Source organism: Rana temporaria, chromosome 3, assembly GCF_905171775.1.
Source record: "Rana temporaria chromosome 3, aRanTem1.1, whole genome shotgun sequence".
Lineage (NCBI taxonomy): Eukaryota > Metazoa > Chordata > Amphibia > Anura > Ranidae > Rana > Rana temporaria.
Genome location: NC_053491.1, coordinates 113,418,520 through 113,562,698, shown reverse-complemented (window position 1 = coordinate 113,562,698; position 144,179 = coordinate 113,418,520). Strand labels below are relative to the sequence as shown.

At 43.3% G+C, this 144,179-nt stretch overlaps 2 protein-coding genes across 4 annotated transcripts in view; one reads left to right on the top strand and one right to left on the bottom strand.

Annotated features, from left to right (window-relative positions):
- The window catches only part of FBH1 (F-box DNA helicase 1), a 72,500-nt gene extending 61,141 nt beyond the window's left edge, over positions 1-11,359 (top strand). For both annotated transcript variants that reach the window (XM_040343280.1, XM_040343278.1), the window contains 3 exons: positions 540-646; positions 2,458-2,589; positions 10,884-11,359. In XM_040343280.1, coding sequence (XP_040199214.1) covers positions 540-646; positions 2,458-2,589; positions 10,884-11,054 — 410 coding nt within the window. In that variant the 3' untranslated portion in view covers positions 11,055-11,359. The remainder of the gene's footprint in view (positions 1-539; positions 647-2,457; positions 2,590-10,883) is intronic.
- Positions 11,360-27,793: 16,434 nt separating this feature from the next.
- IL15RA (interleukin 15 receptor subunit alpha) lies at positions 27,794-137,294 on the bottom strand. 2 transcript variants are annotated; one of them, XM_040343276.1, is made up of 9 exons: positions 136,990-137,294; positions 73,739-73,924; positions 70,391-70,447; positions 62,831-62,911; positions 44,509-44,694; positions 38,039-38,245; positions 31,921-31,953; positions 31,764-31,836; positions 27,794-28,073 (listed from the first exon to the last, which is right to left on the bottom strand). In XM_040343276.1, exons 1-9 carry the CDS (start codon positions 137,201-137,203, stop codon positions 27,977-27,979), a joined length of 1,134 nt encoding a protein of 377 aa, XP_040199210.1. In that variant the 5' UTR covers positions 137,204-137,294; the 3' UTR covers positions 27,794-27,976. The 2 variants fall into 2 exon arrangements, with proteins under 2 accessions (XP_040199210.1, XP_040199211.1); XM_040343277.1 differs by lacking the exon at positions 136,990-137,294 and adding an exon at positions 94,103-94,881.
- Between the last annotated feature and the right edge of the window lie 6,885 nt (positions 137,295-144,179).

Sequence of the window (144,179 nt, the reverse complement as noted above, 5' to 3'; positions counted from 1 at the left end):
GGGCTAAAACAACGTTTTAAGCCCGCGCATGCCCAGAAGCGAGTTATGAGACGGGAGCGCTCGTTCTGGTAAAACTACCATTCATAATGGAGTAAGCACATTCATCACACTGTAACAGACAAAAAAGCGCAAATCGTCTTTTACTAACAAGGAATTGGCTAAAAGCAGGCCAAAGGCGAATAGAACTTCCCCTTTAGAGTGCCGCCGTACGTGTTGTACGTCACCGCGCTTTGTTCATCATTTTTCAAAAACGATGGTGTGTGGGCAACATCGTTTTTAATGATGAAGTTGGAAAAACTTCGTTTTTTGGACATGCTGAAAAACAATCGCGTGTACGCGCCATAAGAAATAGGGAAGGTGGGAAATTTTCAAAAATTATCCATCTCATCCAAAATATTCTAAAAGTTCTGCAAGTAAAATGTCACCACCGTCCTGCGATATGCAACTCATGTGTGTGACCATCACAGGGCACTCGGTGACTGTGACTATTCATAAATCTGTATCTCCTACAACATCAAAGTGTACTTTTTTTGTTTCAGATTGGTCTGTAGGAGATGAATGGAATTTGCTGTATGTGGCTGCAACTCGAGCAAAGAAACATCTCGTCATAACTAAATCAATAGAAAATATTTTAACTTTGGCTGGGGTAGGTGTTACCATTTTTCTTTAAGTATAGGAAGCAGCAGTGTGCATGCTTATACTTTCCTCTTCTTTGGTCACATTATAATGTAGCTTGTGTCTATTTTGTGAGATCACTCTCCTATCTTTTTTTACTCATTACAATGTATTAAAATTTCAACAAAGAGTAGGGTACAGAAAGGAAAAAGTTGGGGATAAGAGGGTATGACGACTACACTAATTGGTTTGCACATTGAGAGTCAAATGTTGTTTTCTCCACATAACCCAAGAAAACTACAATGATATCAATTGTGCAAAAAGCTCCTGAATCCTAACTTATCACCAGCAAGTAGAGATTTTAACAAAATTCAGGCGACTTCCGTTTTGTAGAAAACAATGGTGGCAGCCTTATGTAATGCATACAGTAGAGATCCAAGATCTTGATTCAGAATTTGAAGACCCCAAATACTCCAGTGGGACAAATGTAACTGTGTAGCCAGGTAGGTAAAAGAAACTAAGTGCAGTTCCCTATCTTAATATGTTTGGAGTTTTTGTTAAATCAAGTTGTGATTTTTAATTAGGGATTTTAAAGGGAATCCGCCTGGAGAGACACCATACTTTTAAGCTTAAATGGGTGCATGTCGACCAATTCCTGATAAACTGGGCAAAAATTCACTTAGTGGGTGACTCTGTCAGCATACTCCCAGATGGCATTCTTTAGTGAAGATATATCAGGGGAGTGGAAATTTTAGTCAATTGCATCCAATCAGATGTAGCTGCTTTTTGGGTATTCTGACAGCCGCCAGCACTGGCTGTCAGAATACAATAGCTGGCTGCAGTACAAGATTCGTCTATTGGTGCTGTACACACTCAAAAAACAAATCGGTGCATATGGCAAGTTGTAGTATTTTGCTTTGTTGCAGCTATTCATACTACACAATATGTTACAATTTAGATTCTTTGCAACGTCCACAACCTTAAAGCGGTCCTCCACCCTAAAGTGGAGTCCCGCTGATCGGAACCCTCCCCCCCTCCGGTGTCACATTTGACACCTTTCAGGGGGGAGGGGGGTGCAGACACCTGTCTAAAGACAGGTATTTGCACCCACTTCCGGCCACACGATACGGGCGAAAGACGGGCATTCCGTCACATCCCGTCTGTCGCCCGTTGTGTGCTGGGAACACTGGGCTCCCAGCACACAGCGTGTGAGCCAATCGGCGGGCGCAGCGCGACTCGCGCATGCGCCGTAGGGAACCGGGCAGTGAAGCCGCAGCGCTTCACTTCCTGGTTCCCTCAGCGTGGATGGCGGGGGGAGCAGCAGAGTGACGAGCGATCGCTCGTGCTCTGCTGCGATCGGCGCTGGACTCCAGGACAGGTAAGTGTCCTAATATTAAAAGTCAGCAGCTGCAGTATTTGTAGCTGCTGACTTTTAATATTTTGTTCCCATGGCACATCCGCTTTAACTGTTCCAGGATATGTAACTTTTGATAATATAAAGAATATGTAAAAAAAAAAAGAGAAGCATGATAGTTTTTGCTAGAAAATTATATATAAATGTAGGCATTGTACTCTTGTGAGATACTGTGTGTGTGTGTGTGTGTGTGTGTATATGTGTGTATATGTGTATGTATGTATATGTGTGTATGTATGTATATGTGTGTGTGTGTGTGTGTATGTGTATATATATATATATATATATATATATGTGTGTATATATACATATACACATACATACATACATACATACACACACACACACACACACACACACACACACACACACACACACACACACACACACACACCTTCCCTAGTAATTTACTGTCTATCTATTTCTAGGAGTACTCGTTAAAAGCAGAGTTGACCAGTGAGGTGCTGAAGGACGGCCCTGTATTGTGTGCTCTAGGGCACTGCAGAAATCCCATCCCTGAAAACTCAGTGCTGACCATGAGAAGATTGCCAACCACCTATGTAAGAATTCTTTACACCACTTGAGCCATTATTAAATAATTCCTTTTATACTGGAAAGATAAAATCAATTTAGTTGCATTTAACACTTACCGTATATACTCGAGTATAAGCCAAGTTTTTCAGCACATTTTTTTTTTGTGCTGAAAATGCCCCCCTCGGCTTATACTCGAGTCACCTTTTTGCGCCTGATCTCGTGGACTTTGGGGACCTGTTGCTGGCCGTAGGTCCCCTGGACCCCAAACTTGGCACACATGTAACCCAATTTTTCTTCTACAAGTGTGCAAAGTTTGTTGTCTGGGGGACCTACGGCTGAGGAGCACCGATTTTTTTTTTTTTTTTTTTTTTTTTTTCAAAGCCAGGCACCCCTTCCATAGACTCCCATGTTAAGCGTCGGTCTAGGCATGGGCACAGTGAGGCATGCACATGGACAAAGTGAGGCATGCAGATGGACACCCTAGGCTTATACTCGAGTCACTAGGTTTTCCCATTTTTTTGTGGTAAAATGAGGTGCCTCGGCTTATACTCGAGTATATACGGTAAATTCAAGCTGGTATGACATTCTGCTTCATTTTCTTTCTTTATCCACAGCGCACCCTACAATGTGGGGCGTCAGCTACCATTGACAGACGTTAGAAAAAGAACTGTCTTTTAGGTCTGCCCATTGCCATTATGAGTGATTTGAATTCTGCCTGCGTGGAGTTGTGATGCAGCTGTACTCTGTGGATTTCATATAAATGCCTTTGCGTGATTGAGCGAATGCAGGCTGCAGGGAATTGTAATCACAGTAGTGTAATTGTAATCCCACATACAGTCTGACTCTGGCCTGTGGAGTACTTTCAGCCCCAAATCCAATCGTTTTCAAAAGCTTGTAGACTTTACTTCCGTAACCTCTCTAAACCCCCCCCCCCCCCCTCCCTTTTTAACTAAGGAAACCACCAAGCTCCTCATTCACTCCCTCATTGTCTTGCACCTTAACTATTACAACTCCCTTCTCATAGGCTTAGCTCTCCATAGGCTATCCCCTCTTCAGTCTATCATGAATGCTGCTGTCAGACTCCTCTACCTTACCAACCACTCAGTGTCTGCCACCCCTCTCTGCCAATCCCTACACTGTCTTTTGATTGTCCAGTGAAATAAATTCAAAATACTAACAACATCATACACAGCCATTCATAACTCTGCCCTGAGCTACTTCACCAATCCTGTCTCCAAATATCATTCAAACCGTCCTCTCTGTTCCTCTCAAGACCTCCTGCTCTCACGCTCCCTTGTCTCCTCCTCCCATGCTCATCTCCAGGACTTCTCCAGAGCTCCTCCCATCCTCTCCTACTTTTGGCTGCCTTTAGGCAATCTCTAAAAACTCATCTCTTTAGGGAAGCCTATCGCGCCCCCAACAAATCTTTTATTGCGTCCTTCAGCTCACCCCGCAGTTTTTTAATCTTTTGTACCACTTGCCCACCTTCTAAGGCCCCGTACACACGACCGAACATGTCCGCTGAAACTGGTCCGCAGACCAGTTTCAGCGGACATGTTCGGTCGTCTGTACGTCCGACCGGACAATTTTCCGGCGGATCGGACAGGTTTCCAGCGGACAAATGTTTCTTAGCATGCTAAGAAACATGTCTGCTGGAAGCCTGTCCGTCGGACATGTTCGGTCGTCTTTACAGACTCGCCATACATGTCCGCTCGGCCGAAAGCCCTCGCATTAGTCGAAGTGATTTAACGCATGCGTGGAAGCATTGACCTTCCAGGGCCGCGCACATCGCGGCGACGGCGCGGCCACGTCACCGCATATCGTGTCCGCGCGGATTTCTGTCTCATGGTGTGTACAACCATCAGACAGAAATCTCCGAGCGGACATGTCCGCTGAAAACGGTCCGGCGGACAGTCCGTCCGTGTGTACGAGGCCTTAGATTGTAAGCTCCTTATGAGCAGGGCTCGATTGTATTGTAACTGTGCTGTCTCCCTTTTATATTGTAAAGTGCTGCGTAAACTGTTGGCGCTATATAAATCCTGTATAATAATAGTAACTTGGATCTTAAAGCAGAATTTTACCCCACCCAAAAAATGAAATGTAATAGATTGAAGCTTGCCATTTATTAGATATGATGGCTACATTTGTTTTTCATTTTTAATCTCCTTTTTATTTTTTACCTGATAATCCAGCCAGTAAGTCTGTTATTTTTAAATTTCCTTGAATTGACCAAGCTATCCAGCAAAATGGGCATTTACCACTGATGGCGGTACTTACAATAGTCCACTGTTGGTAATTTAGGTAAAAAACGTAATCCCAAAAGAGAAAAAAACTCTCACTATAAATGTTTAAAAAGTTTTAGCCGGAGTTCGGCGTTAGTTTTTTAGTCAACTACAGCTTAATCTGCTAGTGCATCCAGCACTGCCCTCTCCTCATATTGACAATGCCTTTGTCCAAAGGTGTCACGGTTTCTCTTCTAATGGTATGGGGACACCCTAACACAGGAAGTGTCTTTCTGGCAAGATCATCAGTGAAAACAAATTCATTCATTCATTTGAACCCAGTCCTAACATGCAGCCTTGAGTTCCACTTTAATAGCCAATTAACAATATGTATTGCATTATTGTGCCCTGCATTAAGGAAGCTTGTTTATTTTAAAAGGTCTGTCAGCATACATCAATGCATGAGAAAAAATACACAGTTTTTCCCTGGACGTCTTTTAGGACAGCACCTGAGAGAGTGGCTCCTCCCACTTGCAAACAGGAAACGCCACTTCCACTGAACTTTAAAAGGAGGCTTCTCCCCACAGCTTGTCAGTTTTTGTGTTTCCTCTGGCAGGGAACAGCTAGTGGGAGGTCAGGAGCTTTTAGGTGCTGTCCTGAGAGAGTCCACCATTTCCTTTTTTACACAGAGAGACCATTCCTCCCATAGCACATCCGAGGTGGCTAATGGTTGGGCTTCTGCTCCCTTTTCGGTGCTCGGGGAGAGCCCTTTACTGCTTCAGGGAATGCCACTCCTAGGCAGCGGTGAGACTGGCAGGGTATTGTTTTTTCTGGGACCCGCCCGTCTGTATACGCACGTGCTGCCCCATCTTTTGGGTGGCAGTGGAGACTCGCCTGGCCGGAAGTGAGGTATCCAGCAAGGGGTGGCGCTCATGGAGCAGTCGCATGGAATCACTTCTGCTGGTAGGAGGCAGGAGTGGGGCTGGTGCCTATATCCAGTTCCGGTCCGGCACATTGGCGCTATTGGAGTCTGGAACCAGCGTTTCCAGCCACATATGGACGCTGCAGAACTGTTATGGAGAACAGTCACGTCAGCAAATGGAACAGGCACCAGCAAAGCCCAGGTAAGGGGTTGATGTGTGAACTTGCCCTGATCACTGTGGGGTCTCTCTGTCACCCTTGTGGCTGGGGCCTGTCTGGGGTCATGGAGTCTGTTCATACTTCCTGTGCACCTGTGGTGAGCCTGCTGAGAAGTTAGGTTGACTCACTGGGATGGTTTGTTTTCTGTTTTTTTTTCTCGTTATGGCAGGCTAAGAGCTCTGACCTGGTGGTTAAAAATAAATGTCCTTCATGCAAAGCAAAGGTACCTGAGGGTTGGAAGAAAACTCTGGCAAACATTCATTGACTCAGTGGTTAAAGAGGAAGCTACTTCTACATGCAGCGATTTAATCGCATGAGTTAAAGAGCTGGATGCTACCATTCAGTCTTTTCGCTTTTCACTAACAAACCCATCTTTGAGTCGGCCATCTATGTCAGAATCCTCTCAGGGCTCACAGTTAATCCCAGTGAAGGGGGCTGAAGTGGGACCTCTTTCCCAAGAGGGATGTTCCCGATCTCATTCCAAAGAAAATGGACGAGGAGGAGGAAGGCGTAGAAGATGCGCCCTCTAAATATAAGTTGTCTTTAAAGCAAGTAGATGGTCTGTTCAAGGCAAGTTATGCTACATTGGGCTTAGTAGAAGAGAAATTTTTATTTATCTCTGCCTGATCGGATGAATGCGGGCCTTAGTGAGCCTAAAGGTCACAACTTTCCAGCACATTCGTTAATCTCTGCGTCCATTAAAAAGGATTGTTCAGAACCAGAGAGCCTTTCTTCCCAAAGGCCCATAAAAGGCGTTTCTTTTTTGAAGAAGACCCAGCGGCACTTTGGAATAAAGTTCCTAAACCTCTGGATCAACTGACCTGGCTTTTGAGGACATGGGTATCCTGAAGGACCCCATGGACAAAAGGATGGATCAACCACTTTAAAGGGCTTGGAAATCTATCATTGGCAATCTCAAACCAGCTATGGCAACCACTTGCGTGTCTAAAAATCTGGAATACTGGATAAACCAATTTACAGCCCTTATCACAGCAGATTCCCCCAAACAAGAGATCAATGATTTTTTTTTCTCTATCCTATCAATGGCTGTGGCTTACATTGCAGATGTGTCAGCGGAATGACAGCAAGATCTGCAGCTCTAGCTAACTCGGCCAGATGAGCTCTGTGGTTGACCTGGCGGTGGTATGCAGCATCTAAAAGTAAACTTTCCGTTCATGGGGGATCTATTATTCGGTCCTGATTTTAGATTCTGTTCTAGATAGGACAGCTGACAAGAGATCATTTCCTGTTAAGAAGAAAAATAAGCCTGCTAAATGTCCTTTTCAACCTCAAATTGCCTAGGAACAAGACCACAAGTCCCAGGGAAAAAGTAGTAATTGGTCGGCGCAGAAGGCTAAAAGCCGAAGGGGGTGTCCTTTTTTCCATCCTTCTCCTTTGCGTCAACCAACAAGACACAATGACTCTTTGTTGCTCCCCCACTGGGCAAGCGTGACAGAAAATCTATATATTCTAGTTCCTGAGGTTAGCTGTGAATATGGGGAATATGCTGTGAATATGGGGAAGGAAGTTCTGCATTTCCAATTCAAATCCCTCACTTTCAGGGTTTCATCTGCCCCACAGATTTTCACAAAAGTAATAGCAGAAGCTCTCACCCCTCTTTGTCTTCAGGGAGATACAGTAATCCTGTATCTGGACGATTTCCTCTTCTTTGCTCCACCCAGGGAAAAATTACAAGACCTGGGCATGGCCCGCAGTCATTTGGAAACCTTGGGTTGGATTGTGAACCTACAGAAATCAAACTTCAGTCCAGCTCAGCTGGTACAGTTTCTAGGTTACCAGATAAGTTCAGTAGAACAAAGAATCTTCCTTCCAGAAGAGAAGAAAAACAAAGTCCAGAATGAAGTAAGTATGCTACAGGCAAATCAGGAGATATTGGTCAGATAGGATATGTCACCTTGGGGACCTTAACTTCAACCATGCCAGCTATTCAATGGGCAAGGCTCCACTTCAGGCCACTCCAGAGTGTCCTCCTAAAGGCATTGGACCACAGTCCAAAAACCCTGGAGACAAGGGTAAAGATTCCCGCCAGGGTCAAGAGGACCCTTTGGTGGTAGAGGAATCGGTCAATCTTGTCAAAAAGCTTACTATGGTCCTTTGCAGTCGAAAGAAGAGTGATGCCAGATGCCTGCGTTTGGTCCCAAACAGAGGCAGTAAAATCCTCAAATTGGAGGGAATTAAAAGCAGTCACCTTAGCGTTGGCTGCTTTCTCTCCAAATCTCCATGTGCCGATTTTTTTTTTTTAAGACAACGCCACTACGGTGGCCTACTTGAACAAGCAGGGGGGCATGAGAAGCAAGGCCCTTCAATTGCTGACAACAAAAACCTGGAGTGGTTGGAAAATCATTTACTTTCCTTGTCAGCGGTCCATCTCAAAGGCACGTTAAACGATGTGGCAGACTTTTTGAGCAGATGGCAAATTTAGGAAAGCAAAGTGGAGCTTGAATCTAGAAATGTTTGCGTTGATCGCCAGGACTTTGAGGCATCCTCAGGTGGACTTGTTTGCATTCAGGGAACGCACAGCTCCCTCAATTATTTTCTGTTCACCAAGACGACGACTGTTCTCTGGAGATAGTTGCCTTAGCGCATCCTTAGAACTTTAACCTGGGTTACGCCCCCCCCCCCCCTTTTCAGCTAATCCAGTTGGTATTGAGGAAGATACAAAAAGAGTTTTGGTAATTCTGATTTACTCCACTCTAGCCAAAGAGAGCCTGGTTCTCCACCATTCTGCAAATGGCAATCAAACCATTCTGGCAGCTTTGTCTCATACAGGCTTTACTGCTTCAAAGCCCAGTGAGTTACCCGGATGTAGCCAGGCTAAGCATCACCACCTGGTATCTGAGGAGCAGCTATTAAGGAGTAAGGGGTTTTCAGAACTTCTTTGCTTTCTGATGGGAAGAAAGTAACCAGCTATTTACACTAAGATTTGAAAGGTCTACAATGCCTGTGTGTGACAAATCGAACCTTGGAAGATATTGCATCAGTGTTAGAATTCTTGCAGAATGGTGCAGATAATAAGGTCATGCAGTTAGTACTCTTAAGGTGCAAGTGGAAGTGTTCCAGGAGAGACCGATTTTCTTTGGAATCTTTGGTCGCAAGATTTCTAAGGGCACTTACTTGATCCAGACCAGCCCCTGCTAAACAGGTGGGTTCTGTGGGATCTCTCAGTTGTTCTGCAAGCCTTCACAAAGGGGCCTTTTAAACCATTAGGCCTCGTACACACGACCGAGTTTCTCTGCAAAAACCAGCAAGAAACCGGTCGTGTGTACATTTTTCGACGAGGAAACTGTCGAGGATCCCGTCGAGCCAAAAAGAGAGCATGTCTTCTTTTCCCTCGACGGCAATGGAGAAACTTGCCTTGTCGAGTTCCTCGTCAGCCTAACAGGGAACTCGACGAGGAAAACGATGTGTTTCGCCCGTCGAGTTCCTCAGTCGTGTGTACGAGGCTTAAGAATCAATTTCTTTGAGAAATCTTATCTTCAAGACTATATTTTTAGTTACGATTACATCTGCAAGAAGAATCCTTGAACTGCACGCCCTATCGGTTAAGTAGCCTTTCCTGTCCATATACCCAGATAGGATTATACTGTACTAAGAATGGATCCAAGGTTTTTGCCAAAAGTAGCATCAGTTCAAAACCGTTCTCAGGATATTATCCTGCAAACTTTTTTGTTCTAACCCTTTAGGGTATAAGGAAAGACTGTTTCACAATTTAGATGCGAGAAGAATTATATTGCGTTACCTGGAGGATAACAAGGGACTTTAGGTCTTCACACTCATTTGTTCTTTTTTCTGACAACAAAAAGGGCCACCAGGCATATAAGGGGTCAATTTCTAGATGGCTTAAATCGGCTATTTTGGAGGCTTACTCCCAGATGGAATTGTCTCCCCCACTGGGAATCCTAGAGCTCTTGCCACTACATGGGCAGAAAAAGCTGGTGCCACCCAAGATCAAATTTGTAAAGCTGCTACGTGGTCAAGCTATTTAACGTTTGTTCGTCTTTATAGACGGGACCTTCTGTCATCAGGTGATCAGGCATATGGCATAAAGGTCCTTCAGGCTGTTGTCCCTACCTAGTTGGCAAGTCTCGTTTATCCTTTCAGGTGCTGTCCTAAAAGACATTTATGGAAAATTCAAGTTGGACTTGTCTGTAATTTGTTTTCCAGAAGTCTTTCAGAACAGCAAGGACTCACCTTTTTGCTGTTATTAACCATATTATGCTTATGTGTTTCAGCCTGGGCTGGAGGAACTGCACTTCAACTGACAAGCCGTGAGGAGAATTCCTCTTTTTAAATCTTGATGGAAGTGATGTTTCCCCTTGGCAAGTGGGAGGAGCCACCTGGTGCTTTCCTGAAAGACTTCTGGAAAACAAGTTACCGGAAAGTCTAGCTTGAAATTTTTCCATGCATATATGGATCACATACAATGTGCTAAAATGCACTTGTGTGTGGGTTATGTGGCAACACACTGCACTTAGCTGCATACAGTATCATGCTTTGCAGGAACATGTTTACAATGCATTACTGCTACACATCAGTGCAAATCGGCCCTTAGAAGGCTTTGCAAAGTCTGTTGACAGTTGGATCAATTTGCTGAAAGTGCAGCTATATGTTAGAATATGTACTTGCTATACCAACATTATCTTGAATGATGCTATCATTTAAAAGCTTTTTACGTTTTGCTTTGCTAAAGCTCTTTTCATATAAATGTATACTTGCGTGTCCATTTTAAAGCGGAACTAAACGTATTAAACTGCGAGTAGGCAGATCTTTACTATACAAGAGACATGCAATGTCTCTTGTGTTTTATTGTATTTACCTAAAATAATAACATTTTTGCTTGCTTTAGAGATTTTAATTGTGCGCTTATTTATTTCATGTTAGATTGAAATAATAGAAGTGTATTCACACTTTAAACCTTTACTTTTTTCTTTTCGCAGAGTGACAAAAGTGAAGATAAAGGGGGCTTTTTCTGCCATGCGTGTGTGCAACAGCGAGTTGGAAATATGACACAGCTAATGCTATCGCCAGATATTTTGGAAACCATAGAGAGCAAATTAGAAAACGTAGTTATGTCCAGACGTCTTGAATTTCTGTTGCAAGTTATTTAGCAGTAAATATGTTTTAGTTATTTCCTGTTGGGCGCCCCCAACAGTGTGAGGTTTTGTATGTCCTAGGATATCACAGTATGGTGCGTGTAATTTATTTTTAATTAAACCTGTCAAATATCTGGTGTTCCCAAACTGATCTTATGATCATGAATTACACTTAAAACGTTTTTTTGTTTTGGATAGTTATACTTTAACTTTAGGGTGTACAGGGATTAGAACACCTATCAGTTTTTTTTTGCTGTCTCTGTCCCCATTAGGGAGATTTACCCTCTCTATTTGCCCTGTTTACCATTCTCATTGAACTAGAAAGTAAAATAAAATCCCACATTTTGGCTTGTTCCCAAAAAAGTAATGGAGGGGAAATCTTCCAATGGGTACACTCGTTCTGGTGACCTGGGGGTCCCCTAGGATATCCCTTAATTTGTGGGGATTTCCTCACTTCCTGTTTGTCTATGGGACAGGAAGTGAAGGAAAATCTCAGCATTGGGACACAGAGAAAAAAAAAACAGACAGGGGTTATAACCCTCCGTTACTCTATCCAAAGTGGGAAAAAAAAGTTTTGCCTATAGTTCTACTTTATCTCCTAAATGAAAAATGCACGTCAAAGCAATCGGCATATTCAGAGGTATCGGTGGTTTGAAGTTTCATTCAAATCTGCTTTTTATTTATGTAAGACATGAGCTTGATACCACCCACCCACCTTTTACCTCCTTCTTATAGGTCCATTAATGTGCATTTGCATATATGATGTACTTAGATCTGCTTATCATTTTGACATGTGATTTTTACTTTTACCCACAAGTTTAGCATGGGTATATTTTTATGGTACTGTTCATGTTCTATTTCACCGTTTATGTGCTGATTGCACTGTCTGAAAAAAATCATGTACCATCTAAATCACAGGCTGTCAAGTTTGCAATCAGATGAAAATATTATATTTAAGTATATATTTTTATATTATGGGAACTAAAACATTAAATACAATTTTACAAAGTCTTTAAATTGTAAAATTACATAATTGGTCTAAGAGCCGGTTCACACTGGGGTGGCACGACTTTGAGGGCGACTCAGCAAGGCGCCCTGAACACGACTTCAGAGGCGACTTGCAAAATGACTTCTGTATAGAAGTCAATGCAAGTGGCCCCCAAAGTCGTACAAGAACCTTTTTCTAAGTCGGAGCGACTTGCGTCGCTCCTATTAGAACGGTTCTATTGAATAGAATGGGACGCGACTTGTCAGGCGGCTGAGTCGCCTGACGAGTCGCCCCAGTGTGAACCGGCTCTTAAGCGTGCGTGTGTGTGGTGTTTTTTTATTTTTTTGTTTTTTTTCTTTTTTTTTAAGGAAAATAGATTGTCTGCCTGTTTTTTTTTTTTTTTTTTTGCATACATGATTTCAATATTGTATTACATTTTGGACAACATCAAATATTAATATTCAGTATTGTTGACCAAATAAATTAATATTTGTTCAAAATCACTATATACTGTATTACTTTTAAAATGCCCATGAAGCCTGACAAAAATTGTCAAAGATCCAAGAGTATAAATGATATAATCCTCTACACTGTACATTCCTTCTTCAACAGATGTGTAGTGATATTCAACAGAAGTAAACCTGTGATGTGATGAATATGGGGATTGCCAGTGCCCATACGCTGATCAAAGTTTATCTGGTTTAGCAAGGACTGGCTGAAATTTTATAAGTGTGTGGCCTTCCCTGCCACTGTCTATGGCCAGCTTAGGGAAAGTCAAAGACAAGCCAAAAGGTTTCCTCTAGTATATTTGACACCAGACTTATGAACACTTTTTGTTTAGTAAGATATGATACCTGCTAATCAGTCGGCTTCTAAAAGTTCTAAGGCAGACCATAGATTGTGAGATTTTCTTCCACCCATGGTGGAAGGAAAGAAAATCACCTGATTCCCCTATCAACACAGTTATTGTTGATGGCAGAATCCCTTACACAGCGCTTTTGTATTCTGTCGGCAGGTAGCACGGGGAGCCTTCCCTGCAGGCAGACCATAATGATTAGAGTTTACAGCTATAGTCGGTAGTACTAATCATTCAGTGAAAACCTGACAGGCTGGTTGTACACCAGTTGATAAATCGACTTATGTACAACCAGGGTACCAATGCATGGATCAAAATGTTTCCAGTTCCTGCTAAACTGGCTGAGTATCGATCCATGTATGGGCAGCTTAATGCTCTGGCAAATATATATTGAGTAAAGCAGAGCAATTTTAGAGGAACCAGGCAGAAAATTGTTGCATCCAGTTAGATGCAGGTGCTGTTTTGTTTTTTGTTTTTTTGACAGCTAGTGGGACCGGCTGCCAAAATACAATGGCCACAGCGGGGAATTACTCCATGCTCGCTAATTGGCATGGATAGGGTAATCTGTAGTTTTTCCCATTCAGCCACATAGTTCAAGAGGAATTATTAACAAAGCACAGATTTAGAGGTGAGGGCACATCTGGTGGAGGAAGCAGGGGAATCCCAGTAGAGGCACGGAGGTGGATGTTTGTGAAGAGATCAATCAAATCATTATTATTAATTATTATTATTATAAGTGTAGCTATTCATTGTTCATGAATGGCAAATCATGCAAGACTAATCACTATTCATGCTTACCACATGCTTGTTGTATAGCTGTAAAAAGAAGCCATTTGTTTGGTGATCAGTTGCTACTCCTAGTGGTTTTAGCATTATGGCTGAGTACGTCAAAATCTCCTGTGAAGCTCTAGCCTAATATAATTGGGTAGATAAGCACAGAGACCCAGTAATGAGGTAAGCAGTGAAAGTGTTTTGTTTCAAAATATCATTAGCATGTTGATAGTGGGAAGAATAAACCAGGGAAGGTAATATATAAGCAGATTAAGGCTTTATGCAAATCAAGGAGAATTGGGTCAGACTAGTGGCAGAAACACCCATAAAGATTAGCACCTTGTCCCATAAGTTTAGTATACAAGGTATATCAGACAAAAATTCGGGCTGAAATCGGACCTGAATGAAAACGCACAGGACCCCTGCTGCAAGCCGCTCCTTGCTCTAGGGTGAAAACAGCCTAAAACTATTGTGAGAAGGCGGTGGGGCTGTGCCTTTCTGGCACTTACTTCCAAAATCACAATAGAACAAGCCACTGGCAGGACCATGGCATACTCTGAAAACTGAAACACCGGTTTTCTTTTTAGTGAATACAGCCTTAAAAAAAATACATCACATATTCCAAGCATTTGAATATCTGGCAAGCCTCTCCTCACAATGTTGTCGCCACAAGTAGTATTAGATTGACGCAGCAAATTTAATGTGTGGGTGTTAAGATATGTGCCAGGGAAATGTGTAACTTTTAATTATCACTTGACAGTAAACGCTGCAATTGTTCCAGCAGTTGAAGAGGAATGCCACAATACCAAGTCTTGACTACTTTCCTAGATGCACATAGAATAGAATATTTGCAAAGGGATCAAAGGCACAGACTTGTGATACTGGTTGACAGCATGTAAAGCAGGCATACCTGTGCTTCCCCGTGATGGGAAAACACAGTCGGGCACGGATATAATTACCCCATATGACTGAGGCCTAAGAAATGGGTACACCCTTGAGTTTTATTTAAAAGAAGGTTCAGCAAACACACAGTAGTTTCCCTCCCAGGGGTATTCAGCATTTCTTGTGTCAACATAAACGACATTCAGCCCTTCTGGCTTGTAAACGTAGCATTCCTGCTCTGGCCTGTCTCTTTAGGCCTTAGTCTGTCTTCCACAGACTGGATGCTCACCAACTCGGTGCATACGGTAATGCATGCCATCATAGTCTAGGTGGCTGGAGTGGAATTTGGCATGGTCCATAGTGGGCGCAGGAGTGCTGCCCCCTCTCTCCTGCACCCATCAATTAACAATACATAGATTCATGCATTGCATGAATCTAGGTATTGTCGCCGCTACCACCCACTATTCAGGTGTCCAGCCCCCTGTTGACTGCCGACCATCTGAATAACAGCGATGGGTGTGTTTTGGAAGTGCCTGATTTAAAGCGAGATGCTCTAATAGGCTTCCCGATTAGAGCCTGTTGGCTCTAATCGGCTTCCAAATGGTTAACCAGAGGGCGCACAGGCTGTGCGTTCCCTGGTTAAACAGTGCTGTGTTAGGGAATCGCTTCCCTATCACTGACCCGCCTCTCAGTCAATTGGGTGCACCGGGTCTGGTTACCGGTCACCTGATTGGCTAAAGTGACATCGAGGGCGGGAGAAGACATCGAGGGAGCGTGGAGAGGACGGCGCTGACCCGAGGAAGGTAAGTGCCGGGCTGGGGGAAAACTGGCGGCAATTGAGGGCACAAACTGGCGGCAATTGAGGGCACAAACTGGCAGCAATTGAGGGCACAAACTGGTGGCAATTGAGGGCACAAACTGCCGACAGTTGGGGACACAAACTGGCGGCAATTAGGGGGGAAAAAAATGGTGGCATTTGGGGGCGCAAACTGGCTGCAAATTGGGGGGACAAACTGGCTGAATTTGAGGGGACAAACTGGCTGCATTTGAGGGGGGCAAACTGGCGATGTTTGGACACATGGCACTTTGGCTGCGTTTAATGGGCACAGTGGCAGCAATTGAGATAGATATATATATATATATATATATATATCTATCTATCTATCTTTTTTTTTTTTCCGTTTTTGCACCCCCCAAAAAATTTTGAGCACCAGCTGCCACTGGTCCACAGACCAATAAAGCTGTATCCTGCCATTTCAAAGCAGCTGAAGTGTATTCTGGCATTGGTCTTCTAGAACTGTATTCTGCCCTTTTTTTTTTTTTTCTCAATAATTTTTTATTAGTATTTCAGTTTTCATACATAAGCAAGTTTTTTTTTTTTTTTATTTTTTTTTTATTCTGCCCTTTTTAATGTGACTGCAATGCAATCTGGAATTGTCTTCTATAGCTACAGTGCCTTGCGAAAGTATTCGGCCCCCTTGAACTTTGCGACCTTTTGCCACATTTCAGGCTTCAAACATAAAGATATAAAACTGTAATTTTTTTTTGAAGAATCAACAACAAGTGGGACACAATCATGAAGTGGAACGAAATTTATTGGATATTTCAAACTTTTTTAACAAATAAAAAACTGAAAAATTGGGCGTGCAAAATTATTCAGCCCCTTTACTTTCAGTGCAGCAAACTCTCTCCAGAAGTTCAGTGAGGATCTCTGAATGATCCAATGTTGACCTAAATGACTAATGATGATAAATAGAATCCACCTGTGTGTAATCAAGTCACCGTATAAATGCACCTGCACTGTGATAGTCTCAGAGGTCTGTTTAAAGCGGAGAGAGCATCATGAAGAACAAGGAACACACCAGGTAGGTCCGAGATACTGTTGTGGAGAAGTTTAAAGCCGGATTTGGATACAAAAAGATTTCACAAGCTTTAAGCATCCCAAGGAGCACTGTGCAAGCGATAATATTGAAATGGAAAGAGTAGCAGACCACTGCAAATCTACTAAGATCTGGCCGTCCCTCTAAACTTTCAGCTCATACAAGGAGAAGACTGATCAGAGATGCAGCCAAGAGGCCCATGATCACTCTGGATGAACTGCAGAGATCTACAGCTGAGGTGGGAGACTCTGTCCATAGGACAACAATCAGTCGTATACTGCACAAATCTGGCCTTTATGGAAGAGTGGCAAGAAGAAAGCCATTTCTTAAAGATATCCATAAAAAGTGTCGTTTTTAGTTTGCCACAAGCCACCTGGGAGACACACCAAACATGTGGAAGAAGGTGCTCTGGTCAGATGAAACCAAAATCGAACTTTTTGGCAACAAGGCAAAATGTTATGTTTGGCGTAAAAGCAACACCGCTCATCACCCTGAACACACCATCCCCACTGTCAAACATGGTGGTGGCAGCATCCTGGTTTGGGCCTGCTTTTCCTCAGCAGGGACAGGGAAGATGGTTAAAATTGATGGGAAGATGGATGGAGCCAAATACAGGACCATTCTGGAAGAAAACCTGATGGAGCCTGCAAAAGACCTGAGACTGGGACAGAGATTTGTCTTCCAACAAGACAATGATCCAAAACATAAAGCAAAATCTACAATGGAATGGTTCACAAATAAACATATTCAGGTGTTAGAATGGCCAAGTCAAAGCCCAGACCTGAATCCAATTGAGAATCTGTGGAAAGAACTGAAAACTGCTGTTCACAAACGCTCTCCATCCAACCTCACTGAGCTTGAGCTGTTTTGCAAGGAGGAATGGGCAAAAATTTCAGTCTTTCGATGTGCAAAACTGATAGAGACATACTCCAAGCGACTTACAGCTGTAATCGCAGCAAAAGGTGGTGCTACAAAGTATTAACTTAAGGGGGCTGAATAATTTTGCACGCCCAATTTTTCAGTTTTTTATTTGTTAAAAAAGTTTGAAATATCCAATAAATTTCGTTCCACTTCATGATTGTGTTGATTTTTCAGTTTTTATGAAGTTGTGTGCGTCTTGCAAGATGGTGGCATCCAATTAATTCACTATATGGCTTAACACTATAATAAAGATCAATTTGTGCCTAGAGGCTTTTCATTGTACATTTAATAAAAATACTTCATAAATTGTACTATTGTATATGCTTAGAATGGAAAAATTAACATTTACAACTTTTTTTGTGTAACATACCTACATGTATGTATGATGCGTTTGTAAAACGTGTGACTAATTTCACTCTTCCTTCTCACTTAGAATGGAAGGTTAAAAACCATGGGCCAGATTCAGGTAGAATCACGGTGGCGTAACGTATCACCACCGCAATTTTTCATCGCAAGTGCCTGATTCACCAAGCACTTGCGTGAAAAATTACGCCGGCGGCCTCCGGCGTAAGCCCGCGTAATTTAAATGGGCGTGTGCCATTTAAATTAGGCGCGCTCCCGCGCCGGACCTACTGCGCATGCTCCGTTTCGAAATTCCCGCCATGCTTTGCGCGCAGTGACGTCATTTTTTCGAACGGCGACGCGCGTAGCATACTTTTGTATTCCCGGACGTCTTACGCAAAAACGACGTTGATTTTTAAATTTCGACGCGGGAACGACGGCCATACTTTATACAGCAATACGTTTGCTGTGTAAAGTTAAGGCACCAAAAACGACGACTAACTTTGCGACGGGAAACTAGACTAGCGGCGACGTAGCGAACGCAAAAATCCGTAACTCCTAATTTGCAATCCCCGACGCTGGTTTACGACGCAAACTCCCCCCAGCGGCGGCCGCGGTACTGCATCCTAAGATCCGGCAGTGTAAAACAATTACACCTGTCGGATCCTAGAGATATCTATGCGTAACTGATTCTATGAATCAGTCGCATAGATACTCTGAGAGATACGACGGAGTATCTGAGATACTCCGACGTATCTCCTTTGTGAATCTGGCCCCATGTGCTCTCTGTGGAAACTTGACCAATTTAACGGTGATCCACCATAAGCTGGTTTGGGGGATCATATATTTTGCAAAAAGGCTAAAAACTTTGAGACACAGTTCTGCGTAAGTGAAGAAATGTCATTGGCACACAAAGGATGCCTCAAGAGTCCAAAGCTTTATTATAGTGGTCACATTGTACACAAAAGGCAATGTTTCAGAGTCACGCAGGGCCCCTTCGTTGGGCCAATTATGTTACTTGTCATCACTTACCTGACAAAGGGGACAGGTGTGGCATCCGAAATGTTGCCTTTTGTGTACCATGTGACCATGGTAATGAAGATTTGTATCCTTGTTGAGCAATCCTTGGTGTGCTAATGATATTTCTTCACTTGGATTGTCTATGGTTCCCAGCCTGATGTAATTGTAGCACCCATTATTAACGAATAGTCATCTTCAGGAATGTAAGCGTTGGGAATATTGCGTTTGCTTGGGTATCTTCAAAACATCCTGCACTGCAGGTATGTTGAGAGTACATCACGATCATATTTAGAAGCAGGGAGATGAGCTCCAATTTTAAGGTGCTACTATTCTAAGCTGCTTTGTTGGGGTACTTATTATGCCAAAGGTACTTAGAATGCCTATTTAGGCAATCTCCAATAAGTTGTTTTTACTAGTATAGCTAATATAGATGAAATTGCAACCTCATGTCTATATATACAATATATTTCTTTATCATACACCACAGAACACAGAGAGTTAAATCATTACATAATGGGTTTTATGGTCACCAGAGGTGATTGGACACTGGCACAACCATTTAAAGACAGTTCCCCTCCATATAACCCCTCTAAGTTGATGGATGCGAGAAAAATGTGCTGAAGAAAGCTCTGCCTAAGAAGCCCTATGAGGGTAGAGAGCTACACTGTGGGTCCATCCAAGATGCTTAATTATATTATGCCAAAACTGGATGGTATCCGGACCTCATGGATGAGGTTTCGCCTGTAATGTCTCTCTCCGGAGGACTGGGCTCTGGGGTCCAGCACTTTCGCTCTATACGCTAAAAGTCCTGGTAAGAGTCTTTTACAAGGCCCAGGGAAGAGGTCTCCTTTAAGTAGGAACCCATACCCCTGAAGGTTGGCACGCAGACCCCGCTGAGATGGGGGAAGATTGATATCTGCCTGGCAGAGAACCTGCGGCGGGGACAAGGCGAGTTAGGAAAAAGTCCAAGGTTTTAAACTTTTCCTATTTTAGTGTGAGTGTAATTTTTTTTTAGGCCGCCACTGATCCTTTCTCCCAATCACCTTGAAGGTGGTGTCTACAGATGCCAGCCTAAAGGGCTGGGGAGCGGTGTTAGAAAAGGCTTCAGCCCAGGGAACCTGGGCCAAGACCGAAAGGAACCTGCCCATCAACATACTGGGGTTGCGGGCAGTATACTTAGCCCTCAGAACCTGGACACACAGGTTACAGGGCCACCCGGTGCGGATTCAACCCAACAATGCTACTGTAGTAGCTAACATCAATCACCAGGGAGGCACCCGCAGTCAGGGCGCCCAGAAAGAGAAGAATCGGATTTTGGCATGGGCAGAAGAACATATTACTTGTCTCTCTGCAATCTTCATTCCAGGAGTAGAAAACTGGCAAGCGGACTATCTGAGTCACCAGCAACTATTACCAGGAGAGTGATCTTCACCCCCCGATATGCCAGAGATGGGGGACCCCGGATGTAGACCTGCTAGCTTCCAGGTTCAACAAGAAGTTGGACAAATTTGTGTTCAGGATGAGAGATACTCTGGCCTACGGATCGGATACTCTAATAATTCAGTGGAATCAGTTTTCACTGATCTATGCGTTTCCGCCGATCGCTCTCTTACAAAGGTTAATTTGCAGGATCAAGAAGGAAAGAATTCCTGTAATCTTAGTGGCCCCAAATTGGCCCAGAAGATCCTGGTATGTCGAAATCATAAAGATGGCGGTAGGAAAACATTGGAAGCTTCCGCTTAGTCACGACCGGCTGTTGCAAGGTCCAGTGTTCCACCCTTCCTTACAAGAGCTAAATTTGACGGCTTGGCTGCTGAGATCCACATTCTGAAGAAATGAAGGATCTCCGGTCCAGTGCTTTCTTCACTTTTTAATGCCTGAAAGCCAGCTTCCAGGCTTATTTACTATAGAGTCTGGAAAGCATATGTTTCATGGTGTGAATCTTAACAAATGGAATCCTCAAAGATATGACATAAGTAGGATTCTCGCTTTTTGCCAGATAGAAGTGGATATGAAATTAGCCCTTAGAGACGATATTTGACCCTTAATGGTACTATCAGTCTTTTTTCAAAGACCACTGGCATCTCATTCCCTAGTTCAGGCTTTCATTCAGGGGGTACTGCAGATCAATCTGCTAGTCAAATCTCCCTTTGGCCATGGAATCTGAATTTAGTATTGTCAGTGTTGCAGAAACAACCTTTTGAACCTATTTACCATGTTCCGCTGATTCTTTTTGAGCAGGAAATTTGCCTTTTCGATTGCTATCTCTTCGGCTAGAAGAGTATCTAAATTACCAACGCTTTCTTGTAAAAAACCTTATTTAATTTGTCACAAGGACAAGATTATTCTACGACCCCATCCAACCTTTTTACCTAAGGTGGTGTCTTCCTTTTTTCCGGATACGCAGACAGCGGTGGAAAAGTTATTGCACTCCCTAGATGTAGTGAGAAAAGTAAAGGCGTATCTGCAGACAACCGCTACGTAAAGGCATATTTAATATTTTAGCACTTTACAGGCTACATTAAAATTATTTTATGTTTGTTTTCAGAATTAAAACTCCAGGTCCATGGCTACTAACTATGTGAATAACCATTTATGATATTTATAAATTTTACGTTAATTTGGGGAGTTTGCACCAGCCTACAAAAATGTAAAAAAATATTGGTAAACTGTACAGATGTAAAGTGCTTAAATGTAAATCTGTGACGTTTTAAGTTGATATCTTTCATAGGTTTACAGTTAAAACCTAACTCCAGACCATAGGTGTGCGCAGCCTATGGCATTAGGGTGTGCACACCAAAGCTCAAACACACATGCGTGTGTAATATACCATATATGGCAGTGGGCAAGTCAGTAGGGCAGAGATTGGTGTCAGTAGTTTATCTTTATTTGTATTATTATTCTTTTTTACAATTTTATTTTTATTTTATTTTTTTAAATATTATTTTTTTTATTTTTTTTAGGAGCCCTGTTTGGGGGCTTTGGTGAAATATCAGTGGTCTAAACAGACCCCTGATGTCTAACTTTTGAGACAGAGAAAGGCACTGAGGACAGAAATTCCCCAGTCCCTTTCTCTGCAGCCAGGCAGCAGCGGGAATCTGCACAGTACAGGGTGATTAGGGTGTGCCCAGGCACACCTTACACCCTATGTGCGCACGCCTATGCTCCAGACAAAATAATTTTTCTAATTTTTGATTGAACAAATAACAGTAACAATTTCTGGTAGGTTTCTATTTATTTATGACGCCATTGGTAAGATATTCTTTCACTTCCTGTGTGACCTGCACAAGAAATTTGGGAATTACCAGACCAGAAAAGGAAGTCACAAACAGCAATCTAACTTCATGCCTTAAGCCCCATACACACTACCAGTTTTCCTGCAGGTTTTTCTCTTCAGGTTTACCAAAACCATGTAGTACAAGGGTCTGCCTGATTGCAAACAGTTTTAAACTCTAAGGCCGCGTACACACGGTCGGACAAAACCGATGAGAATGGACCGAGGTTCAGTTTCATCGGTCCAAACCGACCGTGTGTATAGCCCATCGGTCTGTTGTCCTTCGGTCCAAAATTTTAAAACATGCTTTAAAATCGAACCGATGGCCCGCTGCCCGATCGGTCCAAACCGATGGTTAGTACAGAAAGCATTGGTTCAAACCCGCACATGCTCAGAATCAAGTCGACGCATGCTTGGAAGCATTGAACTTTGTTTTATTCAGCACGTCGTGTGTTTGACGCCACCGCGTTCTGACCCGATCGGTTTTTGGAACGATGGTGTGTATGCACATCAGACCATCAGACCACTTCAGCGGTGAACCGATGGAAATGGCCCGTCGGACCATTCTCATTGGTTTGGAACGACCGTGTGTACGCGGCCTAAGGCTCCATTCACACTAATGCTTTTTTTGGTGCATTTTGCAGAAATGCAAGGAAATTTTTTAACATGGTTTCCTATGGAACATGTTCACATCAATGCTTTTTTGTGCCTCTGCGTTTTTGGAAAAGGTCAGGGACTTTTTTTCCAGCAAAAAGCAGCGTTTTGCATGCAATAGAATTCAATGGACCTGCATCCAAAACTCATTTTGCTGCGATTTGCATTTTGCGGTTTTTTTTCAACCTGTTCATAGCTGGTTGTTAAAGGAAATGTAAAAAAAATAAAAATAATAATTACTGGCTAAAAAAAAAAAAAAAACGCAAATCGCGGTAAAAACGCACATCAAAAAACGCAGCAAGCACCACAAAAAGCATTGCAAAAACGCTCAAAAGCAACATGCATAGGTGTGAATCGAGCCTTAAGGTTTGACCTCATATTAGATGGTTTTGGTAAACCTGCAGGAAAACCGATTGTGTGTATGGGGCTTAGGTCTACTTAATAGGTTTTAGGAAATCTCTCCAACAGGGAGAGAGTCAATCACTTTGTCTCCCAAAAAGAAGAAAGGGGAAATCACTCTAGTAGAGACACAGGGGTTGATTTACTAAAGGCAAATAGACCGTGCACCCTGCAAGTGCAGTTGCTCCATAGCTTAAAGTGATACTAAAGTCAAATTTTTGTTTCGTTAAAAATAACCAACCTGTTATATTTGCCTGCCCTGTGCAGTGGTTTTGCATACAGTAGAGCAGCCCAGACCCTCCTCTTCTTGGGTCCCTCTTTGGTCTCTCCTGTTGAGTGCCCCCACAGCCCCTGCTGTGCCCCTCTAGAAAGCTGCTTGCAAGAGGGGCACCTGAGCTGAGCTGCAGCATTCTGTGTCCATTCAGACACAGAGTCGCTGCCCAGCCCCACCATTGGCTGACTGACTTTGACAGCAGCGGGAGCCAATGACGCTGTGCTGCTGTCTCTGCCAATGAGGAGGGGAGTCCCAGACAGCCGAGCAACTGCTGTAGCATTGCTGGATCTAGATGGGGCTCAGGTAAGTATTTGGGGGGCTGCTGCACACAGAAGGCTTTTTATCTTAATGCATAGAATGCATTAAGATTAAAAACCTTCTACCTTTACAGTCATTTTAATGAACGGGATGAACTTTTTTTTTTTTGCAAAGAATACACAATCGCAATGAAAAAAAAACCACAGAATTTTGCTTGCACATGATTGAATGATGGAATTCAGAAGAGCTTCTCCTCAACTACTACACTCTGGAGCAACTAGGCTTGCAAAGTGCACAGTCTATCTGCCTTTAGTAAATCCACCCCAAGGTCAGCAATTAAAGAGTGATAGAAGATCTGATCCTCTATAGTTCTTTCCAAAACATAATATCTTTTGGCTGAACTTGGTCTTTAACATCACAATTTAAACAGAAATGTAAAAAAGTCTTTATCATTATTATGACACTTTTTATTCAGTGAAAGATTTTATAAAAAACAAACATAAAAAAGGTATATCTGGATTTTCTGAGCATCATGTACACATCATATACACAACATTTTTTATTGGGAGGGGAGATATATATTTTACTACACAGTATTGATTAAGACGAATCCCACTTATTTATTTTGTATTTTTTGGATACATTAGGGAAGAGTTAGAATGTTGTCAGCTCACAATACATGTTACAGTCTTTGTAAAATCTCCTTTTAAATTTACCAAATAATATGAGGACATCAATTATCCAGTCAGTTTGTATTTAACCAGCGAGGCTCTTTCACCACATAGTTGTTGATTGCGCTGAAGGAGATGCTACAGAAAAATTCTTAACATGAGCTTTACAGAGGATCTAAACCTTCTCCAATGTTATAGAAACTGTTTTGGCTCGGAATTCATTTTAAAGTGGCATTCCAGACAAAAGTATTTTATAGTTTTGGAAGGAGTAATGAAGGGGTAGAAACTCAGGGCCAGATTCAGGTACATTTACGGCCGCGTTACGTATCGCATTTACGTTACGCCGCCGCAAGTTTTACGGGCAAGTGCTTGATTTACAAAGCACTTGCCTGTAAAGTTGCGGCGGCGTAGCGTAAATCCCTCCGGCGCAAGCCCGCCTAATTCAAATGATCAGGGTAGGGGGCGTGGATCATTTAAATTAGGCGCGTTCCCGCGCAGAACGTACTGCGCATGCTCCGTTTTGAAATTTCCTGCCGTGCTTTGCGCAAAATGACGTCGCACTGACGTCATTTTTTGAACTTCGACGTGAGTTACGTCCTTTCCTATTCACGGACGACTTGCGCAATTTTTTTTTTAAAATTCGACGCGGGAATGACGGCCATACTTTAACATGGCAAGTCCAAATCTAGGCCACAAAATAGCAGCTCTAACTATACGCCGGGAAAAGCCGACTAGCGACGACCTAAGAGAATGCGACGGCCGCGCGTAACTTCGTGGATCGATGGAAAATGCTAATTAGCATACCCGACGCGGAAAACGACGTGAACTCCACCCAGCGGGCGCCGAAGTATTGCACCTACGACCTGAAGGCGTACGAAGCCGTACGCCTGTCGGATCGAAGCCAGAAGCCGTCGTATCTTGGTTTGAGGATTCAAACTAAAGATACGACGCGGCAAATTTGAAAGTACGCCGGTGTATCAGTAGATACACCGGCGTACTTCTTCTGTGAATCTGGCTCTCAGTTTGCATCTTACTGCTGTCTGAATTCTTTGGGGTTAATTTGCCCTCACTATTTGTACTGATGACCATTGTCAATGGAATCTAAAACTTTACAGTGGTCACCAGAACAGGAATAGAGGGGGCGCCTTCCAACAATGAGATTTCCTCATATTTTAAGAGGAAGAGATAAACTTACTTCCTGTTGTGTCTCTCATGACAGGACATATGGGTTGAGCTTACTGATGGGGTCAGCAATAAAACCACGACAGAGATCTTACCCCTTCTAATACTATAACAAAAAAGGTTTTGGCTGGACACAAACCTTAGTAAGAAAAATAAGCATATTAACCAATCTATCAAAACATGCATAAAGAGGACTGTTAAAGTGCATACTTAGGCATATAAAACGTGCATAACTTCATAGTTTTTTTTTTTCTTAATAAATAATACAAAAATATAAAACCATATGCTTGGCAGTCAAACAATGGATCGGATTGACACATTTTGAAATGTGCTGGATTAAAAAACTCTGGACAGATTTAAATCAACTGGTGATTACCAAAGAGCCTCCATCTTTAATACCTGGTTCCATTCTAATGAAAGTCTGCTCTCCAACCCTAAAACTTTTTGATAAAGATGGCGCTTTTGGGTGAAAAGCAGATATCAACAGAACAGTGGTCCAAAGTTCTTTGAAGGATTCAGAATCACCAGCCAGTTAGGCACAAATGAGTGGAAATCTAACACCACTGCAGACTTTAGTTTTTTTACCCGTACAAAATCATAGGCCCCATTTAGATCTCGCGTAGTGGGAAAAAGCGCTCCTGCTCGCAATTTTTTACAGCGGGATTAATACGCATTTCCACCTGTCACGCATAGGGAAGCCCAACCACTCTAATAGGCTGCCCTATTTGTGTTTTGTCCCCCAAAAGAAGCCCTTCTGTTTTTTCGACAATCGCAGCAAAAATGCACCACGTTTGGAGTATCATTAAGAGTGAAGGCAACCAAACGTGCGTTACTCATTTTGCTGCGACTGCTGCATGAGTTGGAATTGCGGGCAGAATCATGACGATTTTGCCTGCGATTCCAAATCGAAATGTGAATGAGGCCAAAGACCACCGTACTTTTTATAATAAAAAGCTGCAGTGTCTATAGCTTATGCCCCATTGTAAATTATATGCAATATATACAGGGAGAGATGATGTTCACATGTCCCTGAGAATTAGAGACAGATTTAAAGCGGAGTTCCAGTCCCCTGTGGAAAAAATAAACATCAGCAGTTACAAAAACTGTAGCTGCTGACTCTTAAAAAAACAGCCACTTACCTGTCCCACGATCCAGCGGTGTGCTTACCCCAGTCGGTCTCACTCGCTGTCTTTGGTCCCCAGCGCCAGCATCTTCACTATGGGCACCCGGCTGTGACATCTTGCGGATTCACAGCCGCTTACCCACTGTGCATGCGCATCGTGAATGGTGGATGCAGTCTTCTGGGACCTGTCCGTGACCCTGAAGACTACAGGGGGATGGAGGGAGGAGAACTTCCCTTTCTGACCGCTACGGTCGCCGGAACAGAAGTGGGTACCTGTCAAAATTAGGTACCCCCCCCCCAACACCGCTCTTCAAAAGTGGCAGTTGTTCAAGAGGAGCGGCGAGTCCTTAAAGTGGAACTTCCCCTACTGGGTGGAGCTCTGCTTTAATTTTCTAACAATATATAAAAAATCCATCTTGGCCACACTACATATTACACTCCAGCAGGCACCTTTTTTAAATTGACCCTGTCATGAGAGAAGTATGGAGGCTGCCATTGCAGTCTCCTTGAAAAAAAATGCTTGTTGCCTGTCTGGCATCAAAACATATAAGACCTGGAGCAAGCATGCTCTAAATTAATGTGAGAATGTATTATCCGTATGATCCATACTGAAGGCAAATCATAAGCTTGACAGCTCAGGCAATTAGCATTTTCAGGAAGAGGGCTCAACTGCAGCCTCCATGATTCTCTCATGATAGTCTTCCTTTAGGTGTAACCACCATAGTTTTGAAGTAGTGAAACCCTAATTACACATAATGTTTGCCATCTATTAGACACTGCAGGTGCAGTGGTGGCCATTCAGATACCAAACATTTAGAAACTCTTGCTTTATAAGCGTTCATGCACCTGCAGTGCCTACAGGACAATTCTGTTCCTAAGAGAACCACCCATTCCAGTATCAATTCACAAAGCCTATATGATATTTCACATTATTTTGTCTAACACTCAAAATGACATTAATATATTTGTCTTGGATCATGGTTCTGTATGAAAGGAACATTTTTTAAAGCCTTCATTTCTCATAAATCGGAGCAGTTCTTTTATCACCAACAACTTATTTTCCTGCTCTCCTCGGTAGACACCTCAAAGAGACTCGTTGTTGTACTGTGTTAGGCTCTTGTGAATTGATGCTTTCATAGAACTGTGTTTCCCAACTCCAGTCCTCAAGGCACACCAACAGGTCATGTTTTCAGACTTTCCATTATTTTGCACAGGTGATTTGATCAGTTTCACTGCCTTAGTAATTACCACAGCCGTTTCATCTGAGGGAAATCCTGAAAACATGACCTGTTGGTGTGCCCCGAGGACTGGAGTTGAAAAACACTGTCATAGAATCTAGAAAATAATGTCCTTTGTGTATTATTGCTGTCCATTAGTCTAAGGACTATATTAGAAAACATAAAGAAGACAACGCTGCGTGCTACATTTGGGTAATTTGTGCATTAAAGATTTGTAGATTCTTCCGCCAGTTCTTCCTGGTCATTAGAATAGTCGTGTTCTTGATTGAGCTCTTCCTGAGGTACTGGGGAATGTTGGTTTCTATAGATGGAAGGAAACGAAGCACAGAAGGATTAATTATCAACATTTTACTATATGCTCCAATAACAGAATGTGTATAAAAAATAAAAGTATCTGTATTACAAAATGGGATATATTTTCTTCCAGTCTAGAATGGAAGAGTATATTTGGTATAGCTCCTAACAGCCAACCCACAGGCTGCAAAAAAAGTAGGTTTTATTTGTTTGCATGTAAAAAAAAAAGAAGATATATGTTTATGAGGTCAGGCATTGGTGTTGGACAAGAAGGCCTGGCTGACCAATCATAGCGATCACATGATAACATGTAAGCAAAACTATCATGAATGGCTTTCATTCATGATAGCTTGTTTACTATTGTGATGCTGTGATTGGTCCACAGCTATCACATGGTACCTGAGCCATTCACAGCACCCTGTACCATGTGATTAGCTGTGGCCATTACAACCATCACAATAGTGAACAATGAGTCATGAATGAAAGCCATTCATGACGGTTTAAACGTTTGGAGTTACAGTAATCGTTCCTGTAAAGAAAAAAAAATTATATTTTATTTTAATATTTTTAGCGCTGTACCGCCTGAAAAACTCCTCAGTGTGAAAGTGGTCTTAGAGTGTATCTGTGGTCAATATGTAAAATCATATATTCATTCAATTTCAATTAGTTATTTATTTTTTTCACAATCAAAGGTTTTATTGAGAATTACCGTATTTATCGGAGTATATCGCGCACTTTTTTCCCCTTAAAATATAGGGGAAATCGTGGGTGCGCGATATACGCCGATAGCCGCTTCCCGCGCTCAGTTTGAAATCCTGCGCCGACATATACCGAGTGCAGTACACTCGGGTACATTCGGCCAGGCTCGGCTTCGCTCGTGCTCACGCATAAACGTCACAGAGCGTGAGCGACGCCGAGCCTTGCCGAATGTACCCAAGTGTACTGCACTCGGTATATGTCGGCAGAGGCGTTCGAACTGAGCGCTGGAAGCGGAGACTCGACGTGAGGCGCGCGCTGGAGAAGCCGGGAGGACACCATCGAGGCCGCAGACGGACGCCGGACCGGACGATGGACGCTGGGAAGACACCAAAACTGTAAGTAATGCAATCATATAACATTTTTTTTTTACAGAAATTTCGGGGGTACTTTAGGGGGAGCGCGTTATACCGCGATAAATACGGTAGTTAATACATACATTTGACAATGTTGCATAGAATGACAAGAAACATAAACTGATAAACAATAATACACATGCATATTCGTAAGAACAATTGTATTAATTACATTTTTTTTTTTTTTACTTATTGAAATATAAAGATGAGAATAGAAATAGAGATCGAGAAAAGGACTGGGGGAATGGGAGAGGGAAGGGACAAGAGGTGGGTAGGAATTGGAGAGGGGAATAGTTGTAGGGAATTCTGTACCAAAACCTTTATTTGCTTATATGTATACATAAATCCTGTATGTGAACACATTGGAAAGAACATCTCAGTGACATAGTTAAGGGATACCTCGGAATTATTCACCATGAAATGAGTTACATAGCTGTTTAATTGTAAAGCAAACAATATTCACTTGAATGTATGAATAGTGCCCAGGGTTGCCACATCGAATTGAAGTTATCACTATGTTCTTTTTTCATTGCCACAATCTCTTCCATCTTATATAAGTATTGTACCCTGTCTAGCCAATCCTTGACCCACGGGACTTTGGTGATTTTCCAATGCAATGGGATAAGAGTTTTTGCCGCTGTTAGGAGGTGTCTGGTTAATGATTTCTTATATTTACTAAGCGATAAGTGGTTAATATGTAACTGACATGCATCAGCGCTCAAATTTATTTTCCATTTTGTAATCTGTTCCCAGTAGTCAAGGATTGGCGGACAGCCCCACCATATGTGTAAGAAAGATCCTGTCTCCTTGTTGCACCGCCAGCAGGTTTCCGACGATGTGTGTGGCCATTTTTTGGTTTTCTGCGGGGTGATGTACCACTGTGTTAAGATTTTATAGGAGATTTCCTGGTATTTTGTGCCAAGTGAGCATTTGTGTGCAAATATACATGCTTTTTCCCATTTGGGCGTTGCTAAATCTGTGTCCCAGAGCTGTTTCCCAGCTTTCTTTGTGTTTACTGCAAGCATCAGATTGCGACTGATTCAACCAAGTATAAGCTAAAGAGGTCGTCTTCAAGATCTGAGTTCTGTTAAAACAGACGTGTTCCAGTGGAGTCAGTCTACTGCAATATGCGCTTTTATGTTTACTATTTAGTAAAAAATCTTTCAGCTGCATGTGGAACCAAATACCTGGGAATGTTTCTCCGTATTCTGTTTTGAAAGCTTCTAGTGTTTTGACTATTTCCGGTAAAACAGTGAGTGACAAGGAATTTGGTGGTAGTGTCAGGAGATGGGAGGATTGGTTGGTTGGTTCGTACCTGGCAGAAAATCTGGATTGTTGGCAATCGGGGTTAACAAACCTGGCATTGTGGCTAACTTATACGGTTCGGCTATCTTATGCCAAATATAAGTGGTGACAACCAAGGGGTGATTTATGTGTTTGGTGGATTTTGAATGAGTGGACCAAGGGTAATCAATTATTTCTATCCCACTACTATTAATATAAATAATCGTGAAGTTTGAAAACATTATTTTTTAAGATTTCTATATATTTACTTGAATATATGCTTAAAGCGGAGTTCCACCCACTTTTTAAACTAGATCCTAAAGGAATACCTACCCCTCCACCACTAGTTTTTGGCTATTGTTTTTTTTATTGTTTTTTATTGCTCCTTCCTACCTTTATTGAAGTACCTTGTGTACTTTCACCCCAGCATCACCGTGGCCTAGGGCGTCATTTCCTGCTGCTCGCCTGCTGCCCTCTGGGACCTGTGTGTCCCCCAGACGATGACAGGGCCATACAGGAAGTGCCGCGTGACTTGCGCATGCGCAGTAGGAAACCGGCGGTGAAGCCTGAAGGCTCCACTGCCAGTTTCCCTTAGTTAAAATGGCAGCAGCTGCACCCGATCTGATGGACGCATCGGCCTTGGGGGGGGCGACATCGCAGGCTCCCTGGACAGGTAAGTGTACTTATTAAAAGTCCGCAGCTATAGTGTTTGTAGCTGCTGACCTTTAAAACATTTTTTCTTTCTGGGTGAAACACTGCTTTAAATATATGCTTACCTTGAAATGAACATATATTCGCTATACTTTGTGAGTAGGCACTGCTGTGTCACAGAATTCACAGAGCCTGCCTTCTGAATTAGCACTATAGGGGCACTAAGAGGAGTTTATGAAGGCGGAAACAGTATAGGAATCACTGTTGCAGACAGTAAGGTACCATTGGAAATGTAGTCCTTACCATGGGATATGCAGTCTTTCTACAAAGTTCTGGAGATGGCCGGCAGACAGGCAGCACTCCCAACATGAAAGCAGAGTTTTCAAGTAAGCTTATACTGGCTACTTAAAAATAACTATTGTTCGCATTGCTATTACAGTGCTGTTGTAAAATTAAAGTGTATGCTGTGACCATAGAACTCCTTTAGTAGTGGCAATTTCATACAGGAAAATGGAAAAACATATTTCTGTTGAGTTCCCAATTTTTTTTCCGCCTGAACCCTAGTCTATAAAGTTTCAATATTATAGGGGAATGATATAATATAAGAGAATGTAGCCATAGCAAGATTATCAATATAAGGAAGAACATACCTGCGCTTCATCCAAATAACGATCCAGATAACTAGTAGAGTAAGGAATAATAATAATACTCCAGCAATGCTACCTGTTAAGAGAAAATGAATTACACACATGATGATGCAACATATCCTGAGGTAATCATTTCAAAGGTTGGATATCTTATTCTTACCAATTGTTTTCTCCTGTTGCCACAAACTTGGATCTGTTCATATAAAACAAGACAGCACATGAATATATGTGAAATATTACATACTGTGCAGAAGATTATGCAATTGTTCCAGCTATACAATCATTTCCAACTCCCAAACAATTTTTTATTTATTTTTTGATGGAGAGTAATGCCCTGTACACACGATCGGAATTTCTGATGGAAAAAGTCAGACGGACTGTTTCCATCGGAAATTCCGAACGTGTGTATGCCCCATCTGACTTTTTTCAGATAGAGAACATGTTCTCTTTTACTCCGATGGAATTCTGTCGGATTTCCGATGTGATTTTGGCCGGTCAAAAGTCTGACCGTGTGTACAGGGCATAACAGGTTTAAGGACTTGTAGACAAAAAGAGGGAGAAATCTCCACAGCTGGGAAACAGCAATGAAAAGTTGACAAACAGGAACAGGGGTGTCCCCCAACAAAGATATGTTGAGGGACACTCCTCCTCAACTTCCTGTCCAGGTGGTATGTGTCAGAAATAGGAAGGCAAGAAAAATCTCTTCTATGTGGACACAGACAGCAATTATATTCTGATTTTCTAGGCTGAGTGCCTGAAAAGTCTCCGTTCTGCAGCAAAAAACACAATAGAGGCATCTAGTATAAATTTAGTTAACTCGGTTATGGTGGATAATGAATTTTAAACACTGTATATATGTAGTGATCAACTAAGTGCCTACGTTTACTATTTTTAAGTCTCCATTCTGTGTCCCTATCTTTGTACACCTATTAGTTTATGCATTTTTGGATTAAACTCACACAAACTAGTTGTACTGTGTTGCATCAACCCAAAAGTGTATTTATAAAACATTTCCTGGTACATTCACCATGTACTCTTTTCTGCCGCATTCAGAGTGAAAAAGATTCAGAAAACGTTATAAAAGTAGAACTATAGGCAAAACTTTTTTTGCCGTTTTTGGATAGATTAAGGGAGGATTACAACTCTTATATTTTTATTCGATTATTTAAAATTTTTTGGCATCTGTGTCCCATTTAAGAGATTTTCCTTCACTTCCTATCCCATAGCCAAACATGAAGTGAGAGGAAATCCCTGCAAAGTAAAGGAATTCCTTGGGGACCCCCAGGTCACCAGAACTATCCCCATTTGAAGATTTTCCCCCTTTACTTTTCCGGGTGCACTCCAAAATGTAGGCATTTCTTTTACTTTCAATGATAATGGTAAACAGGGCAAATAGAGATGGTGAATCTCCTTAACGGGTGTTTATTTGTTCGCAAATTAACCAAACATATGGGCCATTTGCGGCAAATTCAAGCGCCGCGGAGAGCCCCATAATACACAGGGAGATCGCACCTGACCTGCATGCTTTGGCCAATCACAGCGAGATCTGCTGTGAGAGCCATGATTGGCCAAAGGCAGTCTTTGGCCAAGGCAGTCCTTGGCCAATCATGGCTCAGGGGGCCAAGTCCACACCACACACTATATAAGGCTGCTTACACGGCGGCCGCATGTAGTGTGATAATGTGGAGGAGACAGAGAACTTGAGCTTGATTAGGCAGGTTAAATAGTGGCGTGCAGGCAGTTTAGTGTATATGTGTGTATGTGTGTGTGTATGTATGTGTATATATATATATATATATATAGTTATACACACATACAGTGTAGAATATATATATATATACAGTGCAGGCAATGTAATAATATATACAGTAAAGTGTGTGTGTGTGTGTGTGCCCCCCCTCCTGAACCGTACCAGGCCGCTTGCCCTCAAAATGGGGAAGGGTGCTTTTGGGGTCCACCCAAAGCACCTTGTCCCCATGTTGATGGGGACAAGGACCTCTTCCCGACAACCCTGGCCGTTGGTTATCAGGGTGGGGGGGCTTATCAGAATCTGGAAGATCCCGCCCCCCCCATTTGGATGGGTATCGGGTACATTGTACCTCTACCCATTCACCAAATTGGTGTCAAAAAGTAAAAAAACACAATAGACAGTTTTTGACAATTCCTTTTTTTTTTTTTAAATAAATAAAAAGTGTCCTGCGATGTCCATCCATCGTCAATCACGCCGCCCGACGGACCCTGAAAAAAAAGCTCTGTCTCGATGGGAGACGTTATATAAGTACAGGTTGTGCCATCATGCTGACATCATGTGACGTCACTTCATTGTTAAAAAGGGCTTCCAGATTCTGATAAGCCCCCCGCCTGCAGACCCCAACAACCAATGGCCAGGTTTAAGGGCATGTGGCCTGATATGGTTCAGCTCACTCGCCCCACCATCCTGTCCTCCAGGCTGCATGCTCAGATAAGGGTCTGGTATGATTTTTTTTTTTTTAAATATTGCCATGGTGTTTCCCTTAAAATTCATACCAGACCCGAAGGGCCTGGTATGGACTGGGAGGGGGTGAACCCACGCTGATTTTTCTATTTTGCCGAAAGCTGGCAATACATTACACCCACGAGCAAGTTTAAATAAATTATTTTCCTTTAGAAATGTCATTTTGCGGCAGCACTGTTCTACACATCACACAGATGCACCACTTTACAGGCAGACTAAGGGGACCCCCCAGGCACAATATTTAAAGGAATCTTTCATTTTTATTGTTTCACTTTAAGCATTATTAAAATCACTGCTCCTGAAAAAACAATAATTTTAAAAACTTTTTTTTTTGCATTGATACATATCCCTAGGGGAGTACCCGGGTCCACATACACTTTTTATGGCAATAACTTCCATATAAGCTTTTAAAATTAGCACTTTTCATGTTCATGTCCCTTAGACTTTAAAGCGGAGGTTCACCCTAAAAACATGTATATACCATTATATTCAGCATACTTCTGACATGTACAGTATGTTTGTTTTTTTTTTTTTGCTGTACATACCGTATTATTGTTCTTTTCCACCCAGCTTCCGGTTGCTCACTCCCGCGGGAGTAGGCGTTCCTATGCAGCGGCGCAATGTCATCTGGGACTTAGCCCACATGATTGACGTGCTTGATAAAAACTTCCCCCCGACGGATAAGGCGCGTCACGAGTTCCGAAAATAGCCGAACTGGGAGTCAGCTCTATACGGCGCCTGCGCAGTCAGCTCTACACGGCTCCTAGTCTGTGCGCAGGCGCCGTATAGAGCTGACTCCCAGTTCGGCTATTTTCAGAAACTCGTGACGAGCATTACCTGCCACGTCAATCATGTGGGCTAAGTCCCAGGTGACATTGCACCGCTGTATAGGAACTCCTACTCCCGCGGGAGTGAGAACCCGGAAGCCGGGTGGAAAAGAACAATAATACGGTATGTACAGCGGAAAAAATAAAACAAACAGCATACTGTACATGTCGGAAGTATGCTGAATGTAATGGTATATACATGTTTTTAGGGTGAACATCCGCTTTCATAGGGTTGCATGTTCGCTCAAACTTTTTGCCTGTTTGCATGTTCTGGTGCAAACCAAACCGAGGGGGGTGTTCGGCTCATCCCTAGTGGGCAAGAGGTGTGGAGTGGCAGGAACTGTGGCTGCATGTCTTCCTGCACATATGTGGTGTAGGGTGGTGGGAGACTTGCGGGCAGGGCCGGATTCTAGACAAGGCCAACAAGGCCAGGCCTCGGGGCGGCAGTGGGTGCAGGGGCGGCACTGCGGCTGAGAGGAGAGGACACTTTTACTTTCATATCGGGAGTTCCCCCGTGTCATGCGGATGGTGAGAGGAGAAAAAACAGAGGGAAGAGGAGGTGAGATAGTTATTGGCAGCAGCAACCCCCCTCCCGGTTCTCATTGTCATTTTCGGCAGCAGCACCCCCCCAATGCTCAATGTCATTTTTGGCAGCAACAACCCCCCCGCTTCTCAGTGTCCTGCCGAAAAAGTCCCCCGGCGGATAATGTCCTCCCTGTACTGCGCAGGCGGGGGCGGCATTGAAGGACCTGGCCTTGGGGCGGCAAAGGCAGTAAATCCGGGCCTGCTTGCGGGGGGGGCAGAGGGGGAAGCCAGGGTCAATTAAATATATACATTTCTAATAAATTAAATGCAGCTAATATATCAAGTATTTTGAACTGTCATTATATTATCTATAAAACGATCTCTGATAATTACAGCTAGGAGAGGAAGTACCAGAGGTAGTTTGAGCCAATAAGGATCATAACACTGGCAGGCAGCTATTTTTCTGGAGTTCGGTATTGGAAGGAAGCCTCTGGCTGCTATTCACTGCACATAAACTTTCATTTCATTATCAGTAATTATTCAAGGCTTGTTGTTGGAGTTTATAGGTCTTCATGAGATAGTTGGTAAAGGTTGTATAAAGACAACAGTCCATCCAGTTTAACCTGTGTAGGTGTGTGTGTAGAATTTTTTTTCCCCATATCCCGTACATTTGATCAAACAGGCAAAGATTGTTACACAATTTACTGGAAACACTGCACGGAATCAATCCACCTTGGATGCTCTAAAACTACAGATCAGTGGGGTGTATACAAACTGCAGTTGTGTTCCATCTCCTGATATTGTATTCCGTATGATACAGTACAACATACTGTGTAGAATAAAAAAACTGTAGAAAGGTTTAAAACGGAACTTCACTCTCTCAATCAACACTGACTAGTTTTAATGTTGCTAGCATTAGCAAATGGGAAAGTACATCATATTTACTAATTTTTTACTTTTTTTTACATTTCTTTAGTTACTTCCTGGTTTCTTGCCTAGGCAAATGATGTCATACATCCCAGGAGGGGAGGAGGAGTTTTCTCAGCTAAGCGTACCCTCCTGGCTGCATGCTTATGATAAGGGCAGATGGATTCCAGGAAGTAAATGCTACATAAATCATCTGCCCTTACTCAAGATGGCTACAGCCAGAAACACTAGGAGGCATGGAGACATGGAGGGATTGATGAGTTTGTTTTGCATTTTAAAAATTAATTTAATAGCTTTTTTGGCTTGTGGTGCTCAGATGCAGTGAATTTCCACTTTAAAGGGGTTGTAAAGACAAAAATATTTTCCTCTTAAATTAAAGTCTGACAGTAGCTGATAAAGTAAAAAGTAATGTTTTGCATTATAACTAGTTTGATACCTGTTGAAATCAAGCTGCTTTATTCACCTCCATCACTCCTGAATCATTATTCTCACTGACTTCCTGGTTTGCGGTGCGCATTCATTCTTGCTACATCACGGCCTAATGGGAACTACAGTTCCCATTAGGCTTAGCCTCCATGCCTGTGAGGGATAAGAGAGCATCTTCACGCAGGGCTGTAGTCATAGGGAGGGGGTGAGCACATTCTGCTTTCCACCATGCAAAACGGCTCAGATGCTGGTGGAAAGCAAGAAGAGGAGTGACAGGAAATGGCATTTTCAAACCGGGATTACTGTATTTTGGAGGTCAAAAGGAAAAACGAGGTAAGTGATATTTAAATGCTCTAGCTTACAGCAATCAATTGATCTAATAAAAAACGAACCTTTAGTGTTCCTTTAATTAATGAAGACAATTGGGGCTGACAGCGCTCAGAAGCTGAACTGGAAGTAATGAATGGTGGCTGCAATAAACCACTTATGCTCTCAAATGAGCTGCTAGGTCACGGCAAAGGGACGTTTGCGTTCCATGCTGGCCATGGCTGATTCCTTCTTGGACACCTCAGTTCCGTCCTGGACTTCCTCCTTGCTGCTCACCACAGCGCTTTCCCCCTGGGCATAGTCAGCTATGTGGTTCTACCATCATTGCCAGTGACAGTGACACCATCCTCCTCATGCCGGCGGGCCCGACACACAATAGACTGCAGTTGGCATTCCATCGCAGCAGCCATGTTTGGAATTTTCCGATCTGACACAGTGATCCATCAGTGCCCAAGCCAGCCTCATAGCCAGCGTGGTAATGTTGCTATCCAACCTTTCATACTTTGTACTGTTTTAATAAATTTTTTCAATAAATTGCCAGCAGCTCAATTGAGAGCATATGTGGTTTATTGCAGCCACCATTCATTACTTCCAGTTCAGCTTCTAAGTGCTGTCAGCCCCAATTGTCTTCAGCATTTCAGCATCTGATCCCATGCCATCAGACAGCAGCACGGTTCAGCTGAGCTTATATCATACCACTGGGTGGATTTCTTGTGATTGGCGCCTCAATCTCTATTGCCATGTTTACAGACCTGGAATGCTTGAATCGTGTCCAGTCATTGTATAATAACCGATCGTAGATAATTTAGTTTCATCAGTGGAAATGTATGTGGATTCTGGAACAGATTGTGTTGTTTCCCTTGAAGTTACTGCATGTTCAGAAGATTTGGGTTGCTGTGTCGTCGTTTTCACTGTCGCTTTTCCAACGGAAGTTGCTAATATTGTTGTAGATTGTGACCCTGGTAAAAATGAACACACATTTTGTTTTTTCTTGCTGTGTCATATTATGGAATTTCAGAACAGTAAACAAAAAGAAATTTTTTCCTAAGATATGTATGGGAGTTGCCATTGCTGACATATTCTCTGTGTATCACCTAGGGCAGTTGCTACACTCAGGAAATGTAATGGTTTACAACCACTTTAATAACACATAGAACTAAATGAATACTGTACTGTAATCAATCATGCTGTCCTAATAAGCTACTACATAGAATAAATAACACCAATTAAAAAAAACAACAGAAAATACAAACATGCAAACTACACCACTTTCTCTAACATCACCCAAAAATCATTAACCATAGTTAACCTAATACAGTAATAACTCTGATTGCGATAACGCGCTTTACAAGCTATTATTTTTTGTCTCGCAAGATTCAAGACTCTGGGGTGTGCAGTACCGCATTTGGCCAGAAGTGAAAGGGCACTCAAAGCCAATCGGAGAAACTGAAAAAGATGGTTTCAGAATCTGAAAAGGTTATTAAAGCTATTTAAATGTAAAAAAAATTGAAAGACCAAAATAATGGTTACCAAAGAACTGAACCCAATGCTGATGGATTGATTGATTTTGGGTATTACAGAAGGGTGACTTCTACCAGCCTCACCATGGGGGACAATTGGTTGATACCCCTACAAAAATAATTGATTTTAGGGGCCATTTGAAACCATTGAAACAGGGGGATGAGTTACTGCTCTGGTTTATTCAAGTGTGTAAATATCAGATTGAGATATTGAGCTTCGTAAACAATTTTAAAATGTATTTTGTAGTTCTGATCATAGTAAATAAAAAAAAATATACAAGACCAGTTTCCAAAAAGTTGGAAATTTACATGAAAACAGAATGCAATGATTTGCGAATCTCAAAACCTGTACAGTAAAGCCCTGTACACACGATCAGTCCATCCGATGAAAACGGTCTGATGGACCGTTTTCATCGGTTAACCGATGAAGTTGACTGATGGGCAGTTGTGCCTACACACGGTGACGTAAAACACAACGGCGTGCTGAAAAAAAATAAGTTCAATGCTTCCAAGCAATATTACTTCAGGGAGAACACTACTGATATGATTGGAAGCACGCATCTTTCAATAAGTTTTGAGGACTATTCATGAGATTTCTTTCTTTTTTACAATTTTGATTTTTTGCATGCATTGGACTTGGTCCTATCTATTTACGTCAGACACTACGGTTTGCACAGTAATATTGGATAATCATCAGCAGTAAGCACTACTGCATTCAAGGAAATTTTTACTAGATCTTCTAGTATCTCTAGGTGTTTTTGTACTATATAATTTGGCACTTGTTATATTTATATACTACTATTCTGCTAGCGCACCCACCCCCCATATGTTTCACTGTTATAATCATCTAATTATTTTGGGTAGCAGCTTGAGCACATTTCTAGTTAATTTTAGTTTAATTTTTTTGGTGCGAGATACCACACACACATCCGGGGTAAAGCTGTCCACATAGACCATCCTCCTGACCGCCATCGACGTTGTCCCTTCTGTGCTCCACGAGCGCTTCAATCGCTCTACTGCACGGTAGTCTTCCCAGGCACGATTGAAGACTGACGGTACGGAGGGTGGTCTATGTGGACAGCTTAACCCCGGATGTCTGCATACTTAGATGTGCCTCTTGTAATCGTCAACCATGTTAGTTGATAAATGTTGTCCCTTCATTAAATGTAACCATATTGCTACACTTAGAGGCGCCTCTCTTCTTTTTTATACTCTGTACCTCCCGCTGGATTTTTGCCTCTAAACCCCTTGTGGAGGCTTCCATTTGTGGATGGACATTTTATGGTTACACAACCTATCACATTGCTATAATCTTTTTATATGGACTATAAACTGAAGGACTTATGAATAAATGGTTGTGGATGGGGAAATTTGCTTTGATATAAGAGTGCTTTGGATTCTAAGCCTTCTGGAACAAATTATGCTCACAATACAAGGTTTTACTGTATTGTATTTACAAAAAAAAAAACATATCAAATGTTATATGTAGCATTTTAAGAAAAAAAGGATCGTTTTGAAATTGATGACAGCAACATGTCTCAAAAAAGTTGGGACAGGGCTATGTTTACTATGGTGTACCATCCCCTCTTCTTTTAACAATACTGTAAATGTCTGGGAACTGAGGAGACCATTTGCTTGAGTTTTGGGAGAGGAATGTTTCACACTTTGCCCAACAATTCTGGGTGTAGAGGAGGGGTGGCAATGGGACACAGCCCAGAGAAATAGTCCACAGGACAGCAATATATCACTGCACAAATAGATATTACACAGAATAGCAGTATGACACAGCCCAGATAAACAGTCCATGCAGTAGCTATATGGCACTGCAAGGGGAGATGATCTTCAGGGCAGTGCTATGGCACAGCAAGGGGGGATGATCCTCAGGGCACAAGTATGGCACAGCAAGGGCTAATGCCGCATACACACGATCGGAAATTCCGACAAGAAAACCGTAATGGAACTTTGGTTCAAAATTGAGTTGCAAACACACACGGTCACACAAAATTCTAACCGTCAAGAACGCAGTGACGTACAACACTACGACAAGCCGAGAAAAAAAAAGTTCAATGCTTCCGAGAATGCGTCGACTTGATTCCGAGCATGCATATTTTTTTGTGTGTCGGAATTGCATACAGACAATTGTCGGAAAATTTGAGAACCAGCTCTCAAATTTGTGCGGTCGGAAATTCAGACAGAAAAAGTCTGATGGGGGCCTACACATGATCGGCATTAGGCCTCGTACACACGATAGGATAGCCAGAGGACACCGGTCTGAAGGACTGTTGTCCTAGGTTAACCGATGAAGCTGACTGATGGTCCGTCACGCCTACACACCATAGGTTAAATAACCGATTGTGTCAGAACGCGGTAAAATAAAACACAACGACGTGCTGAAAAAACGAAGTGGATTTTTAACCGATGGTCGTTCGTACTAACGATCGGTTTTGACCTATCGGTTAGGCGTCCATTGATTAAATTTTAAAGCAAGTTCCTATTTTTTTAACCGAAGGTTAAATAACCTATGGGGCCCACACACGATCGGTTTTGACCGATGAAAACGGTCCTTCAGACCGTTGTCCTCTGGCTATCCTATCGTGTGTACGAGGCCTTAGAGTTTGTGGAGAAGAAATATGTCCGAGTAAGGTGTTTGACATTCCATGGAATGGCAATAGGACACAGCAAAGGGAGATAGTCCACAGGGCAGCAAAGAGACAGAGCAAAGGGGGGATAATCTTCAGGGTGATCATCAGGGCAGTAATATGGCACAGCAAGCTGAGACAATTCTCAGGGCAGCAATAAGGAACAGCAAGGGGAAATGATCGTCAGGATAATATGGCACAACAAGGCGAGAAAAGCCTCAGAGTGGCAATAAGGCACAGCACGGGGAAATGATCCTCAGGATAATGTGGCCCAGTAAGCAGGGAAGATCCTCGGGGGAGAAATATGGCACAGCAAAGGGGAGATACAGGAGGGTTCCACAACATATCCTGAAGGTACCTGGCAGCCCCAGGCCTCTGATGAAGACATGTGTGCCCTATTTCCCCCAGCCCAGGTAGTTTTACTTGAGCCGGGGTGCAATCCAACAGCCCAGAAAATCTGATGCTTAGCATAGTCCCCTTCATGCACAGCTAGGAGCAATCTCTTTGTTTCCAGTGGGGCAAGAAGAGTGTGCTGTGCCCGCTAGACCCTAGTGCCCGAGGGGAGAACATCTGCAGCCGGCATGAAGAGATCCATCTCCAGCCACAGCATGGGATCTGATAGTGTACAGGAGGTGTGGAGTGGTGGGAACTGTGTGCAAAGGGGCCGGGTGTTTGCAGCATGTCTCCCTGTACATATGTGGTGTGGGGTGGTGGGAGACTTGCAGGGGGGCAGAGGGGGAAGCTGGGGTCATTTGTTATACATTCCTAATAAAATAAATGCAGCTAATAATTCAAGTATTTTGAGCTGTCAGTTATTCAAGGCTTGTTGTTGCAGTTTCTAGGTCTACATGAGATAGTTGGTAAGGTTGTATAAAGACAACAGTCCATCCAGTTTAACCTGTGTAGGTGTGTGTGTAGAAAATAATTTCCCATATCCCGTACATTTGATCAAACAGGCAAAGATTGTTACACAATTTACTGGAAACACTGCACGGAATCAATCCACCTTGGAGTTGCTCTACAACTACAGATCAGTGGATTGCATACAAACTGCAGTTGTGTTTCATCTCCTGATATTGTATTCCGTATGATACAGTACAACATACTGTGTAGAATAAAAAAACTGTAGAAAAGTTTAAAACCTCAACTTCACTCTCTCAATCAACTCTGACTAGTTTTAATCCTTATGCTGCTAGCATTAGTAAATAGATAGGAAAGTATAGCATATTTACAAATTTTAAACTTTTTTAACCAGTTACTTCCTGATTTCTTGACTAGGCAAATGATGTAATACATCCCAGGAGGGGAGGAGGGGTTTTCTCGGCTAAGCACACCCTCCTGTCTGCATGTTTATGATAAGGGCAGATGGATTCCAGGAAGTAAATGCTTCATGAATCATTTGCCCTTACTCAAGATGTCCACAGCCAGAAATGCTAGGGGGTGTTTTTCAAAGTGATTTCTCAGAAAAATATAGCATGGAGACATGGAGGGATTGAGGAGTTTGCTTTGAATATTAAAGTAATTGAATAGCATTTTTGGCCTGTGGTGCTCAAATGCAGTGAAGTTCCACTTTAGTTAAAGCGGGGGTTCTCCCTAAAACATTTTTTTTTTCTAGCATTTGATTTAGCATAGTAGCGTGAGCTACAGTATGCCTTTATAATTTTTTTTAGCACCATACTCACTCTGTAATCGAGTAGTAAAGTTTCCGGGGAATGGGCGTTCCTGTTCAGAGGGCTCGTGATTGACGGCCGGCTATGGCTTGTCACGCTTCACGGAAATAGCCGAAATAGGTGTTTGCTCTTCACGGCGCCTGCGCAGTCAGCTCCGATGTCTGTGCGCAGGCGCCGTTTAGCGCCGGGAAGAGCTGAGATCTACTCCGGCTATCTTCGGGGAGCGTGACGTGCCATAGCCGGCCGTCAATCATCTTCCCTCTGGATAGGAACGCCCATTCCCCGCGGGGAGTCGGAATCTTCTCTATAGGATTACACAGTGAGTACGGGGCAAAAAAAAAAAAAAAAGGCATACTGTAGCTCGCGCTACTATGCTTAATTTAATCCTACAATGTTGTTACTGAGGGTGAACCACCGCTTTAATGAAGACAATTGGGGCTAACAGCGCTCAGAAGCTGAACTGGAAGTAATGAATGGTGGCTGCCATAAACCACGTATACTCTCAAATGAGCGGCTAGGTCACGGCAACAGGGACGTTTGCGTTCCATGCTGGCCACGGCTGGTTCCTTCTTGGACACCTCAGTTCAGACTTTGCGACGCCTTCCTCCTTGCCGCTCACCATTGCGCTTGCCCGCTGGACATAGTCAGCTATGTCAGCTACCATCATTGCCAGTGACAGTGACACCATCTTCTCATGCCGGCGGGCACGGCACACAATACACTGCAGTTGGCATTGCATGGTAGCATCCATGGCCAGGGGCGCCGCCATGTTTGGAATTTCCCGATCTGACAAAGTGATCCATCAGTGCCCGAGCCAGCCTCACAGCTAGTGTGGTAACGTTGCTATCCAACCATTCATACTTTGTACTGTTTAATAAAGAATTTTTCAATAAGTTACCAGCAACTCAATTGAGAGCATATGTGGGTTATTGGAGCCACTGCCCGAGAGCCTCATGCCACTAGGGTTGCCAGCCTCAGTAAAACCAGGGACAGTATGTAAAAATCTGTTTTTTTTAATCCCAAGATTATAGCTGCCCCGCCTCTCCAGTACCTTTTCAGTGTGTGTGTATGTGTATATTGTGTGTCTGTGTGTGTATAACTGTGTATGTATATTGTATGTGTGTGTATACTGTGTGGCCCCATAATCTATTGCCTGGGGGCCCCATAATCTCCTATTGCCTGGGGGCCCCATAATCTCCTATTGCCCGGGGGCCCCATAATCTCCCATGATGCCCGGGGGCTCCATGAGTTGTCAGTCCGCCCCTGCATCTGATCCCATGCCATCAGACAGCAGCACGGTTCAGCTGTGCTTATATCATACCACTGGGTGGATTTCTTATCATTAGCACCTGGAACTCAATCTCTATTGCCACTTTAATTAATGTTAACAGACCTGGAATGCTTGAATCGTGTCCAGTCGTTGTATAATAACTGATAGTAGATAATTCAGGAGTTTCTGGAACAGATTGTGTTGTTTCCCTTGAAGTTGCTGCATGTTCAGAAGATCTGGGTTGCTGTGTCGTTGTTTTCACTGTCGCTTTTCCTACAGTAGTTGGTAAAATTGTTGTAGATTGTGACCCTGGTAAAAATGAACACATATTTGTTTTTTCCTGCTGTGTCAGATTATGGAAATCCAGAACAGTAAACAAAAAGTAAATCTTTCCTAAGATATATATGGGAGTTGCCATTGCTGACATCTTTCTGGAAATGCTATTTGCTTGGCTTTTATGCTAACACCATGGCTTCAGTACTTTCTGAATCATGGGCTGGGAACGAGAAGGCAAATGAGTAAATAGTAGTCAATTCATCCTCAGCGTTCTTGGCAGGAGCTTTAATCAAGTTCTTATATCTCAGCAGCTCAGCTCACCCTCCTTCTCTATCCCACAGCAACTACTATGTGTTTACAATAGAGCAGCTTTCCCCAATCTTTTTACCCTAAAGGAAAATAATGTTCAGGTCTTGGGGAACCCTTTTAAAACGAATTCATGGGGGAGGGTCAATGGTAAAAACGCCCCTTACATTGGTAGTTAGTGGGAAGAACAGAACCCCTATAGCGGTGGTCAGAATGTCACCCCTACAGACAGGTAAAAGGATAATTGGTGTCATTCATGCTGCTGGCATTACCAAGCTCTGTTAAATTGTGCAGGTACCTTTTTAAATTTGAGGTCAGTCAACCACAGCTCAAGGACACCCTAGCGACATCTTAAGGAACCCTACAGTTTAATGGAACCCTGATAGATATTAGGAGGCTGGTATGTCACTTCTGGGAGAGGGGAGAGCAGGGTAAGCTGAGCTGCTGAGATAACAATTAAAACGGCTTCTGTGTTTCTGCTGTGCAATTTGAGGGTTAATTGTTTCACGGTGCTTGCAGCTATAAAGGTCTGTGAGGGCTTGCTCATTAAGGCCCCATTCACACCTCAGCATTTTGTAGCTTGAAGCTCGAAGCTCCAAAATGCTGGAGGAGAAACAAAATCTATTATTCTCTATGGAGATGGTTCACATCTCCACTCCAAGTCGCCTGATGCCAAACGCCTGAAGCTCAAAAAAGTTTTGGAACTTTTTTGGTAGCTTGAATCAGGCAGATGTGAGCATTTTTGGAGTGTTTTTATTTCCATAGAAATTAATGGAAACGTGCCATTTGTGATTTTTTTTTTTTAGCTTTTCTGCTTAAATGAATTTTTTTTAAATGTGAACAGTAATAATATGTAAAATAAATACACAAATAACTAAATATCATCATAAATAAAAACAAATTATAATATGCAAGAATACATAAATAATTATTAACCCCTAACATTTAAAACATATACAATTATTATTATTATTAATAATAATAATAATAATATTATAGTAATACATGAACACCCAAACCTGAACAAAAAAAATAGTAATAATAATATTTGTATTTATTTATTTTGTGTTAGGGTGTTTAGTTTTTTTTTTTTTTTTTTTTTTTTTAAGGGTTAGGTGGTAAGGTTAGGGGTTATTTTTTTATTTATTATTACTCAGTATTAATTTTTGAATTTATTTATGATTATTTTAATTTATTTGTATATTTTTTTATATTTATTTATTTAATTATTATTATTATTATTATTATTATTATTATTAGTAGTAGTAGTAGTAGTAGTAGTAGTAGTAATAACACCCAAACCCCAACTGAAAAATAAAAATAAATAAATAACCCTATCCCCAACTCCTAACCCTAACCTTAACTCTAAGGCCCTGTACACACGATCGGTTTGTCTGATGAAAACAGACCAATGGACTGTTTCCATCGGACAAACCGATCGTGTGTGGGCCCCATCGGTTTGTTTTCCATCTGTGAAAAAAAAATAGAACATGTTTTAAAATTTTCCTATGGATAAAAAACCGATAGAAAGAAACGATCGTCTGTGTGGAAGTCCATCGGTCAAAAATCCATGCATGCTCAGAATCAAGTCGACGCATGCTCGGAAGCATTGAACTTCATTTTTTTAGCACATCGTAGTGTTTTACGTCACCGCGTTTTGGCATGGTTGGATTTTTGTAAGTGGAGTTGATCCGCGCTATCCCAAAGAAAGTGTGCTACCAGGTGCAAAGAATCTATCACACAAAACCTCACGTATGACTTGATCAAAGGCAAGGGTTAAAATGAATAAATGGAAGGTGCTGCAATTAAATAATTTAGTTGGAATAGTAAACTAATAAAGAATGTGAAAAGGAATATATATTAATGCGCAACCTGAAAGTCGCATATCACAGTGACTAATGTGACACACAAAATTGAATTAGATTGGTGTGATGTATGAAGGAATAAATATATAAATTAATTCCAAGAAATTGGGTGAAGGTGATTGGAAGGAACAAACAGCAATGTTATTGCAATAAACCTTCAACACTAGTGATAAAAAATCATATAAAGTCCATAAAAAACACCAAATGGTCTCATAAAGACCTCAAGAGTCTATATAGATGAAAATATGCATGTAAAAATAAAACCAAAAATAAAATAAAAATAAATAAACACAAAAATAAAAAATAAATAAAAAATAAAATAAAAAATAAAACCAAAGATATTTTTGTTTTTATTTTTTGAAGGTTTATTGCAATAACATTGATGTTTGTTCCTTCCAATCACCTTCACCAAATTTCTTGGAATTAATTTTATATTCCAAGAATTCCAAGGAATTATATATTCCTTTTCACGGTCAGATTTTTGATTTATGGTGTGTAGGCAAGACTGATGAAAGTCGGCTTCCTCAAATATCCGACGAAAAAATCCATCGGATTCGATTCCATCAGATATCCGATCGTGTGTACAGGGCTTTACCCCTTACCCTAACTGAAAAAATTATAATAATAGAATATTAATAGTAATAAAAAAATAAAAGCAAATGGAAAAGCAAAAAAAGCTGAAATACCTAGCAACAAATGCTGTAACAGAGGATAGTGTTCTCTATTGTCTCAAAAACACGGTATAAAAACATGTACGTTTTTATACCGTGCGTCTTTGTGCGTTTTCTGGTGTTTTTTTTTCGTGTTTTTATGTGCGATGTTGGCACAGTTTTATGTTATGCCGCGTACAGACGGTCGTTTTTTGTGATGGAAAAAACCGACGTTTTAAATCATGAAATAAAACGACGTTTTTGAAACTTCATTTTCAAAAACGACGGAGCATACACACCATCGTTTTTTCCAAAAGCTCTAGCAAAGCGCGGTTACGTTCAGCACGTACGACGGCACTCTGTTCCATTCAAACTCGCGTCCTAACTTGCTTCTGAGCATGCGCGGGTTTAAAAACGTCGTTTTAAACATTGTTTTGCCCACACACGGTCATTTTTTATGACATAAAAAACGACGTTTTGAAAAACGACATAAAAAATTCAAGTATGTTCGAATTTTTTTTTTGTCGTTTTTTTGAAGACATAAAACGACGTTTTGCCCACACACTATCATTTTAAATGACGTTTTTTAAAACGTCGTTTTTTTTTCATCACAAAAAACGACCGTCTGTACGCGGCATAACATAAAACTGTGCCAACATCGCACATAAAAACACGGAAAAAAACACCAGAAAACGCACAGAGATGCTGCGCTCAGGTGTGAATGTTCTAAAGCTCATTATTAAATATTAGTTAAAAAAACAAATATGACAGCGTAAACTTAAAAACTATTCTTTATTGACTAACCATCAAAGTGTATTGTCTACCCCTGTGTTATATGATGGTAACCCGTAGTACTTTTTGTCGTGGAAAAATATCCAGGAACTTGCATTGTTTGAGTTAATTTTGTCTTTGATGTTTGACGTATCTGATGAATTTTCACTGTAGCTGTTGACAGTAATGTTGAAAACCTTTCAAGTTCTGTGTACGTGAAATCACGGCTTGAACTTGACTCTAGAGACAGTGGGCCATATTCTCAAAGAATTTACGCCGGCGTATCAGCAGATACGCCGACGTAAGTCAGATTCTAAGGCCGTCCTATGTTTAAGTGTATTCTCAAACTGAGATACACTTAAACATGCCTAAGATACGACGGCCTGCGCCGTTGTATCTTAGGCTGCAATATCTACGCTGACCGCTAGGTGGCGTTTCCTTTGCGGTCAGCGTAGAATATGCAAATGACTAGTCACGCCGATTCTCTAACATACGCTTGCCCGTCGTAGTGATTTTTCCGTAAGCGATACGCGGCGTACTCAATGTTAAGTATGGCCGTCGTTCCCACGTCGAAATTTGAAAATTTAACGTCGTTTGCGTAAGTCATCCGTGAATGGCGATGGACGCCATTTACGTTACCGTCAAAACAAATGACGTCCGTGAGACGTCATTTAGCGCAATGCACGTTGGGTAATTTAACCGACGGAGCATGCGCATTACGATCGGCGCAGGAGCGCGCCTAATTTAAATGATCCACGCCCCCTACCAGGATCATTTGAATTAGGAGTGCTTGCGCGGGTGGACTTTACGCTACGCCGCCGCAAGTTTACAGGTAAGTGGTTTGGGAAACAGGCACTTGCCAGTTAAAGTTGCGGCGGAGTAACGTAAAGGACATACGTTACGCCGCCAGAGATCTATAAGAATATGGCCCAGTATTTCATTGTTTAGGTAGATGTAATCATGTACATACAAAAAAGTATGATAGCTGCCCTGTGCAAAAATAAGGATTTATGATCCATGGAAATCTGGCTACTTCAATCAAGAATTACGTACTGTATGTATTTTCAATCCCTACACTTCCAACCCCAGATGTGTCTTGTTTACAATTTTATTTTATTGTTTTATAATCATCTTACATGGGATTCCCTATATACAACAGGTAAACGTAAATAATGACCATTACCAATCTGAATACATTATAAATTATTTCGGATCTACCGTGCCTATCATCTTCATAGGAAAGAAAAAGAATACAAGAAAGAAAAAAAAAAACAGAGGGAGGAACAAAATAATAATAAAAAAAAAAAAAGAATATATAATAATTTCATAACAAACAAGAAAAAAACCCTAATAACTATAATCCCTCCACCATGGCTACACAATGGTCTAATTCCCTTTAACCCAAATAGGGAACTTCGCTGATTTTCTAAACTCGGACCATACGGACCAAGTAAGAGAGAACTGTTCTTCCCTTCCCAACTCCCGTGCCAGCAGACCTTCCAAATCTCTAACAAGATCTATCTCTATTGCCCATTTCCCCAGGGAAGGTACTGTCCTTAATTTCCAGTATCGAGGGATAACTGCTCTGGCTGCAGCGAGGAAATATCTGAGCACATCCTCCTTTGCATTCTTTAGAGATCCTGGAATCATGTTTAAGAGAGCCACTCTGAGTGATGCGTGGACAGTTGTATCCATTAACTTTTCATATACCGTATTTATCGGCGTATACACGCACTTTTTTTCCCTGAAAATCAGGGCAAAATCGTGGGTGCGCGGTATACGCCGATACCCGCTTTCCCGATCCGAGTTTTGAATACTGCGCCGACATATACCGAGCGCAGTACACTCGGGTATAGTCGGCCAGTCTCGGCTCCTTCCGCGCTCATGTCCTGGACGTACAGGACGTGAGCGCGAGTGTTGCCGAGCCTGCCCGACAATACACGAGTGTACTGCGCTCTGTTTATGTTGGTGCAGTATTTAAACTCGGCGCGGGAAACGAGCGGGGAGGACGCCGCAGAAGGATGCCGGACCCGACGAAGAGGACACCCGAAGCCCGCAGACGGACCCCGGACCCGACGAAGAGGACACCCAAAGCCGCAGACGGACCCGACGAAGAGGACACCCGAAGCCGCAGAAGGACCCTGGACCCGACGAAGAGGACACCCAAAGCCGCAGATGGACGCCGGACCCGACGAGGCCGCCGATGGACGCCGCGCAAGACACCAAAACTGTAAGTACAAAAAAATAAAAATTTACACAGGATTCGGGGCCACTTTAGGGGTGCGCGGTATACCGCAATAAATACGGTAGGTCAAAATTTTGTTTCCAGAACTTTCTCCCCGGGGTACAGTCCCACCAGATATGTAGTATATTTCCTTTTGACTCATGACAACGCCAGCAGATATCAGATATATCCTGGTTGATTTGATGCATGATAGAAGGGCACCTGTACCATCTGCTCACCAGTTTATACGCCTTTTCTTGGGTTCTTGTATCTATTGACATTTTATGGGTCAAAATGAAACTTTTTTGCCAGTCCAATAGAGCTACGTTCTCTTGGAGTTCTTCTTCCCATTTTCGTGTATACGGGGGGAGTTCTGGATGAATTGTTGACAAGAGAATAGAGTACAATACGGAAATCGAATGCGGTATTGGTTCTTCTTGCAGGAGCAGAGATTCAAACGCAGTTGGTTTAGCATAGATAACTTGTTTTGATGGAATTGATCGTAAATAACATAAAGCTTGATGTCTTTGTAACCACTGCGCCGGCTTATGAGAGATCATTGTAGATGGAGAATCTACCAGTGATAGTGAGTCTCTTTGAAGGACTTGAACAATTCTGTTCCTGTTTATACCAGGGGCCGAATGTAATTGAGTGTAAGGCTGGTAAAAAATCTGGCGTTCCAAAGAAAGGAGTCATAGGGCTCAATTGTTTTGATATTCTGTAAATGGGTATCAAACGATCCCATAAATGCAGTGTTTGCCTAGTGATATCTGCTGGTATTGAAAGGTCCCTGCGTAGAGAAGTCCATGGAAGTGCACATAAATCTATAGGGTTTATGTGACCTTATAGTTGTACCTATAACTTGGATTCGGAATGGTGGAACCAGTCAATAATTTGTGTTAATATAGTTGCTTTATGATATATAGAGACATCTGTTCCCCCTACTCCACCTTTGTTTTTTGGAAGGGATAATGTCCCGTAGCCAATTCTGGACTGTACTGAGTTCCATATAAACTTAGAGAATAGCCGGCGTATTTTACGGAAGTACACAGCCGGGAGATGAATTGGAATCGTTTGAAATCAAGATGTGTCTTGGTACTCAATCACTTAGCACAGTGTGGATGGAGAAATCTCCACTCACGGCTATTCTATTCAGCCATCGCGGCACACACAGAATACAGAGGTGCTACTGAACAGTGACTGTAAACCACCAACACTGTCTCAGAGACTTGTAATGTATCAGCCACCAGAAGGCAAACTTGAGAGTGGAACTTCACTCTCCCCAATCAACATTGACTATTTTTAATCCTCATGGATTAGTAATTAGATAGGAAAGTATATCCTATATTTTTTTTAAAACTATGTTTTTTTCTACATTTTCTTTAGTTACTTCCCGGTTTCTTGTCTAGGCAAATGATGTCATACATCCCAGGAGTCTTCAGGAGGGGTGGAGAGGGGAGGTCTTTTCTCAGCTAAGCACACTCCCCTGCATGCATGCTTGAGCTAAGGGCAGATGGATTCTAGGAAGTAAATACTACATGAATCATTTGCCCCTACGCAAAATGGCCACAGCCAGAAATGCTAGGGGGTTGTTTATTAAAGTGATTTCTCAACAATATAAAGCATAGAAACATGGATGGATGGGGAAGTTTGCTTTGAATTTTAAAAATTAATTAATGTGTTGAAGGCTACGATGCCTATTCCATATTCTGGGTTTTGGGCGTTATAGACTGAATACTGTTATTTTATTAAGCTTTCTCTGTACTGTATGTATTCAAGTCTAGAAAATAGTGAAAATAATGCGCATACCAAAACAAACGTGAAAGACCAGCAGCAAACTCAAAATGTTATACAACATATATATAAATGATAAAGGAAAGGAGTTGCGCTAAGAACACCTTATGGATACATAACCATAAAGATTGCTATATGAAAAGTCCCAAGTTAATATGAACCCGTGAGGGTGGTGAATAAATAATGAAAAATGTCCAATAAATAAAATAAACATCCGAAATCCGTTATTGAGGTGCTAAAAAATCGGCTGGGATAGGTGCATATCCAAAGTTTAGGCTGACCCTTACCAGAAATAAAGATCCAGGTGGATCAAGCTAGGCATAAAACAGTGAATATCCAATCAGTGCTCCAATCAGGACAAGCTTCTGCCAAGATGCTCCGATGTCATCAAACACAGCGCAGCAGCCAGAAAAAGGAAAAAGCAAAAAATAGTGCAAAACCATATGGCAAAACATAAAACACTTGGACTTTCTCCCAGTGAACACTTGACAGACAACGTGAAGTGAAATCAGGAAAAACCACCACCACAGAGACACACTGACCCTTACCAGAGCCCAGCGATCCTCTAGGGATCAGTTAGACATAGAGGCAGTGTTTAAGCAAGCAATGATGTGGCGTCATAAACGTGTTCTCCAATTCAAGGATCAGATGGCAGATACCAATAAGAAAGAGAATGGGCTCGCAAAGTGAAGTACCATCAGGTTTAATGTAAAAAAATGGTTAAAAACACTTACACTTAAGTAGTATAAGAGCAGCATATAACAAACAGCCGGCCGGCAAACAGAACGAGGTGCGTCCTCGATACGCGGTGACGTCAGCACGTCAGCCTCCCAACGTTTCGTCTTCAGGAAGACTTGGTCACGGGATCCTCAATCCATTTCATTATTTATTCACCACCCTCACAGGTTCATATTAACTTGGGACTTTTCATATAGCAATCTTTATGGTTATGTATCCATAAGGTGTTCTTAGCGCAACTCCTTTCCTTTATCATGTATTCAAGTCTGCTGACGAAGCTCTGCTACTTATGTCATTGTCAATGTGCCCTATGCTTATTTTATTATTTCCATTTTGTTGATATAATACTATGTCTTGGGTTCAATAAGAGCCGGTTCACACTTGGGCGACCTGGGATCCGGGACGCGCGGTTGGGAAAATCAATGGAAGTGAATGGAGCCGTTTTAATGTACACTACTGAAGTCACTCCAACTTCAGAAAAGGTTCCTGTACTACTTCAATCCGACTTGTAGGCAACTTGTACCCATAGATTTCAATGGAAGTCGCCTCAGAAGTCTGATCACTGTCTTAACTGAAGCAACAATACAGGAAGATAACATACATTTCCCAGGCAAACCCCTCCCTCCCACAGAGCTGATTGTTGTTTGATTGGCCACTGGAAAGCCTCCTGTCCTGGAAGCGACTTGAAGTTGCCTTGTACTGTCCTGGAGGCAACTTGAAGTTGCCTTGTAAGTTGCCTGATGATTCATACTCAAGTCGTGTCCAAGTTGCCTTCCAAAGTTGTGCTGGAAGTCGTGTTGCCCCTGTGTGAACCGACTCTAAAGGAACATTCTGTTTGTTAAACATTTCAAATAAATAAATTAATGGCTGGAGGTCCAGACCAAGAAGATCAACTCCGGCCTTTTCTCCTACTTTCCTGCCTCTACTTTCATATTTTTTTTTATTTTTTGGAATGTTTTGATAACTTCTATAAGAATGCTGATTGGAGACCATGGAGCCTCCCCAATCTTAATATCTCCTCGGAAACGAGGTATCGTGCCTTGAGGCCTTGGGACTAACTCTTGACATTAACATTCCCCTACCTCTCCATGTAACTGTCAGGAAAGGTTCCTTCCGCTGGTAACACTGCCTGATATTTGGCGTGCAGTACTGTGGTCCACCAGCAGGTGTCTCCTGGCAGTCTGGAACTGCCAGGGGAGCTCTCCCCTGGTGGTGGTATTATGTGATCTTTGGGCCGCAGTACTGGCGTCCACCAGCGGGGGGTTCCTGGCAGTGTGGGGCCGACGTCTCCTGAAATTAGGCGTCACCTGGGACTGATTGCAGGAGATGTGTACAAATACCCGGCAAGTGCACTCACAAACTGCCCTGGTATTGTCCTCGTGCCCTGATACCTGAACCCGTTGTATCTGTTCCTACATCACTGGATCCTTTCCCTGCAGCCTGATTCCTTCCTTCATGTCCCTGTCTGTCTATTCCTGGTTCCCCATCTGCTGATCTCCTGTTAATGATCCCTGGCCTGGCTTGACTACGATTCTGGTTCTCCCCTTGCTACATATGTTGGTTGGTTACTGTCACTGTTTTGGTTGTTTGGTTTATATAGGCCGTGCACCCGGAGCATGATGGGACTGTGACGTCATAAGAGGCCTATATAAATCGGTGCGAGGAAGCGACGTGTCAACATCGAAGAAGAAGGCAGAAGGTGACAGAAGCCCGGGCACCCCCCGGCAGAAGACGTAGAAAAAGCCCAGGAGGGGGGCCGCTGTAAAGGAGCTAAAGAAGAAAGCGCGCCCCCCCCCCCCCGGCGGAAGAGAACCAGACGGCGGTGAAGACCAGCACATCCCCCCCCCCCCCGCCAAAGACATCGAAGAAGCCCGGGAGGGGGCCGCTGTAAAAGAGCTAGAGAATAAAACTTCCCCCCCGGCGGAAGAGAACCAGACGACGGTGAAGACCGGGAACCCCCCACAGAAGACATCGAAGAAGCAGGCCTCCCTCGTAAAAGAGCTAAAGAAGAGAGGGGGGGGGGGCCCGGGAGCTGACTAATAAATTACTTTAAAAACTCTGTGTAGTGTGTTTTTTAATTTTTTTTTCCCGCCAGGTGAATGGCTACGGGTACAATGTACCCTATACTCATTCACCTAGGGTGGGGGGGGCGGCATCTGGGGGCCCCCTTATTAAAGGAGGATTCCGGATTCCGATAAGCTCCCCTCCCGCAGACCCCGACAACCAACGGCCAGGGTTGTCGGGAAGAGGCCCTGTCCTCATCAACATGGGGACAGGTGCTTTGGGGTGGGGGGGCACCTACCCTCCATGTTGAGGGCATGCGGCCTGGCGCGGTTAAGGAGGGGGGCACTCGCTCGTCCCCACCCCTTTACTGACCATCAGGGGCTGCTGCTCGGATACAGGTCTGGTATGGATTTTGGGGTGAACCCCACTCCGTTTTTTTTTTGGCGTACGGTGGTTCTCCTTAAAATCCATAGCAGACCCAAGGGCCTGGTATGCTCCTGTAGGGGGAATCCATGCCAGTTTTTTATTTGAAATTTGGCGTGGAGTTCCCCCTCAAGATTCATACCAAACACGCTGCTTGGTATTGGCAGTGATCCAAGTCGGATCCCCGTTCAATATCGTGCCGCGGCTAAACGCAACCGCAGCTAAAAGCACTGTACAAATGCAGCTAATCGCTGTGCCTGGAGTCTTGAATTCCAGCAAAAAATAAACATGCTTTTAGCTGCGGCAAAACAGCCGTCCGTGTGAAAGGGGCCTTAAGTGATTGTAAAGTCTCGTTTTTTTGTGATGCCCCCTTCACACGATAACAAATGTCCGATGTGAGCTTTTCAACGGAAATTCCGACCGTGTGTATGCTCCATCGGACTTTTCCTGTCGGAATTTCCTCCAACAAAAGATTGAGAGCTGGTTCTCAAATTTTCCCATAGGAAAAATTCCTATCGTCTGTAGCAATTCCGACGCATGCTCGGAAACAATTCAACGCCTGCTCGGAAGCATTGAACTTAATTTTCTCGGCTCGTTGTAGTGTTGTACGTCACCGCTTTCTTGACGGACGAAAGTTCAGAGAACTTTTGTGTGACCGTGTGTACGCAAGCCAAGCTTGAGCGGAATTCCGTCGGAAAAACCATCCAAGGTTTTTCCGACGGAAAATCAGATCGTGTGTACGAGGCATTATGCTTACATGCACTGTGTAGTGGTTTTGCACAGAGCAGCCTGGATCCTCCTCTTCTCGGGTCGCTCTTCGGCTCTCTTGGCTCCTCCCTCCTGTCAAGAGCCACTCTCTCTGATTGGCTTACTGACTTGACAGCAGCAGGAGAAAATGGCATCGCTGCTGTGTTTTAGCCAATCAGAAGTAGAGTCCCAGAGGAACACGTGGACATCGCTGGATAGAGATAGGGCTTAGGTAAGTATTAGGGGAGCTGAGGGGGGCTGCCGCACACAGAATCTTTTTTTATCTTAATGTATAGAATGCATTAGGATAAAAAACCTTCTGATTTTACAACCACTTTAACCATTTAACCCCCGGACCATATTGCTGGTCAAAGACCAGAGCAGCACTTTTTGAGATTCGGCACTGCGTCGCTTAAACTGACAATTGCGCGGTCGTGCGACGTGGCTCCCAAACAAAATTGACATCCTTTTTTCCCCACAAATAGAGCTTTTTTTTGGTGGTATTTGATCACCTCTGCGATTTTTAGTTTTTGCGCTATAAACAAAAATAGAGCGACAATTTTGAAAAAAAAAAATATATTTTTTACTTTTTGCTATAATAAATATCCCCCAAAAATATATAAAAAAACTTTTTTTTCCTCAGTTTAGGCCGATATGCATTCTTCTACATATTTTTCGTAAAAAAAAAATCGCAATAAGCGTTTATTGATTGGTTTGCGCAAAAGTTATAGCCTTTACAAAATAGGGGGTATTTTTATGGCATTTTTATTAATATTTTTTTTTACTAGTAATGGCGGCAAACAGCAATTTTTTTTTTCTTTTTTTTCGGTACTGCGACATTATGGCGGACACTTCAGACACTTTTGACACATTTTTGGGACCATTGTCATTTTTATAGCGATCAGTGCTATAAAAATGCATTGGATTACTATAAAAATGCCACTGGCAGTGAAGAGGTTAAGTATGTTCCCTGGGTGTGTTCTAACTGTAGGGGGGGTGGCCTCACTAGGGGAAATGACCGATCTTCTGTTCATACATTGTATGAACAGAAGATCAGCATTTCTCTCCCTGACAGGACCGGGAGCTGTGTGTTTACACACACAGCTCCCGGTCACCACTTCTGAATAAAGCACTTGCCTCAAAAACTTGTGGCGGCGTAACGTAAGGGCTCGTTCACACGGAGCGGATCCGTATTGATCCGCTCCGTTAGCCTGTTTGGCTCAGCGGGGATTCCTCCGTTAATCCCCGCTGAGCTGTCGGCGGACAGGGCGGTCCCCGCACACAGTGCAGAGACCGCCCTGTCTCTCCTCCGCTCTCCCCTATGGGGGGATCAGATGAATACGGACCGTGTGTCCGCATTCATCCGATCCGTTCCGCCGGACGGAAGAAAAATAGGGTTTTCTTCCGTCCGCAAGAGCGGATCTTTGCGGACGCGGATGGTTGTGGACGTTAGCGGATGCATCATCCGCTAACGTCTGCAATCCCATAGGGATACATTACAAGTCCGTAAAGGACTTGTAATAAACGGACCGTTTGTCCGTACGTGTGAAAGGGCCCTTAATCGGATCTAAAGATCCGCTGACCTATCTGAATCTGGCCCAGTAACTTTTAAAATTATATTTTATCTTTTATCTAATTTTAAACTATGGAAGATTGTCAGGTAGGCCAAAAGTCCAGCATCACATGAAATGTTTCCCAGTAAGTGATAAAAATACAATGAGGAGTTTGCCAAAAGTACGGTGTGAGTTTAATCATCAGTAAAAGACCTTGAAAACTGGCTATGATGGGATAATTATTTGATACTCATGGTAAACAGGTGACTTGACAATGACAATTGACCATGTTTATCTGTAACTTACCTGTACCTTCTCAAATTCACACGTTTGCTATTCAAGTTACTGTCTGTGTTTGCCAGTCCTTGTACACAGCAAACACAGACCAGTGTTATATGAGGACAAGCACAGAATATTTCTTTCTATTGTCTATTTCTATGAAACGTGTGTGTGCAATTTTTTCCCATTGTCCCAAGTCTGAAACAAGCACACAAGGGGGGGTTAAAGAAAAAACATGCTAAGATTAGTTACAAGACAGGTTCATCCAGAAGAGGAGGAAATAAGAGTAAATGTAACTCTTATTATTGTATCAGACAAAATCGTGATATGGTTCAGTACAAATTGGAAAGGATTATCCAAAATTGGCTTAAAGTGATATTAAAAACGTTCTTAAAAAAACATGCACGTTATACTTACCTGCGCTGTGCAGTGGTTTTGCACAGAGCAGCCACGATCCTCCTCTTTTCGTGTCCCTCGCCGGCGCTCTTGGTCCCTCCCGCCTCCCACCTGCCCTCAGAGCAAGCACCTTGCAATGGGGGCACAGTCAGTCCATTCACACACACACATAGCCGAGACTCGGCCCTGCCCCCTCTCTCCTCATTGGCTCACTGGCTGTGATTGACAGCAGTGGGAGCCATTGACTGTCTCAGACAATGAAGAGGAGTCCCCGGAGAGCCAAGGCTCTCGTGCACAATGCTGGTTTGAGATGGGTTTTAGGTAAGTATTAGGGGGGCTGGGGGGGGGGGGGGGGCTGCTACACAGAGGAGGTTTTTTACCTTCATGCACAGACTGTATCAAGGTAAAAAAAATTGAGCCTTTAGAACCACTTAAATGTTTCAATGTTTATATATATATGGATAAAACAAGATAATATCCAAAATGACCTAATCATAGTGAATTATCGTATTTTCTAAAAATGGACTCGTCTCATCATATTTTTGGTTTGTTTTATTCATTATCATTAAAATGATTGTAAATTATCACCTTGTAAAACAACGCATTCAGTTAAAAATTTCAATGAAAGGCAAATCTTTTGTGTAAAGATTTAAAAACACTGTTATAAATATATTATTACCCTTTAGTTTATCAGCATAGCAAGAGGGACTGACAGGAACACCAGGGATTTCACACAGGGGAAGCAATACAAAGAGAACAGGATACTTCTTCATAGAAAATACATGATGCAACAGGCACATATCAGGAATATGAAGTGCTGGGGTAACAAACACTTTAAGTAGTGAAAATGGAAATAGTTGTAATCTGTATAATTAAAGTGATACTAAACACACAGGGCCAGATTCTCAAAGGACTTACGACGGCGCAGCGCCATGTACGCCGTCGTAAGTCCTACTCTGACCTGTCGTATCTATGCCACTGATTGTTAGAATCAGTTACACATAGATATCCATTAGATCCGACAGGCGCAAGTCTCTTACGCCATCGGATCTAAACTGCAATTTTTTTTGCCCGCTAGATGGCGCTTCCGTCGAATTCCGCATTGAGTATGCAAATTAGCTAGATACGCGAATTCCCGAATGTATGCGCGGCCGACGCAGTAAAGTTACGACGTTTACGTTAGGCTTTTCCTGGCGTAATGTTGCCCCTGCTATATGGTGGCATAAGTGCGGTGCAACAATGTTAAGTATGGCCGTCGTTCCCGCGTCGAAATTTTAAAAAGTTACGTCGTTTGCGTAAGTCGTCCGTGAATGGGGCTGGACGTCATTTACGTTCACGTCGAAACCAATGACGTCCTTGCGACGTCATTTGGAGCAATACACACTGGGATATTTTACGGATGGCGCATGCGCAGTTCGTTCGGCACGGGGACGCGCTTGATTTAAATGATACACGCCCCCTACCCGCCGAATTTGAATTCCGCCGGGTGATTTACGTTACGCCGCCGCAACTTACGGAGCAAGTGCTTTGAGAATACAGCACTTGCCCGTGTAAATTGTGGCGGCATAACGTAAATCGGATACGTTACGCCGCCGCATAGATACGCCGATATACAAGAATCTGGGCCACACTGTTTAGTTTACAATGTAGTTCTGTATATGGATGATGGCACTCTAATTATCTTTATCTTAAAGTGGTTGTATACCCTTTTTTTAAACTTTTACCTACAGGTAAGCCTATAATAAGGCTTACCTGTAGGTATAGATCCTCGGCTAAAGGACTGGCAGCCGCCGGACCTTGCCGAATTGAAGTCTCCCGCGTGCATGCGCGGGAGTGACGACATCGCCGCTCCAGCCAATCACAGCGCTGGAGCGGTGATACCCGGAAGACACACCGAGTCAAGATGACATCTCGCTCGGCGTGGACCAGGTAAGTTCTCTTCTCCTCGTTCCGAGGTAAGTATTTCATAATGAGCTAGTGTGTGGTGCATACTAGCTCATTATGTCTTTTGCCTTGCAGGTGTAAAAAAATAAAAATTGCATATGCGGGTATACAACCGCTTTAATAAAAAAAAAAACATCTAACTACCTTTTTCCTAATCGATATATGGCTGTCACATGGCCCAGCTCTTTCCCAGCCTGTCTGCAGGTAAACATAAGCAGGAGGAGCTTCTAGTCCTCCGCTGCTGGTCACATGTTAAAAAAGCCTTTGAAATCCAAAGTAAAAAATAAATAATTAATAATAATATTAATAAACTGTTTTAAATTTAATACAAATATATATTTGAAATCAAATGTTTATTTTGTTTTTGATAAAGAATTATTGAGAAGTTCTGATTTATTATAGTCAACCTTAAAGTTACTGACTTCACCAAATCTCTGGAATTCCAGAATTAGGTGGGAAGGGAGATATGTAGTTGTGTTACAAATAAAAGCAGGGTCATTTTTTTCCGTGGCGAGGACCAACCGAGATGCCCGTGATGTTAGGATTCTGTCACGAGACGGTTGCCAGGTGTTCCATTGTAAGAACATATAGAAGGGGTGATAGATGATATCCCCGACATGTTCCATTTTAAAGAGGGAATACAAGAGACAGAGATCCTGTCAAGAGGGCCTAGTCCAATCTGTCGAAGATATAGCTGTACAAATTCCCAACTAACACGATCGAAAGACTTTTTGTTGTCAACCGCTGAACGGCAGAGAGGAATATCACGAGTACAGGCATATTCTGTCAACAGAAGGGCTTTAAGCATATTATTTCTAGCCTCTCATCCACTGTCAAAGCCAACTTGGTCAAGATGTACTAGTTGTAATTGACTAGTTAAAACCTTGGCAAAGATTTTTAGATCAACTCCTTTTAAAGATATCAGTCTATAATTCACAAAAAATGAAGGGGTCTTTTTCTGGTTTCAGAATAAGATATAATTCTCATTGATAGAGGACATCTCTATCAATAATTCTTTAATTCATTGATAAAAATCCCATATATAAATATCATACATTGCCTACATAGTCTAAAAAAACTGTTGGTGGGTGGGATGGGGCTTTCCTTTATATAAGAAATGATAGCACTGGACACTTTTATACATTTCTTCATACAATGGTTTTATTTTTTGCATGGTATTTGTAATATTTGCACATGGTATTGTACACAAATTTTAGGCAGTTACATGATGTAGTATATTGTTGGGTATTGCTAGAAGGGGAAAGCGCAGCCACCATTTATAGGTTAAGCCTCGTACACACGACCGAGGAACTCGACGGGTGAAACACATCGTTTTCCTCGTCGAGTTCCTTGTTAGGCTGTCGAGGAACTCGACAAGGCAAGTTTCTCCATTCCCATCGAGGAAAAAGAAGACATGCTCTCTTTTTGGCTCGACGGGATCCTCGACAGTTTCCTCGTCGAAAAATGTACACACGACCGGTTTCCTCGGCAAAAAAAAAATCCCAGCAAGTTTCTTGCTGGTTTTTGCAGAGAAACTCGGTCGTGTGTACGAGGCCTTACACTTTGAGAGCTTTTTAATGACAGCAGCTTTCCCCTTTTTCAGATATTTAGCCTAACCAAGTGTGGTCATTGTCCTTTGGCCTCTATTATAAACATCCACAGAACAGCCTCTCACTAGGTGAATGTTTTTTTTTTTTTAGTTTTTACGCAATGTTTTCTGTAAATTCTCTAGATGCTGTAATGCTTGAAAATCCAAGAAGTCAGCTGTTTCCTAGATACTGCAACAATCAAATTCGGAACCAACAGTCATTCGACAGCCAAACTCATTTAGATCAAATACCTTTCCTAATTCCACCTAAATCTCTTGTCCATGTCTGCATGCTTTATGTATTCAGGTGCTGCAGCATGAGGCTCTGACTTTTTAAGTAAATGTGCAGCTATATCTAATTGAGTGGACACACAGTGTTTACTGGCATTTTGCTTAAGTAGTAAACATCTTGGGCACAGTCCAGACAATAAGGGCCCTTTCACACTAACATCCCGTGAGGATCTGTTCCTTAAATATCTGTTTGCTCAGCGGGGATCGCTCCGTTGATCCCCGCTGAGCCGGAAGATGACTGTGCAGGGACCACCCTGTCAGATCTCCACTCTCCTCTATGGGGGGATCGGATGAACATGGACCGTATGTCCGTGTTCACCCGATCCGATCCGCAGACGGATGGAAAAATAGGATTTTCTTCCGTCTGCAGAATCGGACCATAGTGGGGACCAATGAGATGTTCATCCGCTGACCACCGCTATCCCATAAGGATACATAAATGTCCTTATTTCATCCGAAAACGGATAGATGAAATACAGACATACTGTCCGCATGTGTGAAAGGGCCCAAGGGAATCTGTACTGTTATCACATGAACAATACTTTTTATCCAATCTATAATTTTCTACTCTAAATGTTTTAATATCTGTTGCTTACCAGAAGTTGTTGAGCTGGTGGTATCCATAATGTATTTTGTAGATGCTCCAGTAGTTGGAAAAGCTGTATAATGCTGTTGATCTGCAATCATCAAGAAACACAACCTGGTCATTGTTTATTGATCATTGATTAAATAGTTAAATAGTTTTTTTTTTTTTTTTTTTACACTCAGTTGCTCTTTCTGTGAACAAACATGTATTAAACTGCACATTTATGTTCCCAATAAAAGATTGCTTGAATTTTCCATATATCGCCAGAAACAGTCAAATAGCTGGCTTGTACATGGGACAATGAAAGTAATTCAACTGCATCATATAAGCACATTTTCCACCATCCCATGCAGAGCTGGATCATCCATTCACAATTGGTCAAAGCTGTGAACCTGCCTTTAACATCAGGGGATGATTTACTTCTTGAAGTTGTATAGAGAATGGTGCTGACAGATATTTCCCATTGTTAGGTGCATTGCTCTTGCTAGTGGGTTTCATAGTTGCATACTGCAACCCAACAACATTAATAGACTCAAGCAACAGGAAAACTGAATTGAATGTGACTGTTGTCACCTGAAAAAAGTTTGTGGTCTCTTAGGACCATTTTAAGGTGTTGCAAAGTACTTAAAGCGGAGGACCCCCCCAATTTTTTTTTTTTAAAAGCCAGCAGCTACAAATACTGAAGCTTACACTTACCTGTCCAGCACACCCACCCGCGATGTCGGCAGACGAGGACGAGCAATCACTCGGTCCTCGAATGTTGCCGCCGCAATGCTTGGTGAGGGAATCAGGAAGTGAAGCCGTCACTGGCCCCCGCTCTCTCCTGGGAACACTGTGTTTTCCAGAAGACAGCGGTGGGGGGGGGGGGGGGGGTGTGACACAAAGGGGCCGTGGGAGTCAATACCTGGAAGTGGTGCAAATACCTGTTTTATACAGGTATCTGCACCCCCCTCCCCCCCGAAAGGTGTCAAATGTGACACCAGAGGGGGGAGGGTTCCTAAAAGCTTTTGGGTGGAACTCCGCTTTAATCTACAATAACAAACATGTTATACTTACCTCCTCTTCTGGGGTCCCCTGCTGGTGATCTTGGCTACTCCTCTTCTGAGTGTGACTCCATAGCAAGCTGCTTGCTATGGCACTCCTGCAGGCTTGCTCCATAGACACACAGTGCAGCTCGGGCCCCGCTCCCTCCTTACAGGATTTGATTGAGAGCAGCAGGAGCCAATGGCTCCCTCTGCTGCCTGTGTTTCCTGTGAGGAGGGGAACACAGACCAGTGCTGCTGCAGAAAGGAACAACGCTGGATCAAGAAAGGAATCAGGTAAGTATATAGGGAGGTGAGGGAAGGATAAAATTACTAGGGCATTTTTTACCTCTATGCAGGGAATGCATGGTGGGAAAAGTGGCTTGGCCTTAGAAACACTTTAAAGGGTTTTGATCCATTTTATCGTGCATTAAAACCCCAAAATAATCAAGTCATCATGACTATGCATACCATCTATGATATGCAGATCCTGTGGTTCTCTAATTCTGGGTCATTTAGCCACATTGTGTGCATATGTTTAGTAAGAAGCCCATATTAGTGGAACTTTATTTTTTTTAAATGGTGTAACCTATTTTTTTGGGCAAGAGATTTCATATTACTCTTCTACCTAAAAACCCTTTTCTCGTGCACAGTAACTGCCAATTCTTGGCATCTGTAAGATGTCTAGAATGGATGGAGCTAAGCGCTGGATTAATGTAACTCAAGCTTGCATACCAAAATTACATCATCAGTGGTTATCCAAAGGAGAAAGGACCCAAAAAAGTGGTGGAGGAGATTGTGGCAAAGGCAGAAAGAGCAGCAATTCACAACTCTGAACTGTCAGTATTGTAGAAGGGAAAACACAGAGGTGTGCCAACCATAACATACAAGAATGCTGTGCATATATCACATTTTAGGAGAGAGTGAAATGGGTCATGACAATGTTTAGGGAGTAGAAGCTGTATGTCTTGAATCTCTATGCAGAAAGTGTGGCGTTTAGGCAATACGCTTTACTGTCTAACATAAAATATTAAGGATGTAAGCTTTTGGGATAACTTAGATACATTCTTAAAGCTTTATTAATATATAAAGCCTGAACAAGTTCAGATATCCTGAACACTGGAATATTTAATCATTTAAATTAGCCAATAAGGGGTATTGCATAAACAATACTCTACTGCTGCTTGCGTCTTTGTGGAAAGCCAACAGCTGTGAAAGGCTGTCAGAGTAGATTGTTTACCAGGGAGGCAGGGAAGGTCAAAAGTGGCAAATAAACAATTTTACAGCCAGTTCTTAACTATGCTAGAAATAGGTTTAATTAACCCCTATTATATATTCCAGTGATGGGCTTTCTGTGGCAAGTGATTTACACCACCGAGAATTTGCCTCTTTCAGTCCTGGCTGACTACCCCCACCATGTATCCTGGCCTTTACTGTTCCATATGCAGGCCCATGACCAGGGCCGGATTCCAGACAAGGCCAACAAGGCCAGGCCTCGGGGCGGCAGTGGGTGCAGGGGCGGCACTGCGGCTGAGAGGAGAGGTCACTTTCATATCGGGAGTTCCCCCCCTGTCATGCGGATGGTGAGAGGAGAAAAAACAGAGGGAAGAGGAGGTGAGATAGTTCTTGGCAGCAGCAACCCCCCTCCTTCTCAATGTCATTTTGTCATTTTCGGCAGCAGCACTCCCCAATGCTCAATGTCCTTTTTGAAAGCAACACCCCCCCCCCCTTCTCAGTGTCCTGCCGAAAAAGTCCCCCGGCGGATAATGCCCCCCCCCCCGTACTGCGCAGGCGGGGGCGGCATTGAAGGACCCGGCCTTGGGGCGGCAAAGGGAGTAAATCCGGGCCTGCCCATGACCAGAATGGTGCCTATCAGCAGGTTGTGACGCAGACTGGAGGAATAAAGTACATATTTTGTATGGCTTTCTCAAAATGCTTTGGAGTCCTTGTGTCGGGGCAAGTAGGAGCACACTGAGCCATGGGCTCCAGGGTAGGGGGGAAGGGGCCTTCCCTCGGTGTGTGATCAGGGTGCAGTGTCAACTGGCTTTTGGTCTGAGCATCAGTGGTCAGTGGGAGGAATGGTGCCCCAACATTGGTGTTAGGGCCCTTTCACACATGCGAACCCTAAGTCTGCTTTTTCATTCACCCATGTACGGATGAAAAGGGGACATACATTAGTCCCTATGAGATCGCGGGTGTCAACGGATGAACATCCGCTGACACCCGATTACGGCCACTTCCGCATTCCTCCGATTCTGCAGACGGAGGAAACCCCTATTTTTCCTTCCGTCTGCGGATCGGATCGAGTGAACACGAACAGACGGTCCGTGTTCATCCGATCCCCCCGTAGGGGAGAGCGGAGAAAAGACAGGGCGGTCCCTGCACAGTGTGCGGGGACCGCCCTGTCATCTGCCGGCTCAGCGGGGATCAACGGAGCGATCCCCGCTGAGCAAGCGGAGGTTCACAGGGCGGATCATTACTGATCCACCCCGTGGGAAAGTGGACCTAAGTGGGAGTAATAAATGTACTAAAAGACCCACCAACATTGGTATCAGTGGGAGTAATAACATCCCCGGCACTGTTGGATTGTTTTTACTTTAACACCCATACACACACAAACTCCTTTAGGCCCCGTACACACGACCAAACATGTATGCTGAAACTGGTCCGCGGACCAGTTTCAGCATACATGTTCGGTCGTGTGTAGGCGCGAGCGTGCCGAATTCCAGCAAACATTTGCCCACCGGGCCTTTTCCCAGCAGACAAATATTCCTGGACGTGTTTTAAAACCGTCCGCTGGAATCCTGCCCGCTCGGACATGTACGGTCGTCGGTACAGACCTACCGTACATGTCCGAGCGCCCGCCGTCCCTCGCATGCGTCGAATGACTTTGACGCATGCGTGGAAGCCTTTAAATGGCAGGCCCGCCCACATCACCGCGTCATCGCTGCGTCATCGTCGCGGCGACGACGCGGACACGCCCCGCGTATTGTTTATGCGCGGACTTCTGTACGATGGTTAGTACAGCCATCGTACAGAAGCCCTCTGGCAGACATGTACGGTAAAAACGGTCCGACGGACCGGTTTCATCGTACATGTTTGCTCGTTAGTACCCGGCCTTATACATCAAAATTATTTTCAGTAGTAATAAAATGGAATGACAAAAAAAGGAATAAAATGTAATGATTACTAATAAAAGGCTTATGATTTGTATTTATTGCTGTAAGAATATATGATTGATTGTTTAGCTTTTGTTATTCTGTGCATGCAGCTACTGCCCAGCCGTCCCTAAACACTTACCTGAGCCCGATCTCGATTCAGCGATGTGCATAAGAGCAGGAACTCTCTTGGCTCACTCCCTCCTGGTTGGACAGAGAGGCAGCAGCGAGAGCCATTGGCTACTGCTGCTGTTAATCACAGCCAGCAAGGAGAGAGAGGGTGGGGCCGAGCTAGCTCTGTGTGTCAATGGACACACAAAGCTGGCTCAGGAGCAAGCACACACACGTGCCCCCATAGCAAGTGGCTTGCTATGGGGGAACTTGGCAGGAAGGAGGGGCCAGGATCTCCAGCAGGGTACCCGAAAAGAGGAGTATCTGGGCTGCACAGACAAAACTATTGCAAAGAGCAGTATGACATGTTTATTATTTAAAAAAAAACATTACAAACTTTACAATCACTTTAAGCTGTTCTTTTTGGCACATGAAAGTGAAATAGATAACATAACTAGTTTCATTTGTTGTAATTGATATGGTGGTGGAAGAGTTACAATGTTTATTTCCTTAATGAGCTTATTCCAGTTCTGGTGTGGGTACATGCCACATGTTTTATTATTATTTTGACTACTTGTGAACTTGGAGGAGGACAGTGTTTCCTGAAACCGAAGTTCTCAGTTCTGTGTAAGGCTGCATTCACATCTGAGCGACAGCCGCGTTCGCGTGTAGCGGCGTATTTTGCCGCGAGTACAAAACTTTCACTTTTTTTTTTTTTTTTTTTTCTCAAAGTCTTCCCATTGCTGTCAATGGGAAAATGCCTATGTCGCCTGAAAAAAAGGGTCCGGGACTTTTTTTCAGGCGACAGGCGTTCGGCGTCTATGAGATGTGAACCATCTCCATAGACAGCAATGGGAATTCTCCCCTCTAGCGACAGAAGCGTCCGGCGTCGGGCGTTTTGTCGCTCAGGTGTGAATGGGGTCTTACATGCAATTTTGAATAAAAAAAGCAGAAAGACCAGGTGTCCATCCCCTTTACTTGTTGGGATTTTTTTTATATATACATGTATGTATGTATGTATGTGTGTATATATATATATATATATATATATATATATATATATATATATATATACACACATACACACACACACACACACACACACACACACACACACAGTATGTATTGTAGAGAGTCAGCCTGGAGTAGGTTAAGAGAGGGTTAATGAAGAGGGTAGGTACTTTCTCTTCAGCCCTGTGTTTAAGCAGCTGGTCAAGGAGGCTGGATGGTGGCTGGTTTGCTATCAGTTCCGAGGAGACCTGAAAGCTGGATGGAAGCCTCCCTGCATTGTCTTGAACCTGCTGGGTAAGCTAGCCTGTAACTGGGACTTTTGCAATATTGTTGATGTTTTGGCTGTGATGCTGAACATGATTTAAAAAGTCTGTGTTGTACTGATGAGCAGAGTTTCTTGAGTTGTTTTGAGCTGCCCGTAAAGACAAATAGGCAGATTCAGAAAGACTTAGGCCGGCGTATCACTAGATACGCCAGCCTAAGTCTGAATCTGCACCGACGCAAATTTAAGCGTATTCTGGTAACCAGATACGCTTAAATTAGGCTAAGATACGAGCGGCGTAAGTGTCTTACACCGTCGTATCTTAAAGTGTAATTTTTAGGCTGGCTGCTAGGTGGCGCTTCCATTGCGTTCGGCGTAGAATATGTAAATCACTAGATACGCCTATTCACAAACGTACGCCCGGCAGACGCAGTACACATACGCCGTTTACGTAAGGCATTTTCAGGCATAAAGTTATTCCATCAAATAGCTGGACTAGTAATGTTAAGTATGGCCGTCGTTCCCGCGTCAAAATTTTATGTCGTTTGCATAAGTCGTCTGTGAATAGGGCTGGATGTAATTTACGTCCACGTCGAAACCAATACGTCTGTGCGGCGTACTTTGCCGCAATGCACACTGGGATATGTACACGGACGGCGCATGCGCCGTTCTTAAAAAACGTCAATCACGTCAGGTCACAGTTAATTTACATACAACACGCCCCCCACATCGTCATTTTAAATTAGGCGCGCTTACGCCGGCCCCATTTACGCTACGCCGCCGTAACTTAGCAGGCAATTACTTTGTGAATACAGTACTTGCCTTGCTAACTTACGACGGCGTAGTGTAAATACGATACGCTACGCCGCCGCAAGGATGCGCCCGCATACCTGAATCCAGCTAAAAGTCTGCCATTATTTTCCTGTTTTGCTGAATAAAGAGAACTTTAAGTTGACTGAAGTTCCTCCCAGCCCCTGTTTACCCCTTGGGTCCCGATAATATATATCATCTAATGAGCTACTGCAGCCCTCAATTTCCACTGAGGGGGAGTTTGGAATTTAGCTGAGGGCGAGTGAGGAGACGTATCAGGGGAGGGGAGAGGGGGGGGTTTGGGCGGGCACTGGTGAGGCTGCACTGATGGGTACTGATAAAGTTGTTGTTTATTTTTGTAACTTAATTCTGCATAAAACATTCAACAGTGTAATTTCTTGAGATAATTTATGAGGGCGTGTTTAGGGGTGGCATTAGTGGCGGGGCAGGATAGCGGTTGGGTGGGGCAACTGGTGGCGAGTAACTCTTAGGGCACTTTCACACTGAGGCGGTGGGGGCTTCGGCAGTGAAGCGGAGCTTTACCATAGTTTTAGCTACACTTTTCGGCTGCTAGCGGGGCACTTTTTAACCCCCGTTAGCAGCCGATGAATGAGGTTTACTATTGCCGAATAGTTTTGGAGACAATTCGGCGGTGATGCCAATTGATTTCAATGGGCAGGGGCACATTAGGAGCGGTGTATTCAACACTCCTAAAGTGCCCCAAACATGCTGCTTGCAGGACTTTATCTAACGTCCAGCAAGTGCACTGCTCCAGTGTGAAAGCACTCTGGCTTTCACACTAAAGTGACAGGAGAGGCGTTTGCAGGCGCTCAGTGTGAAAGTAGCCTTAAGGCCTGGCTAGTAGCTCAGGACTTGAGATTTTGAGCCCTGAGCTACTGTGTATGTGTGTGTATGTATATGTGTATGTATATATATATATATATGTATATGTATATATATATATATATATATATGTGTGTGTGTGTGTGTGTGTGTGTGTGTGTGTGTGTGTGTGTGTGTGTATATATATATATATATATATATATATATATATATATATATATATATATATATATATATATATATATATATATATATAGAAAACACAAACAATTAAAATATACATTGCATCTATATTCAATAATTTAAATATCCAAACATGGAGCAGAACAAATGTGTATATACAATAATCTTACCAGATGTGGTAGGTGATGTCAGTGTGCTGTGCGTAGTCATAGGTAATGATGGGTCTCCTTATTCAAAGAAAAGTAAATAGTAAATTGTCTACATTGTCTTAAAAGTTTAATAAAACATCAAAACAGAGTACAAAAAAGTACTTCAAAACCACAACACTGCATTCCGCGAACCTTAACCCTTTCCCATATCCCCAAGTCTTCCTAAACTATTCAAAATATAGATCACAAGGGGAAGCTCCGCTTGTTTGCACCCTCCCCCTCTCCACTGCCACATTTTGGGGGGGATCAAGTACCTGGTTTTGACAGCTACCCGCTCTTACTTCTGGCTCAGGTGGCCACGGCGATCTTAGCCAGAGGTTTAGCCCCCTCCTTCCCCTCACAGTCTTCTGGGATACATCACAGGTCCCAGAAGAGTATGGGACCATTCTCAAGGAGCAGTGCGACTTGCAGTAGGAAACAGGCTGTGACACCGTAAGGCTTAATTTCCTGTTTCCCTTACTAGATATGCCAGAGCCTGAAGCCGATTGAAGAATCAGTTTGTGTGAGGATATTGCTGAATCCCTGGACAGGTAAGTGTCCTTATATTAAAAGTTAGCAGCTACAGTATTTGTAGCTGTTGACTTTAAATTTTTTTGGGGGAACCTGGAGCTCCTCTTTTATGCCTCGTACACATGACCAGTTTCCCCGTCCGGAAAACTGCCATGACAGCTTTTGGCTGGGAAAACTGGCCGTGTGTATGCTCCATGGCAGTTTTCCCGACAGGAAAAATGAGAACATGACCGACGGTCTTTTTCCCGGCAGTTTTCCTATGGGAAACACTGCGATGGAGCATACACACCGCCGGGATTTCTGACCAAAGCCCTCATGGCAATTTTCCTGCAAGGAAAACAGGCCGTGTGTAGGGGGAAAAAGCTGCCGAGCAGGTTCTCGGTTTTCCCGCCGAAAACCGATCGTGTGTACAAGGCATTAGTCTGACAAATTCTTCCAGTTTCACGATGTATAGATTCTGATAGAAATTGCAAAAAATGTTTAGCAATTTGGATCATGTATGAGGTTATCTGTTCAGAAATATGGAAGATTTTATGGCCGTGACTGACCTCTCTTCATTTCCTCAGTGCCTTGGCTAACATTCTTCCTGTTATGTTACGGACCATGCTCATAAAACCCATGGGCTACATATCTCAGTTTTGTTTGAACTTGTTTAACTAGAAGTTGCAACCGCTTTTGGTTCATGTCTTCTATTTTCTGGCTGCATTTGTGTCTATTTTTGGTCTGCAGTATTTCAAGAATGAGCTAATGAGTCTCTTTGGGAGAAAGTCATGGGGGAGAAGAATTTCTTCTATGACTGCTTGTGTCCCTTCCAGACTGACAGACACTTATCTGCTGTATTTTGCTCAAATAAAGATTAAGTAGCTAGTTTAACAGCTTTAAAAGCTGCTACATCATCCCAAATTCTGTCATTCAGGTGCCAGATACAGTGGGCCAGATCCTCAGAGCAAGTACGCCGGCGTATCTACTGATACGCCGGCGTACTTTCAAATTACCCGTGTTGTATCTTTAGTTTGAATCCTCAAACCAAGATACGACGGCATCTGGGTTAGATCTGACAGGCGTACGGCTTCGTACGCCTTCGGATCTAAGATGCAATACTTTGGCGTCCGCTGGGTGGCGTTCACGTCGTTTTCCACGTCAGGTATGCAAATTAGCTATTTCCGACGATCCACGAACGTACGAGCGGCCGGCGCATTCCTTTACGTCGTCTCTAGTCGGCTTTTTCCGGCGTATAGTTAAAGCTGGTATTTTGCGGCGTATAGTTAGACTTGCCATGTTAAGTATGGCCGTCGTTCCCACGTCGAAATTAAAATTTTATTTTTTTGCGTAAGTCGTCCGTGAATCGGAATGTACGTAAGTCCCGTCTAAGTTAAAAAAATGACGTCCTAGCGACGTCATTTAGTGCAATGCACGCCGGGAAATTTCGGGACGGCGCAGGGACGTGCTTCATTTAAATAAAACCCGCCCCCTAATCGCCGATTTGAATTCCGCCGCCAGAGATACACTACGCCGCCGTAACTTACGGCGCAAATTCTTTGAGGATTCAAAGCAGCCAAAAGTAAGTTACAGCGGCGTAGCGTATCTCACATACTCTGCGCCGATCTATTTCTATGTGGATCTGGCCCAAATTCTGGATGGGCACAAGCACATGGTTTGACAGAGTAATCTGTTCAGTGAAAAAAAACACACAGAGAATCTAAGTAGAATTGGTCCACATACAAGAAATCAATCTTAAGCCTCATACACACGGTTGGACTTCAAACTTTTCTGTGGATTTTTGTTTGAAGGGCATTGGCCGTGAACTTGGTATGCATACACACGGCAGGACTTTTTCGGCAAACTTTCCCCAAATCACGTGGTTTTTCAGCTCTTTTGGTCAACTTCTGCTATTGTTGGTTGATTTTAAAGCATGCGTGCGGGAGACTTCTTTCTGGCAAGGTCCGGGCCTTGAGCCGAGAATTCCCTGTGCGCATGCGCCGCTGCAGTCAGCGGCTCACTGTGATGGGAATATCTCCTAAACCATAAAGGTTTAGGAGATATTTTTTTTATAGGCTTACCTGTAGGTAAAAGTAAAAAAATGACTACACAACCACTTTAACATTGGTTTTGAGCATGCGTGTTTGTACTTTAGACAAAAGTCCGATGGACTTCTGTACACACGATAGGACTTTGCACCGTAGGACTTTTGTTGCCGAAAAGTTTGTCCGTTTGCAGAGCGAACATTTGTCCAATGAAAACCGAAAAAGTTTATCCTATGTTGCAGTTCAAAAGCTCCTGAGGAAGCGGCTACGATCCGCGAAACTTGTTGAGCAACTTTTACATATGTCAAGACTTACCGACTCGGGCCACACCAACCTTATGTGTCATATCATGTTGGCGACAGAGTTAACAACAATCTAAGCGTATATCCGTGGCTGTCTCACCTGGTCTTCTATTTTGACATTTGTATTTTACTAAGTGTTTTATATATTTTCTTAGATGCATTTGGCATCCTTGAAGTGTACTATATTTATAGATTATTAAAAATATTTTTTTTTACATTTATAAGTAGTGCCTACAAAGTCCATCTTTTCTCCATATCTCTTAAACATTTACTAAGGATGTGGCACTATATTTACTAATAGTGTTGATTGCCACCCAAGGGCACAGCAATCAAAATCTAGCGAGTTAGGAGCAGGGCCAGAGACTCCAAGTCATTTTTTAGAGTAAAGTTCTGCTTTAACAAACCAAAAGGGGACAAATAGTTTATAGATGGGGTTTCAATATATTTTAACAAAAAAATTCAGTGCCACTTACGGATGCAGGAGAGGTTTCCATACTTCCAGTAGGCCTTTTTAGTGGTACTGTTAAATACACATATGGCAAAATTTGATGTACCCGCTTTTCTTTTGTAGCCGTCCAGGCATCTATACCGTATATACTTGTCTGTTTCTGAGAATTGTTCCACTTCTGCGTTTTTCACTGTTTTAAGGGCACCGCAGTCTGATTGGGTAGAAAAGGGGAAAAACATGATGTGTAAAGGAACACTTCATGGCTCAACAAGCACATTCAAACTGTACATGATAAAAAAAAAAAATATTTTTTCAGAATGCTCTTTAGCTTGCACGAAACCCATGAATAGACTCTCTCTAAATTATAAAGCACAATGATAAACTTAAGAGATGGCCAAAGAGGCAGTTAGTCTCGTATATAAATACTAGTTTTGTTCTCTATAGCAATAAATCATATTTCAGCTGTGTTTAGGCCGGGTTGGAAAATTAAACCTAAAATCTACTGTAACTTGACAGTTCTTGCAGGGAAAGAAAATGTCCCACTATGAATAAAGTATCATTGGCTGATTTTCTTTAAGAAGTTGCACAGCGTGCTCTCAGCACAGGTGTGCATATATGCAGCCCCATGGTAGAAGCCCCACTTTAATGAGGTCACATATGCGTACATTGAGTAGGAAGGGGCTAACAAGTCAGTATGATTATTTGCATGGCCTCTTTTTTTTTATGTGTAAAAGAAAAAAAGTGAAAACACTATACATTGTCCTTGGATTTACAAGTCTTTGAACATCTTCTAAACAAGGCCAAAAATGTTGCAGAAGACCTTGTGCATCGTCTGTTTAATGCAGAACTCAGTTGAAGTTTAAATATTTGTATCGGGCCGTTTTACCTGCTAGAGCAGGGGTCCTCAAACTACGGACTGCGGGTCAGATATGGCCCGCCAAGGTAATTTACCCAGCCTGTGGGCAGACTGGCCATTCGAGCACTGGAGCCCTTACAACAAGCAGTCTGCACTCAGCACTCAGAGATTCCCATGGACCCCCTCCCATAGGGGGGAACTGGACCAGTCTTCGATGTGCCTGTTGACATTGGTAAGTTGGGAGTAGCTCTGTGTGATCCAAAAGCACTCCTCTCTCTAATCCCTCTGCACTGGAGAGGCTGCGCTTATGGGCACTGGTGAGGCTGTGTTGATGGGCACTGGTGAGGCTGCGCTGATGGGCACTGGTGAAGCTGCGCTGATGGGCACTGGTTAGGCTGTATTGATGGGTACTGGTCAGGTTGCACGTATGGGCACTGGTGAGGCTGCATTAATAGGCACTGGTGAGGCTGCGCTGTTGGGGGACTGGATCAATGCAGCCTGAGCAGTGCCCAACAGTCTGAGGGACAGTGAACAGACCCCCTGTTTAAAAAAGTTTGAGGACCCTTGTGCTAGAGTATTTGTAATTCTGTGCAGCCAACTTTGTGTAAGCAGCAGAGCCAAAGGCTCAACATTCAGTGCAGCAGCAGCACAGTTTATTCATAAAAGCACCCAATGCCTGCTGACTGGACGGTGAAAAAGTGATGAGGTCATTATGCAGGTCAACTCTATTACCCCCTCGTCACCAGAATATCATAGCTGGGGCTGCTGTCAGTCAAATCCAGTGAGGAGGAGATGGGGGGGCTAAGCCATGCTGAAGTGTCAGTAGACACACATAGCCCGGCTCAGGATCGAGCCCTCACTGAGTGGCTTGCTATGGGGTCACTCGGAGAAGAGGAGGAGCTAAGAGGACCATTGGGGACCCCAGAAAAGAAGGTTTAAGGCCACTCTGTGCAAAACCATTGCAGAAAGTATAACATGTTTGTTATTTAAAACAAAATAAAGAAAGCATTTACAACCACTTTGCCATAATTTTTTTTCACTTGTTGATGAACCAAAAGAACCAAAAGTACAGTACCTGGATTTGATCAGCCTCTTGCAGTCCCTGGTCTACAAAGTTTGAGTGTGAGAGAAAAAGGCAGAAGGAGCTAATCAGTTCATGTAAGCACTGCATAAACTGTTGGCGCTATATACAGTAAATCCTGTATAATAATAATAATAATGTACTGACAAGAAGCTTACTTATAGGGGGAGAGGGCAAAGTGACACGGAGATGAGCTCATCACTGTTCTGCTTCTCCTTTTACTGTCCTCACAGACTGGGGATGGGTCCAGCAAAGTCTGGACTCATGCCGCGTACACACGATCATTTTTCGGCATGTAGAAAAAACGAAGTTTTTCCAACTTCATCATTAAAACGACGTTGCCCACACACCATTGTTTTTAAAAAATGCTCTAGCAAAAGCACGGTGACGTACAACACGTACGACGGCACTATAAAGGGGAAGTTCCATGCGGATGACGCCACCCTTGGAGCTGCTTTAGCTGATTCCGTGTTGGTAAAAGACTATTCGTGCTTTTCTGTCTGTTACGTGATGAATGTGCTTACTCCATTATGAACCGTAGTTTTACCAGAACGAGCGCTCCCGTCTCGTAACTTGCTTCTGAGCATGCGCGGGTTTTTAGCGTCGTTTTAGCCCACACACGATCATTTTTTACAACCCGAAAAACTACATCGTTTAAAATGTCGTTAAAAAATGTAGCATGTTCTAATTTTTTTGGGGCGTTTTTCAGAACCCGAAAAATGATGTGAAGCCCACACACGATCATTTTAAATTACATTTTTTGAAAACAAAGTTTTTTCATGCCGAAAAATTATCGTGTGTACGCGGCATCAAGCTGGCCATACACTATACAATTTTTTTGTTCAATTTTCTTTAGATTTACCTTCAACTGTGTAGTGCAAGGGCCTGCCTGACTGTATACACATTAAAAGTGTTTAGGTTTGACCTCATATTATATGGTTTTGGTAAATCTAAAGGAAAGTTTAATAGGAAAATTGTATAATATATGGCCAATCTTAGAGTAGGTTGAATGATAGTGAAATACTACAGGGCAGAGCTGTGTATTAAAACTGAATATTGCAAGAAACTTTGCTTTTTAATTCTTATTTTGTTTTATGAACCATTAAAGCTTATCATAGCACCCAAACTTTAGTAATGTTTGCAGAACCCGCTTTAAACCAAGAGTAGGTAGGTTCGGCTCGTTCCTACTCTAAAGAAATGTACATTCTGACAAAATGCGCATGATTAATACATATTTTGGCCCGGATTCACGTAGCACTTACGCCGACGTATCTCGAGATACGCCGCGTAAGTGTAAATGTGCGCCGTCGTATCTGTGCGCCGCACCCACAGAACTAGATACGCCTGAAAATAGGCTTCTTCTGACCGACGTAAGTTTCCTAAGCCGTCGTATCGTGGGCGCATATTTACGCTGGCCGCAAGGGGCGCTTCCATTGATTTACGATTAGAATATGCAAATGAGGGAGACACACCGATACACGAACGTACTTGCGCCCGGCGCATTCATATACGCGGTTTACGTAAGGCTTACGTCCGGCGTAAAGTTATCCCTCATAAAGCAGGGGTAAGTCATGTTAAGGTATGGACCAGGGAACAGCCATCGTATTTTACGTCGTTTACGTAAGTCGTACGTGAATGGGGCTGGGCGTAGGTTACGTTCACGTCGTAGGCATTGAGACGTCGTATCTTAGGGCGTAAATTCGACGTGATTCTGAGCATGCGCCGTTCGTTCGGCCCATCATTTGCATGGGGTCAAGCTTCATTTAAATGGATCACGCCCACTACCTTCCTACTTTGAATTAGGCGGGCTTACGCCGGCCAATTTACGTTACGCTGGTGCAACGTAGGGAGCGAGTGCTTTGTGAATACTGCTCTTGCCTCTCAGAGTTACGTCGGCGTAGCGCATATGAGATGCGCTATGCCGGCACAAAGATGCGCTAGATTTCCACTAGATCCACAAGATTATTCAAACTCAGAGATCATTTGCCGCCAAACCTGCTGACATTTTAAAGAAATTTAACAAGAGTAATGTAGAGCGACTGATATGGATGTTGAACAAGAGAAGTATTTGATGCGTCACATTTTCTTAAATTAATGGGAAAGATTGTAATAATTTTAAATGATCCAGTTTCTAAAGTGAAATAACGGAAACAACTGGAAAATTTCACAAAAGGTAAGGATAGTGGACCGAATGGTTTTGTGACTTTGGGGCATATTTATAAAGTAGGGACCGTGACATTCACCAAATATTTAATTTCGGGTAAATTGAATGCTGTCATTTAAAACACATACACCTGGAAGATTCACCTGCAGTGAATGCACATTCACTGCTTTTTAAAATATCCCCCTTCGTGTTACAGAATGACTAAGGGTTTCAAATTGTCACTTGGCAATTATTAGTTACTTCGATTTCAAAACAGTGGAAATATCAGAATTATCCTAAATCATTCTATCCCATAATCTTGCTTAGGCAAATTGAAAACACATGTTACACAAATGTTAGCTAACCATCTTACTACTATTTTCCCCAATATTTTTTCTAAATAACCAAATGAGTTTATTTTAAAAAAAAAAGTACTTGTATTAAAAATTCATATACACAATGCAAGAAATGTGACAGTGGCTTTAACTCCCATCTCTGACGTTTGCCTATTATAAGGCTTACCATTTAGGAGATATTTACTGTGCATGCAGCCAGTGACATCCTGTGCCGTAATCGGTGGCTCCCATATACGGCACAGGACGTCACTGGCTGCATTTCCTTTATGATTTTCAGCTTTGAAGCTTGATATTTTTTTGCTGATGATTTGTTAATAATGGTACAAGAGCCTACTAAGGCTATTACTAATATCTTCAAAATAATTTATGATTTTTACACTTATTTGAGCTTTAACATATGTTTCTAAAAAATATATAATATCTGTTATGTTATTATAGGGAGCTAAAACCATAACAATTGTAGTTAATTTGGGTCTGAACTGGCTACCAAAGCAATCCATCCCGTTACCTTTATTGTAAAAGATATTTACCTTTTTTTAGTCATTTCAATCTATTCTGTAAGTAAAAAGACTAAAACTTGATTTAAACGTTTTAAAAATGTACTTCTTTCTATGGATGCTAGAATAATTCTGTTTTCCCCACAATAATGTACACACAAATTATTAATTTGCCTTTTATTATTAAGCAGAATATTCAACATTTGTTGACTCTTGCCTTTCTAACATTTATTAAAGGAGTGACACTTGCCTTTCTAATATGTATTAAAGGGGTGAAAGTATGAAGATTGGTATGCAAAAAAAAATAATTGTCTTTATTAAAAGTACGGTGGATATAATTTTCCAAATCTTAGATGATTTTCAGTGGTATGTTATTATGGTGGTAAATGTATGTTATTTTAAAATCTCACAATAAGAATATCTCAAAAATATTGATAAAATCTATAAACCAAACGGGGGTTTAGCGTATTACAGTACTTATGATTCTGTCAATCTCTGTGAAAGTAAGTGCTTAAAATGTTATGTTTTTTTTTTTTTTTAAATGTTAAATACCTGGAAATAGCAACTGTATGTACATACACTACACTGTTGAAATGTCATGGGATTTTTCAGTAAAAGAAGCATTATTAAAAGCTCTTTACATGTTTTTTTCTTTTTAAAGTAGTCTTTTACACCTATAATATACGATTTCAAGATTCATATGAGAGCTGGCCCGGAGCTTTCATAATATCAAATTTTATTGTTAGATGCTTTATATTATACTCTTTCTTTTTAAATTTTGGACGAAGATTTACAAGAATGCTATTTATACAAAATATGTTTTACAATTCTTATAAAATAAGGAATATAAAAATGTAGGTAATATAACCCTAGTATTTGAAAAGGACATTTGATCATGTAGAGATACAATTTTTTCAGAATAAAATTCCACAATATATAGGCTCATTTTACAAATATACTCAAAGAATCTAAATCTTCTTTGCCTCTCTCTGAGGAGTTGTCAATATAATACAATTTCCTAATTAGGCCACAGTTATTTGAAGTGAATTATCCAAATTAATATTCTGTAGAAATTTCTATGCATTAAAGTGAAAAAACTTCAGAGTATACCACCCCCCCCGGCCCTCCGTTATACTTACCTGACCCCTCGAAAGTCCCGCGCTCGGTCCCAACATCCTCTTCGCCGCTCAGCCTGGCCGCTGATTGGCTAGAGCGGATGGATTGAAAGCAGCGCAGCCATTGGCTGGCGCTGCTGTCAATCACATCCAGTGACACGGGGCCGAGTGATACAGTGAGTGGCTATGGCCGCTCGCTGTATCACGGGAGCGCGCCTGCAAGGACTACACACAATGCAAGCTCTCTCGCATGAATGTGTGTAGTTCTTGTGGGGAGGACCAGAGACAGCTGCCGTGGGACCCCAGAAGACGTAGATCGGGGCCACACAGTGGAGGTAAGTATAACATGTTTGTTATTTTTTTTTTTATTACAACCCCTTTAGAGTTTTTTTTTATTCTTTTTCCTTAAATGTAATGTTGCGTACACACAACCATTTTCATGATGAGAAAAATGCATTTTTTTACATTAGTCATTAAAAACGACCGTGTGTGGGCTCCAGAGCATTTTTCTCGACGTGAAAAATGGGCATTAAAAATTTAGAACATGCTCTATTTTTTCTCGTTGTTTTTCACGTCATGAAAAACGGTCGTGTGTAGGCTTTAACGACGAGGAAAAAAATGCGCATGCTCAGAAGCAGGTTATGAGAAGGATGTGTTGTTCGTCACCGCACTTTGCTCGAGCATTAATTTTTTCACGATCGTGTGTATGTAAGGCAAGCTTGACAAGAATCACATCGAGAAAAATGTTGTTTTTTATATGACATTAAAAACGGAAGTGTGTACGTGGCATAATTCTTTGTAAAGTAAATACCTGTATTCACTACATTTACTAAGCTATGGGGAAGATTCCCTTGCAAAGTGAACGGCCTATATGCCTTTAGAACGGTGTTTCTCAACCTTTTTTCAGTCAATAGTTTTACATAACGCACACGTAGGACACCCAACGTTAGAGGTGATTTATTCTTTCAAAGCAAATACACTTTTGCAAATTGATACTGACTAGTATTCCAATGTTTCGCTTCTCTCTGTTTTTCTCCATCACTCAGCTAATGTGACCCCAACGCTGATAGAAAGGGGCAGTGGAGGGTCAAACAAGGATGCTATGCAGGCGACCAACATCCACCTTATCAACTGATTATGCCATTGGTCGTTAGGACACTGGCAGCTAGAAGGTTGTAATGGTGCACAATGAAAACACGTGGCTTTGTGTAACTAAAAGGCAGGCTTCATTTACATGCTGGCTTGTATACAATTTTTGGCAAGGCATCCCTAAAGAAACCTCAAGGCACCCCAGGGTGCCTGGGCATCCTGGTTGAAAAAGGCTGCTTTAGAAAATCATCCCCAATGTGTATTGTATACTCCTTAAAGGGGTTCATAATAAGCATCCTTTACCTGCAGACATTCCTCTTTTCACTTCCTCATTGTTCGTTTTTGCTGAGAAGTTGCTCTATTTCTTCTCTGTTCTGTTCACTTCCTGCTTGTCTGATTTTACTGACCACCGTGACGGGAGGGTTTACTGCGGTGGTCAGTAACGTGCTCACCCCCTCCTGCGAACTACATCTGTGTGGCAGGACGCTCTCTACGTGTTAGAGACCTCAAGGAGGTGTGAATTACTGGGCGTGCCACAATTCATACTGGGAAATGTAGTTCTTACATGAACGAACAATGCAAACCAGGAAGTGAATGAGAGAACAGAAACTAGAATGCCGGAGGTGATATAGATGAAGGAATTTAATAGGTATTTACTCGTTTTTTAACAGAATCATTACACTATTCTATCTGTCTACCTTGCAGACATTAATTTTAGGCAAAACATTTTTTTCCTTTACAACTCCTTTAATTTTATAATAAATATAGGTGAAACTCATTTATAGCGATATCTCTTCAGAAAATCTCCATATAAACTGTTACAAAATTAGTGTAAGTAGTAAATAAATTGGTAATTTTTTTTTATATTTGGTCAAGGTACATTTGTGATAATTTTTACTTTTATTTTGATTGAACAACTTCTTTTTGACTTTCTTAAATCTCAAGATTTTTTGGCTACAGCTTCAGTCACATAACTTACATTTAATAAAATGTACCCCATGTTCTGCTGGGTTTTGCTTACTGTAAAAACCTTCTCTCCAGTAAAACCAGATCATCTTAACAGTGCGGAACTTCCACCACTACAGGGGTTAATTGCCTCAGGTCTAACATTGACGTGCATTAACCTCCCTGGCGGTATGATTATGTCAGATTTTTTATGCTAAAAGCAGTACAATTGTTTTGCATGGAAATTTGGCGTTTTAGATTATAGGCCTGTAATTCTTAGAAATAACTCACTTTAATCTGTCCAAACAAGAGTCTAGTAGACATCCCGGGTATGATAAAGTTTGAAAAAAAAATCATAATTATAATATAATAAATAACTATAAATAATTATAACAAATAATATAAAAATAATAAAAATTAATTAATAATGTAATCAAATCAAAAACACTGAAATTTGCTCGGTTTCAGAATTGTCGCTGTCATTACTTTCAGTATTTAATGACTAATTTTCCCACAAATCACTATCGCTCGATTCTGCAAGTGATTCTAATTTATTTTCGCTGTTTTCTAGCTGGTTTAAAAGCACTTTTGACGTAAACGGACACTTTTTGGTTGCTATGGACAATCTCACATTTCCAGGCATAAAGAACAGTATTTATAATATAAAACTGCATGCAGGGTACTGGACAAACCACTAGGGACAAAGGGGATGTGAAATTATTTGATAGAGTCTGTAAGATTGTGTACTGTATTTTCACTTTTTGAATTTGGCGCCGAGCTCCGTCCCCGTGCGTCGCAACGCTCGCAGGGAACAGAGACGTAGAATTTAAGAATTTAAATTGATTGAAAAACTATAAAAAAATATTTTATGTACAAAACAAAAATGTTACACAGATAAGAGATATATAGCTGCTAATATTTAGTTTTTCTTTTTTAAGTTACAGTTTATATTTGCTCAGATGAGAACAGCCATAAAGCTATTGGAAAGTTAACTGACCACATGTTTATGGGTGTGGTTATTATGGAAACTATTCAATCAACAGCAGCTGCATTAGCAATATAACAAAACACAAACACTAAAGCGCTGGTTTATTTGAATGTTTTAAAGGATTTTTCACTGAATCATAAATAAATTACCCAAAGTCTATGCTAATTACTTGTATGATTGGGGAAAATAGTCTTTGAAATTAGTTATATACAGTGTAGCTTGTCTGCATTCATTATGAAAAGACTAAATGCAGTGCAGGAAATTTTAATTTTTGCTGGGTGCCTCATAGAAAACCATACAGTTTGCCACCAGCTAAAGCACCTGAAAACTGCCCCAGTGTGAAAGGGGTCTCAATGTTGCTGTCCAAAGGTGGCCTCTGTGCTCCTTCATCCAGAGTGTAGGCACTAACAAAAAAAAAATGTGGCCACCACATCTGAGGATTGGTAAGCTGCACTATATTACATTTTTGATTTTGAGTTTAATACCACTTTAAATCCCAGAGACATTCATTTATCCCATTAGGCTAAACTTCCAAGTAGATATTGAAAAACACCAAATAATGCAGTTGTATTTTTTTATATGTAGCACTACCCCCGGAGGAGCTGCTGGTTGTTTTGGGTGGCACATTTACCTCGTGGCTCTTCCGAATTCCTAGGGGTGAATGGTGCATATAGCAATAGTAAAGGAATGTCCGCAACAAATGTCTTTTCTGTGCTCTTTATTACATAGCCGGGTAAAAACAAATTACGCCTGGATCTCCTTAACCACTTAACGACCCCTTCACGCCGATATACGTCGGCAGAATGGCACAGCTGGGCACATCAACGTATATGTACGTTGTCCTTTAAGCCCAGCCGTGGGGTCACGGGGGCGCGCGGCCCAGTCCGAAGCTCCGTGACCGCAGGACTCGCGGACCCGATCGCCGCTGGAGTCCTGCGATCGGTCCCCGGAGCTGAAGAACGGGGAGAGCCGCGTGTAAACACGGCTTCCCCGTTCTTCACTGTGGCGGCTGCATCGATCGTGTGATCCCTTTTATAGGGGGACACAATCGATGACGTCACACCTACAGCCACACCCCCTACAGTTGTAAACACACTTGAGGTCACACATAACCCCATCAGCGCCCCCTGTGGTTAACTCCCAAACTGCAATTGTCATTTTCACAATAAACAATGCATTTTAAATGCATTTTTTGCTGTGAAAATGACAATGGTCCCAAAAATGTGTCAAAATTGTCCGAAGTGTCCGCCATAATGTCGCAGTCATGAAAAAAATCGCTGATCGCCGCCATTAGTAGTAAAAAAATAATAATTAATAAAAATGCAATAAATCTATCCCCTATTTTGTAAACGCTATAATTTTGGGCAAACCAAACGCTTATTGCGATTTTCTTTTTTTGCCAAAAATAGGTAGAAGAATACTTATCGGCCTAAACTCAGGAAAAAAAAATGTTTTTATATATTTTTGGGGGATATTTATTATAGCAAAAAGTAAAAAATATTTTATAAAATAATTTATTTTCAAAATTGTCGCTCTATTTTTGTTTATAGCGCAAAAAATAAAAACCACAGAGATGATTAAATACCACCAAAAGAAAGCTCTTTGTGGGAAAAAAAGGACGCCAATTTTGTTTGGGAGCCACGTCGCACGACCGCGCAATTGTCAGTTAAAGCGGCACGGTGCCGAATCACAAAAAGGGGCAAGGTCCTTTAGCTGCATTTTGGTCCAGGTCTTAAGTGGTTAACGCCGCCCAGGTACCGACTGACAGGTGATCAATCCTTCAGTGTCCAGCTACCTTGATCCCCGGTGGTTTGTCGAAATCCTTTTGGACCGCCAGCCTCTCATTTGCGCTCCTCAGACGGACTCCCCACCGAACAGCTATACCGCTTGGGATCCTCAGAGGTGGGAACCCAGTCGATCACTGGGTCCCCGTCGCTGCTCAAATGTTCCGGACCAACATGGTCCCGGAACCAGGAACACACGCCCCGGACAGGTAGGCCATCACGCCGGTGGGGCGCCGTGATGTGGTCACCCTAAAGGTGGGTGCCACACTGAACGAAGAACATGAACCCAGAACTAATAGCGTCTGCCCCATAAAGACCCTCCCCCAGCATGCACAGCTAGGCTCAACCCTCCTTTTTGGCTGCTGGGGAAGAGCACCAAAACCTTGACTCCACTGCTGCCATCTACTGCACTGGGAAGAACACCCCAGGTCAACAGAATGTGCCCACAGCATAGCCAAGCTGAGACAGAGACCCTGCTTTGAACATAATAATTAGGATCAGAGTCTAACTACACTCTGATCCCCCTCTAAATTTAAATAGCACCGGCTCTCTTAAAGTAACCAGGCGCTACATATAGTTACAGTAAATTATTAAGGTTGAAATAAGATTGGTACAATGCTGTGAAAAAGTATTTTCCCCCTTTCTGATTTTTTTTTTTTGCATATTTGTCACACTTAGGCCCCTTTCACATGTACGGATCAGGTGAGGATCTGTACATGTCTCATCCGCTTGCTCAGCGGGGATCGCTCCGTTGATCCCCGCTAAGCCGGCAGATGACAGGGCGCCCTGTCAGATTTCCGCTCTTCCCTATGGGGGGATCGAATGAACACGGACCGTCTGTCCGTGTTCACCCGATTCGATCCGCAGACGGATGGAAAAATAGGATTTTCCTCCGTCTGCAAAATCAGACCATAGCGGGGACCAATGAGATCGGGTTTAAGCGGATGAACATCTGCTGACACCCACTATCCCATAGGGATACATGTATGTCTGTATTTCATCCGAAAATGGATCGATGAAATACAGACATACTGTCCGCATGTGTGAAGGGGCCCCTAAATTACTCAGATCATCAAAGATAACCAGAGTAAATACAAAATGCAGTTTTTAAATGATGGTTTAATTTATTAAGGGAAAAAAGCTGTTCAAGAAATATTTCTTAAACTACAAAAAAGAAAAAGGCAAGCTGGAGGGCTAAGTAGAAAAAAAGAACTATTAGTTTACATTAATTGATTAAAATGTATAAAAATATATAAGGAACATATATCTGATAAATTAGGGAAATATTGGGAATAAAGGAGGATATAAGGTCAGAAAAACATCTAAAAATAGGCAAAAAGATTGTGATATTAAAAATAAATTGTTGATATGCTATTATTTATAATATTGTGGATATTTCTAATTCTTCGTTAATGCCTCCAGGTTTGAGAGTATCTAAAGAATATATCCAATACGTCTCTCTCTCGCATAGTCGGTGAAACCTTTCGGCTTCCGAGAGTTTATTGGAGATTTGTTCAATGACCCAAACTCTTAGGCCTTCGGTAGATTTATTATGGCATTCGGCGAAGTGACGAGGTACACTGTGTTTGTCCCTGCCTCCCTCAATTTTTCTCCTATGTTCCCCAAATCTTTGGCAAAGTGGTCGTATAGTGCGGTCTACATTGAGGGGCTGGCAAGGACAGATCAGTGCATAAACAACAAATTCGGAGCCACAATTATAAAAATCGCCACACATGTACGTTTTTCCTTTTGTGGTAAATTGTTTTTGGCCGTGGTTTACAAAAGAACATGTTTTACATGCAGCCTTTTTGCATTGAAACATCCCTTTTAGAGATATCATAGGAACATATTCTGAAACTAATGATGTTTTTAGCTTGCTAAACATGTTCTTTTGTAAATCACGGGCAAAAACAATTTACCACAAAAGGAAAAATGTACATGTGTGGCGATTTTTATAATTGTGGCTCCGAATTTGTTGTTTATGCACTGATCTGTCCCTGCCAGCTCCTCAATGTATGCCGCACTATACGACCACTCCGCCAAAGATTTGGGGAACATAGGAGAAAAATAGAGGGAGCCAGGGACAAACACAGTGTACCTCATCACTTCGCCGAATGCCATAATAAATATACTGAAGGCCTAAGAGTTTGGGTCATTGAACAAATCTCCAATAAACTCTAGGAAGCCGAAAGGTTTCACCGACTATGCGAGTATGTGGTTTATGTGGTTTACCTTATAACGTGTCCATGTGGCAAACAATGTGGGCCGTACCATCCGCACATTCTCCGTGAGGGTTGGAGAACATGTAGCTCTAATCCTCAGTGGAGATACTCATCATACGGTGCCCAGACACTACAGATCACATCACAATAGGAACCCAACTGGTACTCAATTTTTAATTATCGACCAGTTTGTCCCCCATGGAGGGGCAGTCCTAAAACCCGAGGCGTGTCTCAACTCGAGACCTTCTGGATCTATGAGTTGAGAATGCACACGCCATCAGGCCTCAATGTCGAGTGGGACATAGATTATTTTATTAATAAATCTTAGAGTCGATATTAAACTTTTTGCAATATGTTGTATATTCATTCCCCTACGTGGGTATTCTCCCCCCTTTTTATTCTCCCCCTTTTTACATTTATTTTTATATTTATTGTTTATTAATATTTTTCATTTCTATTTTTATTTTTTATACATTTTTATTTATATTTCCATTTATATTTTAATTTTTTCAAGTTTTTATTCCTTTTTTTTAATGTGTATATTCTTTTTTGTAACATTAATTGTTTTATACGCAATTTTTTTTCCCCAAAAGGGGTTCGTCCAATGGGAGATTAACATTCCGGGTTTTGATTAGATTTTTTGGATCCATTATGAATATCCAATTAGATGTTGATTCAAATCCAGTTTGGGCTAGCTTAGCTAGGGACCCATTATGGGCCTTGTCATATTTTTATAGTAGTCTATCTATTTATATAATTTTGGTTGCTCTTACATTTAGACTAACCCCCTCTTTTTTTGTAAATATAAATAGATCCATTTTATACATATTTTATAGTTCTCATGTTTCTAATCAGGTATTTGGGCTCATTTAACCTTCTCTAGCATGGCGATGCCCTATTTCCTGGTGATGGAACGCATGTGAGGGGTATGGCTATCTCCATGTATCTGGGTTGGAGCGCAGTAGCAGACAGTGTATCCTCTAGCCACGCGCCATGTGATGCAGGATGTGTCACCTGTTGCTATGCTGACGAGTATACTTTGGAGCGCGGTGTGCGTGTCACGCCGCGCACCCGCGGTCACGTGTTCCATTCAGGTGGACACCTTTCTGGATGCCGGAGATGGAGCGTGGCGTGCGTGTCATTTGGCGCACGCCGATCCGCGCTTCACGCCATACGATGCGTACCACTGGGGTGACTAGCAGATGGTCACGCCCCATGTGACACGTCACGTGATATTGCAATGACGCATCACGGTGCGCGATTGGTTGCGGGCCGTGATGCGCATTTTAGGTTAGTAGGTGCACATATCGGCCTTTTGTTTATACTGATTTTATTTTTAGTTTAAAATCAGCACACTTTTATTACTTCCCCTTTGTATGCATTGGGTCATGAACATTTTGCAAGGGGTTTGTAGATACAGTTTGTGTCTCTTGAAGTTAACCCGGAAGTTATCTCTGATTGGATGAGCTCCCGGGGGTGTTTCTGAGATCAGGGTCAGATTGCTCATTTAAGCGAGACTAGCATCAGTGGAGAAATACCCCAGACGAAGCAACATATTGTGAAACGCGTCGGGAGACTCCACTGCTGTCATGCACATTTAATCAAAGTGTTTTTCCTTCCACTTTCATGTAAGTGTTTCCAACCATTAAACGCTCATTGCCTACAGTATTACACTATGTGCTTCTTCTGTTCTACTCTTCTCCAATATACCGGGTCCATGGCTTGACCGTTCGTGGGTCATTATCCTCAAGCACTAGACGTCTTTCCATTTTGATTGGTGGATTTACTGTTCCTTGCCTTTGGAAGATCTGGTCCTGCACCGACACATCCATTGTGTATATTCAGCTCTGTTGACCCTTTGGGCGTAGGCTCTTTAGGGTTCAACAAGTCCAGTAAGCCTCTGCATAATTGGTGGCGGTTTTTTCACAAGTGTGCATCACGTTTAAGTGTGAATTATCGTTGATCTAGGACTTTTCACCTAGTCGTATACATCAATCAAGCTTGATTATATTTTGGACTTTGTTATTTTATTGATTAGGTTTTTTTTGTTGATAACATATCTTTCACTTGGTGTTTTTTTGGTTTACAACATTTGTTTTGTAATAGACACTCAGGGCCAGATCCACGTACCTCCGCGCATTGTTCAGATACACTACGCCGCCGTAACTTTCAGCGTATTTTCCGTATCCTGAAAGAATTTGCACCATAAGTTACGGCAGCGTAGTGTAACTGTGTCGGCGTAAGGGCGCGCAATTCAAATGGATGAGATGGGGGCGTGTTTTATGTCAATACGTCTTGACCCGACGTAAATGACGTTTTTTCTGAACGGCGCATTCGCTGTCCGTGGTGGTATCCCAGTGTGCATGCTCCAAATTAACCCGCAACAAGCCAATGCTTTCGACGTGAACGTCATTCTATGCAAAGCCCTATTCGCGAACATTTTACGCAAACGACGTACATGACGGAAAATTCGACACTGGCCTGACGTCCATACTTAATATTGGCTACGCCTCATATAGCAGGGGTAACGTTATGCCGGAAAAAGCCTTACGAAAACTACGTAAAAAAATGCGCCGGCCGGACGTACGTTTGTGGATTCGCGTATCTAGCTAATTTGCATACTCAACGTGGAAATCGACGGAAGCGCCTCCTAGCGGCCAGCGTAAATATGCACCTTAGATCCGACGGCGTACGTCTTAGGCCGGGTACACACGGACAAACATGTATGGTGAAAGCGGTCCGTCGGACCGTTTTCACCATACATGTCTGCCAGAGGGCTTCTGTACGATGGTTGTACACACCATCCTACAGAAGTCCGCGCGTAAACAATACGCGGGGCGTGTCCACGGTGTCGCCGCGTCGATGACGCGGTGTCGCCGCGACAATGACGCAGCGACGTGGGCGGCCCGCCTTTAAAATGCTTCCACGCATGCGTCGAAGTCATTCGACGCATGCGAGGGACGGCGGGCGCCTGGACATGTACGGTAGGTCTGTACTGACGACCGTACATGTCCGAGCGGGCAGGATTCCAGCGGACTGTTTTAAAACAAGTCCAGGAATATTTGTCCGCTGGGAAAAAACCCGGCGGGCAAATGTTTGCTGGAATTCGGCCCGCTCGCGCCCACACACGACCAAACATGTCTGCTGAAACTGGCCTGCGGACCAGTTTCAGCAGACATGTTTGGTCGTGAGTATGGGGCCTTAGGCGTATCTTCAGGCGTATCTTGTTTTGTGGATACAAAACAAAGATACGCCGGAGCAACCTAGCAGTTACGCAGCGTATCAATAGATACGCCAGCGTAACTGCTTCATGGATCTGGCCCTCAGTGTTTAAACTTCATCATCACTCAGCGCTACAATTTAAATGTTCTGTTTGTCACTCTCCATTTGTCTATTGGTTTTTGTAGCTGCTCACTTATTAGCTCGGATTTACTTTGTTTTGTATTTTCCCCCTAAACCTAAGAACTGGTTGTGCCGCCAACAACTGCAATCAAGCGTTTTTGATAACTTGCAATGAGTTTTTCACATTGCTGTGGAACAATTTTGGCCCACTCTTCTTTGCATAATTGTTTTAATTCAGCCACATTGAAGGGTTTTCCAGTATGAACGACCTGTGTAAGGTCATGATACAGCATCTCAATTGTATTTAAGTTCGGGCTTTGACTAGGCCACTCCAAAACCTACATTTGGAGATGGACTTGCTGTTGTGTTTCGGATAATTGTCCTGCTGCCTAACCCAAGTGCACTTAAGCTTGAGGTCAAGAACTGATGGCCAGACATTATCCTTCAGTATTTTCTGGTAGAACACAGAATTCATGGTTCCATCAATTATGGTAAGTCATCCAGGTCCTGAAGCTGCAAAGCAGCCCCAGACCATCACGCTACCACCACCATGTCTGACTGTTGGTATGATGTTCTTGTTATGAAATACTGTATTCATTTTATGCCAGATGTAACGGGACACACACCGTCCAAAAAGTAACATTTTTGTCTTATAAATTCACAGAATATTTGCCTAAAAGTCTTGGTGATAATCAAGATTTTTTTTGGTAAATGTGAGACGAGCCTTTGTGTTCTTTTTGGTCAACCGTGGCTTTGGCCTTGGAACTCTCCCATGGATGCCATTTTTGTCCAGTCTCTTTCTTATTGTTGAATCATGAACACCAACCTTAGACCTTACCTGGGGCAAGTAAGGCCTGCAGTTTTTTAGATGTTGTTCTGCATTCTTTTATTACATCCTGGATGAGTTGTCGTCATGCTCTTGGAGTAATTTTTGTAGACCAGCCACTCCTGGGAAGGTTCGCCACTTTTCCAAGTTATCTCCATTTGTGGATAATGGCTCTCCTCCTGGTTCACTGGAGTTACAAAGCCTTAGAAATGGCTTTGAAACACTTCCCAGACCGATACATGGCCATTACTTTGTTTCTAATCTGTTCTAGATTTTTTTTAGATTGTGGCATTTTTGATTTGTTAGCATGCTTCACTTTGTCAGACAGCTTCTATCTATGTGATTTCTTGATTCAACAGGTCTGGCACTAATCAGGCCTGGGTGTGGCAAGTAAAATTTAACTCCGCTTTCAAAAAAATTGTGGTTAATCACAGTTCGTTCATGATTCAGCATGGGAGAGAGCAAATACTTTTCACAGCACTGTATGTAGCATTTACATTCTCTAGTAACTCCTGCATCTTTAGGTATACAGGGGTCCCTAAACTTTCCAAACAAAGAGATATTTTCTTTTCTTTCAGACTTTGGGGGACCAGAATGTGGCCAGTGGGAGTAGAAAATGCCCCAGCATCATTGGGAGTAAACAATGCTTTAGGCTTGGTGGTCACAGTGGAAGTAAAAAAAATTACACGGTGCCTATGGTCAATAGGAGGGGGAATAGTGTTCTATTGATGATGTCAGTGGGAGGAATACTGCCCATTTGTTGGTGTTGGTGAAAAGAATTATGCCCCACTGACATTGAAAGGAATGGTACCTCATTATTGATGTAGTGGGAGAAATAATGCCCCATCAATAATGTCAGTGGGAGGAATAATGCTCCATGACTGGTGTCAGTGGAAGATATAGTGTTCCATCGGTGTCAGTGGGAGCAACAGTACCCCGACTTTGGGTATTAGCTGCAATGAAATCCTTCAGTCCTTTTTTAAAGCTGAACTCTGGACAGCTTGAAGATAATGCATAAATGCAGCATTAAAGGAGTTGTAAAGCAATTTAATTTTTTCACCTTAACGCAATAATATGCATTAAGGTGAAAAAATATTTGATGATGCCGCCCCCCCGTTTTACTTACCTGACCCCTCGAAAGTCCCGCGATCGTCTCGAGATCCTCTTCGCCGCTCAGCCTGGCCACTGATTGGCTAGAGTGGATGGATTGAGAGCAGTGCAGCCATTGGCTGGCGCTGCTGTCAATCACATCCAGTGATGCGGTGCGCCAAGGGGCGGGGCCGAGTGATACAGTGAGCGGCTATGGCCGCTCGCTGTATTACGGGAGCGCGCCTGCAAGGACTCATCACCATGGGAGCTCTCGCATGAATGTGGTGAGTTCTTGCGGGGAGGACCAGAGACAGCTGCCGAGGAACCCCAGAAGACGTGGATCGGGGGCCAATCTGTGCAAAATGAACTGCGCAGTGGAGGTAAGTATGACATGTTTGTTATTTTAAAGACATTTTTTTTGCCTTTATTAACCCTTTAAGCATACATTATGCAGAATCTTCCTTGTGTTCTCTTTGGTCTGTTCCATTCACTCCTTGTACTTCCTAAAAACGTTATAATTATTCGTTGTAGGTAGGTACATATGTTAGAATAATTATAAATCAAAGCCTATATATTAGTGAAGTAAATCTGTGTGTAGCCATAGTATATCATTTTTCTTCAGTGCTTTTGGGGTCCCACACCTTTAAATCTCTGTGCTCACTAAACCCTCACCTTGCTGTATATCAGGGGTAGGCAACCTTTGAGAGGTGGAGGTCTACCTGAACAACATAAAGAGAGAGCAAAGATCACAGATGATCGGCACCCACCCCTTTTATTTTAAAGACAGGTTGTAAAGGTTTGAGTATTTAAAAAAAAACAAAAAAAAAAAACATATCATACTTACCTCCACTATGCAGTTCATTTAGCACAGAGTGGCCCGAACACCATCTACTGGGGTCCCTCAGCAGCTCTCGCGGCTCCTCCCCACATCAGATTTCCCCCCTAGGAGAAGCGTTCTCCTGGGGGGGTTACCTTGCCGGTGCGCTCCTGAGTCCAGCATTTGCTTCCATAGAAACGAATGCCGGACTCGGCCCCGCCCCCAAGAGCTAAAGGCTGCGCTGCTATCAATCTATCCAATCAAGCGCCGAGAACCCCAGGGCAGAGGGACAGCGTGTCCCTGGCGTGGGAAATTTCAGGGCTCAGGTAAGTAAAATGGAGGGTCTGGGGGACAGGTGACTTTTTTTTTTTCACCTTAATGCGTAAGATGCATTAAGGTGAAAAAAACATGAGCCTTCACAACCCCTTTAATTAGCAAGGCCTAACTAAATATTAAGGAAAACTAACTATAAAATCTAAAAATAAAACAAATGTCACAGTAAAAATATAAACTTAGCCTGGCTTAAAAGCGGACAGTGTCAGTAGGGGAGATGACAGTGGTAGTAGGGCAGTGGCAGTAGGGCAGTGGACAGTGGCAGTAGGGCAGGTGACCGTGGCAGTAGGACAGTGGCTGGTCGCAGTAGGGCAGGTAACAGTGGCAGTAAGGCAGTGGCTGGCGGCAGTAGGGCAGGTGACAGTGGTAGTAGGGCAGTGGCTGGTGTCAGTAGGGCAGTGGTCGATGGCAGTATGGCAGGCAGCAGTGGACAGGGGCAGGTGACAGTGGCAGTAGGGCAGTGGCTGGTGGCAGTGGGGCAGTGGCTGTTGGCTAGTGACAGTGGTAGTAGGGCAGATAGAAAAAAAGAAGGGGAAAAAATGCGCTGTGTACAAATAACAAACAATAGAAGCCAACACAACAAAGGATCAATTTGTGTGTGAATAAACAAAGTGGTAAAGTGCAGCACTAAATATGATAAACGTGAACACCTGCTACTCAAACATGTATTGATAGCAGAGAGTCACTGTGGTGCATACAACAAATATACAATATAAATCAAATATTGTCATTCAATAAAATATATAGTGAACAGTGGCACATTTACATATGACGAAAAGTGCCAGTGCATAGTTTTTATATAGTCCATAAAGTGTTTCCAGTGGATAAAGTGACACTCCAAGGTGAGTAATAATAAAACAGTTGTCTGTAGGTATTCCACCACCGATAAAAAAAAGAGAGGCTTACCAGATATGTTGAACCCAACTAGGCATACACAATGAGTCAACAGAGCTTGTGGTGTAGCACACCCAGGGCAGGAAAGTATATCGGCATACACAGCTTCCAATGTAGACATATGAGGCGGAAGACCGTCACAATATTGTTGCCAGTAGGGTTCAACCAAGGATGCAGTGACACAAACTCAAAGGCAATTCATCCAAATAATAAATCGGTAGAAGGAGAGAAAATAGGCCACATCGTGTGATACCATTTCAACAAGAAACATTTATTGTATATGTTTAAAAATGGACACTCACATTTGAGAAGATATTAAAAGCATGTAGATAAAACAAAATGACGCAGTGGCATCAGCAGAGGGCGTCCCGACGTTTCGTCCTAAAAAGGCATCCTCCGGCTTCTCTGTCGTACAAAAATTCTCGTACGACAGAAAAAAATAAAAATCGGAAGTGATGTCATGTGTTGTAGTGTATTTGTATTGTATTTTTGGATGACAACTGTCCTGACTAAATGCAAATTGCACGATCTGGTATCGTACGAGGAAAATTTTCATGCTTGTCCGATCTAATAATATCGGATGAATTATCGCGGTCGGCTCTCGAAAATTCTGTACTAACGATCTAATTATCGTACGATTCTTCCTCGGATGACAGTTTTCGTACGATATTCGGATCGTGTGTACGGGCCATAACTTTTACAAAATTATGACCATTTCATGTCTATCTATTCTATCTTATCTATCTATTCTATCTATATCCCCGATGTGCAGAAATGTGTGCAAAAGGTGGTACTTTTGATATAAAATGCTTGATATTTTTACTTACCACTATTTTAAAGTTCTATCATTGCAGTGCGTGACATTTTGGAAATACTGTAGCTTGTCCTCTTGACTGTACAGCAGTATCACCTGGCAAAGTATAAAGACAACTCTCAGCAAACTGCTCAGAGTAATGTTTCCAAGCCTGAAACAGAAATATTTTTAATAACCCAAATAAATGAGAAATAGGAGTAGCATCTCCATGCACTGCTCAGATAGGACTTTAAAGGGGAGTTCCACCCACAATTTCACTTTTTAAATATAAATACCCCTGTAATACACAAGCTTAATGTATTCTAGTAAAGTTAGTCTGTAAACTAAGGTCCGTTTTGTTAGGTTGTTACGGCATTTAAATAGTTTATAATCTAGAAATAGACCGTGGCCATCTTAAGTGTGGGCATCATGAAGCCAGACTGTATGACTTCCTGGATTTCAGCTTTGCATATCTCGCACATGCTCAGTGCACAAGCAATGTAATAGGTTTCAGTCAGGTTTGCAAGGACTACTGGGAAAAATGATGCCTATCCCAGAAACCCTTGCAAATAGCCTAGGCAAATAAGGAGGAGGAAGTAATGAAGGACTACAAAATAAAGGTATTTACAAGCAACAAATTAAATAAAAATTGTCCATTCTGAACACTATGAGATTAGAGCATGCAGCACAGACAAACATAAAAAAATGGGTGGAACTCCACTTTAAGAAAAAGTAGTTCAATTACACTCCAGCAGTATTTAGTACCAATTCAATTCAATGTTAATTACGCAAGACGTTCACCAAAGAAAAAGTTTGTAAAGTAAACTGAATGACCTAGTTTGCTAAAGCACTCTATATCAAAAACAGCTGTCACTCCATGTGGCCACGGTGTTAGGAATAGATCATTTACTTATTGGTCTTGAGGCTCCAATATCAACATTATCCAAAGTGAAGCTACCCATAGTCACTCTGGCAAGATTGATATGACTGGAAGCTAACAAAAACTCAATTAAACTCTTTGAGGTCTGCTTGTTTTAGCCAAATTATATAGAAATGGTATATTGTACACGTTTGATCATCTGGGTCTACTTATAATTTAGCGCACACAGTCTTTTATAAAGATTTGCAACTATGGCATACAGTGTTTACCCAATTTGGCTCCCAAGTTTTTTCTCATTGTACAGAGCCGATCATAAGCGGCCCTGACATGCCCTTTGTATATGTGAGGCTACAGGATGGGGAATGCAGCTTATGATTGGCTCTATACAGTGAGCTTCCTTGAGGGATAGCTTAGGTGGATTCAGACAGGGATCTGAACATGCCTGGGTTCATTTCTAGTTAAAGACCGTGTCCAAAGTCCGGTTTAATACGACCCCACTGGAAATTTGGATATATATATATCTTTGGTGGCCCCCAGCGATTTGTTGGAGGGCCACAAAAGATATATATCGTATTTATCATTCCTCGGAGGGGACAGGGAGGGGGGGCAGGACGAGTGCCCTCAGATTACATACAGGAAAATCTCCTTTTTACTTGGCGGCCTCTGTAATAGGAAGTCCAGTCTCCTGGGCTGGCATTGGAGGACTGTTCTGCCTATCACAGGACTTTGTATTAAAGACGGCACCGAGTAAACATGAGATTCTCCTGTATGTAATCTGTTGACACTCGTCCCTGTCCCCTCCGAGGCTGCAGATGGGCATGGATCAGGCTGCACAGATGGCAATGGTGAGGCTGCATTCATGGCAATGGTGGGGCTGCAGATGGGCACTGACCCTTATTTTGCTTCACAGTTCTTTTTTTTTAATTCATGTTTTTTCCTGAAACTTCCCTCTTAAAGTGAAGGTGCTTTTTATACGCCTAAAAATACAGTATATCCGGGGGGCGTGGCCTGGACATGGCTGGGTGAGGTTGCTTCTTCATCGAGCTCCCGGCCTTGTCCTCCCCTATACCGGCCAAAACACCACTATATTAGGCATGCAATCGGCCAAAAAGCGTAGCATTAAAGCTACTACCCGGGTGACCAGATCCAGCGCTCCGTCCGGAGATTTGCACCGGTACTTCCAACACCAACAGCGGATATCCCCGGGAGCCAGAGCAACGGCGCCACGCGGTGCGGCGCCTGCAGCCCGCACAGACACACTGGAGCGTGGTGAGTGGACCCTGGCCCCAGCGACACCGGACTTACCTTCAGGCTCTCGAGCACCACTGAGCCTTGCGGACCTTGGAATGGAATCCCCGTCCTCCTCCCCGGGGGGCTCCCCGGTGGAGAGAGAAATTCGGGCCCTGCTTGAGGCCCTGCCCACGCGCTCAGACATAGAGGCGTTGATCCTCAAACTAGAAGAGACCCACCGCCGAGACTTCCAAGAGGTAAAGGCGGACGTATCATCCCTGGCAGAGAGAGTGACGTCGGGCGAGACATCATTCACGGCCCTTGAGCAGCGGGTGGCGGGCCTGGAGAGAGCGAGGGACCAACATAGGGACACGGCGGTCGCCCTGCAGCTCCACCTGGAAGATGTGGAAGACCGAAGCCGCCGCAACAACCTACGGCTACGGGGGTTACCAGAGACGGTGGATGCGGAGGCACTAGAGGGGAAACTCCAGGAGCTGTTCCGAGAGGTGCTGGGGGAGCCGCTGGAGGAGATCGAGATCGACAGGGCGCACCGCGCTGTGGGCCCCAGAATGGCGGAACAGGACAGGCCACGAGACGTGATCTGCAGACTTCTCAGATATGCCCAGAAGGAGCGCATAGTGCGAGGAGCCTGGGAACACGAGGAGGTGACGGTGGAGGGAGCGCGGATCACGATCCTGCCGGACCTATCCAGGGCAACACTTAGACGCAGGGCAATGCTCAGACCGGTTCTGGATCTGGCGAAGCAGCTCGGCTTTACCTACCGATGGGGTTACCCACTATCTGTCACCTTTCGGAAAGAAGGTATGGCCTACACCCTGATGACTCCGGTGGACCTGCCGGGACTGTTCCGGTTCTTGGGAGCTGAACCTGTATCGGTGCCAGACTGGCTGCAGATCCTGCCGCGTACGATCGGAAGATCGGGGCCTTCCAACTACAGAGCAGCTGCACAGCCGAGGCAGCGTAGACAGAACAGACGACGGCAAAGAGCACCATCGGGGAACGAGCTGCAGGGATAGCGTGATGACCCATTGTTTGACCCCCCCTCTCCATGACACTGAATGTTAACTGCCATGTTCAGCCTGACACCAGGCATACTTTTCTTCCCACCCACGTAGTCGGCCCTGGGCAAAGAAGGAACGGCCTTAGACATTGTTAGGGCCTGGCCATTCAACCACTCAGATCCCACTGCGGTTGTTATATGTTCAGTGGAGGGTGGGGGATGGCAACTAACCCCTGTAGGCCACATAAATATGCCCGGGCTGCAGAGACCCTTTGCCTGACTTGAAGCTGAAGATCCCCTGCCGAGGTGATGAGAACACTCGCCCTCCTATCCCCACCTGACAAACGGGGTGTCCCCCAATCTCCCGCCCCACTAATGGACACGTAGGCTATAAGCGGGCCCTGAATGACGTTTTGACACATGACCCCCTTCTCCCTGGACATGAGCTTAAGCTGCCGGGGCCGGTCGGTTGTCGGGGTCTCTTTCCTCCCCCCGCGCCATGTTGGTCCGGGGGGGAGGGGGGGAGTGCATGGACTCTGCTTGGAACTGGAGATGGCCCTATCTTGATCCCACGCCCGATTTTTGATGTTAAGCGGGGGGTGGGGGAAGGCAACCAACCCCTGTAGGCCACATGTACATGCCCATTATAAGGAGGCCCCTGGGCTGGTTGGAGAATGGCGCTCCCCTGCGGAGGAGACAGGCCCTCTCACCCTTATGCCCCCGTCGGGCAGACAGGTGCTCCCTCGTACACCCACACCACAGGGGGTCGCGACATGATTCGCTCATGTTGGTAACGGGACATGTGGTCATCACACAACAGTCTCCCCTTCAGTGTCACTTGAAACCGCTTCCCAGGGGGGGGGGAGGGAGATGGAGGTTCCCCACCTCCGGACCAGCAGGTACGCAGAGATGTAGCTGAGCCCTCTGGGGGTCTGGGCGATGGCCATGCGGGAGGGAGCTGGGGGGACCTGAGGGATGAGGGGGGGACACAATTGCACTGGGGAACGCTTAAAAGCTGGGAGAAGGAATGCTGAGCGGCTGCTCGGGGTGGTGGGGGAATCTTTCACTTGGTGAGAATACCTCGGTGGTCTCCCTGTGCCTTATTGGACGGGACGTGGAGGGAAGGAGAGGTAGTGTTATTTAACATAAAGGTGGGGGGAGATGGAATGGATCACCACCACTATGCCAGTTCTAGTTAGAAACAGCACCATGTACATAGAGCACACTAGAGGGGCACCCCTCACAAGGGGATTAATGACACTTCGGGTTGAGGATAGGAATACAATGCCCTGTTATCTTTGAATTGCTATGATCCATGTGATGCTGTATTGCTCCGTTATGCTTGGTTATAATATATTATGAATAATATGATGTTATATTGCACCTGGAATGTTTGATGACTTAGATTGCACTGTCAACTTGGGCCCCAACAACAACTATGGTCGGGGGGGGGGACGGGGACTCGGGAGCTCGCCTCTGCAGACCCTGTCCTACCCACCTACCCACTTAGGCCCGCGCTCGATTCCCAGTTTTCTTTCAGCTGGAGAGCGCCTTTAGCTGTTTAGGCTAACTTAGACTCTTTCTCTTTAGCCACACACTCTGTTGGTGGCCTCCTAACTTGAATCTTCCCTTTCCCCTACTCCCCCCCACCTTCCCTATACTCCTTTACACCCTTCCCCCCTATACCAGAGGGGACTCACCCCCCACCCCACATATTTCTACCCCCCGTTGACCCAGAGGGACACACCCCCCCCCGAGTTCGCGAGCATGGACAGGCTGACAGTGGTGTCATTGAACGCCAAAGGCCTGAACATCCCGGAAAAGAGGAGAATGCTCCTAGGTGATATGCGTCGCTTAGGCGCGGACGTGGTATTGTTACAGGAGACGCATTTTAAGGAAGGGAACATGCCTATACTGAAAAGCAGGCAATACCCCACTGTGTACCACTCAAAATATGCGGCTGCGAAATCCAGGGGAGTCTCCATACTGCTCTCAGCTAGAGTTCCCTGGTCGTGTGAGGATGCTAAATTAGACACGGAGGGACGATTTCTGTTCCTGAAGGGTAGAATTGGGCAGGTTCAGGTCACTATAGCGAACCTCTACGCCCCAAACGAGCGCCAAGATACTTTCCTATCCAGACAACTAAAACAGTTAATGAGATTCGCAGAGGGACAACTAATTGTAGGAGGCGACCTTAACATTCCTTTAATTCCTGAAGAGGACACCTCGACGGGACTCTCCTCTGCCTCCAGGGACTCCCGTAAACGCATACACACGACGCTACACTCGGCACAACTGGTGGACGCCTGGCGCCTTCTCCACCCTGGAGAGAAGGACTATACCTTCTACTCCAAACCCCATACATCCTATTCCAGGATTGACTACTTCCTGATACCCCACAGACAGCTTTCGGCAGTGGAGGATGTGTCGATAGGATCGATAACTTGGTCCGATCACGCACCGGTCACGCTAGTATATGCCCTGACAGACGCACAGACGGCCCAGACACGTCCCTGGCGACTTAATGAGAGCCTGCTGCAGGACGCTGATACCATGACAGAGGTAGTGAAGGAGGTGAGACATTACTTTGACTCTAACACCACACAAGACAGCGATGCGGGAGTAATCTGGGAAGCCCACAAGGCGGTCGTAAGGGGGATTTTAATCAAACATGGGGCCAGACTGAAGAGACAGAGAACAGACCAACTCAACAAACTGCTCGATAAGTTACAGCTACTAGAGATCCGACATAAGCAGTCCCAGACACCCCAAACGAACTCGGAACTAAACACCACTCGCACACAGATCACGGATCTGTTACATTTCAAGGCCAAAGCGGCGATACAGATATGTAGGCGACATGGCTACGAATCGGGCGATAAGTGCGGGAGAATGTTGGCGCGAGCGCTCCGTACACAAAACGCAACATCATACATACCGCACATAGTTACACGCGAAGGTCGGAAGGTCTCCACCCCTCAACAGATTACCCAGGAATTTAAAATTTTTTATACAAGCCTATATAACCTCCCAGGCCCAATCCCAGAACTTGACCCGAACCAGACGAAGGAGTATCTGACCTCCTCCAGCATGCCGGCCTTAACAACAGAAATGAGGGAAGAGCTGGAGGAGCCAATTACCCTACCAGAGATACAGATGGCACTAAAATCCTCCAAACCAGGGAAGGCCCCGGGCCCAGACGGCCTTACGGCCACATACTACAAGACCCTGCTGCCATCTCTGGGGAACCACTTGGTGAGCCTGTTCAATACCTTGGGGACAGAGAGCGCGTTCCATATTTCCACCCTGCAGGCGCAAATAGCAGTGATCCATAAAGAGGGTAAAGACCCGGGTCAATGCGGCAGTTATCGACCCATTTCACTGCTGAACACTGACATAAAGCTATTCACAAAAGTGATCGCCACGAGGATTCAGAAGTATCTCCCTGGTCTTGTTCACCTGGATCAAGTGGGTTTTGTCCCAACCAGGGAGGCCAGGGACAATACGACCAAGGTATTGAACCTACTCCACGTAGCTAATAAAACGAAGGTCCCCTGTGTCTTTGTAGGAACAGACGCCGAAAAGGCATTCGACCGGGTGAGCTGGAGCTTCTTGTTCGCCACCCTGAGTCACGTAGGGATAGGGCAGAAAATGATGAGATGGATTACAGCGGCCTATACAAAACCAACTTTTATCTGGTTAGATTTTTTATTGCTTGGACTTTGTCGTTTACTCCTAAAGCGCAGGGTTGTACTACCATTAGAGGGCCACCTATTAGTACTTTTGTATACAAAACCAACGGCCAGAGTAAGAGCAAATGGAACGCAGTCAGACCCGTTTCCGATCGCGAACGGGACCAGACAGGGATGCCCGCTGTCACCCCTCCTATTCGCCCTGACTCTGGAACCCTTCCTACGGCAAATACGGCGGAACCCAAATATCACGGGAATAGAGGTTGGAAACAACCAATACAAAGTCTCAGCCTATGCTGATGACATGCTGTTCTCTCTGACTAACCCGACGACGTCCCTTCCAAATTTGATGCGTGAATTCGAATCATATGGCAAGCTGTCGAACCTAAAAATTAACCTGTCAAAGTCAGAGGCGATGGGGGTGGGAATTTCTCAACCACTACTGACCCGACTTAAACAAAGCTTTCACCTAAAATGGACGGACACGGCACTAACGTATTTAGGAACACGGATCCCGCCACGACTATCTAACATATTCCAACTTAATTTCCCTCCATTACTTAAGACAGTCCAACAACTGTTGAACCGCTGGACCGTTGGATTACATTCCTGGTTCGGTAGGTGCAACATTCTGAAGATGTCCATTCTGCCCAAATTTGTGTACTTATTGCAAGCCCTACCTGTGCATGTCCCCTCAGAGTTTTTTAAACAAACACAGGCCGCGTTCGGGACTTTCTTGTGGGCGGGGAAGCGTTCCCGAGTAAACAAAGCTGTCCTCTCATTACCTAAATTATGTGGTGGCCTAGCCATGCCAAACATACGTACGTATTATCATGCAGCGCAGTTAAACCGTCTTATAGACTGGAACCGACACAGCTCGCTCAAACTGTGGCCACAATTAGAGCAGGCACAAAGTAGCATCATGCTACGACGTGCTCCGTGGTGCCGTGCCCTACAACAAACAGACATACAGCATCATCCACTGATAGGGAATACTACCAAGGTATGCGCGAGGCTGTTAGAGCAGTATAGCCTGGCAACGGAGACCTCACCGCTACGCCCAATTTTGGGAAGCCCAAACTTTACACCGGGACTTAGAGACGCCAAATTTGTTGCACTCCGCGATTCAGGGACTTTTCAGGCCGCACACTTCAGTGAGATGGGTAGGTGGAAGTCGTCAACCCAGCTGATGGACCAGTTTGGTCAGTATCAGCTGGACTTTATGAGAGCCGGCCAGCTGGACCACTTCCTCAGAACCATCCCCCCACCACCCACCGGACAGACTCTTACGACTTTGGAGGAGATGTGCGAGGAGTCAGGAGCGTTACCCCACGCCCTGTCCTTACTACATACGCTGCTGGTGACCCCCGTAGAAGGATACCAGATTCCTAGCCTTGACATGTGGGAACAGGACTTGGGCTATCAGCTAACACCCGCTAAGAGACAGCAGATACTCACATTTACACATAAATCATCAATTTGCACCAAGGTCCAGGAGACCAATTACAAACTGCTGACAAGGTGGTACAGAACACCAGACCTATTGCACAAGCTATTTCCGGACACATCGGACCTCTGCTGGAGATGCCGATCGGACAGGGGGACACTAATGCATATCTTTTGGTCTTGCCCAATCCTCAAGCCGTTCTGGGAGGGAGTAAGACGAATTACACAAAGATTCACGGAGCGCGAGGTCCCAGATGACCCTGCGTACTTCCTACTCCATGCAACCTCTACCCCAGCACGGGTATACAAAAAGTCGGTGGTGCGCCACCTGCTAGACGCAGCTAAGGCCTGTATCCCCCTGTGCTGGAAATCCTCCAATCCGCCGACGGTTGCCATGTGGTTACGGAAGGTAGATGAGATCGGGCGGATGGAGGATCTAGTCCTGTCAAAACAAGATAGGGGTGAACTCTACTCCCAGACCTGGCAATTATGGGCTATATTTAAATACTCCGAAGAGGGCCAAGCCCTCAGAGGAGAACCGCTGTCACCCCCTGATCAGAGCCTGACCCCACACTTGGACACGCAACCCTGACGGCAAAGGCCGCCAAGGCAAAAAGAAATCGACGGACAGAGATGCTGGTCCATGCTTGCGAACCTCCCCCCCCCCCCCCCACACTCCCCCATCCAATACCTAAATATCTACCCTTATACCTCTCTTCACCCTCTACTCCTGTACTTTCCTATCTCTCCCCTCTTTGTCTCTGGACTGCTCATTGAGCAGCACCCAGATCTCCATTTCTCTTTTCCTATACTTTGCTGCACTTAGAAAATGGAAATGGTGGAGGACTGGCACACGGTTCCATAGTTCCCGGCTGCAGAAAGATACCACAAGAGCACAAAAGGATGCGGGGCGGGTGGCATTTAGCCTTCCGTGCCGTACGCTGCCACACCCAGTCCGGGGAGATGTTACCACAGACAGTTTTAGAATATTTGCAAAACTTTTCTCATGTAACTGCCATGTCTCATATGTATGCCTTCATATGACAACTGTTGTACTGTTTACTTGCTGTGGTCCTTGTGGGCCGGTCTTCTATTTTGCATAAATAAAAAATTAAAAAAAAAAAAAAAAAAATACAGTATATCCAAATAACACGCCCAAGCTCTTCATTAAATCGGTAGTAAACTCATAAAAAAAATAAAAAACGATTTAAGCAATATTACAATCTACATGTGTATTGAGAAAAAATGGGCACAAAAATCGTTTTTACTGTAAAAAGACTGAGTGCTGCTCTGTTATAGCTGTCGCCATTACCACTGTGGTCTTCCGTGTCTGTATTCCTAGTAATTTTCGCCTGCGTTACATTTCTCTCCCTGTAATCTCGCGCATGCGCACTAATTGCAGTGTCCAAGCCTCGTCTAAGTTTGCAGTTACCATGGAAACGAACGTTGAGCAAATCAGAGATAGATCTTGTTGCTGGTATCGCGGGATCTCGGGGCTGACGTCGACAATAGGAAATGACGCAGCCCCGCATAGACACTGCATTTGTCCGGCAGGGTCTCAGCCAGCCAGAAAGTTTTTACAAACGGCGCATGCGTGGGCTACGTCATGAGCCACAATTATACATATATCTTGCAAGGAAGGCAGGTAAGGAGACAATCTTCTAATGCAAATGGATATAAAGCCTAATCTTCTAACTGCTGATGGAGGAAGGGTGAGAGCTGGACAGAATTGTATGAAAAAATTGTACAGAAAATGTATTTAGGATTAAAGGAACAATAAAGGCAGTTTTTTTTTTTTTAACCACTTAAAGCGGGGGTTCACCCAAAAAAAAAAAATGTTAACATTACATTCAGCCAAGTTGTGATAATGACATTAGGCAGTTTTTTTTTTAAATCCTTGCCGTACATACCGTTTTATCTACATTTTCACATTTTTCGTGACTGCGACAGTATGGCGGACACTTCGGACAATTTTGACACATTTTGGGACCATTGTCATTTTCACAGCAAAAAATGCATTTAAAATGCATTGTTTATTGTGAAAATTACAATTGCAGTTTGGGAGTTAACCACAGGGGGCGCTGATGGGGTTATGTGTGACCTGAAGTGTGTTTACAACTGTAGGGGGGTGTGGCTGCAGGTGTGACGTCATCAATTGTGTCCCCCTATAAAAGGGATCACACGATCGATGCAGCCGCCACAGTGAAGAACTGGGAAGCCGGGTTTACACACAGCTCTCTCCGTTCTTCAGCTCCGGGGACCAATCGCGGGACTCCAGCAGCGATCGGGTCCGTGAGTCCCGCGGTCCCGGAGATTCGGACCGGGTCGCGGGAGGGTACTAGTACAGGACATACCTGTACGTGGATGTGCCCAGCCGTGCCATTCTGCCGATGTATATGTGCAGGAGGCAGTCCTTAAGTGGTTAAAAAACAAACATGTTATACTAACCTCCACTGTGCAGCTCGTTTTGCACAGAGTGGCCCCGAATCCGGTCTTCTGGGGTCCCTCGGCGGCTGTCTCGGCTCCTCCTCCCAAAAGCTTTGCACCTTTATGCTCCCCGTGATACACCGGTGGGCATAGCCGCCGACTGTATCACTCAGCCCCGCCCCTGGCGCACCGCTATCAATCTGTCCAACCTAGCCAATCAACGGCCAGGCTGGGAACCGAAGAAGATCACAAGGACGCGCATGGGACTTTCGAGGGGTGAGGTAAGTAAAACGGGGGTTCGGGGGGGGCGGTACCGTCTGATGTTTTTTCACCTTAATGCATCCTATAAAACATTTATCTTTACAACCCCTTTAAGGATGCAGAAAGTAGTATTTATATATAATCTAATCTCTGGGTAAAAATGCATACACTATCCTGAGATATGCTCTCTATGCTGGGATGCCTGAATTCACATACTGCCTTCCTTTGAGGATGTTTATTTATGCATATTTAAAGCATTGGTGATTGAAATGTGTACTGTGTGTTGAGGTCTCTGGAATTGCGCTTCTCTGTAAATTACACTGATGACACCCAGCTGCAAATAATTATTTCTGATAAATGGGATGTCATCTGCTAATCCTTTTATATGGTTAATTCTCCCCTGAAGGAATTTTCAACAAACTTGTGAAATTTGGAATGTCTGATAGGCCATATGCAAATAACTGCCATGGTTCTGCATACAGCTTTAGCACTCTTGAACACAGAAAAAAAAAAAAAATTTAAAGCCATGCAGCGCTTTTTATATTTCAAAACATAGATGCATTGTTTGCGAGACAATGCACATAGCAGTAAAGTAGCGATGCGTTCAGAGCCGTAGAATACAAAATTTTACGTTTGAGTGCAGTAATGTAAATGCACATGTGTGTGTACACAAGTGCACTGCATTCATAAAGTATTCAGACCCCTTCACTTTTTTTTTTGTTATGTTGCAGCCTGATAATACAATGGTTTGCTACAGTAGTTTACTCATTTGTTTTTTTCTCATTAAAGTGGATGTAAACCCAAAAAATATTTTTTTTGTTTTTGATGTCACAATGTAGAGTATACGATTCCCTATAATCTGTGCCCAGTCTTGCCACACAGAGTTAATCCAGCGCTGAGCAATCCTCTTTTAATGTTCAGTGAAAATGAACAGAATTCCAGATAAAAACTTGCCAAATTATAAAGTCCGTTTCTCTGTTCTTGCTTTGTGTTACAGGTTATTTACATATCCTGGTAATATACAATTAACTTTGGATCACCTCATATTATAATAAACATAACATAACATATGATAAACATGTCCAAGCTCTAGATATGTAAATAACCTGTAACACAAAGCAAGAACAGAGAAACGGACTTTATAATTTGGCAAGTTTTTATCTGGAATTCTGTTAATTTTCACTGAACATTAAAAGAGGATTGCTCAGCGCTGGATTAACTCTGTGTGGCAAGACTGGACACAGATGATAGGGAATCTTATACTCTACATTGTGACATCAAAAACAAAAAAACAATTTTTTGGGTTTACATCCACTTTAATCTACAATCAGTACCCCATAATTACAAAGTGAAAAGTAAGAACAGAATTTTAGAAATGTTTGCAAATCTATGAAACAGGAAAAACTGGAATATCACATTTTCATAGGTCTTCAGACCCTTTACAACAACAACACTTGAAATTTAGCTCAGGTGCCTCCCATTTTTCTTGAGCTTCGCTGATATGTCGCTACACCTGGATTGGAGTCCACCTGTGGTAAATTAACCACTTAAGGACCGAGCCTCTTTTTCAGATATGTTGTTTACAAGTTTAAAACGATTTTTTTTTCCTAACACCCTAGAGAATAAAATGGTGCTCATTGCAATACTTTGTCACACCGTATTGGTGTAGCGGTCTTACAAGCGCACTTTAAAAAAAAAAAAAATAATTGCACCCGCTCGTGGAATGGCGACAAACTTTTACTCTTAAAAATCTCCACGTTTACAAAATTCTGAAGGTTGTCCCATATAAAAAAGAGCGGAGACTTAGCCTTTCGCAATAAGTCTTCCATGTTAGTCTAAAACCCCTCTCTCTCCGATTGTGCACCGTCCTTCATCTTCCAGGGAGAACTCAATCAATAAGTACACTAGTATAAAAGGTGGGTGGGTGGCAGGGAGGGAAAGGGCACAGGGTTTTTTTTTTATATTGTATAACACCGGTTTCTATTTAATATGTTCCTGTGACGAACGCTGTTTTTCATATGTAAACACCAATAAAAATGTATGGAAGTTAAAAAAAAAAAAAAAAAGTTCTACAGGTTGCATGTTTTGAGTTACAGAGGAGGTCTATGGCTAGAATTATTGCTCTCACTCCAACGATCGCGGCGATACCTCACGTGTGGTTTGAACACCGTCCAGATTGGGGAGCTAGATAATGGGCGCAGGATATGTACAGGTTCCCACCACAGCTTTCGGACATCCGCTACAACATCATCTGTTTATATTCGTCCGTCGAGGTAAAGGGAATCCAGCAAGCCCAAGATTTTGTGTATTTAGAGGGTGTGTCATGGGCCTGGTGAATCAGGTGCGAATCGTCTTTTACTAACAAGGAATCGGCTAAAAGCAGCCCAAAGGCGAATAGAACTTCCCCTTTAGAGTGCCGTTGTACGTCACCGCGCTTTCTTCATTATTTTTCAAAAACAATGGTGTGTGGGCAACGTCGTTTTTAATGATGAAGTTGGAAAAACTTAGTTTTTTGGACATGCTGAAAAATTACATTTTTTTTCATGCCGAAAAACGACCGTGTGTACGCGGCATCAGACTCTGAGGAACAAGATTCTCTGGTCTGAAAAAAAACAAGTTTGAACGGTTGGGCCTGAATTCAAAATGTTATGTCCAGAGGAAACCAGGCACCGCTCATCACCTGCCCAATACCATCCCAACAGTGAAGCATTGTGGAGACAGCATCATGCTATGAGGGGGTTCAGCAGCCAGGAACTGGGAGACTGGTCAGGGTTAAGGGAAGGCTGAATGGAGCAAAGTACAGAGACATCCTTAATGAAAACCTGTTCCAAAGCGCTTAGGACCTCAGACTGGTCTGATGGTTTACCTTCCAACATGATATCATTCCTAAGCACACAGCCAATACCCAAGACAACACAGGGATGGCTTAGGGACAACTCTGAATGTCCTAGAGTGGCCCAGCTCTGAATTGAACCCTATTAAACATCTCTGGAGAGACTGGCTGAAAATGACTGACTGAAAATGGCTGTCCACTGATGGTCCCCATCCAATCTGAGCCTGAGAGGTTTTGCAAAGAAGGGAGGCATGAAGTCCCCCAAACCAGGTGTGCAAAGCTTGTCACGTCATACCCAAGAAACACTCAAGGCTGTAATTGCCGCCATAGGTGCTTCAACAAAGTACTGAGTAAAGAGTCTGAATACTTAAAGCACAGTTCCACCCAAAAGTCGAACTTCCGCTTATGTGATTCCCCCCCCCCCTTTGGTGCCACATTTGTTTTTACAGGTACCCCGGCCCCCCTCCTCCCTTCCCTTCTGCCGGGCCAGTGAGTGAGCGCAGCGCGCTTCGCCCATGCACAGTAGGGATCCGGCCGTGAAGCACTGCCAATTTCTCTTACCAGCAATGGCGATGGCAGAACCCGACCAACCGATGTAAACATTGGCTGATGTGCTGGAATCCAGGACATGTAATTGTCCTAATGTTAAAAGTCAGCAGCTACAATATGTGTAGCTGCTGACTTTAAATGTTTAAAGGGGCGGGTGGAACTCCTCTAAGCACATGGGATATTTAAGTTTTTTTCTTTTTTAATAAATTGAAATATTTCAAAAATTCTGCTTTCACTTTGTCATTATGGGGTATTGAGTGTAGATCAATGAGAAAAAAAATGAATTTAAACAACTGTAGTATAAAGTTGCAACATAACATTGAAAAAAGGGAAGGGGGTCTGAATACTTTATGAATGCACTGTATATATGAGTGTATACACAAGGGGGGGGGGCGATTTATGAAATCCGTGCGACATCAGTAGAGGCGCAACGCACATTTTCATATTTACGAAATGGTGCGCCGATAACGGAGCGCAAATCCCCCATTTACTATAGCGTTCTTGGCGCACGGAGGATGCAATCTGTGCGCCACTATGGACATGGTGCACGGCATCTCCAAAACAATATTGACAGAAGATGGAGGTTCCAATATTATGGGGTGATATGAGGAAGTTTAGTAACAACTGCCTAAGTAACGAATATGCCCAAAATAGAATGAGAAAGTAACTTTTTCAGAGAAAGCCTGCTGTGCCTGCAAGTACGTTTGGAACTGTGTGAGATCAATGTAAGCAATGTTGCGCTCGTTCACATGCGTTTGTTCACTGTGCGGCAAAAATCGTAGTAAATGTTAACGAGTAGTAAACCCAATTTTTTTTTCCCTGTAAAAAAAAAAAACCCTGCAAGAAAAAGGCATAATGAGCTAGTATGCATAGATATGGAGAGGAGAAGAGGAGCAGGAACAAAGAAAAGAACAAGAAAGGTGGCTAGAGATGAGTGGGATGAGTGGCAATGCTGGGGGGAGTTCTGATCAGCCAACTTAGGTGATCTTGATCAAGGTCATCTGTTGATCTAAGAACTGTAGTGGGGACTTTTAATGACAACTATAATCACAGTGTCACGATCAGGCGTCGGGCTTGAAGGCCAATTGCTACAGCAGTGGCAGGACAGGCATACAGGAAGTCACTTCTGGCAGATAATATGGGCTCCCCTGAGGTGCAGAGTCTAAGTACTAGCTGGTTTTCCCCAGAGCTCCTGATGGTGGAGATGGATTTAGCTGCAAGCTAGTACCAGGTCGCGGTCCTCAAGTTTGCCCCACTAGGGTGTGAGCAAGCCGAGGTACAGTAGCGGATGAGCAGACAAGGATGAAACAGCAGCGTGGTCAGTAAACAAGCCAAGGGATCAATCACGAGTGGCTGCAGGTTGGGATCAGGCAGAAGAGTAGTCCAGGAACAGGCCGAGGGTCAAACACGGGTGGTTGCAGATTGGGATCAGGCAGAAGAGTAGTCCAGGAACAGGCTGAGGGTCAAACACGGGTGGTTGCAGGTACAAATGGCAGCAGAGCAGACAAATCGCAAGGCACTGGCTGGGAAGGCACAATAACCTGGCAAAGAGGAAGTGCTGAGACAAGGCTTATATAGGAATCTATTTTTAATCATTTTTAAAAGGAATCAGTTAACTTTTATGTCTCTATACCCTGTAAACAGTAATTTCAGCAAAACATTTTTTTTCCTTTAGTGACCCTTTAACAGAGATGTGTAGACTTTTAATATCCATTTTATATAATATATATATATATACACACACACACACACACACACACATACACACAAGTTATGTTTAGCGCTCTAGCAAAAAAATTTAGACTAATTGTTAAACATGTATTGTGAACACAACCCTAACTGCCATGGCAAGTGATGAAGGACTGATAATGAGGTACAGATTTGTGTAAACAGTCGACAAAAGGGAATTTCCAGCACAGCATACAAAATGAAGCAACAAAAGTGAGAAAGTATAGTATAGGGAATGTACAACATGGCATATGGAGTGGGATTGCGCAGAATAACGGATGTACAGCATGTCTTATGGAGCAAGGCTGTGCAGAATAGGAGATGTATATAGCACAGGCACAGCATACAGAATAAGGCTGAGCAGAGCATACTGAATGAGGCTGTGTGGAATAGGAAACATACAGTACGGCACATGGTATTGTGTGACGTAGAACAGGAAACATACTGGCCTACAGAATAAGGTGGTGTGAAATAGGGAAAAGTACAGCATGGTTTGCGGGTTTAGGCATTGCGGAATAGGGAATGTACATCATAGTATACAGAATAAGGCATTGCAGAATAGGTAGCATACAACATGGTAAACAAAGCAACGTGGTCCTGAATAAGGAAAGCACAGCATGTTATACTAAATGCTGGATTGTGGAACAGGGGGTGTACATCATGTCAAACATGAGGCGGGAGTGTAATATGGAACGTACAAAGGAGCATACAAAAAAAAGCTTTGTGTGCATAGGGAATGCACAGCATAATATATCGAATGGGGTGGAAAGGAATAGGGAATGTACAGTACAGCATGGCATGCAGAATTATGGCGTGCAGAATAAGAAATGTAAAGCACAACATATGGAATAAGGGGGTACAGAATAGGGAATGTACATTATGGCATATAAAATAAGGCATTGCAGCAAAGCGAATGCACATATACTGTATTTGTTTTAGGTATTTATTTTTCCTGGATTATTTCCTAAATGTACATAATATAACTGGGCACTGACGATTATAGGTAAAGTTGATCCAGGGAATATCCAATTGCCTATCGGGGGATCAGGAATTCATTTTTCCCCCTGCTGTAGCAAATTGGATCATGCTTTGCTGGGGTTTTTTGCCTTCCTCTGGATCAACTGTGGGTATAGGATTGTGTATATGGGATTGTATTATTTTTTTTTCTTTTTTATTATTGGTTGAACTAGATTAACTTGTGTCTTTTTTTCAACCTGTCTGTCATGAACCAGGTGTGACCAGAACCAAACAGGGACACAGGCACCGGAATGTCAGACTGGGCAGCAGGCCCTGGAATGTCAGACTGGGCAGCAGGCACAACAGGTTGAACAGCAGGCACCAGCACCGGCACAACAGTTTGAACAGCAGGCACATCAGACTCGTCAGCAGGTACTGGAACATCAGACTAGAACATGGATACAGGAACATCAGACTGGGGTACTGGAACATCAGACTAGAACATGGATACAGGAACATCAGACTGGGGTACTGGAACTTCAAGCTGGATAGCAGGCAGAGAGTTGGCAGGTCATCAGGTTCAGCTGGCATGAATGCAGACTGAAGCAGGTTGGTAAGGATTCAGGCTGGAACGACTCAGCTGGTATGGGAACAGGCTGAAGCAAGTTGACTGGAGTGAGGGCAGATTGGGTTAGTGGCAGGATCAAATGAGTTGGAAAAAACTTCCATTTCTTCTTTGGTTAAGTCACTGAAGTTTTATGGGTTCCTGCAGGGCTGTAAGAACAGGATGGGACTGGTTGAAAAGAAAGGACTGAAATGTGGTAGAGAAAAGTGAACAGTGGCTAGAGGAAGTTCTTGTGGGGTAGTTGTAGGTAGCAGAGAAGAGGCAGGTGGATTAAAGGCAGGATAGTTACTGTCGTGAGTTTTGGCGACAATAAAAATAATATTATTCCGACAAAAATATGAAAATGCCATTAGGCCTAAATTTGAGATGAATCACTGAAATGAGAACTGTTAAGAAGCTAAACCATATTTGCCCAGCATCCAGGACACTAACAATACATTAGCTATCTCCAACTTTTACAAACTTGAGTGAAAGTTGAAACAATGACAACTTTCCTCACAGAACAAAAGAAGTGTTGACCCAGCTTTGGTGAATAAACAAGAAGAGGTGTACTATCACCGCTGGTTAGTTATCCTGCCATAGGGAAAGTTTTCACAGATACCTAACTGGGCTATTATCAATCACACTGAAGTAAAATAACTCCCATTGTATCACAGAATAAGGTTGCCCTAAGGAAAACAGACAGTATTGTCTCAGCTGTGACTTAGACAATGGCAGAAAAATCCAGGTCATCTCTCACACCAAGGACAAGACATGCATCTATCTATGAGATGGACATATATGATACAAGTCAGAGATATTTTAAAATACACATGGTATTAAAAGAATATATGTGGATATGAAATAAATAATAAGTAATGTTTAGATGATCAATGAAATCTTAGGACCAAGGGATATTCCGTTAATTTAGAACTGTGTTAGAAGAAAGAATTATATGAGAAATTTGTTTTATAAATAGAAGTGCTTTAAATAAGCTAATCAACATTATGAAAGATATCACATTGTAATTATAAAAATGTGAATTAACCTGTAACACATATCCATCAAACACATATCAAAATAATTCATGTATCCACATTAATAATTATTTTGCATTTGATTGAGAGATGTAACCTATGCATTGATTGCAAAGACTGTTTTGGGAAAAACATTTATAAAAGAATATAGGAACATATTATATCGAAATCAACAGTGTACTAATTGTATTTTATATAATATAAAGATGCCAGAGTCATGCATAGATGTATATAAATTATGTGTATGTGTGTATATATATATATATATATATATATATATATATATATATATATATATATGTGTGTGTGTGTATATATATATATATATATATATATATATATATATATATATGTAGATATATGTCGATAGTTTACCCAAAAATATAAATATCCAACGTATGGATGATCTCACAATAAAGGTGAGACACCTAGTGGCTGGAAGTAATATTACTCGAGGTTCTCCAAGCCCAGAGAACAAGTCAATTATTAAGCTGTCAGCCAATAGAAACCAAACACGTCTTGACAGGAACGCCCATATGTGCCACAGGCCTATGAGTTAAGGACAGTTGTCAGATAGGCAGAACTGAGTATAATCTTTATAGTCCTATTGTTTTAAGCAATATAAAAAGGGAAACCCATGAGATAGAGGGGAGCTAAAAAAAAAGAAGAAAATCTTAAGAAAAAGCTCAATGGGAGGATGAGAGAAGACCACTTCAGAAAAGGGGGCACGCTTGCACTATGCATGAAGACTGCAACGATTTTAGCTCTGGTCACTTGCCAATAGGAAATAGCCATTTCTGGAAGTGGTAACTATGTCATTTTTATTTTATCAGAAATCTATTATTGTTCCCAAGAAGTGTTGAAATATTGAAGTATTGAATATCCTGTAGTTATGGTTTGTTCTCATATCAATAACTGGTAATTTTTCCTTAAAGAGTACAATTTTTATTATATTTTTATTTTTACATAGTTCCAAAATTATTGACAAAACAAACGTCCAATATATTTCACATCGTTAACCATCTTACTTACCTGCAGTATAGTAATGGTTGGACATGTGAAATAGACGCTTTTGTTTCATTGTCATTTACATAAAGTTATCTTGAGAACTTACCATGACACAAATCAAAGGTATTGCATGCCCATTTTGGGGGTATTTTATTGATTTTTATGTCGTTAATGTAACGCAACTGGGTCTTTTAATTTCATGTGAATATTAATAATTTGTCTACCAATAAATTAGCTATTTTGTATGATCATACGTCTCCGTGAATAAGTTTCATATTATAGACTGATATCATATAGATTGTCTTGTATTTAAAAGCATCTTCGTTATAAAAGAATTCAAAGTAAATTACTGTGCGGGTAAAAATGACCTTAAAAAAGCACAACATTACAGTGGTTAGAAACGGGATATTGGTATTTGGTTGGAAGTAAAGTAAATTGGGCTGAGACTGGGGTTGCCGTGGGTGATGGGAGAAAAGACATTTGGGCAGGCAGGTGTCTAATAGAAGGTCCGGGTTGTGGAGAGCTGACAGAAGCTGGATATAATAAGTCTGACCATGCCTGAAGTACAGGTTGAACAAAAGTGGGTTCACATACTGCCTGTTTAACCAGGGACTGCACTGAATCTATACAATCCATAGAACCTGTATAGGACAAGCCGAATAGTGCTCAAGAAAATAGACAGAATCATCCTCCAACAGCCATACCAGAGATACAACCTTTGGGATACAGGGCATAGCAAGCTCTGTACATAATTTAATTAAAGGCGGAACATCCCCAAACAGCTTACAGCCCTGATCAACAACAGAGTGATCTAAACAAATGATCTCCAGCAGCTGATCACTGGTCCACTCTTCAGTGTCTGACGGAGATATTCATCACTCTCTGGCGCCAGCAGAGCATAATAAATAATTACATCCAAATTCATCCCAGCAAAGCAAACAGAACCAAGATGGTTCCCCTGTGCAGCCACTTCTGGTCAGGGATGGCCTTGGTATACTGTCATAAACCAGGTGTGACCAGAACCGTGTGAACTGCGACATAGGAAACCAAACGTATGTAAGGTGAATAGTAATAAAGTTTATTGAAGATAAGTAATAAATAAGTAAACACCCCAAGTACAAATAGTGCACAACCAACCAAACAGAGACTCATAGACAACAAATAATTATATACAACAAAAGGGAAATACCAGAATCATACACATTAGCCAGGCCAGAGTCTTACACAGAAGATCAGCAGATGAACAAAGGGCAGAACAGGAGTGAGGGACGGGATTAGGTTACAGAGCAGGGATGCCAGGGAGCAGGAACACAGGAGGGACAGGTTTAGGATAGGCTCGGGATCAGGATCGTGTACAGGATTAGGATTAGGATCAGGAACAAGATCAGGTACAGGTACAGGCTAGCAGGTCAGGGCGCAAGGACAATACCAAGGCAAGCATGTGAGTGCTTACCGGGTATTTATATGCATGCCTGTAATTGGTCTCAAGTGACACCTGATCGCAGGAGGTGCTGTCTGCTCCACACTGCTGGGAGACACCCACTGGTGGACAACGGTACTACGGCCCAAGGGTCTAACAGTGCCCCCAACGGGTGAACCCTTTCCTGACACTGACTAACTAAGTAACCATATAGTGCTGACAATTAACACATTGCTTTACATATATAACATACATCTACATGAGTCCTTGACTTAAGGGGGTTGTAATGCAATCTATGCATTAGGATAAAGTGCCTTCTGTGTGCAGCAGCCTCCCTCAGCCCCCTTAATACATACCTGAGCTCCATCTCTGTCCAGCGATGTCCACAAGTGTCTCAGCTGTCCGAGACTCTCCCCCCTGATTGGCTGAGACACAGCTGCGGTGCCATTGGCTCAAAGTCAGTTAGCCAATCAGGAGAGAGAGGGGGCGGGGCCCAGGCTGGCCCACATCTTTGTGTCTAAAGGGACACATGGAGTTGTGACTTGGCTCGGGTGCCCCATAGCAAGCTGCTTGCTTTGGGAGCACTCGACAGAAAGAGCCAGGAGCACAGAAGAGGGACCAGAGAAGAGAAGGATCAGGGATGTTCTGTGCAAATCCACTGCAATAGAGCAGGTAAGTATAATATGTTTGTTATTTTCATTGAAAAAGATATTGTCAGGAAGGGCAAACCAGCAAATTAGATGGCGACTATGGTCGTTTCCCTGTTCTGCATGTCCCACTGAGAAGGGCTGCATGGGGCTTTTGCACGCATGCGCCTGTGCATGCTCGGACACTAGTGCCACACGAAATGCGGGAGCGCATGACGTTGTGGCGCTAATAGGCTATTTAAACTGCCTTACTTCCTTGAATCTGTGCTTTCCGGTCTACAGCATTACCTGAGACCTCTGATTGTTGTTTACCTACATCCTGCTCCAGCTGGCCCTACCTGGTTTGTTTTGACTATCCCTGCTTATCTGCCTGTATCTGACCTCGGCCTGTGTTGACTACATCCCTGCCTGCTCCTCCTGCTACCTAGCTGCCAGCCTGTTACCGAACCTGCCTGTACCTGAGTCCACATTCCTGCCTACTCCTTCTGCTACCCTGCCGCCAGCCAGTTGTCAAACCAGCCTGTATCTGACCCTGCTCCAGTGTTCACCTGATTTGGACTTGTGTGTCTACTCTTCCAGACCATCTGCCTGCACCTGCCTGAGCACCAGTTCCCAGTCTGACAGCTGTTCCCGGGTCCGTTCCGGTTCCGGTCCAGCTCGTCTACCAGCAACCTTGCCAGGCTCTCGTGCGACTCTGCACTCCTGCGCCTCCTGTTTTCCCTATCAGGGGCCTCGAGTCAGAGGTGTAAGAGAGGCCTCCCTCTGCATTCCAGACTATTCCACCAGGTACTTGACAGATATAGATTACAAAAAGCCACTTCTGCTGCAATATTCATCTTTAATCTGCAGCTGTTCATACAGTACTTTTTTATGCCACTAGATGTCCTCAGTCTTCTGCACCTAATCATAGCCAGCATCATTCAACCCACTTCCTCTAAGCCTAGGCTGCCATAGTCCTGGCTGTGAAGGAAAAGCAGTACAATGATGAGCTTATCGTCTGACATTATAAGCAGACAACCTTTGATCTGTACATAAACGAACCAGTCAACATATGTTTGTAGCGCTACCCCCGAAGGAGCCGCTGTTTGATTTTGGGATCGGCCTGCTAGGTCACCTTGGTAATGTCTAGGGGTGTAATTTGTGAGAACAGCAGGAGTGAATGGAGGTCCAGACATTCAATAAAGAATTTTCTATGCTTTATTGCTTATTCCAAACACGGCCAACATCAACACAATGCAGGGAGGTCAAAGTTGATGAAGGAAAGAAAGAACCATGCGGTATCAGGCCTGGATGTAGAACTGAGCAATTCCTTGCTCCGCGTTAAATCAATTAGAGAACACACCGCCACTCTACTCGGAGTGGGTAAAGTGCCCCCCCGGACAGACCCCTATGATAGGCCTGGCAGCCTGAGCGTCACTCTGAATAACACTGGGATAAACAGGTCCAAAGCACAGACCTCTCTCTAAGCCCCATCATAGGCCATCTTCAATATATAGACTTTAGAAAGTGAAAACATTCCCAGTAGGCTGATTTAAAGAAAGTCCCTGGTTGACAGTAAGCATACCTGTCAGCTACCGGACTTCCGATCCCAAACAAGGATCCTGTCAAGTCCTGGAACCCAGCGGAGCGTGGAGACTTTCTCCCTCTCTAGGATGCGATCCACTGCAAGATTCGGTCCTGGCCAGGAGGGCCACGCCTGCGGGGTCCATGGATGCGCGTACCCTGAAGGTGGGTACCGCACCTGGAACGGGGACCCCGCGGGAAAAAGAGCACACGGACACCTGACCTCCCTCACGGATATACCCTCTCCCTGCATGCCCCGTGAGACTAAACGTCCTCTGATTGGCCGCTAGGAGAAGATCTGCTCCGTCAGGACCCCTCTGGTGCCAACTGCTGACCAAAGGTGACATTGCACTCCCTGACCACAGTCTGACCCAGTGGACTTCTGAAACGACAGAGGTCCCAAATTTAGACAAACACATAGAAGGGAGCAAAGTAACTCTCCCTTCTTCACTAAATTTATGCGTAGCGCCCATGCTAAAAGCAAGGGGGCGCTACATGTTGTACCAATACCCAGCAATGATAATATTGTCAACAAAGCAAGGTTTGCACTCTTGTAGCGTATGGGACCTTGTATGCCCAAGATCTGCAACTGGTTAACTTTGTACTCTACTGAATTTCACAAACATTACAGGACCAATGTGAAAAGGTTGTGTGAGCATTCAATAAACACTGCCTATCTGCCAAGTACAAAGGGCATCTAGTTCAGTCTTGAGCCCACAGACATATGTATTGGTATAATAAAAAAACATTTTTACAAACACTTCATAGGCACGCAACTATGGTGATAGATGTCAATCACTTCCCTCTAGGTCTCACACTTTGGCTTTTACTCTGCTGCTGCATCATCCTAAGTGACCATCCTTTATGGTCTACCTGCAGGATTGGGCATGCCACTTTTGCTGGGAGACTGTATCAAGTACAAAAACATACTTGGGGGGCACACCCAAAAAAATGCTATACATCTAAGATGGTGCTGCTATAAGACCAAAGACAGTACAAAACAAATTATAGCGCACACATGCAAAATGACATTTATCCTGCAAGGCTAGTTAAAAACACCTGAACATATTCAAAAATACGGGGGTTTGGTCGCACTATATGGTCATATAGTGCTAAGCCCACTCACTGCGACAAAGTACCCCGAATTAGTGGGTCCTAACCTGTTAATAGAATGGAAGAACCTAGTGTCTCAACCTTGGGAGATAAACTCCTCTATATGGGAAAACTGAAGGGATCCTTCCTATACACTGGTGGCCACTCCCCCTCTTCATTACCTCACATTCGTGGCCACCAGTGTATAGGAAGGATCCCTTCAGTTCTCCCATATAGAGGAGTTTATCTCCAAAAAGACGGAGATGAAAAGGCTGCAGTAATAAAGATGGGAGAGGGAGCAAGTAGGTTTAGCATGTAGGTAGAGAAAGTGACTTGGATGTTATCACATACAATGTAGAACCAGCAGCCACCACTGGTCCTGACTTGTACATGGTGACATCAGAGCATCTGCTCACATTTTGGTTAACCCTAGGGGTAACAAAAAAATAAAAGAAAGGAAGCCTCCACTGGGGCATGAGTGGAAGTCCTGTAGGACGAAATGCGTTGGGTTTCATGCTTGCTAAAGCCCTATACACTGCGCTTGTTTTACTTTTTTATACGTGATCACTTTTTACTTTGTACGTATCCGATATGGTTGTATGTTTTTATATTCAAACCCTACATTTTTGATCTATGACATGCGGAGGTTTCCTTTCTTTTCTTTTTAGATTACCGCCCTCACCATTGATTGGTGAGTGTTTTCCGGATACCATCCACCACAAGGCTTTCTTAGTGATGGTTCTTGGTTCCAGCACCCATTGCCAGTTGAAGGAAGGTTGGAGCATCCTCCCTACGACCATCTGAGGAGATTACTATCTGCTATACATGCCCGCATCCCTGCTTGCACAACTCGCCACCCTCAGTGTGTGGATCCATGGCTCATGGTAAGAGTACCCACCCCTTTCCTAAGTGGTGGAGTCACAGTCCCGGGTGTTGTCACTTGTCAGCATTGCCAAACATTTAGAATATCATCTTCTACAGGCTGCTGGGATGCACTAACTTCTTTCATGGTACTCCCTTTCAGTTGTACTAGCTGTTACAGTGACATCTTATTGATGAGTGTTTTGTTTGTTTTGTATTCACATTTAGAATTGGTATGATTCTCCTTTGTTTGTGAATACTGTTGATTTTTATTATTGCTGTTTTTACATATTCACTGTTGAGCACATACCCTTCCTGGATTCAGTTCCAGGATATATTTATACATTTTTTAGTGCTACACATTTCCATTTACATTTAGTCACATTGTTGTGTCAGCAGCTTTTTCTTGATACTGGTGGCACTGTCATTTATTCACATTTTTAGCAGTGAATATTACTGTTTCTGTCGAAGCATCTGCAATGAATGGCACTGCTTGTTCAATACCAGAAGGTTTTTAAGAATTTGATCTATCAGGGTGCCTTGTTCTACATGAGTGAGCAGCCGTTTCAGCCATAGATGTAACATGGGTGCTACAGATGTGGTAGCTGGAACCAGCTTGAAATTGGCTGCACTAGCTTCCCGTGCTTGCTTTAAATAACTGTCCAAAGTCTATATAACCTTCCATATACACTAATAGTAAAAAAAGGAAAATATATGCGCCCTTCTTACACCCCACTACGCCAGTCAATGTGAAAGCCCCCCAAAAAGCAGCTACTTAAAAAATGAAAATAGTGTGTAAACATTCAGAATGAACAAAATAGTACCGCTATGTTCAAATTTTTTTTTTGAATAATCCTAAATAAATGTGTAAATAAATCTGTGAAAAAATATACACATGCTAAACCATAATAGGCATATATGAGAAGTGTAAAATAAAATAATAAAAAAAAAAAATATATATATACTGTTTTTGCCGGTGTATAAGACGACCCCCTAATTTTCCAGCTAAAATGTTGGTTTTGGGATATACTCGCCGTATAAGATGACCCCCTTCTTACTAGTCATGCCTCGCCTAATGCCTCACTGTGCCATTACATGCCAGACTGTGCCACCATTACATGCCAGACTGTGCCACCATTACATGCCAGACTGTGCCACTACATGCCTCACTGTGCCACCATTACATGCCAGACTGTGCCACCATTACATGCCAGACTGTGCCACTACATGCCCCACTGTGCCATTACATGCCAGACTCACTGTGCCCCATTACATGCCTCACTGTGCCACTACATGCCTCACTGTGCCATTACATGCCAGACTCACTTTGCCCCATTACATGCCTCACTGTGCCACTACATGCCAGACTCACTGTTCCCCATTACATGTCTCACTGTGTCACTGCATGTCTTGACGATCCCTTACCTTATCCTAAGACATGCAGTATCTGTCAGAACGCAGCCGTCCATTTTTTCAAAAGCGGCGCCTCCTCCTTCTGCTGTTCCGTGATAGGCACAACACTCAGCTGCCCAGGAGACACTGTGTTTAGTGTTCGCCTATCACGGAGGCCCTCTCGTCCTCGGTCTCGGACGAGAGGGCCTCCATGATAGGCGGAACACTGAACACAGTGTCTCCTGGGAAGCTGAGTGTTCCGCATATCACGGAACAGCAGAAGAAGGAGGCGTGACTACTTTTAAATACGTTGCAGCATTTTTGCGATCGTATGTGCAGGGTCCTCTATTATGTGTTACGTGTCTATTGGTGTTTCCCTAATACTCTGACTCGGCTGACGTCTGCTCTCTCTTCCGTCCCCTGATGCACCAATGGGAGCGGAGGTGTGCGCGCGTCTTATCCAATAGCCGTCGATCGGGAACTACATAGAGACGTAATCTACGCCGAGTAGCCACGCCCTCTGTTGAAGTCGGATGTGACGAAACGCGTCAGTGCGTGGCTACCAGGAAGTTGTGAAGAGTGCGTTCCACCGCTGTACCATCCCTATCAGACCAGGTGTCCTCAGCAGCGTGCATCTAGCACAAGCGCGACCCCCTGTGTGTGGAGGAGAGCGGTGAAGTTGACTCTTTTATTCTTATGCTCATTTACAAGTATACTCATTGTACGTAGATAGAAAGCGGGGTGTGTTATTATACGGGATTTTACTTATTAAAGCAATATTACACTATTTGGTGCCCTTTGTTTTTTCTATGAACCCCTGTTTGGAGTTTTTAAAAAAATCCCTTGCTGCTTCTGGAATGCGGTTGGAGGTCCGATCAGGATGATATATTTCAAGGCTTTTCTTTATTGATCTTCTGGTGAGTGTAAACCCCAGAGGGGAAGTTTTTTTTTCACGTTTTGGTGAAGATTGGAAATCGGTGGAGGGTGTACTACCATTCCTGGAAAGCATTTCCTTTATTATTTTGAACTTTGCCTGATTCACTGATCTATGGACTCTTTTCCAACACCTTTATCTATATGTTTTTTTATGCTCATTATACAACCATTATTTACTGGTTTTATCTGATTGATTCTCTGTTTATACTTTTAATAGATGTGCTTTATCTATTTTTAAATAGCTGCTGCAATATATATATATTACCTTCCGGGTTTTAGCAGAGATTTCAGCTATTTCTGTTAATTTTATATATATATATGATATGTTTTAGACTTAGTCCATCTCCTGTATATCTTATATTAAAGTTCTTTTCTTGGCGCCGGGAAGTGCACTGTGTAGTCCCCCTTTGAGCGTTTTTTTTGGTGCACTCTTTTTTAAGAAACAAGTGCATAAGTGATTGAATTCCAAGTGATTAAACTTAAAGGCCTGGATTCACGTAACACTTACGCGGCGTATCTCAAGATAAGCCGCGTAAATGTAACGATAAGCCACCGTATCTGTGCGCTGTGCCCATAGAACTAGATACGCCTGAAAATAGGCTTCTTACGACCGACGTAACTTGCCTACGCCAGCGTAAATTGGGCGCATATTTACGCTGGAGGCATATGGGAAATTCGATTCCCATATACAAATGAGTGAGATACGCCGATTCACGAACGTACTTGCGCCCGGCGCATTAATATACACTGTTTACGTAGGTCGTACGTCCGGCGTAAAGTTAAGCCTCATAAAGCAGGGGTAAGTCATGTTAAGGTATGGACCAGGGAACAGCCGTAGTATTTTACGTCGTTTACGTAGTAGTACTTGAATAGGGCTGGGCGTAGGTTACGTCACGTCGTAGGCAGTGATTCAACGTATCTTATGGAGTATTTACGACGTGATTCTGATGCATGCGTACTGGGATGCATCCACGAGGCGGCGCATGCGCCGTTTGTTCGGCCCATCATTTACATGGGGTCACGCTTTATTTAAATGGATCACGCCCACCTTCCACCTACTTTGAATTAGGCGGGCTTACGCCGACGATTTTACGTTACGCCGGCACAACGTTGGGAGCATTTGCATTGTGAATTGGGTGCTTGCCTCTCTGCTTGACGTCGGCGTAGCGCATATGAGATGCGCTATGCCCGCCTAAAAATGCGCCGATCTACCTGAATCCAGCCCAAAGTGTCCAAAAAAATCTTCTTAAGAAATCTTGCTTGAAACCTTCCACCACACCATAGTCACTGAGCACTATGGTGTGGTGGAAGGTTTCAAGCAAGATTTCTTAAGAAGATTTTTTTGGACACTTTAAGTTTAATCACTTAGAATTCAATCACTTATAGACTTGGCTTGTTAATACTGATTAATCTTTTCTATCACTGGATGAACGTTTTTTCTTTTGAACATTCAGTTATTTATATATATATATATATATATATATATATATATATATATATATATATATATATATATATATATATATATATATATATATATATATATATATATATATATATATATATATATATATATATTTGTTATTATTTTATTTTAAACTTATATATACACTGCTCAAAAAAATTTAAGGAACACTTTTGAATAAGAACTCCTGGGGTATTGAGCTGGTCAGTTAAGTAGCAGAGGGGGAGGGGTGTATACAGAGGGGGTTGTTAATTTCAATTAACAGCAAAGTAGCTTAACAACAGGTGCACTAGATGGGCAACAATGAGACGACCTCTAAAACATGATTTTTTTTCCCCTACTCATCTTTTCTGACTGTTTTTCACTAGTTTTGCATTTGGCTAGGGTCAGTGTCACTACTGGTAGCACAAGGCGATACTTGGACCCTATAAAGGTTGCATAGGCAGTCCAACTCCTCCAGGATGGCACATCAAAACGTGTCATTGCCAGGTTTGCCATGTCTCCCAGCACAGTCTAAAGAGCATGGAGGAGATTCCAGGAGACAGGCAGTTACTCTAGGAGAGCTGGACAGAGCAGTAGAAGGTCCTTAACCCATCAGCAGGACCGGTATCTGCTCCTTTGTGCAAGGAGGAACAGGATAAGCACTGCCAGAGCCCTACAAAATGACCTCCAGCAGGCTACTGGTGTGAATGTTTCTGACCAAACAATCAGAAACAGACTTCATGGGGGTGGCCTGAGGGCCCAATGTCCTCTAGTGTGCTCTGTGCTCACTGCTGGACACTGTAAAGCTCAATTGGCAGGTCCGCCACTGGTGTCCCATGCTTTTCACAGATGAGAGCAGGTTCACCCTGAGCATATGTGACAGATGTGAAAGGGTCTGGAGAAGCCACGGAGAACTTTATGCTGCCTGTAACATTGTTCAGCATGACCGGTTTGGTGGTGGGTCAGTGATGGTCTGGTGAGGCATATCCATGGAGGGACGCACAGACCTCCACAGGCAACACAATGGCACCCTGACTGCCATTAGGTATCGGGATGAAATCCTTGGACCCATTGTCAGACCCTACGCTGGTGCAGTGGGTCCTGGGTTCCTCCTGCTGCACGACAATGCCCGGCCTCATGTGGTGAGAGCATGCAGCCAGTTCCTGGAGGATTAAAAAATGTATACCATTGAATGGCCCCCACTCTCACCTGACCTAAATCCAAAAGAACACCTCTGGGACATTATGTTTTGGTCCATCCAGTGCCGCCAGGTTGCACCTGCATACCATCTGTTGTCTCAGATGGTGTTGTCAGGCATGCATACAAGCACTTGGGGGCCATACAAACTACTGAAGACCATTTTGAGTTGTTGCAATGAAATTTCAGCAAAATGGACTAGCTTGCTGCATAATTTTTATTACTTTGATTTTCGTTTTTTTTTTTGAATTTAGCATGAGATTTTTGCCCATTGAGATCTGATATGTTTTCAAAGTGTTCCTATAATTTTTTTGAGCAGTGTATATTGCAAGTATATATGTGCTCAGACCTCAGCCACACATACTGTAGACAAACCTCAAACGAGAAGGCCGGCAACATGGTGTGTTATGCTCATAAGAATCTTCTTCATATTAGGTCCCTCAGGAGTAAAAAATCTTATGCACAAGAGATATTGATGCGTGTCAGCCCAGCTGGGCTTTAGTCATAAAGGTGTCAAAATCTATTGTGCATAGGATTTTTTTACTCCTGATGGACCTACAAAAAAAACATTTTTATAAACACACTGGCCCATATTCACAAAGGACTTACGACGGCGTATCTCCACGTACGCTGTCGTAAGTCCGAATGTGCGCCGTCATATCTTTGCGACTGATTCATAGAATCAGCTACACCTCACTGTTGCCAAGATACGAGCGGCGTAAGTCTCCTACGCCGTCGTATCTTGGGGTGCATATTTACGCTGGCCGCTTCCGTAAATAGGGTACGCTACGCCCAACTAAAGATACGCCATTGTATCTGAATCTGGCTCACTGAGGTTTTAGCCTTCTTGTTTGATGTTTGTCTTAAAGCGGAGTTTCACTCAAGTGGAACTTCCGCTTATCCGTCTCCTCCTACCCTCCGGTGTCACATTTGGCACCTTTCAGGGGGGATGGGGGAACGAGTACCTGTTTTTTGACAGGTACCGTTCCCCAAATCCCAAGACGGCACCATCTCTTGGTAGTTCGGCCCCCCTCCTCTTTCCTCCGCCGCTGGGCCAATTAGAAAGCGCAGCAGGCTTTGCGCAGTAGGGAACCAGCTGTGAAGCTGAAAGGCTTCACTGCCAGGTTCCCGTATCAGGAATGGTGGCAGCTGCACATGATAGCTGATCAGAAGATCGGCTGGGGTGCTGACATTACTGGCTCCCTGGACAGGTAAGCGTCCATATATTAAAAGTCAGCAGGGGGGCTGGACCTCCTCTTTAAGTAACTCTCCACCTTTTGGTCCATAGGGTCTTTGAGTGCACCTCTATCCTTGAATGAAAGATCAGTTTTCTTAGAAACTTTGGACAGAGAAGCATCCAATCAAGAGCACTTTTCCCATAAGCCTGCACCTTCCTCTCTAAAGGGGAATGTCCTTTTAAGGCAGTTTGGAAGAAAGACTTTCTTCTCTGGTTCTTTCCATTTATATAGAATGGTCTCTGGTGTCTTTAAGAGTGCGATGTGCTGGAAATGTTCACAGTTGTTTTTTTCTGCAAGCCTGCATAGTCAAGCGTGTACGTACATGACTTTCTCTTCCTCCTCAAACCCTAGGGTATCATGCATCACTTTCAGTAGTTCTTCTGTTTTATCAGTGGGACAGAAGAACCTCTGTGACTTACTTTTCCTCTCCTCTCCGTGCTCCTCCTCTTCTGAGTCCGATTCATCACTTGAGTTTATCTCCAATTCTTCTGACATACCCTACTCCTCCACTATTGTACTCCGAGTAGGAGCAGCTGCTAACGTGGTGAACCAGAAGTACTCGGCAATGCCTCACTTTGGGAAGACTCTTGAAGGAAAGATCTAAAGAACTGGATGTACCATTTCTTACTTCATGCTATCAATGAACTCTTTGACACTAGTTTGTCAAGATAATCTTATAGGAAAAAGTGGGGTTGGGACTTTATATGAGGCATGTGGTTTGCACCACCACAGGCCTCCATCCCTAAAAGGGTTTAAAAAAAATGGAAGGTTGGGACTTTAAATGAGATGCGATTAGTAAAATGCGATTAAATATACATATGGAAAATACAAAAATTCTTACCATAATAGCCAGGCTCAAAAATACCAAACCAAAGAAACACAAAACCAAATTAATTTGTCTAACTGTATGTAATTAAAACAGAGGTTTAGTTGCAGTCATTTGCAAATGATCAAGAAAATGTCAAGATAATCTTGGCAAAGCGGCTTTTTCTAAGAGCTTGACATTTTCTTTTTGCAGGACGCACGTCCCTCTTTCATGAAGCTGTCCTGGAAGATGACTTGGGAAAGTTAAGTAACCCTCTTTTGGACCAGCCTTTTCAGATAGGGTTCTTCCAGTATTTGCTGGCAATGGACTCTGTCTCCTCTCTGGGGAACTACTGATATCAATTATCTTTTTAGCACTCTGTGGGGACAGTCTTCCCACTTAATGGTGTAAGAGTGTCCTTCTCCCACAGACCTTTATCTTAAAGGGGTTGTAAAGGTAAAAAAAATAAAAATCCCTAAATGGCTTCCTTTGCCTTAGTGCAGTCCTCTTTCACTTACCTCATCTTGCGATTTTGCTTCTTAATGTCCTTATTTCTTCTGAGAAATCCTCACTTCCTGTTCTTCTGTCTGTAACTACACACAGTAATGGGAGGCTTTCTCCCTGGTTTGGAAAAAGCCTCTTGAGGGGGGAGATGGCGAGCAGGAGGGTCAGAACACTCTCTACTTTGCAGATAGAGAAAGGAGCTGTGTGTTAGTGGGCGTCCTGACACTCCTGCTCGCCCCCTCCCCCCTCAAGAGGCTTTCTCCACACCAGGGAGAAAGCCTCCCATTACTGCGTGTAGTTACAGACAGAAGAACAGGAAGTGAGGATTTCTTAGAAGAAATAAGGACATTTAAAAGCAAAATCGAAGGATGACGTAAGTGATGAAGGACTGCACTAATGTAAAGGAAGCTATTTAGGGAATTTTTTTTTTACCTTTACAACCCCTTTAAGGTTTTTTTCTCCCATTGTAAATAATTGTATGCCACCACTATACCATCTACCAATGTAACAAAGCACTTTTTCACTGACCACCAATGTAACAGGCACTATCATTTTTACTGTCTGTGTTTCTTTCCTGTCCATTATTTTTTTTCCATGATTATTACTGAATTTCATATGAAGAACAGTGAGGTGTTCAAACTGATCTGCTCTTGTAGTCAAATATGCTAGGTATGGCACATTCTTCATTCTTTTATGTATTATTACATTTAAACTGTATTACTCATGCTAATGTACAGTTACCTAGAGAGTAACAATTTAGCAGAGGGTTCCCCTAGACATAAAAATTATTTCACGTGTTCCACTATGTCAGCAGTGTTAAAAAGTTTTAAATAAATTACATCTTAAGCTTCTATATCATTTGTTGTATCTCAGTCCTGTAAATATACTGCTAAAACTTCATATATACATACATGCACTCAGGGCCGCCATCAGGAATTATGGGGCCCCTTACACCGCTTCAGGCATGGGCCCCCTGGAGCAGAGACCAGGAGGGGAGGGGTGCTGCCGCCTGAAATTGAGAAGCGAGGGGGGCCCTTTACAAAAAAAAAGAAGAACTAAAGAAAAATATAAATATATATAAAAAAGGCGGGGTAGCCATCCGGGGCCTTGGGGACCTCTTGGCCCTTTAATAAAATATATATATATATATATATATATATATATATATACACTCAAATTATTTATTTAGTTTATAAAAATAAATTACAAAAAAAGGCGGGTTGCCATTCGGGACCTCTGGGCCCTTTAATAATAATAATAATAATAATAAAAAAAGAAACCTCTGGGCCCTTTAATAAAAAATAAATAAAAACAAATATATATATATAAAAAAAGGGGGAGTTTCCATCCAGACCAGACAGTACAGACCAAAAGTTTGGACACACCTTCTCAATCAAAGAGTTTTCTTTATTTTCATGACTATGGAAATTTTAGATTCACACTGAAGGCATCAAAACTATGAAGTAACACATGTGGAATTATGCATAACAAAAAAGTGTGAAACAACTGAAAATATATTTCATATTCTAGGTTCTTCAAAGTAGCCACCTTTTGCAGCAGACACATCTCTAGAACTGGTAAGAGGAGACTGTGTGAATCAGGCCTTCATGGTAGAATATCTGCTAGGAAACCACTGCTAAAGAAAGGCAACAAGCAGAAGAGACTTGTTTGGGCTAAAGAACACAAGGAATGGACATTAGACCAGTGGAAATCTGTGCTTTGGTCTGATGAGTCCAAACTTGAGATCTTTGGTTCCAACCCCCGTGTCCTTGTGCGACGCAGAAAAGGTGAACGGATGGACTCTACATGCCTGGTTCCCACCGTGAAGCATGGAGGAGGAGGTGTGATGGTGTGGGGGTGCTTTGCTGGTGACACTGTTGGGGATTTAATCAAAATTGAAGGCATACTGAACCAGCATGGCTACCACAGCATCTTGCAGCGGCATACTATTCCATCCGGTTTGCGTTTAGTTGGACCATCATTTATTTTTCAACAGGAAAATGACCCCAAACACACCTCCAGGCTGTGTGAGGGCTATTTGACCAAGAAGGAGAGTTATGGGGTGCTGCGCCAGGTGACTACCTCTTGAAGCTCATCAAAGCAAAAGGTGGCTACTTTGAAGAACCTAGAATATGAAATATATTTTCAGTTGTTTCACACTTTTTTGTTATGTATAATTCCACATGTGTTAATTCATAGTTTTGAAAGAGAAGGTGTGTCCAAACTTTTGGTCTGTACTGTTTATATATATAAAAAAAGGGGGACCTTCGGACCCCTAAAAAAAAAAAATATATATAAATTGACCCTTTAATAAAAAAAAAAAATATATATTTTTTTATAAAAAAAAAAAAAGGGGGGGGGGTTGCCATCCGGGGCCCTGGGGACCTCCGGACCTCTAAAAAAAAAAAAAAATGGCCCTTTATTAAAAATAAAAATATATTTAAAAAAAAAATTATTTTTTTTAGGGGGTTGCCATCCGGGCCCCTGGGGACCTCCGGCCCCTTACAGGTGTACTGCCTGTACCCCCTGATGGCGGACCTGCATGCACTTCAGCCATGACTGTATGGACTTTTTCAGTGGAACATGTCTCTGCAATATGTATTGCAATGGCCACCAAGTGACCAAGTGACAATGGAGGAGCACTACTGGAAGACAGGGACAGAATACTGTCACTCTTAATGGGAAGTAACTTGAACAAGGACATTCATGGCTGGATCATCAGGTATTAGTTTACTAAAAAGTGAAGTTTCAAAATAGGAATAATTAACAAGTTAGTATGCTTATTATTGATTTTAGCAATTAGGTTTATATTAGGTTTAAAACAAACCTGCGCTCTTGTCCATGCCCACCCTGGCCAGCAACACATTGGCTCCCTGCAGCTTCATTTAGCAAGAAAAGAGAGACCTGTGCAAGTTCTCAGGGGCTCATAGTGGAACTGTAATCACCTTATCTAAAAGTCCTATATTGCAGAAGCGATATAAGGGTTGATTTACTAAAGGCAAATACGCCGTTCACTTTTCTAGGGAAGTTGCACTTTACAAGGGATTTTCCCCAGATCTTAGTGAATGCGGTAAAATCTAACTTTGCAAAGAATGCCCAATCATGTGCAAGGAAAATAATAAAAAAAAAAAAAATCTTACTTGCAAATAAATAGATGATGGAAGTCAGCAAACCTGTATCTCATTCACTAAGCTCTGGGAAAAATTCTGTGCAAAGTGAATAGTCTATGGGCCGGATTCAGATACCTGAGCGTATCTTTCCTCCCGCGTAACGTATCTCCGATACGTTACGCCGATGTAACTTTGGGCGGTCGTTCGTTTCTGAATCGGCGTAAATACTAATTTGCATATTCCTTGCATAAAAACATACGGAAGCGCCACCTAGCGGCCAGCCTGAAAATGCAGCCTAAGATATGACGGTGTAAGACACTTACACCTGTCGGATATTAGGGATATCTATGCGTAACTGATTCTCTGAATCAGGCGCATAGATACGACCGACCGCACTCGTATGCCGTCGTATCTCTTTTCTGAATCTGGCCCTATATTTTTTTTTATCCAAACTTTTTTTATTGACAAGAATAAAAAGTGACTACACATTGTAGGAAAAAAAGATATTAGCATTATATACAATGCTTAAGCATTGTATATAAGATCTACAGTGAAATAAAGACCGTCACGTCATATTTGGAGCATATACAAGGTTTTAAAGGATATAAAAATAATTTAAAAAAGGGGAAAAAACAAAACAACCAGAGCTTTTGAGATGGACAATTGCTCAGAACGGTGTCTTTTTTCTACACTCGGATATAAAACTCAGAAATACCCAAGCTCAGGCCAATACCATTGTAACTCTTGGTGGGTTCAAAATTGTAACCGCCTATCCATCACTAGTTGTGGTGGGGCAAGTTTTGGGTTATCAAGCCAACTCTGCCAAATGACATTACTTACATGTTTTAACCACTTTTCAAAGGCAATAAGCTACTCGTTCTCTAGGTAGACGGGAGTTAACACAGGCGATCCACTGCACCCTAGTAGGCATGGTGGCTGCCAACCAAAATCGGGTAATCAGTTTTTTTAGCGAGGTACAATAATCTGGTCACCATAGTGTAAATACCTTCTGAATACATTTCAGCATCTATTGCACCCAACAAGCATACTAATGGATCAAGAGATATAGGTGTTTGGGCTAGGTCAGGGATAACCTACACAATCTCTGCCCAATATAAGGCAATTTTCGGGCAAGTCCATATCATGTGTATGAAGTCTCCTCTGACCATTGAGCATTTCGGGCATAAAGGAGAATCTCTTTGGACCCAATCATATCATTTTTGTAGGCAAACGATAGGCTCTGTGCAATATGAATAATTGTGAGAGCTTATGTGCAGCTGATACAGATGCAGCAGGAAGTGCCTCCAGGGCCATGTCCCATTGATCACCATCTATATCTCCATAATCAGTAACCCAATGAGAACTCTGCACGCAAGTTGATCATACGCCTTTAGGGTACCACCAGTATATAGTTGGTGAAAGCACCAGACCCCTTGTTGCCTCCATGAGGAAAATCTCTGCAGTTTATATAGTTCAGGATAGTTAGGATTGTTCCACAATGGAGTGAGCTCCATAGGGCCTGCAATGGATAATGCTTCCCTAGCTGCAAGGCAAACTTTCCTAAGCAGACCTGCCATTGGTATATTTGTTTTTAGTAAATCAACTCCAATGTATGTAGCATCTGCAATAAAAAGCCTGCCTGGTCACCCTTTTTAAATTACTCCCTTCCCAGCCTTACATGAGAAGCTGGGCTAATCAGCAGCGCTGTCATGTGAGAGTAATGCCGCGTACACACCATCATTTTTCAGCATGAAAGAAAACGTTGTTTTTCAGCATGTCCAAAAAACAAAGTTTTCCCAACTTCATCATTAAAAACGACGTTACCCACACACCATCGTTTTAAAAAAATGATGAACAAAGCGCGGTGACGTACAATGGCACTCTTAAGGGGAAGTTCCATTCACCTTTGGGCTGCTTTAGCTGATTCCTTGTTAGTAAAAGACGATTTGCGCTTTTTTGTCTGTTACAGCGTGATGAATGTGCTTACTCCATTACGAACGGTAATTTTACCAGAACGAGCGCTCCCATCTCATAACTTGCTTCTGAGCATGCGCGGTTTTAAAACGTCGTTTTATCCCACACACGATCATTTTTTACAACCCGAAAAACTTTTTTTTTTTAAAACGACATTAAAAAATGCAGCATGTTCGAAATTATCGTGTGTACGCGGCATAAGAGAAACTAAATTGGTCACTAGAATTTTTTCAAGATCAATGTGTTTTTGCTTGTACTTTTTGAACAAATATAAAAAAAACACCTTCAATACTATTGTCAACAGACAAAAGGGTGCAAATAATATTTATGATTTGTTAGATTTTACATATGCTTTAAAGTGGGGTCGGCAAGCTAGGACACAGGGTGGTCCTAAGCAACCAATTACCAGCTTGCTAATATGAAAAGTCACTCTGCCAGCTGCTGCCCTCTGTTCAGAACTGTGCTGCCTCACGGTCTCAGCTGTGTACAGAGGTAGGACACTACTGTGGGAGGGAAGGGGGACCAAAGGTTACTGCTATAGGGGGGGGAGGGTGATGTGAAGGGGGCAGAGGACACTGTTTCGGGCAGAGTCACCCAAATGGTAGCGTCCTCTACCCCTCCCCCCGAACCTTGCATTCTGAGCACAACACACTCTTGAAACCTGCATTCTGAGAGCAATGCACTCCTGAAACCTGCATTCTGAGAAAAATGCACTCCAGAACACTGCATTCTGAATTTAATGCACTCCTTAACCCTGCATTCTGAGCATAATACACTGGTGAACCTTGCATTCTCTGCATAACACACTCCTAAACCCTACACTCTTGTAATATTTTTTTTTTATCCGAGTAACAATATTTTATCAAGAAAAAAAGGCCGGTCTTACTACCTTTTTTTTGGGATACACTGTGCCAATTTGCATGATACTGTACTACCATGTGATCTTGTGTCCACAAATACACTGCGTTTGTGATCTACGTTTGGGGTTAACAATGTATTATCACCCACAGTAGATCACAACGGCAATGTGTTTTGAACATGTTGCAGGAAACATACATGGAACATGCCTTTCTGTCACTGTGTTCTGGTGTGAACCAGCCCTAACAACAGGAAACTGTGCCTGGTGATCTTTGACTTTATCGGTGCTGTTCAAGCAGCTCCATCTCTCGAAAGTTGTCTACCACTCTCTTGTATTGTACAATTACAGCAAAATGCCAACGTCTCTTTGAAGCCCACGCCCCAACCCATGTATATCTTCCATTAAATCACTCCCATATCACCCCTTCTTAGGTTGCAGACAGTACAAAATATTCAGTGTTTTTGCATATTTGGTTTTCAGAAGGATAGATTACAGCTTATGTTTCCCAGTGAGATCTGTTGCCTCTTTGTAAAATGTGTAAGGACTCTACATCTGACCATTGTAACACATGGTCCTTATAGGCACACAGGGAGAAGTTTGGGAAGAAAAGTAAGTAGGCCACTTTCACATGGACAGGACCACCTAGTTTGCCTGTTCGTTTTTCAAGTGGGCCAGTTTAGAAGCTCCATGTTGGTGTAAAACCCTCTAGTGTGCTAGACGTGATAGTGGTTAAGTTTTTGTTAGTGTAGGTAAATTCCAGGATTGGCTAGCAGCCAAGCCTGTCTCTTAGGTCTGGATTTGGAGTGACTGAGGCAAAACTGGGAGAATCACAGGAAGCATCACTAAGAGTTCCCACTTCTTTCCAGAACCTTCTGGAACCTTCTGGAAAGGAAGGAGGAGAGAGCAGGTGGTGCTGTCTGGAGTGTTCTGGGGAGCCCTGACCAATCCCCATTCTGGATTGGCAGGCCCCCTCAAATGCTCTGGGTCAGCCCAGCTGGGGAGGAGTAGTTTGGGTGGAAGCTGGAGATTGAGTGCTAGGCTGTCGTGACCTTTGAGGGAGCTCCCCAGTCTAAGGGGGGGGGGTGATCTTGGGCCTGGGTGCGGACAGGACCCTGTCAAGACACATGGAGGTGTCCTTTACAGGTGGCACGGGAGCAGGAGAGTCCTGCCAGGCAAGTCTCCAGGTATTACAAGTTGCAGCCAGGAGGGCTGGTTAGTGATGCACAGTCAGGAGGACTGGGGAGGCACACGTGAGAGGACTTGGAGAGTGCAGTCTGGGATGGGTGCAGAGCCACGGGCAGTGGAAAGAGGCAGCTGCAGCCAGGTGGGCTGGCAGGGCCTGAAGAGGTAGTGCTGGGATCAGTTACCACGTGGACAGCTAGCATTGGGACTACCAATATTTTTGCTACACCATAGGGGCCCGAGGTCCCTGCCTACAAATGACATTAGCTTTAGGCCTGACTGAGTCAGTGTCGGGCCTGCAAATCAGTGCTAGCTGGTCCTGGGAGTGATAGTCTGCATGCACGTTTTGTGCTGTAGGAAGAGAGGAGGTGTATATACTGGAGATGTATATAGTTCTCAAGTCCCTATATCTGTTTCTACTATCAACTGGGCATCTCATTATTTCCCTATCCCCATCCAAGTTGAATTCCCCTAATAAAAATAACAAAAACAAGTGCAAGGACTGTTTTCTGTCTGATAAGTGACTGAAAATTGTGCACTTGGCTGGGCAGGGTGACAGACAGACCACAACTAACAGCAGCCCTTACGTGGGGTACCGCTACATTAGTCTATGAGAGACCAGATATAAATGGACTTGGGTCAGTTTACATCTAATTACCTCTGATTCCGTCCAGGCCAAAAATATAAAATAATCTAAAATAATCATATTAATAATGTAATGGTCTGCATCATTTTTAGACTTAAATGTGACGTATCTGAGAGAGCCTGATGTAAATGAAAGCAAGTCTATTAGATCCCTAGATCTAAGGCTGGATTCACGCCTATGCAGTTTTGGAGCTTTTTGCATTTTACAGATTTGTACTACAATCCATTAATCACTTGCTTACTGGGCACATATACCCCCTTCCTAACCAGAGGACTTTTTGCGATTCGGCACTGCGTCGCTTTAACTGACAATTGCACGGTCGTGCGACGTGGCTCCCAAACAAAATTGACGTCCTTTTTTTCACACAAATAGAGCTTTCTTTTGGTGGTATTTGATCACCTCTGCGGTTTTTATTTTTTGCGCTATAAACAAAAATAGAGCGACAATTTTGAAAAATATATATATAGATTTTTTACTTGTTGCTATAATAAATAGCTCAATTTTTTTTTTCTCAGTCTAGGCCGATATGTATTCTACATATTTTTGGTAAAAAAAAAAAAAATATCGCAATAAGCGACTGGTTTGCGCAAAAGTTTTAGCGCCTACAAAATAGGGGACAGAATTATTATTATTTTTTTTTTACTAGTAATGGCGGCGATCTGCGATTTTGATCGGTACTGCGACATTATGGCGGACACATCGGACACTTTTGACACATTTTTGGCACCATTCACATTTATACTGCGATCAGTGCTATAAATAAGCACTAATTACTGTATAAATGTGACTGGCATTGAAGGGGTTAACACTAGGGGGTGAGGAAGGGGTTAAATGTGTACCTTAGTGAGTGTTACTAACTGTTGGGGAAGGGGACTGACTGGGGGAGGTGACCGATCTGTGTCCCTATGTACAAGAGACACAGATCGGTCTCCTCTCTCCCTGACAGGACGTGGATCTGTGTGCTAGATCCACGTCCTTGTCTCTGTAACCGCCGATCGCGGGAGCCTGGCGGGCATCGCGGCCACCAGGCACGCGCATCGGCATCCCAGTGATGCGGCGTGCTCGCGCGCCCCCCAGTGGCCAGGAGGAGCGGAGGCACCCTGCAGCCGTATAAAGTCGTACGGCCGTCGGGAAGTGGTTAAACATGGTTTCCTATGGAACACGTTCTGTAGTTCAAATCTGCAAAATGCAAAAAAGCACAACAAATGCGTAGGTGTGAATCCAGCCTCAATCAGATCCAGAAAGCTTTTTAAATGCAGCAGTAAACTGCTCTATTCTGCTGCGATTAAAGACATTTTTTTGCTCTTTGAGACCAGATGGCATCCCCGTTAAAGGGGCCCCATGCAAACACAATCCAAAAATCTTTACATGTCACATTGAAATGTTTTTCAGCTGCTTGCAAGGAAACAAAGTATTTTATGCAAGAAAAATATAGCAACAATTTGTTAAGCCGGCAATCAACAATCAAGGTCTTTCCTTTGATTGGGAAAATATTAAGGACTGATAATACATTGACCGAGAATAACTAAGTGCATGCAGAAAAAGAGGGTCCATTCTTACCTGGAAGCGCAGTTTTTGATGTAGACATTTGGAGTGTCAGGACAAGCAGCACACAAAGTAGTAAAGCATGTATGGATGTAGTGAGCAGGGCCACGGCCATCAGACACAGCTCTGTGTCTTGTCTTCCGCCTGTGGAATTCCACAGTGGGGTAGCCAGAGGGGCTAAACTTCTACACACGTGTGCTTCGCATTTACATCTGCTTTGAGACAACATGGGGAGACTACATGCTTTGCCGTGTTGTAAGCCATGGAATCTTTATCGCTTTTCATAGCTTGAAGTCCCAGACACAGGGTGAATGCACACTTTCACTTTCATTTTTTACAAATGAAGTAATTTAAAGGGACAGTAGCCTTATTTGTTATGCATATGGTTTTTTTTTTTTCGCACGATGAGCTTGGAAATTCATGTTTTACAAAAATGTTTGCTCTCTAAATGTCATCAGTCCAATGAATACAATAACTACCCTCCAACAGTGAGACGTACCATGGCTTTCAGCAAGGCTTTTTTTCTCAGAAAATAGGTGCAAGAAACTCAATCACGACCCCCCGAAAACACACACACCCTCCAAACTTCATCATATAGTGGGTTAATAGTGTGGTTAAATTTCACTAACAGTGGGGGGATCTTAAGGGGCATTAAACACCAGGGCCTGTATTCAGAAAGATGAGCGCATCTTTCTGCGGGCGTATCATACGTTACGCCGCAAATTTGGGCACAAGTTCCGTATGCAGAAAGAACCTGCGCCCTTAGTTACGGCGGGGTAACGTATGTGTGGCGGCGTAAGCCTGCCTAATTCAAATGGGGATGTTGTGGGCGTGTTTTATTTAAATTTCACATGACCCCGCGTATTTTACGTTTTTTGTGAACGGCGCATGCGCCGTTCGTGAAAAAATCCCAGTGTGCATGCTCGAAATTACGCCGCAAAGCCTCATTGGTTTCGACGTGAATGTAACTTACGCAAAGCCCTATTCGCGAAGGACTTACGCAAACGACGTAAAATTTTCAAAACTCGGCGCGGGAACGACGTCCATACTTAACATAGGATACCCCTCATATAGCAGGGGTAACTTTACGCCGGAAAAAGCCGAACGTAAACGACGTAAAAAAAAGCGCCGGGCGGACGTACGTTTCTGAATCGGCGTATCTACCTAATTAGCATATTCCTCGCGTAAATATACGGAAGCGCCACCTAGCAGCCAGCATAAATATGCAGCCTAAGATACGACGGAGTAAGACACTTACGCCTGTTAAAGCTCTCTGAATGCCAGTCAAAGCCCCTGTCACTAAATAAAATGGTTAGCTTACAGTCTTGTTTACACCTTTGCTTTTGCTTGGTGTTTAAGTGAGGCTTTGGTGGGGCTTCAGTGTAGCTTCGGTGGGGCTCCTGTAAAGCTTCGGTGAGGCTTTGTGGGGCTTCGATGAGTCTTTGGTGTAGCTTCGATGGGGCTTCGGTGGGGCTCCGGTGAGGCTTCGATTAGGCTTCAGTGGGGCTTCAAGCGAGCTTTGCCATAGACTTCTATGGAGGCTTTGAAGATGCTTTGAAGAGATATAAAATATGACAGATGGCAGGCAACATCACAACAGAAGAAGACAGCCTCAGGACAAGAGCGACCCTTTTTGTTGTTAGCGGGTAACCGATGGCGAGAAAGAAGACATCGGCACGGGAGAAGATAGCTCTGGGAGAAGAATTTGTTGACTGGAGAGATGGCAGCAGGAGAAGACAACCCCAGAAAGAGACAGCGGCAGGAGAAGACAGCTCAGGGAGAATACAGCTCGGAGCAATTTTTTAACTTGTCAAAAACCAGCTCTTGTTTTTTTTTTATACATTTCACTGCTTTTTTGGTGAATGGGTAAGGGTATAATGTATCTGATACCATTTCACATAGGGGGTGGGGCCGGGATCCAATAAGCCCCCGCCCGCAGACCACGACAGCCACCAGACTGGGTTGTCGGGAAGAGGCCCTTGTCCCCATCAAGGACAGCACAGTGGTGCAGTGAGTAGCACTGTCGCCTAGCAGCAAAAAGGTTCGCTGGTTCGAATCCCAACCACGACACCATCTGCCTGGAGTTTGCATGTTCTCCATGTGCCTGCGTGGGTTTCCTCCGGGTACTCCGGTTTCCTCCCACACTCCAAAGACATGCTGGTAGGTAAATTGGATCTCGTCCAAATTGGCCCAGTATATATGTATATATGTGTGTATGACTGTGTGTCCCTAGCATGTCATGATCCTACGGGGTAAAAATGACCACACCAGCCAAGCAGATACTGGCTGGAAAAAGCGCCCAGAGGCGATTCAGCTCGCATGCGTTGCGCTATACAAGTCATTCATTCATTCAACATGACGGCAAGGTGGTTTGGGTGGGGGGTGCAGAGCTCTTACCCCCCCATGTTGATAGCATGTGGCCTGGTATGGTTCGGGGGGGGCGGGGCGTTCGCTCGTCCCCTCCCTTTCCTGACCTACCGGGCTGTATGCTTGGATAAGGGTCTGTTATGTATTTGGGGGGGACCCCACGCCATTTTTTTTTTATTTTGGCAGAAAAGATGGCCACAGTTACAGCAGCAAACGCGCACTCAGTGTAGATCTGCCATCTGTTGTGGGGAAAAGTCAAAATAAAATGAATCATAAAACATATGACAAAGGTTGCCACGGCCGACCTGGTATTGGACAGTGGAAAATAAAATTGACGTCCTCTTTTTTCCACAAATAGAGCTTTCTTTTGGTGGTATTTGATCACCTCTGCAGTTTTTATTTTTTGCGCTATAAACGAAAAAAGAGCGTCAATTTTGAAAAAAGGCTTTTTTTTTGCTTTAATAAATATCCCCCAAAAAATAAATAATTCTCAGTTTAGGCAGATATGTATTCTTCTGAATATTTTTGGTAAAAAAAAATCGCAATAAGCGTATACTGATTGGTTTGCGCACAAGTTATAGCGTCTATAAAATAGGGGGTAGTTTTATGGCACTTTTATTATTATAATTTTTTTTTTTACTAGTTATGGTTGCGTACATGCAATTTATTATTGTGCCGCACAGCTTTTTAAAGGGGACGTACCTGTACGCCCATTTGCCTACTGCTGCCATTCTGCTGACGTATATCGGCGTGCAGCAGTCAGCAAGTGGTTAAAGCAGTCCTACAATGCAGTCCTACTACAGTGGTAAATAAACTGCTGAGGTAGACCATTCAGAGGTTGATACATGTGCAGAGGAGAGGATCCGAGCCTGTGACGTCGCGCAGCCATGGTGGTGAGAAGGGATGAGCTCCGGCGTGTTCGCACACTCCACGTGCAGAGCCCGCCAGGAAGTCGGCATGTCGCTGTGCTAATCTCAGGCAGTGAGACATTTCCCGATCTCTGCAGCCACACATCGGGACAATGTATCCCTTCCTGTGATTTGCACATCACCGTGCCGACTTCCTGGTGGGCTCTGCACGTGGAGTGTGCGAACACGCCGGAGCTCATCCCTAGTGGTAAATGAGCGGATGCTCTCAATACATGTAAGCAAATTTTGTTTTTATCTAGTAAGCAGGGGTGTATTTAGGTTCTGTGCTGCCCTAGGCCTGACTAAACTCGTGCACCCCCTAATTTAAATATGACCCACCCCTTCCTGTCAAGGCCACACCCCTTGCGGTTTAAGACCCACCCTGAAATTTTCAAGTAGGGACACTAGTTCTGATGGCCTGGGGGGGGGGGGAGGATTCCCTTAATTTGCATAGATTTCCTCTCACTTCCTGTTTGGCTATGGGACAGGAAGTGAAGGGAAATCTCTGCAATGGGACAGGGATGGTAAAAAATTAGAAGTGAGCCCCCCCCCCCCACAGTTGCAGAATGCCAACCGCCCACATACTGGAAGCAGTGCGGCCGATTTATGGGGGTGCTAAACTAATTTGCCTAACAGTGTAGCGCAAGCCGGCGGGGACACTGTCCCTGCTGCCCCCCTGCAAAGTGCTGCCCTAGGCCTGGGCCTTGTTGGCCTAGGCCAGGATACAGTTTTGCTAGTAAGTGTCCTTTCTTAGCAGGGTTTTAGATAAAAGTTTTATATCAGAGAGCACTATGTCGGCTTTGTGCCTTGAAGTGGAGGAACAGCTGAGTAATCTCGGCGATCAACCCCTTATCTGTGAGAGACACATTAGGTGGAGTGGAGATTGTGCAAGGGAGTAATTGAATAGCTGATTCCTAAGAGAAAAGAAAAGACGTTTGGGGAGTGAAAATAGAGAGTTCATTTGAGTCTTCCTGACTCATCCTTGGTGGTGGTGTGCACAAACATAAGAATTATTGAGAAGCACAGTGATAAGATAATAACACTGGAGCATTACTATCAAGATTTATATTGAATTATGGGACATTGATTATATATTTTTTATGAATTTGAATTTTATTGCATGTATAAATAGCAAGTATAGCATTGAATGTACCACTGTAGTAGTGATGCACTGTGTGTGTGTCCTTTGGTACACATACACACACACACATTTATATATTACAGTTTGTGTGTGTGTGTGTATATATATATATATATATATATATATATATATATATATTACAGTTTACCAATTCTTAGATTTGATGAGTGCGTTCATTTTCTTTCTTAGGCTTTCTTTCTTCTATTTTTATCTGGTGATCCAGCCAACAAGTCTGTTGTTTTTCAAAAGCACCAGGTCTCCAGCAGATTGTATCAGTTTACATAGATGAGACAAACCATTTAACTGGCAGGGGTGTATTTTTTTTTTTAGGGACTGCAACATTGCGGCAGACAAATCGGACACAAAGTGACATTTTTTGGGGACCAGTGACACTAATACAGTGATAAGTGCTAAAAAAAATGCACTCTCACTGTCCTAATGACGCTGGCAGGGAAGGGGTTAACATTAGGGGCGATCAAAGTGCTAAGTGTGCTCCTAGGGAGTGCTTTCGAACTGTGTGGGGGATGGCTTAACTGGTGGAAGAGAGAGATATGTGTTCCTGCTTAGCAGAAACACAGGCTCTCAACCTTCCTCTCTGACAGAATGGTGGTCTGCCTTGTTTACATAGGCAGACCGCTGTTCTGCCTCTCCCGTCAATGATCGATGGTGGGACCCGCTGATTGTCAGTGGGAGGAATAGTACCCCATCATTGGTATCAGTTGGAGGAATAGTGCTCCATCATTGGTGTCATTGGGAGGAATAGTGGCCAATCATTGGTGTCAATAGGAGGAATAGTGCCCTTCCTTGTTGTCAGTGGGAGGAATAGTGCCCCATTGTTGACAGTGGGAGGAATAGTGCCCCATCATTGGTGTCAGTGAGAAGAATAGTGCCCCATTATTGGTATCAGTTGGAGGAATAGTGCCCCATCATTGGTGTCAGTGGAAAGACTAGTGCCCCATCATTGGTGTCATTGGGAGGAATAGTGCCCCATCATTGGTGTCACAGGGAGGTATAATGCCCCGTCATTTGTTTTCAGTGAGAGGATTGATACCCCATCATTGGTGTCAGTAGGAGGAATAGTGCCCCATCATTGGTATCAGTGGGAGGAATAGTGCCCCATTGTTGGTGTCAGTGGGAGTAATAGTACCCCAATTTTCAATGCTGCTGGCTCCTCCTTTCTGTGCTGCTTCTCTGAACTTTACAGGAAAGAGTCAACAGTGGACCGTGCCGTCTCCATGGAGTCTTTTAGCATTGAGAAGGGAGGGAGGAGGATGGAGTGTTTTGCCCTCCTGGACTATGGGGCTGTGTGTTTCTTGGTGCACACAGTGTAGTGAGCCAAGGAGTGCAAGGGTGTCTCCTTAGGCCCCCTTAACACTGAGGCGCGGTGGCGGTATAGCGCCGCTAAAAAGAGCGGCTCTATGCCGTTGGAATTGCCGCGGGATTCGGCCGCTAGCGGTGCGGTATTAACCCCCGTTAGCAGCCGATAAAGGGTTAATACCGCCCGCAATGCACCTCTGCAGAGCAATGCATCCAGCTTCTTCCCAGCAGCAGCATAAGGAAAGGGGGATGCACTGTGATGCAAGGGAGAGTGGGGGACTCAACTTCTGATGGTGGGGTGGCTCTTGACATCTAATGTAAGGGGAGGGGACGCGCTGGACATCTAATCTTACAGATACAACCGGCCCCTTTGAGGACAATCATAATGCTAACGCGGCCCACAATGAAATTGAGTTTGACACCCCTGGTATAGTATACAGTTTATATATCCATTCATACATCATACATATGACAGGTTCTTCATACCTTCCAACTTTCTGAGAGGGGAATGAGGGACACCTATCAGCAAAAGTATGTAGGCATAGGACACACCCTTGCCACGCCCCCTTAAAGGAGAATTGTACAAAAAAATAAGATTGGTTAAACCCACAAGTGCTTTTTTTTTACCACTATTATTCCTTTATATTGGCTTTTGGAATTTACAAATGCAGCAATTTAGAAATCAGATGAAAGGTTTAGCACTGGGAAACACCTTTTGATAGATAAAAAGTGCATTTTATATATATATCTATATAGATCAGACCTAAATGAGGGACAAATGAGGAGAATGAGGGACTGAGGGACATTGCTCCAAATCAGGGACAGTCCCTCGAAATCAGGGACAGTTGGGAGGTATGGGTTCTTATTCAGGATTCACGAAAAATAAACACATTGGGGAAGATTTGGTAAAACTAGTACAGCTGTGCATAGTAACCAATTAGCTTCTACCTTCAGCTTGGTCGATGAAGCTTTAACAATAAGGCCCCTTTCACATGGATGGACCAATTTGTCAACATTTTCAGGTGGACCAGTCGGACCAATCATTGCTCTCTAAGGATTGCCGGATGTCATCAGATATATATCCGTTGACACCTGCCGACATCCAATCCAATCCATTAAAAAAAGATGGATAGGGATCCATGGATGGAAACGCATAGAGGACAGCAGGCTGTGTCCATGACTCCGCAAGTGTGAAATGTGTTCTATAACCTGAAAGCTGAAAACTACTATTGATAGAAATCATAATCCTTTGTATTTCTCTTTATTCTACACCAGGGGGGTCTCCAAACCTTCTAAACAAAGGGCCAGTTTATTATCATTCAGACTTTGGGAGGGGGCAGGTCTGAACTGTGGCCAGCGGGAGAGGAAATTTTCCTGGAATCAGAGGGAGCGAACATCGCCACATTATTGGTGTCAGTGGGAGAAAAGGTGCCCCATTGTTGGTATAATGGGGAGGAGTAGCACCCATTATT

What these genes read in the sequence shown, in the direction of transcription:
- IL15RA (XM_040343276.1), bottom strand. Translation starts at nt 137,203, where the DNA reads ATGTTGTCTCAAAGCAGATGTAAATGCGAAGCACACGTGTGTAGAAGT. An exon ending in GACATCACCTACCACATCTG is followed by an intron (nt 62,912 to 70,390) that starts GTAAGATTATTG and finishes TGATGATTGCAG; the next exon opens with ATCAACAGCATTATACAGCT. An exon ending in ACACGATTCAAGCATTCCAG is followed by an intron (nt 31,954 to 38,038) that starts GTCTGTAAACAT and finishes TTATATGAACAG; the next exon opens with ATCCAAGTTTGTGGCAACAG.